The sequence below is a fragment of the Ranitomeya imitator genome, chromosome 7 (genome assembly GCF_032444005.1).
Source record: "Ranitomeya imitator isolate aRanImi1 chromosome 7, aRanImi1.pri, whole genome shotgun sequence".
Taxonomy (NCBI): Eukaryota; Metazoa; Chordata; class Amphibia; order Anura; family Dendrobatidae; genus Ranitomeya; species Ranitomeya imitator.
In genome coordinates, this window is record NC_091288.1 from 224095519 (window position 1) to 224205994 (window position 110476).

At 47.9% G+C, this 110476-nt stretch overlaps 5 protein-coding genes across 5 annotated transcripts; all 5 read left to right on the forward strand.

The window, feature by feature from the left end:
• Nucleotides 1–22222: 22222 nt before the first annotated feature.
• On the forward strand, nucleotides 22223–23250 carry LOC138646240 (taste receptor type 2 member 39-like). Its single transcript, XM_069735707.1, has 2 exons — nucleotides 22223–22325; nucleotides 22382–23250. Exons 1-2 carry the CDS (start codon nucleotides 22223–22225, stop codon nucleotides 23248–23250), a joined length of 972 nt encoding a protein of 323 aa, XP_069591808.1.
• Nucleotides 23251–24844: 1594 nt separating this feature from the next.
• On the forward strand, nucleotides 24845–25789 carry LOC138646241 (taste receptor type 2 member 4-like). Its single transcript, XM_069735708.1, has one exon. It carries the CDS (start codon nucleotides 24845–24847, stop codon nucleotides 25787–25789), a length of 945 nt encoding a protein of 314 aa, XP_069591809.1.
• Nucleotides 25790–48680: 22891 nt separating this feature from the next.
• LOC138646242 (taste receptor type 2 member 9-like) lies at nucleotides 48681–49631 on the forward strand. The gene has a single exon (XM_069735709.1). The coding sequence runs from the start codon at nucleotides 48681–48683 to the stop codon at nucleotides 49629–49631; it is 951 nt and encodes a 316-aa protein (XP_069591810.1).
• Nucleotides 49632–52689: 3058 nt separating this feature from the next.
• LOC138646243 (taste receptor type 2 member 4-like) lies at nucleotides 52690–53811 on the forward strand. The gene has a single exon (XM_069735710.1). The coding sequence runs from the start codon at nucleotides 52690–52692 to the stop codon at nucleotides 53809–53811; it is 1122 nt and encodes a 373-aa protein (XP_069591811.1).
• A 21860-nt stretch (nucleotides 53812–75671) lies between these two features.
• LOC138646058 (uncharacterized) lies at nucleotides 75672–108777 on the forward strand. The gene is made up of 9 exons (XM_069735528.1): nucleotides 75672–77624; nucleotides 78293–78392; nucleotides 93526–93606; nucleotides 93679–93750; nucleotides 93951–94086; nucleotides 94597–94708; nucleotides 94826–94944; nucleotides 107385–107459; nucleotides 107764–108777. Exons 1-9 carry the CDS (start codon nucleotides 75691–75693, stop codon nucleotides 107847–107849), a joined length of 2715 nt encoding a protein of 904 aa, XP_069591629.1. The 5' UTR covers nucleotides 75672–75690; the 3' UTR covers nucleotides 107850–108777.
• The last annotated feature ends 1699 nt before the right edge of the window (nucleotides 108778–110476 follow it).

Below are 110476 nucleotides of genomic sequence, written 5' to 3' on the forward strand. Positions count from 1 at the left end.
GTGACGGACGGTGCAACGTAACCTCCTCGTCTTCCTCCTCAGATGACCTACTCAGCTGTGTGCCTCTATGTGCCCCCCAGGGCCGTGGGATAATCAGAACCGGGTCAGACAGCTCTTTGGGGAAGTCACGGAGCCGTGACCCGACTCCCTGGCCCTGCAATAAAAATGCAAGGGGGAAAGTTATATGGGATTGATTCGTGACGCCACCCATGGTGTTCGGCAAGGGATGGTCGACGCTGTGGTTCAGGTCCACCGGGGCCGATGGTGACGCAGCAAAGATGGTACAGCTCCCCATGGGTAGAGCGGGGCCCCAGGGCAGTCATAGGAAAAATAAGAAGATGGTGACTATTGTAGTACTGGGCAAGTGACGCATTAAATAACTTTGAGGACACAGCAGGGTGCAGTTTTCACACTTTTACTCACAGTCTGTTGGTTACAATGACCAGCCGCGAGCTGTGTCCTCCAGGTCAGTGGTCCAGCCAGCTCTTAGGTAGTTTGGATTCACTTTTCCGTGACCCCCTTCTTGTGTACCTTTCCAGGTCGTCTCTCTGTGCTGGCTCCCGCCCTACTGCCCTGACTACGGTCGGCATAGATTCGGGCACCACAGGTGGATTCTTCACTTCCCTGGCCCCTAGGACCCCTTCTCTCTCTTAGGAGCTCCGCTCCGTGCTCCTCTGTCTTACTCTTCTCTCTCCTCTCCTCAGACTAACTGCCTTCCAAACTTTTTCTGACTCCTCCTACTAACTCCACCTCACTCCCGTTTCCATGGCAACACTTCAGTAGTGTCATTCTACCTACAGGTCTCCTACCCTTGTCTACTTCCTCCACCCACACCCTCTACCTAGTTCCCCCTCCAGCCTGAGATGGGGCCCTCCCTAAATAGGGTCCACCCAGATCCCCTGGCCTGAAGTGGTGTGGTGCTGGATGCTAGTGTGTGGGTACCGGATAGTGCCCCCTCCTTACCCGAGAGTTGGATACCACACCTCTGGCTGAGGTGCAGTACCTCTGTGGTGACTGGACCTTCAGGGGCACCACATACCCAGCCATTAAACACAGCACTACCGCAGGCTATAACAGGGCAAAACAAATGTTAAAAACATGAAAATATTTTTTTTTCTGAAATATATTTCAGCAATTAAAACGGTTAAACAGGTAACTCTTTCTTCCCTTTATGGGAGGTACTTTGCACTTGAACATTGTACTGTATATAAAAAACAAAAATATAAAACAGAGCATTACCCTCAATATAACTTTCTCAATGAAGTTCAATAGATTGCAGTGAGATCCCAAACCGGGTGCCTTCTGGCCGTTCTCAGTGCAATATGGGGGCGTGGCTACAGGGCATAACTGGTCAACTCGTTGGACCACTTTTCGGCCACTCCAGACGGTTTTTATTCTTTGGTCTACTGTAAATTGTAGAGTGTCCCACTGGCACTCTCAATGTTTGCTGTAAAACCAACAAGGAGCACATTAAGTACCAACTATTTACAATAAGTTCTGGCCATTCACCACCCATGACCACATTGTCCTTAAACTCCACAAGCACTCACTCTAACTTGTCTTAGCAATCACTTCTTACTTCCTCTTCCAAGGCAGTTCTTGGTGCCTGCAACCTACCGACCAGGAAAATACTTTTTCAAGTATCATGCCGGGTGACACAAACTGTCCAGAGTCCGCAGCTGAGTTCTTAGTGGCTTGTGTCCCTACTGCCATTTTTGCTGAATCTGAAGGGACTGTCACAGCGTCCGGGGTCAAAGCTGCTGGTTGCCTTTCTAGCACTGCACCCACTGGCATGGGAGCAACACGTACCCAAACGCATTTTTTTACATTGAGGGCGTACCACCCTCTTTTGCCCACATGCCGGGTGAAAGTCACTAGGTCCCCCTGGTATAGGTCACAATCAGGGTGCCCTCCAGTAGGTTTGACTCAACATCCCGCTGGGTCACAAACAGTTCTGAGGTCATGCCGGGCTCCTTGATGAACCCCCAGCCCCTTTTTAAGTCAAAGGAGACCACCGTACCTTGCCTCAGCGGACCATGGTTGGCGGGTTTAGCCTTGCGGGCCTGGGCCTTGACCTTCATGTTCCGGTCCTCCATCGCTCTCCACAAGGCTTTGCGCTCCTGCTCTTCCGCTTCCAACCTGGGCCCCCCGCTGCCGGCAGTAGTCCTCCCAACTGAGGGTCTCTACACAGGCTGGTGCTGCTTGGGCCTTCTCAGGGAACCCCATCAATTCTGTCCCCTGGTGTTCCCAATGAGAAACCACCTTTTCACTGTGCACCTCCCGGGGCACGGGTTCAGGCTGTAGTGGAATCACTAACGTATCCCCAGTGTCTGCTGTCCGGTCCCAAGCTAAATCCCTAAATACCTGGCCAGTTTTTAGGGTTGTCGGGGGTTTTAAGGGCCCAACTAGGGTTCCCTCGGCCACCAGGGTAATGTTGGTACCTGTATCTTTTGCCTCTCCGATGCTGGGTTCCTCTTCCATCTCCTTTGGGGTGGAGGATGCTGGTCGCGAGGCCACCCACCACTCAGACATCTTTTTCAGCAGGGCTTCCCTCCATTTCGTCATCATCCTGATTTGTGTCTTTTGGAGCTTGTGGCTTAGCTCCTTCATCTCTGCTCTAAGGAATTCTGGGTCTACCACAGGCAGCTGGTCAGAGTCTTCCTCCGGTCAGCTGTGGTACTCGCCGGGTACCTTGCCGCCTCTCCTGCTGCACACCTTGTCGCACACTTTATTGTGTTCCTTCTGCCTGTGAACCTCAGCCTCTGTCAGCAAATCAGTCGCCGCTCTCCAGGTGGGATGAGACGAGCACACAGGGGTTCCGGGTCGGGGCCTCCTGCTTCCCGCCGCTGATGTCCGAGCGTGGGGCAGGGCTTCTCTTTGCACCATCTCTTGGCCTCCGCCCATGACAACACACCCCTTCTGCTTCCCGCATCCCGCATGCTGTGCGGCATGATAATGGCAGTTACCAAACAGTTCAATGAAGTTTATGGCACACAGGACCCAGTGGTACCGAGCTACAAAATCCTGTTCGAGACACTAAGTTGCGATGCCCACCAGGGCCATGGGGTACTCATAACTGGGTCGGACAGCTCTTTGGGGAAGTCACGGGGCCATGACCTGACTCTTTGGCCCTGGGCATGCAATAAAAATGCAAGGGGGAAAGTTATGTGGGATTGATTCGTGACGCCACCCGTGGTATTTAGCAAGAAATGGCCGACGCTGTGGTTCAGGTCCACTGGGGCTGATGGTAAAGCAGCAAAGATGGTACCGCTCCCCACGGGTAGAGCGGGGCCCCAGGGCAGATATAACTGTCGGTTCAGGTGGTGGTGAGCGTTGGAGTGCAAAAATAGGCAAGGGACATGGAAAAGTGCAGTTTTCTTTACCTTTACTTCTTGGTATATGAATATGCAATCCAGGGTACCAGTTGCAGATGACAGAAGGAGTCCGGCTAGCCTGGAGGCATTCAAGGGATCACCTTGCCTGGTCGGGTTGGAGGCCTTCCTGCTGTGCTCCCTTTTCGGGTCCCTGCTGCCTGTAGTTAAGCTGCGGCCCTCTCCTGCATGTTGGCTTTGACCTGTATGGCATACAACATGAACCTATCATGGGCACTGCCTTTTCACTGGCAGCCCCGGGATCTTGGTCTGCTGCGGTGCCTCTGGGTGTTCGGTGTGGCCAGAGAGCTTGCAATCCCCTGCCCTCCAGATTCGGCTGTCAGGGAGTACAACAGCATCTGCACAGCCAAGGACTCTGGCATCCATCTTGTCAGTGCTCCGCTAACTGCCCAACTGCCTTCACTAACTCCTCCTCCTGACCAGAGAGAGCAGCTCCCAGAAGTTGGGTCATGAGCTGCCCCTTCTGGCCTGGAGCAGGAATTGTGATGCATGCTGTGTATTACCTGGCATTGGGACCTCTTCCTGCTTCTAGGCATGACATAACCCTTCAAAGGTAGGCAATGTCACCGTGGCAACCGGACTCTGGGGTGTGACATTCACGCCAACTGGGATCTAACACCTCACCATCATCATCCTCTGTGTTATTACATTCCTTACCACTGGAGTCACCCTCCTCCTCTTCTTGCCCTGACAGCACAGTACAGTCCGCGTGAGCCTCAGATATCTGAGTTTCATCAAGATCACCTCCCCCCAGGGGTTAACATCTGATGACAAGGGTCAGGATGCTGTTCGGACCCTACTTAGTTCTGCCCCGGATCCAAGCTAAAAAAAAATTTGGGCAGCAGTGCCGACTTACTACTCTTGACTCTGCAATGCTTTTGTGTACACTTCTATAATAGAATATGTGAACAGCTCTTCAGACTCACCCATCTGTGATTACGTACAGTCAGTTGTATGGTTGGAGAGTTGGGACGTGGGGGGAAGCAAGGGGAATTTGGGTGCCACCTCTATGCATTATAGATCCATTTGGACTCTGAATATTAATGTGCTGGTGAATTAAACTATACTGCTTAATACTGTAGAGGTGACAGTTTGTCCATTAAGAGTAACCACCAAGTTTTGTGCCTCTCTGGTGTCAAGGATGTTGGGTGCATCGGAGTCTGTCCATGCGATGATTCCTAGTGTTCAGTGTCCTTCCCAAACCTTCACTTGGTACATTACACATCAAACATAGGATATACTGCACAAATCTGCTGTCAGAGATGGCAGAAGGACATCAGACTGATATCACATAGTCGCAGACTGATCCTTTGACATTTCACGAGACCATGTCCTTCAGTGGTGATCACGCTGGAGACCATATGACAGCTGCCTATAGTGAAATGTATGGATGCACCTGAGCTGGAGTGAAACAAATGACTCAGCAAGAATAAAGCTGGGGGTTGCATTACATGTGGGGGTCATTTATTATACTGGACTCCTGATGCCTACAGGTTGACTAGCATGTTTCCTGACACTTGACCTAGGAAAAGGCGACAGGTGATTTACGTGAAAGGTAAAGAAATGTGTTTGCATCATTTTAGACTATTTGTTATGCGACAAAAGGCGGCAGACATTCAATACTCCGGAGATTTGCACATATTAAAATCTAGGTATTGTTTTGGGATGTCCATTTCTGATCCCGGTTTATAGTGAGCATCATCCATAACCCCATGAACCATTTCTATTTACAGCTACATGAGCTGGACACATTGCGGAGAATCTCAGGTGAGGCCGATGGTGGAGTGGGATCAGATGCTTCTGCTGGATCCATGACTGGTGGAGAAAAGTCTTTAATATACTGGACTACGATGCCTGGAGGTTTAGACAGAGAATAGATGTTTTACAATTATTTTGTTTCTTGAATTTTTACTTGATCCTTTCTTTGTGTTGAGAATTTTCGAGAAAACTGGAGTTTGCAGTTTAGGAAAAGTGTAAAAGGGAAAGGACAGGGTGACATCAGATTGAGATTGTGGAACTTTATAACATGAGTGTGGTGGCTTCTGTCATTACTTTATCTCTGGAGATTATAATTGGAATTCTCATTAACGTGTTTATTGTGTCCATCATCGTCTATAACTTCTACAGGCAGAAGAACATGAGCAGCAGCAGTAAAATCTTGATGTGCCTCGGCATCTGGAATGTGAATTACAATGCTCTGATAGCCGCGGGCATCATGGATGACTGTATTGGTCTTCAGACCTCAGCCACATTTGACCTGTCCTATGTGTACATTATGTTACTGCTCTATAGCATCAGCTCTTGTGCGTGGCTGACCGCCAGCCTCGGGGCCTTCTATTTCATAAAGATATCCCAGGCAAGATTTCTTTCTTGGGTTAAGTTCCGTATCAGCTCAATGGTTCCTTGGATGCTGATGGTACTTTTGGTTGTGTCTTTCTTCATCAGCTTCTTCAGCAGTTTACTGCTCGTTTCTCCTCATACAAGGTCTTGGAACATCACAGAGAGTCCTCCATCTGTCTTGAAGGTGCTAGCATGGCATCGGTCGGGATTCATGAATGCGGTCCTGGTTGTCACCTCCTTCCCTTTCATGATAACACTGACGTCCAGCATCTGCACTGTATGGACACTAAATCAACACAGTCAGAAGATGGGAAGAGGCATGGAGTCAGTGGACAATGGACTCCGCAGGTCATATGAAAGGGTGGTTTGTAGAATGACACATTTCCTCCTTTTCTATGGAATCTTTTATACTTTAAAGTTGATTTTGTACTTTTCTATTATAGCGCAACTTCAGTCAGGATTCTGGGTGACGCTGATGCTGATGTCAGCCTTCACCCCTGTACAGTCTGTGCTCCTAATTCTTGGGAATCCCAGACTTAATGGCGTCTGTAAGATGATGTTTCATTATCCTGCATTCATCAGCTTTGGAAGTAATGGGGGCTGCATGTGAGCTGGTTGTCCAGAAGATGTCCTACTGGTGGTTGCACCCCTGGATGAGAATCAGAAGCTCTTGGAGTAGAAGGTGTATACAATATATAAAGGGGTACCTGCTTGTTGAGATTGTCTACTTGCTGTATCATTTGGGGTGTTAGTGATCACATTATTTACTGAATATTATATAACATGAATATCATCCTGACCATAGTGGAGTCCTCCGACCACAATGTGAGACCAATGGACATGGGTATGCAACAGACTAAACTATGAACCCCGAGACATCTTCTGGCTGCTCAATTTTATTTCTCACTTTATAAAGTTTTTAGTTTATGTTTCTCTTGTTTCTAACTTTATTTTCTTCTGAGTGGTAACGAGGACATTTGTAGTTTGGGTCAAACTGAAACTTCTAAAATTAAAAAGTAGAAGCAATTGTGGACTTTCTCCTGTTCCATTTTCATTTTTTTATTTGTTCTCAATTTTATTGAAAATTTACAAGGACTTTTTTCTTTTGATGCCATATAATATAGTCACCGGTTTTGATTTTTGGCAGTTAAAGACTTAATAAACCATCAGTGAAGGCCCCGGCACTATCTTTTGATGCAAATGGCAATCCAACAAATACATGTGACGTTCTGTGTGAGTAGATCTTCACCAGACGTACACTCGCTTCAGTCTGACGTGGGAACAACTGATCACAAGATCCAAACACCAGACGTAATTGTTGGGTTGCCTATCAAACAAGTATCATTTGTTTCCAAGGAGCACCGGGGTCTTCACTGGTGACTAATTATGGAGTACACCTGAACCACACGGAGGGCCGCGCATCCTCCATGTGTAAAGACCAGGGGCTTTCACACGTCATGTTTTTGCCACATCTGTTTCTCATAATGTTTTGCAGCATCAGACACCTGCTGCTTATTATTTCTCTGCAGACTTTAACCACCAAAGAGTTTTTTTCAAATTTGCAGCATATACCAGGATGGGGACTATATATACCATGATGGGGGACATCTACATAGCAGGATGGGGTCCAGGATAAGGGACATATATACCATCATGGGGGATATATATATATATATATATATATACCAGGATGGGGGATATATATACCAGGATGGAGCCCAGGATAAGAGATATATATACCAGTATGGTGGATATATACCAGGATGGTGGATTTATATATATCAGGATGGGGGATATACAGTATATAAATTATATACCAGGATGGGGGATATATGTATATATACACCAGGATGGGGCCCAGGATAAGAGAGATATATATATAAAAGGATGGCCGATATATACACCAAGATAAGGGACATATATTCCAGGAAGGAGCGTAATATGGGGGACGTTACAACATAATGGGGGCAACTCGTATGTCCTTATAGGATTTAGAATGCCACAATGGCTCATACATCTGACCAACATTTTGCTTCGGGGCCCTTCGGACTCTAGTTACGCCACGGGCCAGGAAAGCTTGCAGTTAGCATCCAGAGTTCAGAGGAGAAGCTGTATGTGGTCTCTGATTGGTCTTGGTCCATCTTCTATCACAGATACGGCGTGAATTTTACTGTCCTGACAACCTTCTCGTAAAGTCTTTGATTGCTACTCGGCGGTCAGTATAGTGCCGGGGTTTGGCTTTTCCTTGTGGCTTCCCGTGAAGTTCCTTTTCAGCAGAGTACGGGCTTCATTATCTTCATGGACCAGGAAAGTCTATATGTTAGGACAGACAATCATGGATCTTTTATCACCAAACCTGAGATATATCATCAGATGACAGGAATCTGAAGACGGGGAGCTCCTTCATTGTGTAATACCCCTCGTGTTGTAGATGACCGGACAACACTGGTGAAATATCATGAATATGGAAGCCTGGAAATACAGTCAGGGTGACGATGTTCTCACCTTCTGACATTCTCTTACCATCCACTTCTGCTCCGATCGTCAGACTCCCGTCATTTTATAGACGATCATCTTTTCTGTCCGAGACATAAATGTGACTTGCAGCTATTTAGCATATGATTAGTTACGTTAGTGTTTTGCTCCTGGTGGTGGAATCATCTTTTTCTTCCCGTAAAGTACAAATCACAACCTGTCCTCCCCTTCCCTAAAAGCTCTGTGTGTTATTAGGTTGATTCCCAAATCAAAGGTCATTGGTACAAATCAAGGTGCTGCCATGAAGACGATTTCCGCAATTTATCGGGTTCTTCTCAACATCTTTTCAATTGCCACAATGGGGATTTTAGTACTTTTAGGGTTAATGCTGTGGAAGGAAGGTGAAAGATCACAATCTTTAAAATATAAAGAAGTATCTGCAATTCTTAAGCTAAATACCAGAATACCACATGGTATGAACATCGGCACAGATCCAATGTATAGTTATTGAATTAATTAACTTAGGAAAAATATTATCAAGTAAATTGCATTTTTTATGATATAGTGATCTGTCACCATCACTTCCTGTTTGATTGAAAAAGGAAACAGAGAAGCACATTGCTAAGGAGAGTAAAACTAATCCCAAACTGTTCTTCAACTATATCAATAGTAAAAGAATAAAAACTGAAAATGTAGGCCCCTTAAAAAATAGTGAGGAAAGAATGGTTGTAGATGACGAGGAAAAAGCTAACATATTAAACACCTTCTTCTCCACGGTATTCACGGTGGAAAATGAAATGCTAGGTGAAATCCCAAGAAACAATGAAAACCCTATATTAAGGGTCACCAATCTAACCCAAGAAGAGGTGCGAAACCGGCTAAATAAGATTAAAATAGATAAATCTCCGGGTCCGGATGGCATACACCCACGAGTACTAAGAGAACTAAGTAATGTAATAGATAAACCATTATTTCTTATTTTTAGGGACTCTATAGCGACAGGGTCTGTTCCGCAGGACTGGCGCATAGCAAATGTGGTGCCAATATTCAAAAAGGTCTCTAAAAGTGAACCTGGAAATTATAGGCCAGTAAGTCTAACCTCTATTGTTGGTAAAATATTTGAAGGGTTTCTGAGGGATGTTATTCTGGATTATCTCAATGAGAATAACTGTTTAACTCCATATCAGCATGGGTTTATGAGAAATCGCTCCTGTCACCAATCTAATCAGTTTTTATGAAGAGGTAAGCTATAGACTGGACCACGGTGAGTCATTGGACGTGGTATATCTCGATTTTTCCAAAGCGTTTGATACCGTGCCGCACAAGAGGTTGGTACACAAAATGAGAATGCTTGGTCTGTGGGAAAATGTGTGTAAATGGGTTAGTAACTGGCTTAGTGATAGAAAGCAGAGGGTGGTTATAAATGGTATAGTCTCTAACTGGGTCGCTGTGACCAGTGGGGTACCGCAGGGGTCAGTATTGGGACCTGTTCTCTTCAACATATTCATTAATGATCTGGTAGAAGGTTTACACAGTAAAATATCGATATTTGCAGATGATACAAAACTATGTAAAGCAGTTAATACAAGAGAAGATAGTATTCTGCTACAGATGGATCTGGATAAGTTGGAAACTTGGGCTGAAAGGTGGCAGATGAGGTTTAACAATGATAAATGTAAGGTTATACACATGGGAAGAGGGAATCAATATCACCATTACACACTGAACGGGAAACCACTGGGTAAATCTGACAGGGAGAAGGACTTGGGGATCCTAGTTAATGATAAACTTACCTGGAGCAGCCAGTGCCAGGCAGCAGCTGCCAAGGCAAACAGGATCATGGGGTGCATTAAAAGAGGTCTGGATACACATGATGAGAGCATTATACTGCCTCTGTACAAATCCCTAGTTAGACCGCACATGGAGTACTGTGTCCAGTTTTGGGCACCGGAGCTCAGGAAGGATATAATGGAACTAGAGAGAGTACAAAGGAGGGCAACAAAATTAATAAAGGGGATGGGAGAACTACAATACCCAGATAGATTAGCGAAATTAGGATTATTTAGTCTAGAAAAAAGACGACTGAGGGGCGATCTAATAACCATGTATAAGTATATAAGGGGACAATACAAATATCTCGCTGAGGATCTGTTTATACCAAGGAAGGTGACGGGCACAAGGGGGCATTCTTTGCGTCTGGAGGAGAGAAGGTTTTTCCACCAACATAGAAGAGGATTCTTTACTGTTAGGGCAGTGAGAATCTGGAATTGCTTGCCTGAGGAGGTGGTGATGGCGAACTCAGTCGAGGGGTTCAAGAGAGGCCTGGATGTCTTCCTGGAGCAGAACAATATTGTATCATACAATTATTAGGTTCTGTAGAAGGACGTAGATCTGGGGATTTATTATGATGGAATATAGGCTGAACTGGATGGACAAATGTCTTTTTTCGGCCTTACTAACTATGTTACTATGTTACTATGATTACAATATAAAACAGCAGCCTACATTCAGGGACTTACGCCATACTATGACTAGGAATGCATAGTTCCAAATGCAGCAGTTTCGTGCACTTTCCAAGGATCTGCATTTTTTTAACCTCATGGAACTTATGAATTTTTTTTTTCAATAAATTTGTTGGTTTTATATTAACCTCCCTGGTCTTGCTGTTGACATCTTTCCCATTAGGTGTACGCTGATGAGAGTATTCGCCAGCCAGCGCCTCTGCAATACATAAATAATTAAAAGAAAAAAAATGTGCGAGAGGTTCCTTCTATTCTTGATAAACAGCACAAACCTGACAGCTTTAGCCTGGCTGGCTGACAAAAATAGAAGGGATCCCACGCCATTTTTTTAAATTATGTAAATAAATAATTTTAAAAATAGTGTTGGGTCCCTCCCATTTTTGACAGCCAGCCAGGCTAAAGCAAACAGATGGGGCTGATATTCTCAAGAATGGGAATCGGAAGGGGCCTCTCCATTACTAACCCCTAGGCTTGATGTCAGCAGCCATAAAACACCTGACATAAACCCCACAACTATTACCCCACTAGCCACTGCACCAGGGCAAGTGTGACGAGTCGGTCAAAGTCCCAGAATTGGCGCATCTAATGGATGTGCCTTTTCTGGGGCAGCTACAGGCTGCTATTTTTAGTCTGTGGTGCCAAAATCCATGGCTCCTTACCAGCCTGAGAATGCCAGCCCCCAGCTGTCTGCTATAGCTTGACTGGTTATTAAAAAAAGGAAGGGGACCCCAACCCATTTTTTTAAATTATTTATATAAATAATAAAAAACAGTGCGGGGGTTTTGTTTCCACTGGTTATCAAAAATAGACAAGACCACATGTAATTTTTCATTTTCTTCTTTTACTTACACAGTGTGCACCAGTTTTTAGACAGCTGTAGCTTAGAAAGACCAAGCTATTGCACAACTCTCAGGGTAGATAAGTAGAACACAGCTAGAAGAGTATAACCCAATAGAAATAAAACATAACTTTTACTAATGATATTAAAAAGTGGACAAAACAATACAAATTACAAATAAAATCTGATCTCACCAATTATGGACGAAGGGTACCCATACCAGTGATGAAGGGTCCCAGGGAGGGTCCAGAAGTTGTAGGGTAATGTAAAGGGGACGGGGGACCTATTTCCTAAACCCCTGTCGTGCCCCAGCAATAGCTCCTGTCCTTACAAGGACAGGCCCAAGTGAGCCCTACAATGGACACCCCCCGCCGTATGTAGTATGGTAGATACCTCCCTACGCGTTTCCTCTCCAATCATGGAGATTCATCAGGGGAGTTTTAATGGCCAAGAGGCCCAGAGGTAGCTTCAAAGTCCATAAATGCTCAAAAGTCCATAAGTTAGAAAAGGTAGGGGATATACGCAGTGGCTGTATATCATCCCCGGCATAGGCAGTTCTGTGTGATGTCTGTGTGTGGTCACAGAAGGTGAGTCAGCTCAGTACGGCGCCCGCTAGCTCCTTATAAACAAGGGACCACTCCCCCTCACATCAATCAGATCACCTGTGTATGCCCCCATCCTCCTATAATACCTGAGTGGGCTGAGTCCGCGCTGCGCTCCAAGGGCTGGAACGCACGCCATGTTTCCCCCACATATCGCCCGGCTGCTGGCCACTCATGCCGGCGAAACCGGAAGTACCAGCGCCATCTTCCCTCTGTAACTTCCGGTGCGCCGCTAAGGAATGCGCTCCAGCGGTGGAACGCAAGTCCTGGGCGCATAATGATCCACTCGTCCCGGCGAGACCGGAAGTAACAAGAGACGTCACTTCCGGTACGCCGATAGCAAGGAGCGCTCCCGTAGTGGAACGCAACCAATGGGCGCGTAATACTGACGTAATATACTGCTGGTGTGGCGCGTTCTGACAGAGGAACGCAGATACCCCAGCGCCCAATGGTGACACAGGCGCCTGTCACTGCCCCGGACCCATATGAAGACAAATGTCATTAACTAAGTCTATGCCTATGTAGCACTGCAACGGAGCGCAGGCACCAGGACCAAAAGGGGGACCGGGGGGGGGGGGGGGTGTTTTAGAACGCCATATAAAACAAGAAAAAAATAATAATAAAATAAATCCACCCATTCACTGCCCCACAGGAGAACAGTACAAGGGGAGAGGGGGGGGAAACAGACGCCACAATTGTTTACCAGGCATACAAATAACAACATGGATGCATAGATGCCTGAAAGTTACGGCGTCTTTTATGCATAGATTACACACTCCTCCATACCAGGGAACCTAAACACTGTATTCATGGCTGGAAGTGTCCATACCAAATGATGAGGAGTGATTGATAGCTGGAAATAGCCAGACTATCAAAGGCAACCTAGATATACCCATGGTAATATACCAAGTGTGCAACATGGTTAGTGGCTGGAAATGTCCAGACCATACCAACCAGAATAGACGCATCCATAATAAAAAGGGGGGAGAGGGGGGGGACGTAGAGAGATGGAGTGGGAGCAGACCCAGGGGGAGAGGGAGAAAGATAAGTGGACCCATATGTATGCGGACATGTTATCACTGCGCCATAATCAGATAAGAATGTAAAATTTGCCCACATCAAGAACAAACGTGCCCCTTGTCCCTGGGAAATCATTCGGTAATATACATCACAGTTTCCACTAACCGAGACCCGGGATAAAGTCAAGAGGGGAACACCGGTACAGGGTAATGACCCTGTCCTACATAATTGCAAGCGTTTTGTTTATTATGGCTGTTTTCCAGAACAAGACGTGCCGGACACTGAACAACGGACATATGCAAATATATGAAGAATTCCCTAAACAGAGAAACAGTACGGGTGGTTGAGGGAGATAAGAAGAGGGATCAGGGATAGAAATAAAGAAGGAAACAAAGGGCACAATAATATATGGATCAAGCTGACCTAAAGAGAACCATTATATATACTCAAGTATTTCTAAAGAAAGCAACTAAAGTTGAGCTGCTCGTTGAGTCCACGGGGGTGACAGGTGTCCAACAAGAAGATCCACCTTGTTTCTTTCTGCAGTAGGATCTTATCAAAATCACCTCCCCTCAATAGAGGAGCCACTTTGTCGATCCCCATAAAGCTCATAACCTTAGTATCTCCATCATGGCAGGTGTTAACATGCCTTGCAATGGGGGTTATGGATGTGGAGAACTACAAAAATATGTGCCTGGCCTTATTAAACGATCAGTCTACATATACCCGTGTACTGCATAATCCAACGGCTGGTTGTATGAAGGAACTGGAGGGCATTCTGAAACAGGCCAGATTGGACAACCTCAGTCAAGAAGAATATCTCTTCCTCCTCCCTCAACACCCGGTCATGGCTACCTTCTACGCCCTACCAAAGGTTCATAAGGGTATTGAGCCTTTGAAGGGGAGACCCATAGTCTCTGGGATAGGGAGTATCTGTCAAAATGCAGGGACCTACATTGACCAGATTTTGAGACCATTTGTGATTTCTCTTCCCTCCTACATTAGGGATACCATGGATCTCCTACGTAGATTGGAAGGGATCTCTCTTGAACCAGGGTCATTCCTGTTAAGCATTGATGTAGAGTCATTGTATTCCTCTATCCCACACACTGATGGTATACAAGGAGTGCGGTATTTTCTAGGGATGAGAGGTCAACAGTATGCCCTCCACAATGACTTTGTGTTGAATCTTCTGAACTTTGTCCTCAATAACAACTATTTTTGCTTTGATGGCAGGATCCTCCACCAGCTCAGGGGCACTGCTATGGGCAGCCCTTATGCGCCCAGTTACGCAAATTTGTTCCTGGGCTGGTGGGAGGATAGCATAGTTTTTGCCGAAAGCAATGAGGAGTTCACCGTCTATATCGACCTATGGGTTCGTTATATAGACGACGTTTTTGTCTTGTGGAGGGGTACCAGAGAGATCTTTCAGAGATTCATGTCATCATTGAATCACAATAACATTGGTCTGAGGTTCACTTTTGAGATGGAGGAGAACAAATTACCATTCCTGGACATCATGATCTCTAAAACAAGTTGTGGTGATGGTCTTGACACCACCATTTTCAGGAAACCTACGTCCACAAATTCTGTATTGAGATGGGACAGCCACCACCCATATTCCCTCAAAAAAGGTATCCCGAAGGGTCAATACCTCCACCTTAGGAGGAACTGCTCCAGCGATGTAGATTTTAAGATTAAAGCAAGAGACCTTAGATTCAGGTTCCTCGAGAGAGGATACCCTGATCGGGTGCTGAGGGAGGCGTACCACCACGATAGAGGACAAGCCAGAAACAATCTGCTTGTACCACGGGAGAGGGGGAGAGAGGATCAGAGGACCATCAGAATGATCTGTGCGTTTGACAATGGGGCTCCATCTGTCAGGGCCATTCTTAGGAAACATTGGGGCATACTTGCAATGGATGACGATCTTAGGGATGTCGTGGGCACACAGCCACAAATCACATACAGAAAATGCAAGACGCTAGGGGATCGACTAGTACACAGTCATCTCACTACACCCGGCAAGGTGACTTGGCTACCAAATAGACCCAGGGGTTGTCACAGATGCGGTTCATGTGTAGCATGTGAATCAATACAGGTGGGGAAGGAGTTCTGTAACATCAACACGCAAAAAACCTTTATTATTAAAGAATTCATCAATTGTAAATCTAAAGGGGTCATATATAGAGCTGTCTGCACTTGCGGTATTACATATATAGGTAAAACCATTAGGGAACTTAGAAGAAGAGTATGTGAGCATTTGGGGGACATCCGGAATCGGAGGGATACCCCCATTGCAAGGCATGTTAACACCTGCCATGATGGAGATACTAAGGTTATGAGCTTTATGGGGATCGACAAAGTGGCCCCTCTATTGAGGGGAGGTGATTTTGATAAGATCCTACTGCAGAAAGAAACAAGGTGGATCTTCTTGTTGGACACCTGTCACCCCCGTGGACTCAACGAGCAGCTCAACTTTAGTTGCTATCTTTAGAAATACTTGAGTATATATAATGGTTCTCTTTAGGTCAGCTTGATCCATATATTATTGTGCCCTTTGTTTCCTTCTTTGTTTCTATCCCTGATCCCTCTTCTTATCTCCCTCAACCACCCGTACTGTTTCTCTGTTTAGGGAATTCTTCATATATTTGCATATGTCCGTTGTTCAGTGTCCGGCACGTCTTGTTCCGGAAAACAGCCATAATAAACAAAACGCTTGCAATTATGTAGGACAGGGTCATTACCCTGTACCGGTGTTCCCCTCTTGACTTTATCCCGGGTCTCGGTTAGTGGAAACTGTGATGTATATTACCGAATGATTTCCCAGGGACAAGGGGCACGTTTGTTCTTGATGTGGGCAAATTTTACATTCTTATCTGATTATGGCGCAGTGATAACATGTCCGCATACATATGGGTCCACTTATCTTTCTCCCTCTCCCCCTGGGTCTGCTCCCACTCCATCTCTCTTCGTCCCCCCCCCCTCTCCCCTCTTTTTATTATGGATGCGTCTATTCTGGTTGGTATGGTCTGGACATTTCCAGCCACTAACCATGTTGCACACTTGGTATATTACCATGGGTATATCTAGGTTGCCTTTGATAGTCTGGCTATTTCCAGCTATCAATCACTCCTCATCATTTGGTATGGACACTTCCAGCCATGAATACAGTGTTTAGGTTCCCTGGTATGGAGGAGTGTGTAATCTATGCATAAAAGACGCCGTAACTTTCAGGCATCTATGCATCCATGTTGTTATTTGTATGCCTGGTAAACAATTGTGGCGTCTGTTTCCCCCCCCCCTGTACTGTTCTCCTGTGGGGCAGTGAATGGGTGGATTTATTTTATTATTATTTTTTTCTTGTTTTATATGGCGTTCTAAAACACCCCCCCCCCCCGGTCCCCCTTTTGGTCCTGGTGCCTGCGCTCCGTTGCAGTGCTGCATAGGCATAGATTTAGTTAATGACATTTGTCTTCATATGGGTCCGGGGCAGTGACAGGCGCCTGTGTCACCATTGGGCGCTGGGGTATCTGCGTTCCTCTGTCAGAACGCGCCACACCAGCAGTATATTACGTCAGTATTACGCGCCCATTGGTTGCGTTCCACTACGGGAGCGCTCCTTGCTATCGGCGTACCGGAAGTGACGTCTCTTGTTACTTCCGGTCTCGCCGGGACGAGTGGATCATTATGCGCCCAGGACTTGCGTTCCACCGCTGGAGCGCATTCCTTAGCGGCGCACCGGAAGTTACAGAGGGAAGATGGCGCTGGTACTTCCGGTTTCGCCGGCATGAGTGGCCAGCAGCCGGGCGATATGTGGGGGAAACATGGCGTGCGTTCCAGCCCTTGGAGCGCAGCGCGGACTCAGCCCACTCAGGTATTATAGGGGGATGGGGGCATACACAGGTGATCTGATTGATGTGAGGGGGAGTGGTCCCTTGTTTATAAGGAGCTAGCGGGCGCCGTACTGAGCTGACTCACCTTCTGTGACCACACACAGACATCACACAGAACTGCCTATGCCGGGGATGATATACAGCCACTGCGTATATCCCCTACCTTTTCTAACTTATGGACTTTTGAGCATTTATGGACTTTGAAGCTACCTCTGGGCCTCTTGGCCATTAAAACTCCCCTGATGAATCTCCATGATTGGAGAGGAAACGCGTAGGGAGGTATCTACCATACTACATACGGCGGGGGGTGTCCATTGTAGGGCTCACTTGGGCCTGTCCTTGTAAGGACAGGAGCTATTGCTGGGGCATGACGGGGTTTAGGAAATAGGTCCCCCATCCCCTTTACATTACCCTACAACTTCTGGACCCTCCCTGGGACCCTTCATCACTGGTATGGGTACCCTTCGTCCATAATTGGTGAGATCAAACCAGTTTTTTATTAGAGCACGGTTTTCGGCGTGAGCACTTTTATTTGTAATTTGTATTGTTTTGTCCACTTTTTAATATCATTAGTAAAAGTTATGTTTTATTTCTATTGGGTTATACTCTTCTAGCTGTGTTCTACAGTGTGCACCAGCCAACCACAGCCATGTCAATTCTTGACATGGCTGTGATTGAGACAAAAGTGCCCACATAGTAAAGCTTGGTGATTGGCTATGCTGCAGCCGTTCGACAAGCTTTGTTTGGGCTACCGAGTCCGAACAGTAACTCAGACTTCCGGGAGACGTATGTGTTCAGGGTCCGTGCACGGACACTAGTTGTCCAGTATGGACTCCAAACTTTATGATTCAGGTTTGCCCATCTGTATCCAGCTCACCGATAGCGGTTTCTCGCCCAAGAAAGTTGCCACACTGCATCATGTGAGTGCCATGACAATTGGAAGAATACAAAATGAAGTCCATCCATCCATTCAAAAGCCAAAAGGTGGATGCCTAAGCAAAATATTGAAGTCGACAACTCAACTCATCACAAGGTCTATTAGTTCTGACATGACACGTGTGCTTCGAAAAATTGAGATCACAGATGTCCATGCAAGCACTGTGCAATATATTTTACACAAGTCTGGAATGGTGGCTCGAAAAAAAGGTGGAGAAGCCACGACTTGAAGAAGTGTTGGCTTGAGTTTGCAAAAAAAGTCTGAAAAGGGGAAAAGAGAAGATTGGAAATGGGTGATTTGGATCAATGAGATGAAAGTCAACAGACCAGGCTCTAATGGGAGCAAATGGATCTGGAATAAATAAGGGAAAAAGGGGCTAATGGATCGAGAAATTGAAGGAGCTGCAAGGTTCAGTGGAGGAAGCCTGATGATCTGGGATTTTTTCACAGCCAAAGATGTTGGACACTTGACCAGGATTTCAGGTGGTCTCAATGCTGAGCTCTATGTGAGTAGCCTACAAGATGAGTTACTTCATAAACTCCAGCACTATGGGTATGAAAAGGACGACATAGCGTTCCAGCAGGACAATGACCCAAAGCGTACGGCGAGATTGGCGAAGAAGTGGGTCAGTGACAATGAAGTAGAGGTGCTGGCATGTCTCCACAGTCCAACACCTGTGGGGAAAGGTGAAGAAAAATCTGTATACAGACCCCAGCGAGGCGACCAGTGTGCAACAACTCTGGGAACATGTTGAACAGATGTGGGATCAGATTTTGGTCGACACATGCTTGAGTCTGATTGAGAGCAGAAGGATTCAGGCAGTGGTGAAAGCCAAAGGTGGATTTACAAAATACTGACAAAATAATGCAAATTCTAATTTAGATTTTTAGGAGCAAAACAGTAACAATGCAGCGACATGGCGAGAATCTGCATAACTAAGGTGATTGTCTATAAATAATGGTCCTCTCACGACCAGAGCAGTAGTGAATGGTGAGATATGGAGCCTGAATGTCAGAACGTCACAGCATTGTTACCCTTTCGCTTGTCACTGTATCACAATTATTGACAAATTTACCCTTATTGTGGGCTACAAGAATAATGGAGGAGCGACTGATGTTTGAATTGTGGTGAATGGATGAGTCGTCTTATGGCGTCTTTGATGCTCAATTCTCCTGCACATGTGGGGTCATCTGGCGACTGCTTCCAACCCCAATAGAACGGCACCGATTCATCTTAAGGCCACTCCTGACTGTAGTATCAGGATGCTAGGACCACCTACAAGAGAATATCTCTGGACATTTATGGTATTGGTTGAACATTTTACTTGTATATATTTTCACCTTATTCATTGATTTCTTGTAACTGGATATACAGGGTGGGCCATGTATATGGATACACCTAAGCAAAATGGGGATGGTTGGTGATATCAACTTGCTGTTTGTGGCATATTAGTATATGGGAGGGGAAAACTTTTCAAGATGGATGGTGACCATGGCGGCCATTTTGAAGTAGCCATTCAACTGGCCCACAATGACCAATCCACTTTCTAGGAAACAGTTCATGTAGGAATGCTCGGACCTGACACCCAAGATGGTGCACCACCACTTTATGGGTGTCAGGTCCGAGCATTCCTACATGAACTGTTTCCTAGAAAGTGGATTGGTCATCGTGGGCCAGTTGAATGGCCACCAAGGTCTCCCAATCTGACCCCCTTAGACTTTTACCTTTGGGGTCATCTGAAGGCAATTGTCTATGCTGTGAAGATACAAGATGTGCAGCACCTGAAACAACGGATACTGGAAGTCTGTGCTCGCATTTCTTCTGCGGTGTTGCTATCAGTGTGTCAAGAGTGGGAGAATAGGGTTGCATTGACAATCCAACACAACGGGCAGCACTTTGAACACATTTTATAAGTGGTCATAAACTTGTAAATAACTCATGAAAGAATAAAGTTACGTTAAAACCAAGCAGATCATTGTTTTTCTTGTGAAATTCTCAATAAGTTTGATGTGTCACATGACCCTCTTCCCATTGGAAAAAATAAAGTTGGATCCAAAATGGCCAACTTCAAAATGACCGCCATGGTCACCACCCATCTTGAAAAGTTTTCCCGCTGCCACAAACAGGAAGTTGATATCACCAACCTTTCCCATTTTATTTAGGTGTATCCATATAAATGGCCCACCCTGTATATATTTTTAAATAAGTAGTCTTGACTCTGCCACCAGATAAAGAGAAGCTGTGCCTTTAAGAAATAGGCTACAAAACCCATCGCCATAGAGCTGGTGCACTAGTTTATCGGGGTTGGAAGAGACCCTAAAGGATCAGCGCTCTCCATTTATGGCAAAGTTACCAGGGACCATGTAGCCTATGCAGGATCAGACATCTCCGTCCATCAGTCTACCACCCACAAACCGATGACTTCTTAGAGAGACTTATGTCCTTATCTAATGTTCGCAGCTATGGTGGCAGCGTAGTTCTCTTCTGGTTTTTAGCTTCTTGTATTTCTTCATGGCAGATGCCCCAGATGGAGCAGGAATCCATTAGTTATAGGAGCGTCATGAAGCATGTATAAAGTACAAAGAAAGAAAAAAGCCAGCTCACCGATATGTGCAAGGAGCACGGAACTTCGTCCTGACTCGACGTAGTGCAGATCCAAGTAAAAGAGAAAAATGTTCCAGCTTCTTGATAAAATGTAAAACTTTAATCCATCATATAAAATAGTAGAAGACACACTCCTGGGACAATGCCATATCACAAGTGAAGAAAGCTACGCGTTTCGACCATACGGTCTTTGTCACAGCAGGGTGCGGTCTAGGAACCAAATAGTAAAATGCTGGATTTCTTGATTTCTCGCATCCTTTAATTAAACATATATAAATGTCAATGTCAGAATCAATCAGAACTAAGGGATAGCGGGAAACAATTACATGTTATAAGGGGTTTTTCTGAAATGATCACACTACATTAAAAATGCGAAAACTTATTAAAACTTAACTTTCATTTTAAAATTCATTTAGAATTGCACAAAATTGGAGAATTTTAGCAATTTGTAAATTTAGTAACATAGTAACATAGTAACATAGTTAGTAAGGCCGAAAAAAGACATTTGTCCATCCAGTTCAGCCTATATTCCATCATAATAAATACCCAGATCTACGTCCTTCTACAGAACCTAATAATTGTATGATACAATATTGTTCTGCTCCAGGAAGACATCTTTGGGGAATTCAATTAGCACAAATCCAGCAACAGCATGATAAACCAGCAGCCACTTTTCTGACTTCATAAGAGCAGGAAAGGGTTAAACAAAAACAATAAGATGTCATACTCAGCTAGTCCCTGACCTGTCCTTTCCTGTGCAGACCCCACGGGTCCTCCACTGGCTTTCTATGACAATAGCTTTGGCTCCAGCTCATCTTCCCGTATGGGGCTTCCCAACGACATCTGCACCTCAGTCTGAAGTCGTCGTGATGTAATAACGAGAACCGTTCCACACGACCCAGGGTGACGCACGTAATGACATCATGAGGTCCATCAGGAGTGAAGAAGTGACTAGAGCTGGAGGGGCTGCCTTAGGAGGCAAATGGAATATTGCCCATCTCCACACTGCACGCAAGATGATCCGTGGTTTTCTCATCACATTAGGGCCTAGTGGAATATCAAAGGCCTGCCATAAACCATGACATAGATAAATAAAAGCATCCGACAACCAAGGACGGGTAATAGGCTGCACCTCCATAATATTCGCACTCCGAAACTTTATTTTTCAAACCACAATGTAACCAAAAATGCCAATGAACTTCCCACAATGGGGATGATATGGTACCATTAATGACTCCTACAAGGATGATGCTTCCTGCAGGGTGGAAACCTTCTGTAAAAAGAGGAAGGGTCCTTTGAGCATATCAGACTCCATAACCCCACCAGTCTATAGCCAATGAAAAAAAGGGTCCACCCACAAGGAAAGTGATCATTCCACTCCCACATGTTATTAGCATTACATGGCAGTTCACAGCCATACGAAATCCCGGCACTTTTTCACCCACAGTCCTGATGCATCCTCCAAAATAGGACACATTCCAGCTTTGCATATATTCAAACTGAGCCTTAGAAAAGGAGACAACGACGGGATGAACACTAATACAAGCAAAGCAGAAATCCCTTATCTGGAAATAGGAAAGTGGCGTTTCTGAGCCGATGCAACAGCTGATAACAGGGGTCTTCATCAACCTGAGCAGACAAGACTTGGCATTCGATGAGCAGTCACCACCTTCAGAAGAGATTGTGAAGACGTTCTCTGGTAGTCCGGGCTTCTCAGTGTAACCATAACTCCTGACATGTTTTCTCGCGATGTAGGAGCTGTTCTTGTGGTTTTACTTCTGGAGGCCACTTCTGGATTACTTTCCTGCTTCTTTATGATTTTCCTTTTGGTTAAGGAATTTTTAAAGAAAAATATGATGAGATACAGCTGGATCCTGATCTTCCTGAATGTGTCCAACATCTGCTACACTTGTTCCTTGTCTATAGACAGTACAATCAATTTCTTGGGGCTAGACCTCCTTCACCACACATATTTGTTCTGCATCATCTCGTATATGACCATGTACAGCATCACATCCAGTTTGTGGTTCTCTGCTGTCCTTTGTATCTTCTACTTCATGAATATCATGCCTTCCCAGCCTGGAGTCCTCACCACATTGAAGAGGAGTATTGGCGTCATAGTCTGGTGGTTGATAATAATGACAGAAGTTGTGGCAATTGGGGGAAGCTTTCTAACAATTCTAATGTACATTCCACAAATAAACCAAAGGAATTCATCAGTAATTTCATCTGAAATGGTGGAAGAGACCTCAAACCAGAGTTTGAAATTCATGACCATTGTCCTGATTCTCAACAGTCTGCCGATCCTGATAATCATGATGACAACCATTGGCAGCGCTTGGTTCCTCAGGATCTACAGCTATCACATTCAGAAGAACTTGACAGGAAACACTCATGTGAGAGACTATCGGGAGTCCATCCAGACCATGATAGGACTCCTGATTTTGTATACCACTGTCCTACTCTTTGTGATCCTTTTGATGTTGAATGTATTTCCATACATGACCTTGGGTTACATCATATGTCAAATTTTCCTGTTCTCATTTGCCACAGTCCTCTCCGTTCTCCTCATCTATGGCAATCCTAAACTCAAGGAAGCCGCTAAACAGATATTTACTCTCTAATTCATCCAGTCTGGGGAATGTTGTCTCAAATTGCAATAAAGAATGTAGAACATTGATTTTCATGTTTTATCATTTCTGGTCCTCACATATGAAAGCTGCTTCTTGTTCCATAGTTTTGACCCTTGGGTTAGGGGTTTAATGATCATTTTTGGAGGGTGGGATTGGAAGATGGAGACTGAAGGTGTTTGGTTGACTTGTGTGTGTAGGTGTTTTCATTTCTATATAGTAGATAAGACCTCCACTGATGCTGTCGGTGTAATGTGATGATTGCGGTAGGAGGCCACAGCTTTCCGTCCTGTTAGGTAAGGTTTTTAGAGGCAGGTGTGAATATGGGAAGCCATATTGTTGTGTCCTTCTGTATATTATACGGAATAACAATGGTCCACGCTCAGGTGGATCACAATCGGCTCCTTAGCAATGTCCATAAATGCCATGCTCACATAGTAGAGGAGATCTTCTAGGGCGGATCACTTTCTACCATTTATATTACTAAACAGAATATATTGAAGGATTCATATCTTCAAACTCTTTTCAAAGTTCCCATCATGTAAATATGGTGGTCGTTTCCCTGATTAAACAATTGTCTCATTTATATTTTGTGCTAACACATCGTTGTCGTTGTTCTGCTGAGGTTTTGTTGTCTAGGGCTGTCGCTCAACAAAACTCAAAATTATACAGCGTCAAAGTCCTTGATGTAGGAGAATAATCACAATAATCCCTATATTCTGTTCTCGCCACTACACGTTTAGCAATATAGTTTATGTTTTATTGCATGGTAATGTTACCACTGCAATGACAGAGCCTTTAGATCTGCTCATACCTGGACAACCAGCGACGCTCCAGGGGACGAATATTTGTCCGTTACTTCGGATATTTAACTGTAGGAGGAAGAACACACAGAGATACCACAGGAACAGTAGAATTATACAGACTGACCACCTGATGATCACGTGAGGTCCTGAACTGTTAATGTACGTTCCTCATGGGCGGAGTCAGATTCGTCTCTCCATCAGGCCTATGTCTCTGTGTTCTTGATGGGTAAAAGGTGGCAGCCTGAGCTCAATGGTCTCATAACCTCTTTGATACTGGACTCTCCATTAGATTTGGAAGCTCTATTTCGTTATCTTTCTGTGGCCCTGGATTCCTTTGCTGGACTATAAGCTTACAGCTAGCTACAATCTGACACCGTGCCTTACCTTCTCCTGCTCATAGATCGTTACCTGGCTCCATCTGTATGTTTTGCTGAGATTGATAGAGCAGTCTAATCATATTGTCACAAGAACAGCGCTACATCTTCTAGAGTTTAGTCATTTTATGCCCCCACGATGTTTATAACTACAGATCTACTGTTATTAGCAAAAGAACCAATGGACACTTTGATTGAAGATTTTATTCTTTCATAGTGATAGTTTAGGTTGTACGTAGCTTCTCCATAACCAAACATCATGTAAAGTTGGAGGATGATTTGCATATCTCTATAACACACAGACTTTCCACCTGCGGGCAGACAAGGTCCAGCTCCAGTACCCAGCACTCATCAACCAGCATCCAGAACCAAGCAGAGGGATCAGAGGGACCATACCTGAGGCTGACCATGAATTTTCCTCTGTGGTTCTCCTTTATGCTCTTCGGTGTTCTGGAGAGTCTGGTTGGATTGATTTTAAACACTTTCATTGTAGTTTTCAATTTAAAAGTCTTAAGAATTGGAAATGAAGTGAACCCGTCCGCTCTGCTCCATTTCCTCATGGGTGTGACTAATATACTTCTTCTGACTTTAATTTTCCCCCAGGTGATGATCATTGTGGTCTTCAGACATGTCTTTTTCTACCAAGGAGTGCAGGAATTTTTCTTAATCCCCGTAACTGTCCTCATGTATTTCCAGTACTGGCTCAACGCCTGGCTCTGTCTCTTCTACTGTACCAGCGTGACAACCTTCAGCCACAGGTTCATTGTTTGGTCAAAGAGAAATATTCCACGGTTCCTACCATATCTTCTCTCAATATCAGCAGTTCTGTCGTTGGCTACAGGTGTCCTGTTTACACCAGATGGAATTAGCCAACCACAACCTTCTGGGAACGTTACCCTGGACTTCGCTCTCCCTGGATACACCTACAGTACTCTGCACATGATGCTGTTCACCTTCCTTTGTTGCTGGCCACCCTTCATCATTAGTCTCCTCTCTGCTGGATTCACTGCTTCATTTCTGCTAGAACACATTTGGAACATGAAACAAGGAGTGTTGGGCTTTACCCGCCCTCAGATGAAGACTTACGTGAATGCCGTCAGGACAATGACTTCTCTTATTCTGCTTTCTGCATCTTATTATTTGGTGGTCATATGGTGTGCAGCAATTCCATTTAAATTGGATGATCTGCATTTAGTGAACGGGCTTTTTGGGGTGTCCTACCCAACAATAGAAGTCGCCATCATCATCCAGTCCAACTCGAAGCTTAGAAAGATACTTCAGAGCTGGTGCTCATCTACCTGTAGGAAGATGCGAAATGAGGTCCGTCTAGGATGGGTGGGAAGAAGTAGATGACCTGAAGTGATGATCTTCACCCTGTCTGGCTATCATGGAATGCTGGTCTGGTAGATTACCAGCTGCTAGAAAGCCACCAATTGGAGACCATTGAGAGAGAGAGAGAGAGAGTAAAAATAATCCTAAAATATTCTTTAACTACATAAATAGTAAGAAACTAAAAAATGATAGTGTTGGCCCCTTAAAAATAGTCTGGGTGAGATGGTGGATGAGGATGAGGAAAAAGCCAATATGCTAAATGACTTTTTTTCATCAGTATTTACACAAGAAAATCCCATGGCTACAAAATGTCTAGTGATAAAAATTCCCAATTAAATGTCACCTGCTTAACCCAGCAGGAAGTGCGGCGGCGTCTAAAAATCACTAAAATTGACAAATCTCCGGGCCCGGATGGGATCCACCCCCGAGTACTGCAGGAATTAAGTACAGTCATTGATAGACCATTATTATTAATCTTTAAAGAGTCCATAATAACTGGGTCTGTACCACAGGACTGGCGTATAGCAAATGTGGGGCCAATATTCAAAAAGGGAACAAAAACTGAACTCGGAAACTATAGGCCAGTAAGCTTCACCTCTACTGTGGGTAAAATCCTGGAGGGCATTCTAAGGGACGCTATACTGGAGTATCTGAAGAGGAAGAACCTCATGACCCAGTATCAGCACGGGTTTACTAGGGACCGTTCATGTCAGAATAATTTGATCAGTTGCTATGAAGAGGTAAGTTCCGGACTGGACCAAGGGAACCCAGTGCACGTAGTGTATATGGACTTTTCAAAAGCTTTTGATACGGTGCCACACAAAAGGTTGATACATAAAATGAGAATAATGGGGATAGGGGAAAATATGTGCAAGTGGGTTGAGAGCTGGCTCAGGGATAGGAAACAAAGGGTGGTTATTAATGGAGCACACTCGGACTGGGTCACGGTTAGCAGTGGGGTACCACAGGGGTCAGTATTGGGCCCTCTTCTTTTTAACATATTTATTAATGACCTTGTAGGGGGCATTCAGAGTAGAATTTCAATATTTGCAGATGACACTAAACTCTGCAGGGTAATCAATACAGAGGAGGACAATTTTATATTACAGGATGATTTATGTAAACTAGAAGCTTGGGCTGATAAATGGCAAATGAGCTTTAATGGGGATAAATGTAAGGTCATGTACTTGGGTAGAAGAAATAAGATGTATAATTATGTGCTTAATTCTAAAACTCTGGGCAAAACCGTCAATGAAAAAGACCTGGGTGTATGGGTGGATGACAAACTTAAATTCAGTGGCCAGTGTCAGGCAGCTGCTACAAAGGCAAATAAAATAATGGGATGCATTAAAAGAGGCATAGATGCTCATGAGGAGAACATAATTTTACCTCTATACAAGTCACTACTGCGACCACACTTAGAATACTGTGCACAGTTCTGGTCTCCGGTGTATAAGAAAGACATAGCTGAACTGGAGCGGGTGCAGAGAAGAGCGACCAAGGTTATTAGAGGACTGGGGGGTCTGCAATACCAAGATAGGTTATTACACTTGGGGCTATTTAGTTTGGAAAAACGAAGACTAAGGGGTGATCTTATGTTAATGTATAAATATATGAGGGGACAGTACAAAGACCTTTCTGATGATCTTTTTAATCATAGACCTAAAACAGGGACAAGGGGGCATCCTCTGCGGTTGGAGGAAAAAAGGTTTAAGCATAATAACAGATGCGGGTTCTTTACTGTAAGAGCAGTGAGACTATGGAACTCTCTGCCGTGTGATGTTGTAATGAGTGATTCATTACTTAAATTTAAGAGGGGACTGGATACCTTTCTGGAAAAGTATAATGTTACAGGGTATATACACTAGATTCCTTGATAGGGCGTTGATCCAGGGAACTAGTCTGATTGCCGTATGTGGAGTCGGGAAGGAATTTTTTTCCCCAAGGTGGAGCTTACTCTTTGCACATGGGGTTTTTTTGCCTTCCTCTGGATCAACATGTTAGGGCATGTTAGGTTAGGCTATGGGTTGAACTAGATGGACTTCATGTCTTCCTTCAACCTTAACCCCTCTGTGACCTTAGACGTACTATCCCGTCGAGGTGCCCTGGGCTTATCTGACCCTGGACGGGATAGTACGTCATAGCCGATCGGCCGCGCTCACGGGGGGAGCGCGGCCGATCGCGGCCGGGTGTCAGCTGCTTATCGCAGCTGACATCCGGCACTATGTGCCAGGAGCGGTCACGGACCGCCCCCGGCACATTAACCCCTGGCACACCGCGATCAAAGATGATCGCGATGTGCCGGCGGTGCAGGGAAGCACCGCGCAGGGAGGGGGCTCCCTGCGGGCTTCCCTGAGCCCCCCGCAGCAACGCGATGTGATCGCGTTGCTGCGAGGGTCTCCTCACCTCCCTCCCTGCTCGAGCCCCGGATCCAAGATGGCCGCGGATCCGGGTCCTGCAGGGAGGGAGGTGGCTTCACAGAGCCTGCTCAGAGCAGGCACTGTAAAGCAGCCTGCACTCCTATCAGATCAGTGATCTGACAGAGTGCTGTGCAAACTGTCAGATCACTGATCTGTGATGTCCCCCCCTGGGACAAAGTAAAAAAGTTAAAAAAAAAATTTCCAAATGTGTAAAAAAAATAAAAAAAAATATTCCAAAATAATGAAAAAAAAAAAAAAAATATTATTCCCATAAATACATTTCTTCATCTAAATAAAAAAAAAAAACCAATAAAAGTACACATATTTAGTATCGCCGCGTCCGTAACGACCCGACCTATAAAACTGTCCCACTAGTTAACCCCTTCAGTAAACACCGTAAGAAAAAAAAAAAAAAACGAGGCAAAAAACAACGCTTTATTATCATACCGCCGAACAAAAAGTGGAATAACACGCGATCAAAAGGACAGATATAAATAACCATGGTACCGCTGAAAGCGTCATATTGTCCCGCAAAAAAAGAGCCGCCATACAGCATCATCAGCAAAAAAATAAAAAAGTTATAGTCCTGAGAATAAAGCGATGCAAAAATAATTATTTTTTCTGTAAAATAGTTTTTATCGTATAAAAGCACCAAACCATAAAAAAATGATATAAATGAGGTATCGCTGTAATCGTACTGACCCGAAGAATAAAACTGATTTATCAATTTTACCAAACGTGGAACGGTATAAACGCCTCCCCCAATAGAAATTCATGAATAGCTGGCTTTTGGTCATTCTTCCTCACAAAAATCGGAATAAAAAGCGATAAAAAAAGTCACGTGCCCAAAAATGTTTTCAATAAAAACGTCAACTCGTCCCGCAAAAAACAAGACCTCACATGACTCTGTGGACCAAAATATGGAAAAATTATAGCTCTCAAAATGTGGTATTGCAAAAAATATTTTTTTGCAATAAAATAGGTCTTTCAGTGTGTGACGGCTGCCAATCATAAAAATCCGCTAAAAAACTCGCTATAAAAGTAAATCAAACCCCCCTTCATCACCCCCTTAGTTAGGGAAAAATAAAAAAAAATGTATTTATTTCCATTTTCCCATTAGGGCTAGGGTTAGGGCTAGGATTAGGGTTAGGGTTAGGGCTAGGGTTAGGGCTAGGGCTAGGGTTAGGGCTAGGGTTAGGGTTAGGGCTAGGGTTAGGGCTAGGGTTAGGGCTAGGGTTAGGGCTAGGGTTAGGGTTAGGGTTAGGGCTAGGGTTAGGGCTAGGGTTAGGGTTAGGGCTAGGGTTAGGGCTAGGGTTAGGGCTAGGGTTAGGGTTAGGGCTAGGGTTAGGGCTAGGGTTAGGGTTAGGGCTAGGGTTAGGGCTAGGGTTAGGGCTAGGGTTAGGGCTAGGGTTAGGGTTAGGGTTGGGGCTACAGTTAGGGTTGGGGCTAAAGTTAGGGTTAGGGTTTAGATTACATTTACAGTTGGGAATAGGGTTGGGATTAGGGTTAGGGGTGTGTCAGGGTTAGAGGTGTGGTTAGGGTTACCGTTGGAATTAGGGTTAGGGGTGTGTTTAGATTAGGGTTTCAGTTATAATTGGGGGGTTTCCACTTTTTCGGCACATCAGGGGCTCTCCAAACACGACATGGCGTCCGATCTCAATTCCAGCCAATTCTGCGTTGAAAAAGTAAAACAGTGCTCCTTCCCTTCCGAGCTCTCCTGTGTGCCCAAACAGGGGTTTACCCCAACATATGGGGTATCAGCGTACTCAGGACAAATTGGACAACAACTTTTGTGGACCAATTTCTCCTGTTACCCTTGGGAAAATACAAAACTGGGGGCTAAAAAATAATTTTTGTGGGAAAACAAAAAGATTTTTTATTTTCACGGCTCTGCGTTATAAACTGTAGTGAAACACTTGGGGGTTCAAAGTTCTCACAACACATCTAGATAAGTTCATTGAGGGGTCTAGTTTCCAATATGGGGTCACTTGTGGGGGGTTTCTACTGTTTAGGTACATTAGGGGCTCTGCAAACGCAATGTGACGCCTGCAGACCAATCCATCTAAGTCTGCATTCCAAATGATGCTCCTTCCCTTCCGAGCCCTCCCATGCGCCCAAACGGTGGTTCCCCCCAACATATCGGGTATCAGCGTACTCAGGACAAATTGGACAACAACATTTAGGGTCCAATTTCTCCTGCTAACCTTGGAAAAATACAAAACTGGGGGCTAAAATATAATTTTTGTGGAAAAAAAAATATTTTTTATTTGCATGGCTCTGCGTTATAAACTGTAGTGAAATACTTGGGGGTTCAAAGCTCTCACAACACATCAAGATGAGTTCCTTAGGGGGTCTACTTTCCAAAATGGTGTCACTTGTGGGGGGTTTCTACTGTTTAGGTACATTAGGGGCTCTGCAAACGCAATGTGACGCCTGCAGACCATTCCATCTAAGTCTGCATTCCAAATGGCGCTCCTTCCCTTCCGAACCCTCCCATGCGCCCAAACGGTGGTTCCCCCCCACATATGGGGTATCAGCGTACTCAGGACAAATTGGACAACAACTTTTGGGGTCCAATTTCTCCTGTTACCCTAGGGAAAATACAAAACTGGGGGCTAAAAAATAATTTTTGTGGGAAAAAAATTTTGTTTTATTTTTATGGCTCTGCATTATAAACTTCTGTGAAGCCCTTGGTGGGTCAAAGTGCTCACCACACATCCAGATAAGTTCCTTAGGGGGTCTACTTTCCAAAATGGTGTCACTTGTGGGGGGTTTCAATGTTTAGGCACATCAGTGGCTCTCCAAACGCAACATGGCGTCCCATCTCAATTCCTGTCAATTTTGCATTGAAAAGTCAAACGGCGCTCCTTCCCTTCCGAGCTCTCCCATGCGCCCAAACAGTGGTTTACTGCCACATATGGGGTATCAGCGTACTCGGGACAAATTGGACAACAACTTTTGTGGTCCAATTTCTTCTCTTACCCTTGGAAAAATAAAAAATTGGGGGCAAAAATATAATTTTTGTGAAAAAATATGATTTTTTATTTTTACGGTTCTGCATTATAAACTTCTGTGAAGCACTTGGTGGGTCAAAGTGCTCACCACACATCCAGATAAGTTCCTTAGGGGGTCTACTTTCCAAAATGGTGTCACTTGTGGGGGGTTTCAATGTTTAGGCACATCAGTGGCTCTCCAAACGCAACATGGCGTCCCATCTCAATTCCTGTCAATTTTGCATTGAAAAGTCAAATAGCGCTCCTTCCCTTCCGAGCTCTCCCATGCGCCCAAACAGTGGTTTACTGCCACATATGGGGTATCAGCGTACTCAGGACAAATTGGACAACAACTTTTTGGGTCCAATTTCTCCTGTTACCCTTGGTAAAATAAAACAAATTGGAGCTGAAGTAAATTTTTTGTGTAAAAAAGTTAAATGTTCATTTTTATTTAAACATTCCAAAAATTCCTATTAAACACCTGAAGGGTTAATAAACTTCTTGAATGTGGTTTTGAGCACCTTGAGGGGTGCAGTTTTTAGAATGGTGTCACACTTGGGCATTTTCTATCATATAGACCCCTCAAAATGACTTCAAATGAGACGTGGTCCCTAAAAAAAAATGGTGTTGTAAAAATGAGAAATTGCTGGTCAACTTTTAACCCTTATAACTCCCTAACAAAAAAAAAAATTGGTTCCAAAATTATGCTGATGTAAAGGAGACATGTGGGAAATGTTACTTATTAAGTATTTTGTGTGACATATCTCTGTGATTTAATTGCATAAAAATTCAAAGTTTGAAAATTGCGAAATTTTCAAAATTTTCGCCAAATTTCCGTTTTTTTCACAAATAAACGCAGGTACTATCAAAGAAATTTTACCACTATCATGAAGTACAATATGTCACGAGAAAACAATGTCAGAATCACCAGGATCCGTTGAAGCGTTTCGGAGTTATAACCTCATAAAGGGACAGTGGTCAGAATTGTAAAAATTGGCCCGGTCATTAACGTGCAAACCACCCTTGGGGGTAAAGGGGTTAATAACTATGTAACTATGTAACTATACATGACAACATGTGCATGAGTCTGATCACAACCTGCTTCATCTATTGCACTAGTGAATTATTTCTTGGGCAGGAGGCATCACATGCCATTTTGAGCATCGTTTGTAAAGGTTAAGGTTGGGGCTTCTGTTTTATTGTAAAATGCATTTAATAAACCATGAAACATTTAGAACTATCAGTACATGATGTTCTCCTGGGTCCGTGAGTGCTGGGGTCTCATTACGCTGTTTGTTCAGGAATAGGAAAAGTTACTGAACCTCGTGAAGTCTAATATATTTCAGGATGAAAGAATAATTGGATTGACTAACCGCAATAATGTATGGTAAAATACATGAAGAAAAAATAAAAAAAAGTATAGACTATAACAATAGATGAATAATACAGCACACGATATTGTCAGAATATAAATGATAAGCACATAGTATCCTTAGCCTCCACATCTGGAGGAGAACCTCCACCACCTAGACAGCTTCCACATCCAGAGGAGAATCTCCACCACCTAGACAGCCTCCACATTGGTAGGGGAACCTCCACCATCTGGACAGCCTCCACATCCGGAGGAGAAACTCCACCACCTAGACAGCCTCCACATCCAGAGGAGAACCTCCACCAGCTAGACAGCCTCCACAACCGGAGGAGAACCTCCACCACCTAGGCAGCCTCCACATCCGTAGGGGAACCTCCACCATCTAGACAGCCTCCACATCCAGAGGAGAACCTCCACCACCTAGACAGCCTCCACATCCATAGGAGAACCTCCATCATCTAGACAGCCTCCACATCCAGAGGAGATCCTCCACCACCTAGACAGCCTCCACATCCGTAGGGGAACCTCCACCATCTAGACAGCCTCCACATTCGGAGGAGAACCTCCACCACCTAGACAGCCTCCACCATCTAGACAGCCTCCACATCCAGAGGAGATCCTCCACCACCTAGACAGCCTCCACATCTGGGGAAGAACCTCCACCACCTAGACAGCTTCCACATTCAGAGGAGAACCTCCACCACCTAGACAGCCTCCACATCTGGAGGAAAACCTCCACCACCTAGACAGCCTCCACATCCGGAGAACCTCCACCACCTAGACAGCCTCCACATCCGGAGGAGAACCTCCACCACCTAGACAGCCTCCACATCCGGAGGAAAACCTCCACCACCTAGACAGCCTCCACATCCGGAGGAGAACCTCCACCACCTAGACAGCCTCCACATCCAGAGAAGAACCTCCACCACCTAGACAACCTCCACATCCATAGGAGAACCTCCACCATCTAGACAGCCTCCACATCCAAAGGAGATCCTCCACCACCTAGACAGCCTCCACATCCGGAGGAGAACCTCCACCAGCTAGACAGCCTCCACATCTGGAGGAAAACCTCCACCACCTAGACAGCCTCCACAACCAGAGGAGAACCTCTACCACCTAGACAGCCTCCACATCCAGAGGAGAACCTCCACCACCTAGACAGCCTCCACATCTGGGGAAGAACCTCCACCACCTAGACAGCCTCCACATCCGGAGGAAAACCTCCACCACCTAGACAGCCTCCACATCCGGAGGAGAACCTCCACCACCTAGACAGCCTCCACATCCGGAGGAGAACCTCCACCACCTAGACAGCCTCCACATCCAGAGAAGAACCTCCACCACCTAGACAACCTCCACATCCATAGGAGAACCTCCACCATCTAGACAGCCTCCACATCCAAAGGAGATCCTCCACCACCTAGACAGCCTCCACATCCGGAGGAGAACCTCCACCAGCTAGACAGCCTCCACATCTGGAGGAAAACCTCCACCACCTAGACAGCCTCCACAACCAGAGGAGAACCTCCACCATGTAGACAGCCTCCACATCCAGAGGAGAACCTCCACCCCCTAGACAGCCTCCACATCTGGAGGAGAACCTCCATCACCTAGACAGCCTCCATATCCGTAGGAGAACCTCCACCATGTAGACAGCCTCCACATCCAGAGGAGAACCTCCACCCCCTAGACAGCCTCCACATCTGGAGGAGAACCTCCACCAGCTAGACAGCCTCCACATCTGGAGGAAAACCTCAACCACTTAGACAGCCTCCACATCTGGAGGAGAACCTCAACCACCTAGACACACTCCACATCTCGAGGAGAACCTCCACCGCCTAGACAGCCTCCACATATGGGGAAGAACCTCCACCACCTAGACAGCCTCCGCATCTGGAGGAGAACCTCCACCACCTTGACACACTCCAGATCTGGAGGAGAACCTCCACTACCTAGACAGCCTCCACATCCAGAGGAGAACCTCCACCACCTAGACAGCCTCCACATCCAGAGGAGAACCTCCACCACCTAGACAGCCTCCACATCCATAGGAGAACCTCCATCATCTAGACAGCCTCCACATCCAGAGGAGATCCTCCACCACCTAGACAGCCTCCACATTCGTAGGGGAACCTCCACCATCTAGACAGCCTCCACATTCGGAGGAGAACCTCCACCACCTAGACAGCCTCCACATCCAAAGGAGAACCTCCACCATCTAGACAGCCTCCACATCCAGAGGAGATCCTCCACCACCTAGACAGCCTCCACATCTGGGGAAGAACCTCCACCACCTAGACAGCTTCCACATTCAGAGGAGAACCTCCACCACCTAGACAGCCTCCACATCTGGAGGAGAACCTCAACCACCTAGACACACTCCACATCTGGAGGAGAACCTCCACCACCTTGACACACTCCAGATCTGGAGGAGAACCTCCACTACCTAGACAGCCTCCACATCTGGGGAAGAACCTCCACCACCTAGACAGCCTCCACATCCAGAGGAGAACCTCCACCACCTAGACAGCCTCCACATCCATAGGAGAACCTCCATCATCTAGACAGCCTCCACATCCAGAGGAGATCCTCCACCACCTAGACAGCCTCCACATCCGTAGGGGAACCTCCACCATCTAGACAGCCTCCACATTCGGAGGAGAACCTCCACCACCTAGACAGCCTCCACATCCAAAGGAGAACCTCCACCATCTAGACAGCCTCCACATCCAGAGGAGAACCTCCACCACCTAGACAGCCTCCACATCTGGGGAAGAACCTCCACCACCTAGACAGCCTCCACATCTGGAGGAGAACCTCAACCACCTAGACACACTCCACATCTGGAGGAGAACCTCCACCGCCTAGACAGCCTCCACATATGGGGAAGAACCTCCACCACCTGGACAGCCTCCGCATCTGGAGGAGAACCTCCACCACCTTGACACACTCCAGATCTGGAGGAGAACCTCCACTACCTAGACAGCCTCCACATCCAGAGGAGAACCTCCACCACCTAGACAGCCTCCACATCCATAGGAGAACCTCCATCATCTAGACAGCCTCCACATCCAGAGGAGATCCTCCACCACCTAGACAGCCTCCACATCCGTAGGGGAACCTCCACCATCTAGACAGCCTCCACATTCGGAGGAGAACCTCCACCACCTAGACAGCCTCCACATCCAAAGGAGAACCTCCACCATCTAGACAGCCTCCACATCCAGAGGAGATCCTCCACCACCTAGACAGCCTCCACATCTGGGGAAGAACCTCCACCACCTAGACAGCTTCCACATTCAGAGGAGAACCTCCACCACCTAGACAGCCTCCACATCTGGAGGAAAACCTCCACCACCTAGACAGCCTCCACATCCGGAGAACCTCCACCACCTAGACAGCCTCCACATCCGGAGGAGAACCTCCACCACCTAGACAGCCTCCACATCCGGAGGAAAACCTCCACCACCTAGACAGCCTCCACATCCGGAGGAGAACCTCCACCACCTAGACAGCCTCCACATCCAGAGGAGAACCTCCACCACCTAGACAGCCTCCACATCTGGGGAAGAACCTCCACCACCTAGACAGCCTCCACATCCGGAGGAAAACCTCCACCACCTAGACAGCCTCCACATCCGGAGGAGAACCTCCACCACCTAGACAGCCTCCACATCCGGAGGAGAACCTCCACCACCTAGACAGCCTCCACATCCAGAGAAGAACCTCCACCACCTAGACAACCTCCACATCCATAGGAGAACCTCCACCATCTAGACAGCCTCCACATCCAAAGGAGATCCTCCACCACCTAGACAGCCTCCACATCCGGAGGAGAACCTCCACCAGCTAGACAGCCTCCACATCTGGAGGAAAACCTCCACCACCTAGACAGCCTCCACAACCAGAGGAGAACCTCTACCACCTAGACAGCCTCCATATCCGTATGAGAACCTCCACCATCTAGACAGCCTCCACATCCAGAGGAGAACCTCCACCCCCTAGACAGCCTCCACATCTGGAGGAGAACCTCCACCAGCTAGACAGCCTCCACATCTGGAGGAAAACCTCAACCACCTAGACACACTCCACATCTGGAGGAGAACCTCCACCGCCTAGACAGCCTCCACATATGGGGAAGAACCTCCACCACCTAGACAGCCTCCACATCTGGAGGAGAACCTCCACCACCTTGACACACTCCAGATCTGGAGGAGAACCTCCACTACCTAGACAGCCTCCACATCCAGAGGAGAACCTCCACCACCTAGACAGCCTCCACATCTGGGGAAGAACCTCCACCACCTAGACAGCTTCCACATCCAGAGGAGAACCTCCACCACCTAGACAGCCTCCACATCTGGTGGAAAACCTCCACCACCTAGACAGCCTCCACATCCGGATGAGAACCTCCACCACCTAGACTGCCTCCAGATCCGGAGGAGAACCTCCACCACCTAGACAGCCTCCACATCCAGAGGAAAACCTCCACCACCTAGACAGCCTCCACATCTGGAGGAGAACCTCCACCACCTAGACAGCCTCCACATCTGGAGGAGAACCTCCACCACCTAGACAGCCTCCACATCCGGAGGAGAATCTCCACCACCTAGACAGCCTCCCCATCTGGGGAAAAACCTCCACCACCTAGACAGCCTCCACATCTGGGGAAGAACCTCCACCACCTAGACAGCCTCCACATCCAGAGGAGAACCTCCACCACCTAGACACACTCCACATCTGGAGGAGAACCTCCACCACCTAGACAGCCTCCACATCTGGGGAAGAACCTCCACCACCTGGACAGCCTCTACATCTGAAGGAGAACCTCCACCACCTAGACAGCCTCATACAATTTTCCAGTTTTTGATGGGTCCTATATAATGCTCCAGTATATGATGGTCCGTATATAGGATGTTCCAGTATATAATGGGCCTCATATCATGCTCCAATAAGTTGTGGGTCCCATATAATGCTCCATTATATAATGGGCCCCATATAATGCTCCAGCGTATGCTGGGTCCCATATATTGCTTCAAATATTAAAAATACCAAAAAATGAAATACTCCCCTCTCCTCACTGGCCACTGCTCTGCTCCAGACTCATCAGTGTTGCCGTCTTCCGGCTCTCTGCACTGGGACTGTTCTAAGCAGAGAGCACAAACTAGTGACGTCATTGTGCCCTCTGACCTGAAATGTCAAAGAGTCAGGAGATGCGAAAGATGCTGCAGCGGAGGAACGGGGAGAGGTAAGCTGAGCAGGCACTTTGCACTGGGCCCCCATAGCACCGGTGTCCCCGATGGCGAGTGGGCCCCCAGCCCTCTCAGGGCTCCAGCACTTACTCAGGTGCTGACGCTCGCCCTGACTTCCACCACCTAGACAGCCTCTACATCTGGAGATGAACCTCCTCCACGCCCTAGACAGAGACCAAGATGGACCGGAGAGTGGACTTTATACCCTGCAGCATCATTTGGACCTCGCTGTTGTTTGTCTAATCCTTTTATTTCAGCCTCCTAATTAGAGATGAGTGAACCTTTCAAAGTTCAATTCGGTTTGATTCGCAGAACGTTTAGACGTTTGCTGAACGGTTTGACGAATGTACCCGAACCCCATGAGATTCACTGGGAGGGCAAATCAAACATATACACAACACCTTAAGGGGTGATTAAAAGCTTCACATAAAGGCTAAAATTAGGGGTTGACAAAAAGAAAGTGGCATCAACTGACCCACAGTAGAAATTTGCAAATGTCACGGCAGCAGTCAGCCTTGAGCCATGCATGAGGTATCAGGGTATTTACCGCTTGGAATTGACGTTTGAAATAAGATGTGGTGGCTAATTGGAGCGATGTAAGCCTTCTTATCTAAGAGCTCTGATACTTCCTGCAACACCTCCAGTTTTTTTTATTAAATCCACACTCAGATGGCTCAAACATCAGTTTCATACAGTACTATTGGTAGAAAAATGTAAGGACAGTAACACAGGTAGTGTTCCCTGCCTGTCTGGAAGATCTACTTACACAGGCAACCCACCAGGTTGAGACCCAACTTGGAGTCTCCACATTTCAAAAAATTGTTTGCGACGTCAGCAGCAGTAACAACAACAGGCACAGATGACACCACAGAAGATGGCCGGTGACCATTTCATGCAGCCTTTCTCTATCTCCACCCCCTGAAGATGGCCGGACCCTCATTGTGAATACATCATTGTAAATAAGCACCTGTACTTTGCATCTCCCCCACCTCATTGTAGACTGTAAGCTCTCACGAGCAGGGGCGGCTTATCTTTGCTTTAATTATGTTATGCTCCCGCTCACCTCGCCGCTTGTAACCTGTGATACTCACCGCTCTGCGGCGTCTCGGTGCGTTCCTGCTCGTCCCCGGGCTTCTCCTCTCGCACGGCCGGCTCCTCCTTCTTCTCGGGCGCACGCGCGCACTGGGTTCTGCGGCTCGCGCGCACTTGTGCCTCGCTGATCCCGGCCGCTCTTGCTTCACCGCTCTGTGCTCCAGGAGGACCCTGAACCGGAAGGTATGTCACCGCCTTCTTTATCTGCCTGCCTCTTCCTCCCAGCGGTGCCTGTTGATCATTTGCATACTACATGTGATTCTGGCCCCACGTCCTTCGGACATTCCGTCCTGCAGTCAGCTCCTGTCCCTTACTACCCTTAGTGTTCCTCCTTCTCTGGTTTCCCTTACCTGATCTCTCTCCTTTGTTTTCCTCCACAGTTCCGCTCTTCCAGTGTCTCCGAGTCCTCGCTGCCTAGCCTTTGTCTCCCCAGCCGTCCGTCAGCTGTCCGTCAGTTTTCATTTCCCGTCCTTGTGTCCCATTCTCCTTTGTTCCCATTTCTTCCTACATCCCTGCTCTGTCCGTTTTTTCCTGTACTCCAGCCTTATCACCCCTTTCCCTGTCATCCTCTTTAGGTACCAGCTGCCGCGGCAGTAGTCTCCCTTGGGCCTGCCCCAAACGCTCCCTGTATAGGGGGTGGGTCTCTGGGTCTACTCGCTCTGGGAAGGTTCGCTGTCGCGGTCCAGCAGGTTCACCTTAGGAGATCTACTTGCATTCTCACAAATTATTGGATTATCTTTAGCTTTGCTACTTATGACTGTTGTGTATGAATTGTTGAACTGTAAAGTGCTGCAGAATATGTTGGCGTATATAAAAAAAATTATTATTATTATTATTATTATTATTATTATAACAAAGTGGCAACTAAGAATATAAAGTGGTAGAACGCTTTCTAATACACCTTACAAAGAACAAAGATTCTCATATATTCCCAAAGTCTAACCCAGTATTTCCCAAACTCCAGTCCTCACGGACCCCACGGGTCATGTTTTCAGGATTTCCATAGTATTGCACAGGTGAGACAATTCCTGATGCCTTGATGATACTTCTGCTACTTGTGCAATACTAAGGAAATCCTGGAAACATGACCCGTGGGGTCTGTGAGGACGGGAGTTTGGGAAACACTGGTCTAACCAATCTCTTCCCAAAAAAACCCCAAATGCCTGAACTTATCTCCTGACCTGGGAGATGTACAGAAATCATCAACACATTTTCTTAATTGTTCACTGATGATTGTTAAAGAAGATAATTCTTACTCCGTAACTAAACTGCGAGCATGGGGCCCTTGAGAAACCATTTCTAGGATGTCTGTATGTACCGTTACTGCTACTGAAATACAGCGCCCCAGAGTCCTGGTCGGTGCAGTAATGTTATTCTTCCACCAGGGGGAGTGATGTTACGTCTGAAGGCAATGAAGGAGATCTTCTGTCCAGGTATCACAGCCACAATACACACTTCACACTCCAGTCCGCCAGGGGGAGCCATGCTTCTATCTACTAGGCCACTCCTCACACTTAAGGTACCGTCACACTGAGCGACGCTGCAGCGATACCGACAACGATGTCGATCGCTGCAGCATCGCTGTTTGGTCGCTGGAGAGCTGTCACACAGACAGCTCTCCAGCGACCAACGATCCCGAAGTCCCCGGGTAACCAGGGTAAACATCGGGTTACTAAGCGCAGGGCCGCACTTAGTAACCCGATGTTTACCCTGGTTACCAGCATAAAAGTAAAAAAAAAAAAACAGTACATACTTACCTACCGCTGTCTGTCCCCGGCGCTCTGCTTCTCTGCACTCCTCCTGTACTGGCTGTGAGCACAGCGGCCGGAAAGCAGAGCGGTGACGTCACCGCTCTGCTTTCCGGCTGGCCGGCGCTCACAGTCAGTGCAGGAAGCAGAGCGCCGGGGACAGACGGCTGTAGGAAAGTATGTAGTGTTTGTTTTTGTTACTTTTACGATGGTAACCAGGGTAAACATCGGGTTACTAAGCACGGCCCTGCGCTTAGTAACCCGATGTTTACCCTGGTTACCAGTGAAGACATCGCTGGATCGGCGTCACACACGCCGATCCAGAGATGTCAGCGAGAGATCCAGCGACGAAACAAAGTTCTGGACTTTCTTCAGCAACCAACGATCTCCCAGCAGGATCCTGATCGTTGGTCGCTGTCACACATAACGATTTCCTTAACGATATCGTTGCTACGTCACAAAAAGCAACGATATCGTTATGTGTGACGGTACCTTTAGGTAAAACTGGTGGGTTGGTTAGGAAGAGAGACAGAAGCTGACTGGAGGGAGTAGGAGATAGTCAGCGAGTCCCGACCGAGTTTGGCAGAGGCTGGTTGGAGTGGGTTCCAGCCAGCTCCAGACTGCGGCCTGTGGAAGACGAGGGTACACGGAGCTGTGCCTGCATCCCATGCGGCAGCATCCTAAGAAAGGGCACGAAAGGAATTGTGTCCTAGTGAGTGAGCAACAAAGTCATAGCAACAGGAGATGAACATCAGGGGGAGACTAGCTAGAAGCAGGCTGCCTCCTTCTGAAGCGCAGTACCGGTAGCCAGAACACCGAGGGAGTAAGGATCTCTATGCTTTACTTCAGAGACTGGCAGGACAGTTGATTTCACGTTAGCTGCCCAACCATATAAACAGTAGGCAGGGTGGCAACTTGTTGGGGCCGGGGCGTCTCTAGGGTCCCTATAAAAAGCCTCAGGCCTCCAGTCATACGGGTTTGTCCTATCCGTCAGGGGGACAGAGAGAAGATACTTAACATCTACAATAGTTGTGAGGACCTTACCGAGTTGCTCAGCAGGGAGGGACTACAATGCCCAGGCGCTAGAGGAAGGCTATTGAATTCCACCTGAATAAGGAGACTCTGGATTTGCCTTCAGACCGGCCGGACTCTGCCTACCCTGTGGTCCCTACCCTGGACTGTGGATGCTGAAGCCTTCAGTAAAGGTAAAGAGACTGCAACCTTGTGTCCTCGTTATTCACTGCGCCTTACATCATCCACCATCCACCATCTACACTCTGGGAAGCCCTGGGGACACATGTCACCTGTGGGAAGGTATACCATCTAGCTGCCATAACATCACCCCAGCGGACCCTAAGCAGCATTGGTCACCCTGACCGAATACCACAGGTGGCGTCATGAACATTATCCCTTTAAAGACCTTTCCCCCACAACTTCAACGGACCTCCCGAGGGCCACGGACCGGGTCCGCCACCGTGACATCCCCCACTGAGAACCAAAGGGGCCCGTCTCCGAGTACCCTACAGCCCTTGGGGCCGCTCCAGAAACACGTCATCAAACAGCTTGACTCAACTGCAGGAGGCATGTATGAAGATTCCAGAAGAAGATTTATTTTCCAGCTGAATTCTTGTAGTTATGCACAAATAAATTAGGTAAAAAAGGCTTTTATGAACCAGAGATGCAAGCACATGAGCTTCTAGGATGGCTGCAAGCAGTGAATAAGTAAGAAAAATGAAGAAGAAGAAGCGAGGAATTACTCTCATCAGAGTTACATCAGAGCTAGAGGGACAGACAGGGAGAGAGGAAGGACAAACCTCTAAAGAGCTGGGAACCTTACTGCATAGCAGTGAAACAGCACAATGATATGACAATGGGGGGGTATACTTAAAACACAAGTACAATAGTCTTAAACAATACAAGTCACTGACTGCTACTGGTGGAGGACCCTGCCCGCGAGAGCTCATACTCTACAAGGGATGGGTGAGGATACAGTAGGTGAGCATGCAAATTCAGTCTTCTCCTGATGGAGTGTTTGTATAGTTCGGCAGATTCATTACATAGAAGTTATCATTTCCTTTGCAAATCACAGTTGTTGGCTTCCATGAGTCGGGTCTCACCGTCCATCCCCAGAGCCGCCATATGATGCACCGCTATTAAATGTAAGTCTAGAACTGCACCGTTTGCATATTTCCTCAATCAAGTGAAGAAACTTGGGAGCTTATCTGCATCAAATCTTCAGATCTAAAGACAGCCGGGTAATGATGATAAAGATTAATCTATAGTGTCAAGGATACGCTGAATTCTGGAGACTTGAGCTTTAAGAACAGTTGATGCATTAGGCAGTGACCTCTACTCTTCATGGTGGTCTTCTGAATAGATTATGCAGTGGGTTCCTGGCGAGGTGGTGGGACTTGTGTGCACATGCTGGGTGTAGGTATCATGGAGTTCTGATCCATTCTGCCTTTTCCAGACTATGTAAATATGAGATTTTGGCATGAAATCTATAACGCTGGGAGCGTCACTCTGTCCGAAGCCTTTATAGACTGCGCAGGCGCAAGCGCCGGAGCAGTCTGGCCCCCACAGAGTGACGCTCCCAGGAGATCGCGGTATGCGTAAGCACTGAACGCACACCGCGATCTCCACCGGAGAGTCAGGGACCGTGGACGCGCCAGGAGGGAGAGTAAGTATATTCACCTGTCCTCCGTTCCAGCGCTGCGTGCTGCTCCGTCTCCCGGCTCCTCTGCTGTGACAGAGTCCAGTCACAGGCAGAGGAGCCGGAGTGTGTGTTCAAGAAAATGGCGCCGGAAAGCGCGGACTGCGCAGGCGCCGATTCCTGCTGCCGGAATCGGCGCCTGCGCAGTCCGCGCTTTCCGGCGCCATTTTCTTGAAGACACACCTGCAGTGGAGCCGGACGATAGGTGAGTATGGTATCTTTTTTTTATATATGGCAGCAGCATACGGGGGCATATAATACAATAGTGGCGCAGGATGGGAGCAGCACATGACAGAACGGGCGCAGGATGGCAGCAGCACATGACAGAACGGGCGCAGGATGGCAGCAGCACATGACAGAACGGGCGCATGATGGCAGCAGCACATGACAGAACGGGCGCAGGATGGCAGCAGCACATGACAGAACGGGCGCAGGATGGCAGCAGCACATGACAGAACGGGCGCAGGATGGCAGCAGCACATGACAGAACGGGCGCAGGATGGCAGCAGCACATGACAGAACGGGCGCGGGATGGCAGCAGCGCATGACAGAACGGGCGCAGGATGGCAGCAGGATGGGAGCAGCACATGACAGAACGGGCGCAGGATGGCAGCAGCGCATGACAGAACGGGGGCGCAGGATGGGAGCAGCACATGACAGAACGGGCGCAAGATGGGAGCAGCACATGACAGAACGGGCGCAGGATGGCAGCAGCGCATGACAGAACGGGCGCAGGATGGCAGCAGCACATGACAGAACGGGCGCAGGATGGCAGCAGCACATGACAGAACGGGCGCAGGATGGGAGCAGCACATGACAGAACGGGCGCAGGATGGCAGCAGCGCATGACATAACGGGCGCAGGATGGCAGCAGCACATGACAGAACGGGCGCAGGATGGCAGCAGCACATGACAGAACGGGCGCAGGATGGCAGCAGCACATGACAGAACGGGCGCAGGATGGCAGCAGCACATGACAGAACGGGCGCAGGATGGCAGCAGGGCATGACAGAACGGGGGCGCAGGATGGGAGCAGCACATGACAGAACGGGCGCAGGATGGCAGCAGCACATGACAGAACGGGCGCAGGATGGGAGCAGCACATGACAGAACGGGCGCAGGATGGCAGCAGCACATGACAGAACGGGCGCAGGATGGCAGCAGCACATGACAGAACGGGCGCAGGATGGCAGCAGCACATGACAGAACGGGCGCAGGATGGCAGCAGCACATGACAGAACGGGCGCAGGATGGCAGCAGCACATGACAGAACGGGCGCAGGATGGCAGCAGCGCATGACATAACGGGCGCAGGATGGCAGCAGGATGGGAGCAGCACATGACAGAATGGGCGCAGGATGGCAGCAGCGCATGACAACGGGGGCGCAGGATGGGAGCAGCACATGACAGAACGGGCGCAGGATGGCAGCAGCGCATGACATAACGGGCGCAGGATGGCAGCAGGATGGGAGCAGCACATGACAGAACGGGCGCAGGATGGCAGCAGCGCATGACAGAACGGGGGCGCAGGATGGGAGCAGCACATGACAGAACGGGCGCAGGATGGCAGCAGCACATGACAGAACGGGCGCAGGATGGCAGCAGCACATGACAGAACGGGCGCAGGATGGCAGCAGCACATGACAGAACGGGCGCAGGATGGCAGCAGCACATGATGGAGACCATATACCAATATAAATGCTCGCCACCCGGGCGAAGAACGGGTTCAATAGCTAGTAAAATATATACCTGGATGTAGGAAACCCCAGCTACAACCTCAGAGGCTCCCAAGGCTCAAACATTAGAGCTTCCCATTCATTATCATGCTCTGATCATCAGTAACAGCTGAAGATGACTTCTACTTAAATAAGTACAGACAGCTGATATTAATATACCTGACCAGACAATGCAATAGCTCTTTATGAGTGGTTTCCAAATCATTGCTGTTTTTTATTGTAATTTTGATGATTGATAACTGAGTAGAAAAGTAAGTTGATATCTCCATCACCACCAGAATCAAGGCACCGGATAAAGGGCACACATTCGATGAGTTGCAATTGTTGGTCTGAGATCCCAGGTCTGATCAAACAAATTCAAATTGCATATATTCCTCTGAGATCTCAGGTCTGGTCACACAAGTCTGAGATGTATTAATTCATCAGGAGAACCCAAGTCTGTTCACCCAAATCTAAGATATATTCACTCATGAGGAGGACCCAGGTCTGGTCACACAAGTCTGAGCTGCATTAATTCATCAGGAGCTCCCAAATCTGGTCACACAAGTCTGAGATGCATTCACTCATGAGGAGGACTGTTATGAACTGGTGATTCAGAACCACAATGGACCTGGTGGCTAAGAGCACACAAAGTGACCTGATAGTTACTAATAACATAGGACGAGCTCTGAGACATGGGAACTCTGCTGACCGCAATCCATAATCCTATCCAACCACACTAGAGGTAGCCGTGGAGCGCTCCTGACCAGACCTAGGCGCCTCGGGCACAGCCTGAGAAACTAGCTAGCCCTGAAGATAGAAAAATAAGCCTACCTTGCCTCAGAGAAATTCCCCAAAGGAAAAGGCAGCCCCCCACATATAATGACTGTGAGTAAAGATGAAAATACAGAGATTAAATAGATTTTAGCAAAGTGAGGCCCGACTTACTGAATAGATCGAGGATAGGAAAGATAACTTTGCGGTCAGCACAAAAACCTACAAACAACCACGCAGAGGGGGCAAAAAGACCCTGCGCACCGACTAACGGTACGGAGGTGCTCCCTCTGCATCCCAGAGCTTCCAGCAAGCAAGACAAACCAATATAGCAAGCTGGACAGAAAAAATAGCAAACAAAAGTAACACAAGCAGAACTTAGCTTATGCAGGCCACAAGACGATCCAGGAGAGAGCAAGACCAATACTGGAACATTGACTGGAGGCCAGGAACAAAGAACTAGGTGGAGTTAAATAGAGCAGCACCTAACGACAACCTCATCACCTGAGGAAGGAAACTCAGAAGCCGCAGCCCCACTCACATCCACCAGAGGAAGCTCATAGACAGAACCAGCCGAAGTACCACTCATGACCACAGGAGGGAGCTCGACCACAGAATTCACAACAGAGGACCCAGGTCTGGTCACACAAGTCTGAGATGAATTAATTCATGACGAGGTCCCAGGTCCGGTCACCCAATTCTGAGATGCATTAATTCATCAGGAGGTACCAAGTTTGGTCACCCAAGTATCAGATATATTCACTCATGAGGAGGATCCATGTCTAGTCACAGGAGTTTGAGATGCATTAGTTCAACAGGAGGTCCAAGGTCCAGTTACAGAAGTCCATCAGGAGAAGTTTTAAGGATGAGCTTAGTTGGCATTCACCACTTCTTGTTCCATGCTTAATCACAGTCTTGGCTAAATTTCTTATTGCCAGTTGATAGAGATGGATGTAAAGTTTGAAGTTAGCCTCTGATTGTTCTTCTCCACTTTTATTTTTCTTTTCCATCTTCTCTATCATTTTGTCACTCTCATTTCTTCAGATTTTCCCTCTTCTCTTCGTTCTTCTGCCTACTTCATGTTTGGGTTGTGCTTCTCGATGTTTTTCTCATTCCTCGCCTGCTTTGCCTCTTTTTTCGGATTTGTGTTCTTCTTTTCCTAATTTTTCTGATTCTTCATTGTATCATTCTTCTACCAATTATATTACTATTCTCCACCATCTTTCACATTGTTTTCCTCATTGTTCTGGCATTTCTTATTGTCCTCGTTTTTATTTTTTCCCATTCTTCATCTCTTTCTTTTCATTTTTCTACTCATTTTTCCTTTTCTTTTTCTTCCATTTCTTCTCAACTTTCTCCATCTTTTCTTCATTTTTCTGACTCTTCTTCCTTTTTTCAGTCCTTTGCTCATTCTTCTCCATTTCCCCGATTCTGCTCCTTTCTTTCTTCTTCTGGATGTAGGGATGGTTCTACCGTAGGAGACTTCATTGCTATCACTGGTAGCACTAGATCCTGGTGGCTGATCTGCATGGTACTACAGCCAGGATCTATATACTAGGGTATATGACATATGTTAATGTATATATTTTATTACAAGGCCACATGCCAATAGAAGAATCAAAAATATGAAGAATGAGTTGGGGTCATCTCCATTAGCCCATCTCCACCTGGTGACGTCCTTCTAAATAAACCAAGTCTAGGCTATTTCTCTAATAACCTCACAATATTTATCTCAATAAAAGCTGACAACATGTTTCAATGTTGATCTAACATCTTCTTTAGGTTCCTGAAGAAAAAGAAGTAACTGGAGAAGAGGTCAAACCGACCAAGATACATGCTGTACCTTTTTATTAATGTTCCTGGAGAAGGGGCCTGGACTCGATCTCCTTTGGAGTGACAACCTCCATTGATATCCCCACTTGTCTCTTGGTACTTTCTGTTTTTGTCCTCATCCCTCTGACAGAATCTCGTGGGTTGGAGCGTCAGTCACGTTTATCGTCCATGCCAACCTTGATTAATGCAACCACCATTTGTCAACATAACCATTGCTACCCTAATCCTACCTTATCAAGCAGAGGTGCAATAAAACCAATATGGAACTCTTCTCAGATCCTTCACATTGCAGAAAAAAGGAAAAAATATTTGAGCTTCTGGTAAAATTTCCAAACTAATCTTTATTTTATCAAAAAGAATTGCAAAAATATGGTGGACAGGAACAGAAGCTTGATAAAGAACAACCGTGTTCGAAACGCGTCGCTTGCTCCTGTTCTCCATGTTTTTTTAATTGTTTTTGATGGAATAAAGATGACTTTTACCAGAAGTTGGAACATTTCTTCTTTTTTGCAATTGCTACACGAGTGGTCGGCTCGTGGTTCCATGCATGCTGGACTTCTATAGACCTCAAGGGTCAGCTGGCATTATCCTTTTCTGTTCTCCAGATCCTTCACTACATATATAGATGGGGAGCTGGCCTCAATGATCACTTATAGCTGACTAGAAATCCTTTACTTTCTTTTCTGATCTCTTTGTGTTGGATCATGCCGATAGTCTGCCATCCCCATTGTTCACTATGTGACAGTGATGGATATACAGCACTTTACTATAGAGAATATTAGTCAATGTTATCTGCATGAGCATTTCACCCTAGAGGGGACATGACCACTATAAAACTAGACCTTTACATTTCACCCCATCCATTCTCCAGAACATAGACTAATTAGGGTGTTGCTGCGGACACAGGGAGAGCTGAGCTATTTGCATTAGTCAAATTCCCGAGGTTATATAATTGAGGACTGTAACGAGGAGCTGGAAGGAGAAGATCTCACCTCAACATGTGGTTCCTCATACATCTTGGTGTTTTTAGTTTTGTAGAAGGACTAGTGGCCATTTCCTTGAATGCGAGCATCATCATTATCAACGTGAAAAGCCTGAAAGGAGGGTGGAAGAGGACTCCATCTGACCTCATCCACGTGGCCATGGGAATGGTTAACATCAGCCTACGGGGTCTGCTGCTCGGACACTTTGTCGGCTTGTGGCTCTCTACCTCCTATATCACAATGGCATTCAGTGTGACCGTTATCCCTTTGCCCTTCCTGATGTACTACACCTTTTGGTTGACGGCCTGGCTCTGCGGCTACTACTGCACCAGCATCACCAATTTCAGCCACAGATTTTTCCCTTGGATGAAGAGATGGCTTACAAATGTACTGCCTTATCTTCTCATGTTCTCAGGAGTTGGTTCATTGGTCATCAGTATTCCAGGAATTTGGACTCTTCGTATGAAAATTCAGGAGCAACATTTAGGGAATGGATCATTCATCTTTACCAGTGTGGTAATAGTATCCACAAGCATTGAGTACACTGTGGTGTCCAACGTACTGGGATGTTCTGTGCCCTTCATGGTGATTCTCATCTCTCTCATCACATCGGTTTCATCTCTTCTAAGACACATATGCAGCATAAAGCTCAACAATCCGCACTCTCTTCATCCTAAACTGCAGCCCCACGTCAATGCTATAGGAACAATGGTCCTGTTATTAACGTTGTCGGGAATATTCTACACGGCAGAGATCATTCTCTTCTACACACAGTCATTGAGTGACACGAGGATTGTGGTCTGCTGGTGTGTAATCTTTGTCTTTCCCACAATAGAAGCCATCATCATGATCCAGGCCAGCCCCAAACTGAGGAAGACATTTCAGGAGGCAATCTGTCCAAGCAAACTGATGGAGAACGCCAAGAATTTGGGAACCTTTAACTTAACCCAACAAGCCAAACACTGATCCCAAACTCGTCCACCTGATACCAAGCTCATCCACCTGATCCCAAGCTCATCTCATGCTCAACTACCAGATCCCAAGCTCATCCCATGCTCATCCACCTGATCCCAAGCTCATCCACCAGATCCCAAGCTCATCCCATGTTCATTCACCAGATCCCAAGCTCATCCCATGCTCATCCACCAGATCCCAAGCTCATCCCATGCTCATCCACTAGATCCCATGCTCATCCCATGCTCATCCACCTATGGAGAGTTCAACTAGGAGGAGCACTGTAGTTTGCACACACTTATTAGTGGCCTCTTATTAATGAAATGGTTCATCGTCGGGCTCCACAATCATATAGGGGGTGAGTAGATTGGAATTGTACTTCAGTTCTGACTTGTGCCATTTATGACAATAATCTGGTGTTCCATTATTTACTGCCCCCAGAACAGCGCCTTACTTTCTTGGTAACTTTACACATATCCTAAATGGAAGCCCTTAGGCTAGTAATCGGTTTACAATGATAATATGTTCTGGATCTGTAGACCAGCTGTCAGGAATCCTTATCTTCTTACCTTAATTCATGATAATTTTTCTGATTTTTGTTGTCCTTCCATCCCCTTCCTCCCCGGCAGTCCTGGTCCATCTGTAGTGGGCTTCATCAGTAGATTCTTCATTCTATCAGTATATTTTTCGCGAAACGGCCGTCGTTTGGACCTATACACTCTGTTGTATGTACACCCCCGAGCCGTGAAGATTTTATTGGAACAAAGGCTTACCTGGTTTAGAAGATCGGTGAGTGCTGCCACTTTCTTTCTGCTCGTGAGATGTATCTGTATATTTTTATTTTATGTTGAGACTTGCGGCATCTTATTAACAGACGGACGGTGATGATGACATCATCATCTTCTATTAAAAAAAGCTCCAACCAAACTTAATATTGCCTAAACCAGTGTAATTGTCAGTGTAGTGTCAGTGCAGTAATGTAGTTACCGATCACCGTCTTCTCCAGTTTCCAGCGCTGCTCCAGTCTTCTTCTTGGCCATGTGATGGCTCTTCCAAATCTCTGGATCACAGTGTGCTCTATTAGTGAGCCAGAAGTGTCTTTTACAATGTAAACCTATGGAGCGTAAGAAGGCTGAAAACGAGGTTCAGAACGAGGCTCAAAATGAGGTTTAGAACAAGGGTCAGAACGAGGCTAAGAACGAGGCTTAGAATGAGGCTTAGAACAAGGCTCATAATGAGGCTTAGAACGAGGCTCAGAATGAGTCTTAGAATAAGGCTCAGAACAAGGCTTAGGACGAGGCTCAGTACGAGGCTCAGAACAAGGCTCAGAATGAGGAATAGAATGAGGCTCAGAACAAGGCTCAGAACGATGCTCAGAATGAGGCTCAGAACGGGGCTTAGAACGAGGCTCAGAGCAAAGCTTAGAACAAGGCTCAGAATGAGGCTAAGAACAAGGCTAAGAATGAGGCTTAGAACAAGGCTCAGAACGAGGCTTAGAACAAGGCTCAGAGCAAAGCTTAGAAGAAAGCTCAGAATGAGGTTTAGAATGAGGCTCAGAACAAGTCTTAGAATAAGGCTCAGAACAAGGCTCAGAATGGGACTTAGAACGAGGCTTAGAATGAGGCTCAGAGCAAGGCTTAGAACGAGGCTCAGAACAAGGCTTAGAATGAGGTTTAGAACAAGGCTTAGAACGAGGCTTAAAACAAGGCTCAGAATGGGGCTTAGAACGAGGCTTAGAATGAGGCTCAGAACAAGGCTCAGAACAAGGCTCAGAGCTAGGCTCAGAACGAGGCTCAAAACAAAGCTTAAAACAAGGCTTAAAACGAGGATTAGAACGAGGCTTAGAACAAGGCTCAGAATGGGACTTAGAACGAGGCTTAGAATGAGGCTCAGAACAAGGCTTAGAACGAGGCTTAGAACAAGGCTTAGAACGAGGCTTAAAACAAGGCTCAGAATGGGGCTTAAAACAAGGCTTAGAATGAGGCTCAGAACAAGGCTCAGAACGAGGCTCAAAACGAGGCTCAAAATGAGGCTTAGAATGAGGCTTAGAACGAGGCTCCATAGACCTACATTGTAATACTGACATACGGTTTGGGCTTCTCATATTTCAAAAATTTATATAGAAAGTGCTGGAGTTCAGCAAGGACATGCTCACACCATACAATCTTCCCTGGTAGATACCTGGCCATATTGTAAATACAGTAGCTCCTGGATGGAGCCAGGATCCCATTATACCAGATGTACCTCTTGAATGGAGAGATGATCCCAGACTACTCTATACACCTTCTACATGGAGACATGATCTCATGATCTATACCGGATGCACCAGGTCTATGGTCCAGTGAGCGCCATATTTGACACATCGCTGCCCAGCTGATCTAGGTTTGGGCTGTGTTCACACCTCCTTATTGCCATTTACAGACTGATTTGGGGAGGACCAAACTAGAAATAAAATGATCCAATACAGGATCCATTGATCTGAATGGGGATGGAAATGTCTTAAAATGTCTTCCGTTTCCCTTCTTCCTGGCTGCAATCTGTATTTTAGCTGGATGAAAAACTGACAGCACAACTTTTTTTTCTGTCCAGAAAAGCCTTTAGCAACTGCAATTATTTTTTTTAATATTTAAGTCTATGAAAAATGGATGACGATGGGCATGAATTCTGCCATCCTTTATTGGATCTGTTTTTTAATGGCTGGTCATGCCCAGGATGTGAAAGGTGACAGAGACTCCACCAGTAAAAATCGATCCATTACAAACAGAACTGGCTGAAAAACGGAAACTGAAGAGCGTCCATCTTAGCTCCATTTGTAACAGGTCAAGTTTTGTTAACACTGGTCGACACAACGACGATAGCTGGACATGTGACTAGAGCCGCTGTGTCAACATGAGACAGGATTAGTGCCGGTCAGGTCACCATGCCTGCTGGTTATTGTCCTCCAGCTCCAAGCTTTCTCATTGTTATGATAGAGTAACTCACCAACCTCATGATCAGCTCTGACGGCTTCTGCTCCCCATTATCTCCAACGACTGGTTCATTGGAAACAATGAGATTTGTTGTTAGATTAATGAACCTCGTCATCTTCCATCAGGAAAACCAAATGAACGTGGAAACCAAACCCCTCCTAGATTTGCATTGGTTCCATTGCCCTTTATTCTCACAGCTGGTTCAGTTGACACATTGTGCGGTCAGCAGCAGTGAGACAACCGCCATCTTCTCATTTTCCCCAGAAATCATGCTGTCTTCTCGGGATATGTCTCGAGTGGCCATTGGTTTGGCCACGGGGTTTACAGGGATCTGCCTGAACTCAATGATCGTAGCGGTTAATCTCAAGGACTGGTATGTTGGCATCCACCTGAGTTCTTGTGACTTAGTTTTGAGTTTGATTGGGTTAATTAATGTCCTTTTCCAGACGGATTTGGTCTTGGAAATGATCTTCAGTGCATTTCAAACTTACATAAAATTGTCCATAGAAATTCACTTAAGTGTCCTCCAGATCCTGGTGTTTTTGGCCTCCTGTAATTACTGGTTCACAGTCTTGCTCTGTACCTACTATTGCTTAAGAATCGTCAACTTCAGCAGTGGCCTCCTGTTCCTCCTGAAGATGAGAATATCCAGATATCTGCCCACTTTGCTGGTGATATCGGCTGTTCTGTCGCTATGTGTTGCAGTGCCGGCAGCTTGGACTATGTACCTGGTGCCTCCTCATGAGCTTTTGGTGAACACCTCCTCTTCTTCTTCTTCTTCACACGACGTCATCGCCATAACATTCCCCTACAAAGTGACTCTTATATGTGGGACAATTACACCTTTAATTCTAACCCTCATCCCCACAGTATTGACTCTGAACTCTCTCTGGAGACACATCATGATGATGAAGAAGAACATGCTGGGGTCAAGTACTGCCCGGACACATGCCCACGTCACAGCTGCCAGGACCATGGTGCTTCTCCTCACTCTCCTTATGTCTTTGTACATCTCTTCCATCTCCATTATATTACACTCATTTAATGTAGAGGATGTCTCACAGCACTTCAGCTGGTTTGTCATATTCTCCTACTCCACCTTACAGGGCGTAATAATAATACACGGAAACTCCAAACTGAGGACATCTGCAAATCGTATCATCAAGCAACCTGGAAACTGGCATCTGATGCTTCATGGAAGCCAACCTGGACTGGAAGTGTAAGGAGGTGGCTCACATGCTTCCTCTCCTATGGACGCTATTCCCGTGACGACGGGCAGCACCTCGTTGTTTATTAATGTTAAATGCAAAGTTTATGTGGTTTAATGTGTATGTCTTTGATAAGTGTTGTGTATAGGGCTAGGATAGGATCTTAGTATAGGACCATAGGGGAATTAGAATAGAGAGGACATCATAGAGATAAGGAATAGAATAGAACAGGAGTGTTAGTAAGATATAGGCAACATGGGGGGGTGTTCGGTAGGGAGGAGTTAGAGCAGAGCGGGGCAGAGCCATAGCGACATAGGATAGGCACTAACTGTATAGGCAGCAGAGCCTGGGCAGCCTTGCCCAGGGCAGGGTGCATGCAGCAGTGAGAGCAGACGAGTGATGGGCAGTCAGGCTCTTTTTGGTGATTCGGCTCTCATGGCTCCACTCACCAAAAAGAGCCGGCTCTTTTTGGATCCTAAATGGATCCCTAGTATATATGTGTTCACAGTATGTGAACACATATTTATGCTAATGTAAGCTGCCCGAAACCCCGCCCACCTACAGCAGAAACTCTGCCCACTTGCTAGTAGCCAATTAAATTGATGAGAGGGTGGAGTTTTGATCAGGTGGGCAGAGTTACGTCTGCTGAACACAGGGATTTTACGCCCAGTGAGAGCCATTCAGGGATTTTAGTGGCTCTCACTTGGGTGCCGCTTCCCGTCATTCACAGCAGGGAGTCGGCTCTTTGACTCGGATCATTCGCAAACAACACATCACTAGAGCAGACAGTCGGTCGGCCGTGGGGATAGAGCTGCTACGCCAGGAAGGGTCCCCAGGTTGAGGATCGTGCCGACGGGCACCAGCTTAGCAAGGACCATCCCAAGAAGGATCCGGGGTCTATGACCGGGACAGGAGTAGCTTAGATGGTGTCCCTGGCACCTTTCCCTGTTAGAACCAGGCAAGGGGATGGCAGAGACCCGGTGACACTGTAAATATGGACGAGACAGAGTTTGTCTTGAAATAAGGCTGGGATTGCTGAAAGAAGAGAGAAAGAGTTAGCAGGAAAGATGGAGGCTGCCCAGGAGGCAGGGAGAGATCAGGAGATGTCCCTTTGTGAAGTTTGTGCTGCAAATGTGATGAATGCCCAACTGAATAGTAAAGTTCAACTGTTGGAAAAGAACTGTGTCTCTGGGATGTTTTGCGCGGAGCCGAGATGACAGAACTTGATAGGACTCTGACAGTGAAGGTAAGTGTGCTGCTGCGCACGCTGCACATGCAGCTGAAGGGACACTGTATTTTATCTGTGGGGCACCAGGGTGAGGGAACAGAACAGCCAGTTGCCACAACTACCACCCTGGCCATCTTACAAAAGTACAAGAATCTACCAGCAAATTTCTAAGCTTTCCTAAGAAGCATCGTCGAAGACAAAGGACATTTAATGCTTGAAGGGACTGTCCACCTTTAGGCCGGAGTCACACTAGTCTGTAATACGGACGAGTGCTATGCGATAAAAAAAAATCGCATAGAACTCTGACCAATGTTAATCTATGGGGCAGCTCCTATCATGCCTTTTTTTCTCGTCCGTATTACGCTTGTGAGTGAAATAGGAGCATGCTGCGATTGTCTGCGTATCTCAGCTGAGAAACGCCAATGTAGGTCTATGGGGGCGAGAAAAAAAAAGCACAGCACACGGACCATCAGTGTGACCTGCGAGAAATTTTCAGGCATTGGGCAGGTGACAGGAAAGGCTCAGCCATTGTTTGCTCATTTTGCAAGTGTGTGAGAAAATCTCAACACATGGATGAGAAAAAAACGCATCCTGGCATTGCCCACGGATGAGATACGGATCACCATACGGAGAACATTTTCAGCAGACAAAATCAGGCAGATTTTTTATACATTGTGTGTGACCCCGGCCTTGGAGAGATTTGCTTTAGGTTAATGCATGTGCAAATTTTGCAAGTTTTGCTTTTACAGGCCCTTTATTTCCCTGCAAATTCAACTTTGATGTGGTCTGTGGTCATAAATCAGCCACAAGGAGCTTAGAAAAAGATAGATAAGAGAGTTACAAACTCTCCGGCAGACAAGTTCTCAAGTCACTTATTCCTCGGCCAGCGACCGCGGCTAGAGACGGCAAACACTGCAAAGTTCTTGTGAAACCCAATTGTAAAACATAATTTTTAGCCCAAAAAATATGAATTTCAGTAAAAAACAAATGTCCCCAAAGTTGGACAACTCCTATAATAAACCAGCAGAAAAGTCTAAGCCATGTAATAATAAATATCTGTGCATCTGACGGACGTGTGAAGCCTTCACGTTAGGGGATAATGGGAGAGATGATGATGGTGACTGTCACCAATCACAGGGAGGATATCTTTATCATCCCCACCGCTCGCACTAATTTGTCATGAACCGGGTTGTTTGGTTGCCCCTGGTTCCTTCTGAAGGGGATTTATCTATATCCCACTTCTCAGTTCTGGTTTGGAACTTGCAGCTCTCTGGCGCCCCCCTTACCCTCAGGTCAGACCGGGTACTGCACCTAGGATAATTAGACACCAGAAAGGCTGCCTTACATTGTACTGGCTAATGGGCACGCTGCAGTGAGAGTGATATAACTACTGCCACTTAGGCTGGAACAATAATTATCAATGCCGTCAGTTGCTACATGGTCTCCCAAGTGCACAGGACAAATCCGCTGCCACTAGCTCCGATTTCTTAATTAATAAGGGTCTGGAGCCAACCAAGATTAGTAGCGTAATTCACTTTGGAAGACGTGACAGTACGTTATAGAGCAGGGGGAAACTAAACTAGTAATTCTATATATTTTACTCCAAAAAGGTAGGCAGTGTTTACAGAAGTATAAAAAGGTATTATAAGAGTAGACAAGTATTGTATGTTCAGTACAATTATAAATAAAAAGTGATTAATGGTGAAAATCGACTTACGGTTCTTTCATATCATTCAATGGTACGCCATGTGGTGGCGGGGGAGGGGACCTTCCCCACTTATCTTCAGGTCAGATTGCACAGCCCGTCTTAGCTGAATCCCCCTGCAAAAGACCCCCCTTGTCTGGGCCTTTGAGTTTTATACCTTCGCCCAAAACTAAGGTTCTCCCCCCCCCCTGGATGTCCTCATGGGGTGGGCAGAGCTATGGAATGCACTCCTCTTTCTTAAGGATATGAAAACCATCATCCCGCATATCTTGGTGTATGAACCTCGTAGAAAGACGACACCCGTCTCGTTATGCTCAGCGTGATATAGGGATTCGTTTATGTATAGACATGGGGTAGCTGGGTGACTCAGTTACGTAGTAATGCCTTTCTCACTTTCTGCTACGCGCTGGGCTCCCGAAACCCACCAGTTAGGAGCCCTCTTGTTGCACATACCAAATATATAACTTTCAGATCTATGTTACTACTTGGGAGGAATTATTCCATCTTGAATAACTCTCTGATACACAAAGGAGCACATGGTTTCAGACGAAGGACTGGCATTCCCAGTTCAAAGCCATAAAAACTCCTCAGTGAAGGTTGCTGGCACGCTGATCTCACATTACAGCTGTATAGCAGGGGGGAGGGAGGGGGAAAGGTGAAATCGCACACAGCCACATGCAGGCAGAGGAAACTGCAGCTGAGAGCTCTGTATGTGTAATTGAAGTACCAAGAAATTCTTCCTATTTCCTGACAGGAGGATAAGACAAGTTGTAACAGCAGAACAGTGACCACAGCTCTGGGGGTGACTGGTGGATAAGACACGATGTAACAGCAGAGTAGTGATTGCAGCTCTGGAGGTGACTGGAGGATAAGACAGGATGTAACAGCAGAATAGTGATTGCAGCTCTGGAGGTGACTGGAGGAGAGGTGCCCACAATCAGCCACACCCTGCTAGGAGCAGCACCTGTCTTGTGAGCTCCAGCACTTCCAGCAGGAGGCCCAGAGTCGGCCTCTCTTCTCCCCAGGGAGAGGCAGGCTTCCGGGGAGGCCGGCATGGCTTCCCAGGCTTCTGTTCCCCGGTCTGTGCCGGCGGGGGACAGAGAGCAGCAGCAGCAACCGGCCCAAGAGGGACTGAGGAGGTCGGGACGGGTGAGAAGAACCATACCCACCTACACCAACCCTGAGACGGCTCATCGTCCGCCCAGAGAGGGAGACAGGGGCGCCCCAGGAAGGAGAGGAACATCCTGGGGGGAGACGAGCTCCGGCGAGTCCTCGAGTACCTTCTCCTCCCGAGAGGTCGCCATGCTACGTGAGTACGAGGACGCCGGCAAAGCACTGACCGGGCTGAAGGAGGAGCTGCGGGTGGCTCGGGTCCTGAACACCCGAGCCTCTATCAAAGAGAAACCCGCGACCTCCCAGAGGTTCAGAGCCCTCAGAGATGAGATGGTCCGGTTAGTGGTCCTCCGGGAGGGGATTGAGAAAAGCGCAGGTCCCTTCCTGGAGAGGTTTAAGAACCAGCGGCGGTTCTCAGAAATGAAGGGGTTAAATACCTCAGGAGAGCCGCCAGCCGGCGTCCTAAGCGACGAGGAGGAGGAGGAGGAGGACGACGACGTGGCTGTGACTGGAGTCCTACAAGCTGGAACCAGCCGGGAGAGTGAGTCGCAGATCCGACAACAGGGAAGCGGCCTCCCGACACGGCAGAGGACTCCGACAGCACAGGCTGGAGTGTCAGCGGAGGAAGAGGAGGAGGGCGGTCCGCTAGAGGAGGAAAAGGAGGAGGGCGGTCCGCTAGAGGAGGAAGAGGAGGAGGGCGGTCCGCTAGAGGAGGAAGAGGAGGAGGGCGGTCCGCTAGAGGAGGAAGAGGAGGAGGGCGGTCCGCTAGAGGAGGAAGAGGAGGAGGGCGGTCCGCTAGAGGAGGAAGAGGAGGAGGGCGGTCCGCTAGAGGAGGAGGGCGGTCTGCTAGAGGAGGAAGAGGAGGAGGGCGGTCTGCTAGAGGAGGAAGAGGAGGAGGGCGGTCTGCTAGAGGAGGAAGAGGAGGAGGGCGGTCTGCTAGAGGAGGAAGAGGAGGAGGGCGGTCTGCTAGAGGAGAAAGAGGAGCAGGGCGGTCTGCTAGAGGAGGAAGAGGAGGAGGGCGGTCTGCTAGAGGAGGAAGAGGAGGAGGGCGGTCTGCTAGAGGAGATCCGACAGCTGGAGTCTCCAGTGAACCTGGACCGCTTTTCCTTTGGTGAGGACGAGCCAGCAGAGGAAACCAAGAAGAGGAAGACGACGAAGGAGACCGCACGGGAGGTGGTGGGTTACAAATATGTACTGATGGATGATGTTACACCTACCGCCTCCTGTGTAAACCCCACCAAACCTAAAGGCACGGGCTCTGCAGTGGGTCCGGGGCATAGGCAAGGTGGGGAGAGGAGGAGGACGTCCGGCGGTGCTGCCGTCTGTGCGGGGAACAGTGCAGGGGGCGAGGCTGTGGTGGTACTCACGGCGCCGGACATAGGGGACCCCGAGGAGTTTCCCTCCCTGCCCTCTGCGGCTAAGCCGGTTATCACCGGGGCTGAGGGGGGCGAGGGGGATGTCCACGCCGTTGCGAAAGGGGGACGGTGTGGGCAGACTCCATCCCTGCTCACTACGGCTGAGCCGGCCGACGCCGGGGCTGTGGGGGGCAGGTCCGAGAGACTTGGTGCGGCGAAAGGGGGGCGCACTGTTGTGACAGGGGCGCAGTGCGCCTCAACAGAGAAGAGGCACGCGGCTGCAACAGGGGAGCAGCGAGTCCAAAAAGGACAAAAAAAAGCAGGAGAAATCATCTGCAGGGAACACTGGGCGCCCTGCTGCGACGGGGGGACAGAGTGCTCCAGCGCCCAAACGTGACACCAGGACCCTGAAGTCTGTGGGTGCGGGGCAGGCGGCGCCCCCCAACAAGCAGCGGGCCCAGGATAATAAAATACAAACTGCTGCAGTGGGGGGGCAAGGTGCTCCAGAGACACAACACAGCACCAATCAAGGGAAAACGGGTGTGGTGCTGCACCCCTCCCCCGGTCCAGCAGGTGTGAGTGCAGAGAAGCCAGACACAAGTGAGGAAGGAATGGGTGTGACTGTGGAAGGTGCAGAGAACACTGGGACAAATGGTGGTGAGAATACTGGTAATAAAGTGACGGGAAGTGGTGGCAATGGTAAGGGGAATGATGGGAGTAGTAGTGGAGTGAATGATGGGAGTAGTGGTGGAGTGAATGATGGGAGTAGTGGTGGAGTGAATGATGGGAGTAGTGGTGGAGTGAATGATGGGAGTAGTAGTGGAGTGAATGGTGGGAGTAGTGGTGGAGTGAATGATGGGAGTAGTGGTGGAGTGAATGATGGGAGTAGTGGTGGAGTGAATGATGGGAGTAGTGGTGGAGTGAATGGTGGAAGTAGTAGTGGAGTGAATGATGGGAGTAGTGGTGGAGTGAATGGTGGGAGTAGTGGTGGAGTGAATGGTGGGAGTAGTGGTGGAGTGAATGATGGGAGTAGTGGAGTGAATGGTGGGAGTAGTGGTGGAGTGAATGGTGGGAGTAGTGGTGGAGTGAATGATGGGAGTAGTGGAGTGAATGGTGGGAGTAGTGGTGGAGTGAATGGTGGGAGTAGTGGTGGAGTGAATGATGGGAGTAGTGGTGGAGTGAATGATGGGAGTAGTGGTGGAGTGAATGATGGGAGTAGTGGTGGAGTAGTGGTGGGAGTAGTGGTGGAGTGAATGATGGGAGTAGTGGTGGAGTGAATGGTGGGAGTAGTGGTGGAGTGAATGATGGGAGTAGTGGTGGAGTGAATGATGGGAGTAGTGGTGGAGTGAATGATGGGAGTAGTGGTGGAGTGAATGGTGGAAGTAGTAGTGGAGTGAATGATGGGAGTAGTGGTGGAGTGAATGGTGGGAGTAGTGGTGGAGTGAATGATGGGAGTAGTGGTGGAGTGAATGATGGGAGTAGTGGTGGAGTGAATGGTGGGAGTAGTGGTGGAGTGAATGATGGGAGTAGTGGAGTGAATGGTGGGAGTAGTGGTGGAGTGAATGGTGGGAGTAGTGGTGGAGTGAATGATGGGAGTAGTGGAGTGAATGGTGGGAGTAGTGGTGGAGTGAATGATGGGAGTAGTGGTGGAGTGAATGGTGGGAGTAGTGGTGGAGTGAATGATGGGAGTAGTGGTGGAGTAGTGGTGGAGTGAATGGTGGGAGTAGTGGTGGAGTGAATGATGGGAGTAGTGGTGGAGTGAATGTTGGGAGTAGTGGTGGAGTGAATGATGGGAGTAGTGGAGTGAATGGTGGGAGTAGTGGTGGAGTGAATGGTGGGAGTAGTGGTGGAGTGAATGATGGGAGTAGTGGTGGAGTGAATGATGGGAGTAGTGGTGGAGTGAATGATGGGAGTAGTGGTGGAGTAGTGGTGGAGTGAATGGTGGGAGTAGTGGTGGAGTGAATGATGGGAGTAGTGGAGTGAATGGTGGGAGTAGTGGTGGAGTGAATGGTGGGAGTAGTGGTGGAGTGAATGATGGGAGTAGTGGTGGAGTGAATGATGGGAGTAGTGGTGGAGTGAATGATGGGAGTAGTGGTGGAGTGAATGGTGGAAGTAGTAGTGGAGTGAATGATGGGAGTAGTGGTGGAGTGAATGGTGGGAGTAGTGGTGGAGTGAATGATGGGAGTAGTGGTGGAGTGAATGATGGGAGTAGTGGTGGAGTGAATGGTGGGAGTAGTGGTGGAGTGAATGATGGGAGTAGTGGAGTGAATGGTGGGAGTAGTGGTGGAGTGAATGGTGGGAGTAGTGGTGGAGTGAATGATGGGAGTAGTGGAGTGAATGGTGGGAGTAGTGGTGGAGTGAATGATGGGAGTAGTGGTGGAGTGAATGGTGGGAGTAGTGGTGGAGTGAATGATGGGAGTAGTGGTGGAGTAGTGGTGGAGTGAATGGTGGGAGTAGTGGTGGAGTGAATGATGGGAGTAGTGGTGGAGTGAATGTTGGGAGTAGTGGTGGAGTGAATGATGGGAGTAGTGGTGGAGTGAATGGTAGTGGTGGAGTGAATGGTGGGAGTAGTGGTGGAGTGAATGATGGGAGTAGTGGTGGAGTGAATGGTGGGAGTAGTGGTGGAGTGAATGGTGGGAGTAGTGGTGGAGTGAATGGTGGGAGTAGTGGTGGAGTGAATGATGGGAGTAGTGGTGGAGTGAATGGTGGGAGTAGTGGTGGAGTGAATGATGGGAGTAGTGGTGGAGTGAATGGTGGGAGTAGTGGTGGAGTGAATGATGGGAGTAGTGGTGGAGTGAATGATGGGAGTAGTGGTGGAGTGAATGGTGGGAGTAGTGGTGGAGTGAATGGTGGGAGTAGTGGTGGAGTGAATGGTGGGAGTAGTGGTGGAGTGAATGGTGGGAGTAGTGGTGGAGTGAATGGTGGGAGTAGTAGTAGAGTGAATGATGGGAGTAGTGGTGGAGTGAATGATGGGAGTAGTGGTGGAGTGATTGGTAGTGGTGGAGTGAATGGTGGGAGTAGTGGTGGAGTGAATGATGGGAGTAGTGGTGGAGTGAATGATGGGAGTAGTGGTGGAGAGAATGATGGGAGTAGTAGTGGAGTGAATGATGGGAGTAGTGGTGGAGTGAATGATGGGAGTAGTGGTGGAGTGAATGGTGGGAGTAGTGGTGGAGTGAATTTTGGGAGTAGTGGTAGAGTGAATGATGGGAGTAGTGGTGTTGCAAATGATGGGAGTAGTGGTGGAGTGAATGAGGAGAGCAGTACTGGTGTTGGTGGAGGGGAAGCAGGTAGTGGTCCCGCTGCCCCCCCAGCGGTGGCGGGGGCTTCAGCCCCAAGCTATTCAGGAGCTGTCACTGCTGGGGGTAGTAGTGCGCCCTTGTCTGGTGACCCTGAGGATGGTGACTTGCAGCAGCGCTTCCTGGACGCCCTGAGGAGAGGGGAGAGTTCCATCAATGTAGAGGGGAGGGAGGTTGATCTGTCTTTCTGGATAGAGAGACACGGTCTTTCCGCCTTCCGAGATAGAGGGACAGAGACTGTCTGGTCTCTGCCGACACCGGGGCAGAGGAGTAACCGTAGGAACGTGGCCCGTCTCCAGTGGGTAACAAGGATGCCTGTCCTGATCGGTCAAAGGTTGCTGAGCTCCTGCTGGGGATGGGCTTCGCGGCATATGACATCTTTGCCTTGATCCATCCCTATGGGACCTCCTACTTCGATGTCAGCTTCGTGAGACCGGAGGGCCTTGAGCTTTTCTGGTCTCGCCACGAGCTGGCTCGGGGTTGCCCCGAATGGCGGGGTTTCCTCGCTGTAGCAATATCCCGCCAGGACTCAGTCAGGAAGGTGACCGTTTTGACCAGTAACGAGTCACTTTCCTGTGTCGGCATTTCTACCTGGGTTGGACAATACGGCGACATCGTCGGTATTCCCGAAAAGACCCTCGGAGAGCATGGTATCTGGTCAGGAGCCTGGACCTTCATGGTTTAATTGAAGGTTTCAGGAAACACCGTTACCCATATCCCTTCCTCAACATTTTTGGGGAGGGACAGGATCTTGATTTTCTACCGGGGGCAGCCTAAGGTCTGTCACAGGTACGGCAGCCCCACATACTTCAGTGCGCAGTGTACCACCCACAAATGCGCACTGTGTGGGGACCTCGGCCATCTCGCTGCGACCTGTGGCAGGAATAGGTGTAACCTGTGTGGTGACCTCGGTCACCCATTCAGTCGCTGTCCGCGTTCCTTCGCCAATGCGGTCCTGAAAGCGGCGAGTGCGGGACAGGCGAAAGCCGGGACCAATCTTGCCGGTGAAGGGACCAGCAGAGGTGGAGGAGGCAGGGAACCGGTGAGGAGCAGGCTGCCGCCATCCAATATCAGGCGGCAGGAGCAGCGCCATGGGAACAGCGGGCAGGGAGTAATGACCCTAAACTCTGACCCGGGTGCTTCACTTGCAGCTGAGGATCCTAAAGACAGCGAATTGAGCGAGGAAGTCAAGAGACTTGAAAGGGAGGAGCAAAAGGACGCCATGTCTGCCCAGGAACCTTCATCCGGTGACAGTCTGGATGAGGGAGAGGGTGAGTGGTCACAGCAAAAGAAAAAGGGTAACAGGAAAACAACTAAGGATAAGAGGGGTCCGGGCCTCGAGCCTCCTCCTTGGAGTGCAACCCCTCTGACTCCGTAGCCCTGATCCAGGTGCCATTGGAAGGTCCAGCTGCCCCCCCTCTGGTGGATCTCTCTAACCGGTTCCGGGCCCTCCAGGACTCCCCTCCAGAGGGGGCGATGGGGACCCGGGGCCGGAGGTTGCGGACAAGGTTGTTGGGGCTCAGGAGGTCGCTGGGTCTTCTTCTCAGGGGGCAAATACAAAGCGTTCTGGGGGGGGACTACCTCAGGACCACCAGACAAAGGCCAGAGTGTATGTAAGGAAAGAATTGATGAGTCTGTTTGTCTTAAACGCACTAAAAACTCATCAATGTCAGAGGAAGAGGGTGAAACTGTTGGGGGTGGGAAGAAAAAGGCTGTCTAATTCAATCAATCATGATGGCGGCACCCACCCCGTTGACGCTGGCAACCATTAATGTTGCCAGCATAAAGTCAGAAGCGGCAAGGTACATGGCCTTTCATTTTCTCGGCCAACTTGACGCCAACATTTTGCTTTTGCAGGAGACCAGGTTGACCGACCTATCAACCATGCATAAGGCAAGGCGGGAGTGGAGGCATGGGCCCTCCTACTGGTTTCTTGCGGCCGAGCCGTATAGCGGGGTGGCGGTCCTTTTTAAGACCGCAGTGGTTGAATGCAGACGATTGACCGAGTTAGAAATGGGGAGATGCTTGATCCTAGATGTCTCCATGGGGGGACAGGAGCTTCGGCTCATTAACATCTACGGTCCCCAGTCCAAGTGGGACCGCAAGTGTCTCTTCATGAAGATCAAACCTTTCTTATTTTCGAGCCGGCAGGTGGTCTGTGGAGGGGATTTCAACAACGTCACGAGACCCTGTGATAGAGGAGGTTCTGGAGACCAGCTGGCTTACGATTGCGTCGCGCTAAATAGGATAGTAAGTGAGGCATGCCTGGTGGATGTCCACATCCGGCACAACACAGGCCACGCGGGGTTCACCTTTTTTAGAGGTAGTCAGTGCAGGTCTAGGATAGATAGGTTTTATTTGAAGGAGGAGGCCGTCTCCTCGCCGTTGTCGGTTGTGGAGGTGGAATTCTCCGATCACTGTTTGATTATGTTTTCTCTGAGCGTTACAGAGACTCCTCGGATGGGAAGAGGTTATTGGAAGCTGAATTCGTCACTCCTTGAGGAAGAAGCTGTAAGACGGTCCTTTGAGGAATTTCTTCAGAGCCAGGTACCGCTGCTAGGCCTAAGTAACACTAAGTCTGAGTGGTGGGAGGTGTTCAAACATCGGGTGGCGAGATTCTTCCGGCAACTCTCGAACCTCAGAAGCCTGAACAGGGATCGCCTGTATCAGAGCCTGAGGAGGAAACTCGAGCATCTTGTCTCGACTGGGGGTAGCCGCGAGGCGATCTCCAGTGTGAAATCCTTGCTAAAGAGGTGTCAGTACAATAGGCACGCATCTTTGGTTTTTGAGAGGGACTACGGGAAGTACTACTCACCCGACCCGAAGCTGCAAGATGTCAGTGAATAGTAAGAGAGTGACAGGGCTGATGGACAGTACGGGATCCCTGAGAAGGTGCAGATCAGGGATCTTGGAGGTCGTCAGTTCATACTACTCGCACCTCTTGGGAAGGAAGGAACTGCATCGTGACAGGATGTCGGCTTTCCTGGCTGAAGCTGTTCCAGAGCCAGGGGCTGACCTCTCGCTGGGCGGTTTGACAGAAGCGATCAAAGAAGAGGAAGTGAGACTGGCGATCGATGGGCTCCGGCCCAAAAAAATCGCCAGGTCCGGATGGCTTAACATCCGAGTTCTTTAATTAACCCCTTCATGACCAGGGGATTTTTGGTTTTCCGTGTTCGTTTTTCGCTCCCCTCCTTCCCAGAGCCATAACTTTTTTATTTTTCCGTCAATTTGGCCATGTGAGGGCTTATTTTTTGCGGGACAAGTTGTACTTTTGAACGACATCATTGGTTTTAGCATGTCGTGTACTAGAAAACGGGAAAAAAATTCCAAGTGCGGTGAAATTGCAAAAAAAGTTCAATCCCACATTGGTTTTTTGTTTGGCTTTTTTGCTAGGTTCACTAAATGCTAAAAATGACCTGCCATTATGATTCTCCAGGTCATTACGAGTTCATAGACACCAAACATGACTAGGTTATTTTTTATCTAAGTGGTGAAAAAAAATTCCAAACTTTGCTAAAAAAAAAAAAAAAAAAAAATTGCGCCATTTTCCGATACTCGTAGCGTCTCCATTTTTCGTGATCTGGGGTCGGTTGAGGGCTTATTATTTGCGTGCCGAGATGACGTTTTTAATGATAGCATTTCGGTGCAGATACGTTCTTTTGATCGCCCGTTATTGCATTTTAATGCAATGTCGCGGCGACCAAAAAAACGTAATTCTGGCGTTTCGAGTTTTTTTCCCGCTACGCTGTTTAGCGATCAGGTTAATACTTTTTTTTATTTGATAGATCGGGCAATTCTGAGCGCGGCGATACAAAATATGCGTAGATTTGATATTTTTTTTATTGATTTATTTTGATTGGGGCGAAAGGGGGGTGATTTAAACTTTTTTATGTTTTTTTTATTTTTTTCACATTTTTTTAAACTTTTTTTTTTAACTTTTGCCATGCTTCAATAGCCTCCATGGGAGGCTAGAAGCAGGGACAGCACGATCGGCTCTGCTACATAGCAGCGATCTGCTGATCGCTGCTATGTAGCAGAATTGCACGTGTGCTGTGAGCTCCGACCACAGGGTGGCGCTCACAGCGACGGGCAATCAGTAACCATAGAGGTCTCAAGGACCTCTATGGCTACAATGGAGACGCATCGCCGACAACCCGGACATGTGACGGGGGTCGGCGATGACGTCATTTCCGGCCGCTCGGCCGGAAGCGGTAGTTAAATGCCGCTGTCTGCGTTTGACAGCGGCATTTAACTAGTTAATAGGTGCGGGCAGATCGCGATTCTGCCCGCGCCTATTACGGGCACATGTCAGCTGTTCAAAACAGCTGACATGTCCCGGCTTTGGTGCGGGCTCACCGCGGAGCCCTGCATCAAAGCAGGGGAGCCGGCATCGGACGGTATAGTACGTCCGATGCCGGTAAGGGGTTAAGACCTTTAGGGACTCCTTGGTCCCCCTCTTGACTCAGGTGTTTAATGAGTGTCTCTCCTCGGGCACTCTGCCGAGATCATTAAGGAGGTCGGCTTTGATCATTTTGTCAAAGGGTAAGGATCCGTCACGCATTGAGAATTGGCGTCCCATATCACTTCTCAATGTGGACAGGAAGGTTTTGGCTAAGATACTCTTCAACAGGCTGGTGAAGTTTGCGCCACGGCTCGTTTCGGAGGCCCAGCACTGTTGCGTTCCTGGCCGTAGCACTTTCAGTGCTGTTCTGGGTGTCCGAGAGGCCGTGGAGCGGGGCAGGGCAGGCCTTTGGAAGGGGTTCTTGCTGACCCTGGATCACACAAAGGCCTTTGATCGGGTCGACCACGAGTACCTCTGGTCCACTCTTTTGAGGTATGGTCTGCCTGGAGGGTTTGTGGACTGGCTTAAGACCTTATACGCAGGGGCTGAGACTTTCCCTCTGGTAAACGGGTGGATTGGACAACCTTTCAGGGTGGGATCTGGTGTCCACCAGGGCTGCCCTCTTAGCCCTTTGCTTTACGCATTTGCGATCGATCCCTTCCTCAGAAGGGTTGATTGTGGACCGTTGGCGGGGGTGAGGATGGGCGGGTTGGCGCCAGAGGCTATCCGGAGGGTAGTGGCCTACGCGGACGACGTTACCGTCTTTGTTTCTTCGCAAGAGGAGGCGATGGTGGTGATGTCAGAAGTGGAGAGCTACTCGGAGGCATCCGGGTCCAAGGTCAACCAGAACAAGTGTGAGAGTCAATGGCTGGGAGGCGGGGATCCCACGTTTGATCTTCCGGACACCCTCCCCAAACCCCAAGAACATGCCAAAGTCCTAGGCATCGAATTTAGCCAGGGTGATTACCCCACGAAAAACTGGGAAGGCAGAATCAAAGGTGTCGCCCAAAGAGTGGACCAATGGAAGGGTTGGTCTTTGACCCTGAGGGAAAGGGTTGACCTGTGCAAAGCTTTCCTGCTCCCCTTGCTAATCTACTTGGGCAGCGTCTGTGTCTTGCCGGAGCCTCTCTGGACACGGGTCTACGGTCTGTTCTTCCAGATGTTATGGGGGAATAGACTAAACCTAGTCAAACGGGAGGTCACTTATCGCACGAGGAGACTAGGGGGGTTGAATATGGTGAACCCCGTGGTGTTTCTAGTGAACACCTTTTTGAAAGTTAACGTGGCAAACCTCTGGAAAGAGAGGGCTCCTCCGTGGGTATTCTCCTGCAAGGGATGGTTTCAGGCTTTCTTCCAGGAATGGGAGACAGGAGGAAGATGAAGGATCTTCGCACACCGCACGGGCATCTCCGGCTTATGTTACCCCGGTTCTGAAAATGATGCGCCGGTGGGGTCTGGGAATGTGGGAAGTGAGGTCCCTCCCGAGGAAACTCCTCGACATGCGGGTCTTGTTTTCGCATTTTCAGAGATCATTGGTCCTCAAGGACTGCCTGAGTCGGGATCTAGAGGTTGGGTTGAGTTTGTTAAATTCTAGCAGGATCCCCAAGAAATATTGGGACTTGACTTGGCGCTGCTTCCAAGGTAAGTTGTATGTGAGGGACAATTTGAAGCACAGGAGCTCCGTGGACAGGAATTGTCCCCGTGAGGCTTGCGCTACCATGCTGGAAAGCATGGAGCACTTCCTGCTTCATTGTCCCTTTAATACAGAGGTGTACAACAGGGTGGGCGCTTCCATTGGTTGGCCGCGGCTGGCCACTCTGTGCTATGCCGAGTGGGCCTATGGAGCGTTCAGAGACCTCGGGAGAAGGGACCGAGCCACTTTATTCTTAGTCTGCGCAGTGGTCAGGTATTTCACGTGGAACGCACGAGTTTTAGTTTCTCCGCAGAGTAAAATCCTCCGAGTAGATGAAGTTTGTAGCAGCATCCTAGGTGCCCTGGTGAAGGTGCGTTCTCTGGAGTGCGGGGGTCTGGGTGCCCGGAGGGCGGCCCATCTCTGGAGGGGTTTCTCCTTCGGGGTGCCTTAGTCCGTTAGCGCTCCTATATCCTGGTGGTGGGCTGATGTCTTTACACCCTAGATTTTTGGTTTGTATTTCTGTTCCCTGAATAGAAGGTTTGCAGGCATCGAACTTGAGCCTCGGGTGGTGAGAATGTAGGTTGTGTTCTGTGATGTTGGTTTATGTATATATTGTACATATTGTATATAGTGTATAATAGAGGGTCTTAGGTTGGGTGTGGGGATTGGGGGGGGTCAACGGCGGTGATAAGAGACTGATCTGGCCTGGCCCAGGCCCCCGCCTGGGGAACAACTTTGGGGCCTGATCCTAGCTCGGATGATTCCTGAACTTTGTGGCCAGAGCTGGATCAGGGGTGGCGGGATAGTTAGAGTAGGTGTGTGTATGTATATTTTAAAAAAAAAATTAAAAAATAAATAAAAATAATACAAAAAATAAAAAAATAATAATAATAAAAAACAACAAATGTTATGTTATACACAGTGGAATTTTTCTTTCTCGTCCCTGATTTGTAGGTCATGAACTTTCTCCATTATCTCCGGCCCCGGAGATAAATCTCCGGGGCCGGATGGCATACACCCACGAGTTCTAAGAGAACTAAGTAATGTAATAGATAAACCATTATTTCTTATTTTTAGTGACTCTATAGCGACAGGGTCTGTTCCGCAGGACTGGCGCATAGCAAATGTAGTGCCAATATTCAAAAAGGGCTCTAAAAGTGAACCTGGAAATTATAGGCCAGTAAGTCTAACCTCTATTGTTGGTAAAATATTTGAAGGGTTTCTGAGGGATGTTATTCTGGATTATCTCAATGAGAATAACTGTTTAACTCCATATCAGCATGGGTTTATGAGAAATCGCTCCTGTCAAACCAATCTAATCAGTTTTTATGAAGAGGTAAGCTATAGGCTGGACCACGGTGAGTCATTGGACGTGGTATATCTCGATTTTTCTAAAGCGTTTGATACCGTGCCGCACAAGAGGTTGGTACACAAAATGAGAATGCTTGGTCTGGGGGAAAATGTGTGTAAATGGGTTAGTAACTGGCTTAGTGATAGAAAGCAGAGGGTGGTTATAAATGGTATAGTCTCTAACTGGGTCGCTGTGACCAGTGGGGACCGCAGGGGTCAGTATTGGGACCTGTTCTCTTCAACATATTCATTAATGATCTGGTAAAAGGTTTACACAGTAAAATATCGATATTTGCAGATGATACAAAACTATGTAAAGCAGTTAATACAAGAGAAGATAGTATTCTGCTACAGATGGATCTGGATAAGTTGGAAACTTGGGCTGAAAGGTGGCAGATGAGGTTTAACAATGATAAATGTAAGGTTATACACATGGGAAGAGGGAATCAATATCACCATTACACACTGAACGGGAAACCACTGGGTAAATCTGACAGGGAGAAGGACTTGGGGATCCTAGTTAATGATAAACTTACCTGGAGCAGCCAGTGCCAGGCAGCAGCTGCCAAGGCAAACAGGATCATGGGGTGCATTAAAAGAGGTCTGGATACACATGATGAGAGCATTATACTGCCTCTGTACAAATCCCTAGTTAGACCGCACATGGAGTACTGTGTCCAGTTTTGGGCACCGGTGCTCAGGAAGGATATAATGGAACTAGAGAGAGTACAAAGGAGGGCAACAAAATTAATAAAGGGGATGGGAGAACTACAATACCCAGATAGATTAGCGAAATTAGGATTATTTAGTCTAGAAAAAAGACGACTGAGGGGCGATCTAATAACCATGTATAAGTATATAAGGGGACAATACAAATATCTCGCTGAGGATCTGTTTATACCAAGGAAGGTGACGGGCACAAGGGGGCATTCTTTGCGTCTGGAGGAGAGAAGGTTTTTCCACCAACATAGAAGAGGATTCTTTACTGTTAGGGCAGTGAGAATCTGGAATTGCTTGCCTGAGGAGGTGGTGATGGCGAACTCAGTCGAGGGGTTCAAGAGAGGCCTGGATGTCTTCCTGGAGCAGAACAATATTGTATCATACAATTATTAGGTTCTGTAGAAGGACGTAGATCTGGGGATTTATTATGATGGAATATAGGCTGAACTGGATGGACAAATGTCTTTTTTCGGCCTTACTAACTATGTTACTATGTTACTATGTTACATTTTAGTGCCATTTCCGGTTATTACTTTGTGGCTTTTGTCATTTGTTGTCGTCTGATTGGAGCTTTGTTCTTATGTTCTGTTGTGTTTTATTTGTAATGTATCACAGTTATTGTCATGTAAAGTATTTTATTTTATTTAATACAAGACCTGGAGGGTAAGTTGTGGTGTAAACGTGATCAGGTGAAGTATAATGATCACAGACACTTGATCCCACCTGGGGCTCACACACCGGCCTCGCACGGGCCTCACATCAAGGAAAATAGAAAACATTGGAGTCCGGCTGAACAGGACTGGATTTTCCTTTTCTTTTTATTTCTCAAGAGAAATTTTAGTGCAAACAAAAGAAACCTGTACATGGTCGCCATGACCCAGTCCTGTTCAGCCGGACTCCAATTGTTTCTATTTTCCTTGAAGAATAATGATATTTCCTTACAAGTGATTGCTGTCCCTCCCCCGCCTGCGGGTAAAACTGAAAGGGCCTGAAACCTGTGAGTAATCAGGAGCCGCAGGACGGTGGGAAATGTCAGCTCCATTGTGCAGAGACTAATCCTGAATAGAGGCCTCATCTGCAGATGACGGGAGCGACATTAACCATTCCCAGCCGGCACCGCTGCCATAGATCGCTCGCTCTTCTCCATATTTGCAGGTGGCACCGCTGCCATAGATCGCTCGCTCTTCTCTATATCTGCAGGTGGCACCGCTGTCATAGATCGCTCGCTCTTCTCCATATCTGCAGGTAACACCGCTGCCATAGATCGCTCGCTCTTCTCCATATCTGCAGGTGGCACCGCTGCCATAGATCGCTCGCTCTTCTCTATATCTGCAGGTGGCACCGCTGCCATAGATCGCTCGCTCTTCCCCATATCTGCAGGTAACACCGCTGTCATAGATCGCTCGCTCTTCTCTATATCTGCAGGTGGCACCGCTGCCATAGATCGCTCGCTCTTCCTCATATCTGCAGGTAGCACCGCTGCCATAGATCGCTCGCTCTTCTCCATATCTGCAGGTGGCACCGCTGCCATAGATCGCTCGCTCTTCTCCATATCTGCAGGTAACACCGCTGCCATAGATCGCTCGCTCTTCTCCATATCTGCAGGTAACACCGCTGCCATAGATCGCTCGCTCTTCTCCATATCTGCAGGTGGCACCGCTGCCATAGATCGCTCGCTCTTCTCCATATCTGCAGGTAACACCGCTGCCATAGATCGCTCGCTCTTCCTCATATCTGCAGGTAGCACCGCTGCCATAGATCGCTCGCTCTTCTCCATATCTGCAGGTAACACCGCTGCCATAGATCGCTCGCTCTTCCCCATATCTGCAGGTGGCACCGCTGTCATAGATCGCTCGCTCTTCTCCATATCTGCAGGTCGCACCGCTGCCATAGATCGCTCGCTCTTCTCCATATCTGCAGGTAACACCGCTGCCATAGATCGCTCGCTCTTCTCCATATCTGCAGGTAACACCGCTGCCATAGATCGCTCGCTCTTCTCCATATCTGCAGGTAACACCGCTGCCATAGATCGCTCGCTCTTCTCCATATCTGCAGGTGGCACCGCTGCCATAGATCGCTCGCTCTTCTCTATATCTGCAGGTGGCACCGCTGTCATAGATCGCTCGCTCTTCTCCATATCTGCAGGTAACACCGCTGCCATAGATCGCTCGCTCTTCTCCATATCTGCAGGTGGCACCGCTGCCATAGATCGCTCGCTCTTCTCCATATCAGCAGGTGGCACCGCTGCCATAGATCGCTTGCTCTTCTCCATATCTGCAGGTCGCACCGCTGCCATAGATCGCTCTCTCTTCCCCATATCTGCAGGTGGCACCGCTGCCATAGATCGCTCGCTCTTCTCCATATCTGCAGGTGGCACCGCTGCCATAGATCGCTCGCTCTTCTCCATATCTGCAGGTGGCACCGCTGCCATAGATCGCTCGCTCTTCTCCATATCTGCAGGTAGCACCGCTGCCATAGATCGCTCGCTCTTCTCCATATTTGCAGGTGGCACCGCTGCCATAGATCGCTCGCTCTTCTCTATATCTGCAGGTAGCACCGCTGTCATAGATCGCTCGCTCTTCTCCATATCTGCAGGTAACACCGCTGCCATAGATCGCTCGCTCTTCTCCATATCTGCAGGTGGCACCGCTGCCATAGATCGCTCGCTCTTCTCTATATCTGCAGGTGGCACCGCTGTCATAGATCGCTCGCTCTTCTCCATATCTGCAGGTAACACCGCTGCCATAGATCGCTCGCTCTTCTCCATATCTGCAGGTGGCACCGCTGCCATAGATCGCTCGCTCTTCTCCATATCAGCAGGTGGCACCGCTGCCATAGATCGCTTGCTCTTCTCCATATCTGCAGGTCGCACCGCTGCCATAGATCGCTCTCTCTTCCCCATATCTGCAGGTGGCACCGCTGCCATAGATCGCTCGCTCTTCTCCATATCTGCAGGTGGCACCGCTGCCATAGATCGCTCGCTCTTCTCCATATCTGCAGGTGGCACCGCTGCCATAGATCGCTCGCTCTTCTCCATATCTGCAGGTAGCACCGCTGCCATAGATCGCTCGCTCTTCTCCATATCTGCAGGTAGCACCGCTGCCATAGATCGCTCGCTCTTCCCCATATCTGCAGGTAGCACCGCTGCCATAGATCGCTCGCTCTTCTCCATATCTGCAGGTAGCACCGCTGCCATAGATCGCTCGCTCTTCTCCATATCTGCAGGTAGCACCGCTGCCATAGATCGCTCGCTCTTCCCCATATCTGCAGGTAGCACCGCTGCCATAGATCGCTCGCTCTTCTCCATATCTGCAGGTAACACCGCTGTCATAGATCGCTCGCTCTTCTCCATATCTGCAGGTGGCACCGCTGCCATAGATCGCTCGCTCTTCTCTATATCTGCAGGTAGCACCGCTGCCATAGATCGCTCGCTCTTCTCCATATCTGCAGGTAGCACCGCTGTCATAGATCGCTCGCTCTTCTCCATATCTGCAGGTGGCACCGCTGCCATAGATCGCTCGCTCTTCTCCATATCTGCAGGTGGCACCGCTGCCATAGATCGCTCGCTCTTCCCCATATTTGCAGGTGGCACCGCTGCCATAGATCGCTCGCTCTTCTCCATATCTGCAGGTGGCACTGCTGCCATAGATCGCTCGCTCTTCTCCATATCTGCAGGTGGCACCGCTGCCATAGATCGCTCGCTCTTTTCCATATCTGCAGGTGGCACCGCTGCCATAGATCGCTCGCTCTTCCCCTTATCTGCAGGTAGCACCGCTGCCATAGATCGCTCGCTCTTCTCCATATCTGCAGGTAGCACCGCTGCCATAGATCGCTCGCTCTTCCCCATATCTGCAGGTCGCACCGCTGCCATAGATCGCTCGCTCTTCCCCATATCTGCAGGTCGCACCGCTGCCATAGATCGCTCTCTCTTCTCCATATCTGCAGGTGGCACCGCTGCCATAGATCGCTCGCTCTTCTCTATATCTGCAGGTAGCACCGCTGCCATAGATCGCTCGCTCTTCTCCATATCTGCAGGTAGCACCGCTGTCATAGATCGCTCGCTCTTCTCTATATCTGCAGGTAGCACCGCTGTCATAGATCGCTCGCTCTTCTCCATATCTGCAGGTAGCACCGCTGTCATAGATCGCTCGCTCTTCTCCATATCTGCAGGTGGCACCGCTGCCATAGATCGCTCGCTCTTCTCCATATTTGCAGGTGGCACCGCTGCCATAGATCGCTCGCTCTTCTCCATATCTGCAGGTGGCACCGCTGCCATAGATCGCTCGCTCTTCTCCATATTTGCAGGTGGCACCGCTGCCATAGATCGCTCGCTCTTCTCCATATTTGCAGGTGGCACCGCTGCCATAGATCGCTCGCTCTTCTCTATATCTGCAGGTAGCACCGCTGCCATAGATCGCTCGCTCTTCTCCATATTTGCAGGTGGCACCGCTGCCATAGATCGCTCGCTCTTCTCCATATTTGCAGGTGGCACCGCTGCCATAGATCGCTCGCTCTTCTCCATATCTGCAGGTGGCACCGCTGCCATAGATCGCTCGCTCTTCTCCATATTTGCAGGTGGCACCGCTGCCATAGATCGCTCGCTCTTCTCCATATCTGCAGGTGGCACCGCTGCCATAGATCGCTCGCTCTTCTTCAGAGCAGGTGATGGATCGGTTGAAGTGATGGACACTCCTCTTGACAACACTCATTTCCTAGTCTGCAGACCAGCAATGGTTAATCCTGCTTTCGTGGACACTGCCCATCAGCTCGTTGAGTGGATGAGTGTAAGGAGCGGTGGAGCTTGTGCTCTTGGTGCAGCAGAACTTGTCACATCTTCATCTAGGGAGCGAGGAGCACCGGTGCCCAGAATGCTGCTCCTGCTGATCGCTGCCATGATGCTGCCCGGTGAGTGCCCAATGCCAGTCAATGGTCCAGGGGATGAGAAGAATGAAGCCATAATTAACTTGATGGGTGCGGGGTAATAAATAAGCGTGACCTGTCCACTACGAGGGTGACCAGAATTCAGACCCTGGTGAATGTGTAATCCCGGTGTAAACACTTTGTAGTCAGGCCTGGATCACTAATCTTATCGTTTTCCGTCACTTTTTTTTCAGGCTCTGAGTCCCAGCGAGATTTAACAGCTCAAATCAACATGATGGGCATAGCCGGTACCATCTCAATAACCACCGACACCAGGATAGTCCACACCAACCTGACCGGCACATGTGGCTCTGTCCACATTTCCATCCATGAGTTTCCGGTGGTGTATGGGGCATCGCGTGATCCCTGTGATGAGAAGATCCTTGGTAGCTCTCAATACAATCTCACTATGCCTGGAGCCGGACAAATGGTCATAAACAGACAGATGAGATGGGACGGCCGATCGCTGGCTCTGCAATCCTGTGGCCTTAGGACATGTGCCAATCTCCTGGGTGAGTCCCAGCGCACGTGGCAAGCCAAGCTCCAGTCCTTCATCATCGGCCAGGCAACCTTCCTCCAGTCACTGGCAGACAACAAGATCTTGGCCGTGCTGGATTTGGCCATGCTGGAGGAGATTCCTACAGCCAATGCCTCGATGCTGTTCTCCAGTTCGTGCCGTATAGATGCTGCTCATATTTTTGGCAGTGTTAGACTTGGCAGTGGCCAAGAGTTTATCAAGAGCCGAGTAGAACTGAGTGATGTCACCATGATGCCATTCCTTCTGGTAAAGTATAATGAGCGATGGGTGTGCGCAGAGATAAGGAACATGACCCCGAAAGTGTCATCTGCACCTATCAGCATGCTCGGAGTGAATGGGAGCTTTACATTCAGGCAGGAGTCTCCTTTCCACCCAACCCAAGTATCTGTCAAACTATGGGGCCTCCTCGGGCGCACTTTCCACTACGGAATTCATTCCCTTCCCATACTTCCATGGCAGATACCCAAGCAAGACGTATGCACCACAGCAAGCACCGGGAATCTCTGGAATCCCTTGGATATCAACAGTCAGTTTACATCTGCTTCAAGTGGTCACAACTCCTGGCCGATGGGTAACTTGAGCGGCCGTCATGGAACAATTCAAGGTCAAGATAAGGTTATGGATTCTCTAGTTGACCAAAATCTGCCAATGTTCGGAAATCACAGTATCCTTGGCCGCTCCATGGTTCTATCAGAGATGGGTGGCAAAGCATGTGCCTGTGGCACCATACAACCAGAAGCAGAAACCCTAAGAGCCACAGTGGTCTTTCGGAAAGGAGTGATGGGTAGAGTCATGTTCCAGCAGGCCTTGAATGATCCTTATGGTGACCTCTCTATCTATGTGGAGCTTTCTCATGGTTCTGACAGTGCCAGTCGGGGTCATAATTGGCATATTCATAACAATCCTCTCCTCACAGAGTCTGAAATCTGTGCTAACGCTGGGGGGCACTTCAACCCATACAATGTACCTGTCAACCAGGACTACAGTGACCAGTGCAGATCACAGCACCCTCTGAGGTGTGAGGCGGGAGACTATGCCTCCAAACACCAACCCATCTCCTTCTATACATCCAGTCCAGCCAGATACGTTTTTACTGACACATCATCATCACTTGGTGGTTCAAACTCCATCATTGGCCGATCTTTGGTTGTTCATGGAGCAGATGGCACGACAACACGTGTGGCCTGTGCCAACATCCTCCTTCAGCGCATAAAAGAAGCACGGACGGGCGCCTGGTTTGGTGGCGGCAATGCTCAGGGGGAACTGCAAGCTTCACAAGCCTCTGAATTTGACCCAACCTCAGTTCAGATTAGTTTCAGTGGTCTACAGAACCTCGCTGGGGGGTTCCACATCCATCTTCTTCCAGTGAATGGAGCTCTAGACAATCCATGTTCAAGCGCTCTAATCAGAGGCCACTTTAATCCATTTAGAATAGACATGTCCACATCTCCACCAGCGGGTGATGGAACAGATGACGAGTATGAGGTGGGGGATGTCAGTGGTCGTAGGGGGTCTTTACATGACCACGAAAATGTAACCAAACAGTACACAGACATGAACTTCCCGCTGTCTGGGCCACACTCCATCCTCGGGCGATCACTGGTGATTCACTACAGCAACGGCTCAAGGTGAGTGATGGGGCATGGTGGCGGGTGGTCGTGGGTATATACAGGAGGAGTGGTACTGTGCAGTGTATATATAAAGGAGGAGTGGTACTGTGCAGTGTATATATACAGGACAGGAGGAGTGGTACTGTGCAGTGATGGACGCGTCTGGAGCAGGAGGATGGAGTAGTCTGGAAAGTACAGAGTAGTCTGGAGCAGGAGGATAGAGGAGTCTGAAGAGTACAGAGTAGTCTGGAGCAGGAGGAGTCTGGAGGGTACAGAGTAGTCTGGAGCAGGAGGATGGAGGGTCTGGAGAGTACAGAGTAGTCTGGAGCAGGAGGATGGACAGTACCGAGTAGTCTGGAGCAGGAGGATGGAGGAGTCTGGAGAGTACAGAGTAGTCTGGAGCAGGAGGATGGAGGAGTCTGGAGGGTACAGAGTAGTCTGGAGCAGGAGGATGGAGTAGTCTGGAGCAGGAGGAGTCTGGAGGGTAGAGTAGTCTGGCAGTAGCTTTCTGCTCCCATTCTATCTAAGAACATGCAAACACTGGACGTCAGTGATCTGGTGTCTGGTCTTGTTGTGACGACCTCTCACGCTTGGTTCCCCGGCGGGTTGGCAGTAGTCATAGGTTGATATTTCGGCTGTTCTCCTGACCACTGTCATGGAGTGATTCTTGAATCTCTGTTTTCCAGGATGCAATGTTCCAGCTTACTGCAGGAGTTGTCCTCAGATGGGGAATGGGTTCGAGCCTCTGCAGAGTTTTCTGGAAATATTAGTGGGAGAATCTCCCTGGTGAGAGGATTTGTTCTTTTGATTTCCATGTGATTGGAGTATAGTGCGCTGTCACTATGGGGACATAGACTATAGTGCGCTGTCACTATGGGGACATAGACTATACTGTGCTGTCACTATGAGGACATAGACTATACTGTGCTGTCACTATGGAGACATAAACTATACTGTGCTGTCACTATGGAGACATAGGCTAAACTGTGCTGTCACTATGAGGACATAGACCATACTGTGCTGTCACTATGGAGACATAGACTATACTGTGCTGTCACTATGGGGACATAGACTATACTGTGCTGTCACTATGGAGACATAGACTATACTGTGCTGTCACTATGAGGACATAGACTATACTGTGCTGTCACTATGGAGACATAGACTATACTGTGCTGTCACTATGGAGACATAGGCTATACTGTGCTGTCACTATGGGGACATAGGCTATACTGTGCTGTCACTATGGAGACATAGACTATACTGTGCTGTCACTATGGAGACATAGACTATACTGTGCTGTCACTATGGGGACATAGACTATACTGTGCTGTCACTATGGAGACATAGACTATACTGTGCTGTCACTATGGAGACATAGACTATACTGTGCTGTCACTATGGAGACATAGGCTATACTGTGCTGTCACTATGGGGACATAGACTATACTGTGCTGTCACTATGGGGACAGACTACAGTGTGCAGTCACTATGAGGACATAGACTATACTGTGCTGTCACTATGGAGACATGGGCTATACTGTGCTGTCACTATGAGGACATAGACTATACTGTGCTGTCACTATGGAGACATAGACTATACTGTGCTGTCACTATGGGGACATAGGCTATACTGTGCTGTCACTATGAGGACATAGACTATACTGTGCTGTCACTATGGGGACATAGACTACAGTGTGCTGTCACTATGGGGACATAGGCTATACTGTGCTGTCACTATGGGGACATAGACTACAGTGTGCTGTCACTATGGGGACATAGACTACAGTGTGCTGTCACTATGAGGACATAGGCTATACTGTGCTGTCACTATGGGGACATAGACTATACTGTGCTGTCACTATGGGGACATAGACTATACTGTGCTGTCACTATGGGGACATAGACTATACTGTGCTGTCACTATGGGGACATAGACTATACTGTGCTGTCACTATGAGGACATAGGCTATACTGTGCTGTCACTATGGAGACATAGACTATACTGTGCTGTCACTATGAGGACATAGACTATACTGTGCTGTCACTATGGAGACATAGACTATACTGTGCTGTCACTATGGGGACATAGACTATACTGTGCTGTCACTATGAGGACATAGACTATACTGTGCTGTCACTATGGGGACATAGACTACAGTGTGCTGTCACTATGAGGACATAGACTATACTGTGCTGTCACTATGGGGACATAGACTATACTGTGCTGTCACTATGGGGACATAGACTATACTGTGCTGTCACTATGGGGACATAGACTATACTGTGCTGTCACTATGGGGACATAGACTATTTTGTGCAGTCACTATGGGGACATAGACTATACTGTGCTGTCACTATGGGGACATAGACTATACTGTGCTGTCACTATGAGGACATAGACTATACTGTGCTGTCACTATGAGGACATAGACTATACTGTGCTGTCACTATGGGGACATAGACTATACTGTGCTGTCACTATGGGGACATAGACTATACTGTGCTGTCACTATGGGGACATAGACTATTTTGTGCAGTCACTATGGGGACATAGACTATACTGTGCTGTCACTATGGGGACATAGACTATACTGTGCTGTCACTATGAGGACATAGACTATACTGTGCTGTCACTATGGGGACATAGACTATACTGTGCTGTCACTATGGGGACATAGACTATTTTGTGCAGTCACTATGGGGACATAGACTATACTGTGCTGTCACTATGGGGACATAGACTATACTGTGCTGTCACTATGGGGACATAGACTATACTGTGCTGTCACTATGGGGACATAGACTATTTTGTGCAGTCACTATGGGGACATAGACTATACTGTGCTGTCACTATGAGGACATAGGCTACAGTGTGCTGTCACTATGGGGACATAGACTATACTGTGCTGTCACTATGGGGACATAGGCTATACTGTGCTGTCACTATGGGGACATAGACTATACTGTGCTGTCACTATGGAGACATAGACTATACTGTGCTGTCACTATGGGGACATAGGCTATACTGTGCAGTCACTATGGGGACATAGACTATACTGTGCTGTCACTATGGGGACATAGACTATTTTGTGCAGTCACTATGGGGACATAGACTATACTGTGCTGTCACTATGGGGACATAGACTATACTGTGCTGTCACTATGGAGACATAGACTATACTGTGCTGTCACTATGGGGACATAGACTATACTGTGCTGTCACTATGGGGACATAGACTATACTGTGCTGTCACTATGGGGACATAGACTATTTTGTGCAGTCACTATGGGGACATAGACTATACTGTGCAGTCACTATGGGGACATAGGCTATACTGTGCTGTCACTATGAGGACATAGACTATACTGTGCTGTCACTATGGGGACATAGACTACAGTGTGCTGTCACTATGAGGACATAGACTATACTGTGCTGTCACTATGAGGACATAGACTATACTGTGCTGTCACTATGGGGACATAGGCTATACTGTGCTGTCACTATGGGCACATAGACTATACTGTGCTGTCACTATGGGGACATAGACTATACTGTGCTGTCACTATGGGCACATAGACTATTTTGTGCAGTCACTATGGGGACATAGACTATACTGTGCAGTCACTATGGGGACATAGACTATACTGTGCAGTCACTATGGGGACATAGACTATACTGTGCAGTCACTATGGGGACATAGACTATACTGTGCAGTCACTATGGGGACATAGACTATACTGTGCAGTCACTATGGGGACATAGACTATACTGTGCAGTCACTATGGGGACATAGACTATACTGTGCTGTCACTATGGAGACATAGACTATTTTGTGCAGTCACTATGGGGACATAGACTATACTGTGCAGTCACTATGAGGACATAGACTATACTTTGCTGTCACTATGGGGACATAGACTACAGTGTGCTGTCACTATGGGGACATAGACTATACTGTGCTGTCACTATGGAGACATAGACTATACTGTGCTGTCACTATGGAGACATAGACTATTTTGTGCAGTCACTATGGGCACATAGACTATTTTGTGCAGTCACTATGGGGACATAGACTATACTGTGCAGTCACTATGGGGACATAGACTATACTACGCAGTTACCTACCACACTGTTACACCTGTGGTGGCGCTATCATACCTAATAGTGTACAGAGGGGGCAACAGGTCAAATAATCCAGATTGACAGTCGCCCCCTGTATTGCCGGTAGTAAGCAAACACTGGCTCCCCAACAGCGTTCACCCCAGTTTTATGCAGCGACGTCTCATATCGAAGAGTCTGTACTTTACATGTAGCACAATTGCAGGACTTGTTCCAAAGATATATGGTTTTTGAACTTTCCATTTGTCAGGATTCCCACCGTGACTGTCACCCCCACGTCACGGATTGAGGTGACTTTAGGCCAACAGATGGCTATCACATGTGCAGGGGGGCTTATCTTAGTTATCCCTCCACTCCACAATGTGATGAGAAAACACACACAAGGCTATTGACCTCTTAGTTTACAGCAGGGTCTTATTGTAGGTATCCCACTGCTCTACAATATACCACGAACTGCAGGGATTTATGTATATCCCGCTTACAGTTCCACTTAACACTTGCAGCTCTCTGGCGCCCCCTTACTCTCAGGTCAGATGAGGTACTGCACCCTGGGTAATTAGTCGCCGGAAAGGCTGCCTGCTATGTACTGGCTATTGGGCACGCTGCAGCGACGCGATAACTACTCCCACTCAGGCAGGAACAATAATTATCAACGCCGCAGTCGCTACCGCATCACTCAACAGTCAGCACACTCTCGCTGCCACCAGCTTCGATTAAACGGGTCCGAAGCTAACCCAACACAACAATAACAGTAGTGTAATTCCCTTCAAAAGACTTAGGGTACAGTTTAGGACAGGAAGAACGAATCTAGTATTAAATAATATACCCCATCAAAGGTTTCAGGCAGTGTTTATAAACAGTTATATAAAGATGTTGCAATATGAGACAATTGAAAATATGTACAAGGTAATTATAAAAATAACAGGGGTTAAATGAGAAAACACTTACATGTGTTCAGAGCATTGCAGGCAACCAGGCTAGTTCCATATGTCCCAATGCATTAGGACTCTGGTTAGGAACAGCTCTTCAAGTCAGACTCACATAGGCTCCAGCAGACAGACTGCATACTGGGGTGCCTAGCAGACTTATAGCTCATCCTGATGACATCACAAAAAGGGCTGGTTTTCCCAGACCCTCCTATCTCTTCAGTGTAACTAAATTTAACCTAAATTTGCCTAATGCCTGTAACTCCGCTACAGAACATGTCATAGTCATAACAAACCCAGCATTCATCTCGTATTAACATTGGCATTCTAATGAGATCAAATATGTCCTATTGGTGATGCATAATTACAGAGAAATCCCTACTTTTTACCTGATGGAGTTAGAAGCTCATGTTTAGAGGGGCGGACCGATCCACCGATGGACGTTAGCAATATGTATTTCTTAGCCCACGTTGTTGGCCCAATATCTTACAATATTAGAACAAAGGACTTCTTGCATTTACAGAAGGGAATCAGACCGGTTTTAGCTAGCTCAACTTTCCACTGCAGCTATGCCAGTCGTAAATACCTTTCTTCAATAAAACTCCCCCACATGCATTGACAAGGCAAGCTCTTGCCTGAGTGAAAGGGAAGGAGGGGGGGGGTTTAGCCCACAGCTTGGGCTAACAAGAGAAACTAAACTTATATATTTCATACAATATCGTGACACCACCGTATGTGGCACACCCAGCCTGGGTGACCACTCTCCGCACTACTGGGCTTGTAGCCACACAGGCCACCTTCTTGAGACTCTAGGACCGCTTCCACGGTTCTCTCCATGAGGCTCTGTGCACGGCAGGCCTCGCTCTCACAGCACCACTGGAAGCTCTGTCAGATGTGTTTGATTTATGCAATGCAGGGTAAAGAATCCAGCACTATAGCACAGTCACTCTTATCAGTATAGTCATGTACAGTGATGTCACTAGGTGGCGCTGTCACTCTTACCAGTATAGTCATGTACAGTGATGTCACTAGGTGGCGCTGTCACTCTTATCAGTATAGTCATGTACAGTGATGTCACTAGGTGGCGCTGTCACTCTTACCAGTATAGTCATGTACAGTGATGTCACTAGGTGGCGCTGTCACTCTTATCAGTATAGTCATGTACAGTGATGTCACTAGGTGGCGCTGTCACTCTTACCAGTATAGTCATGTACAGTGATGTCACTAGGTGGCGCTGTCACTCTTATCAGTATAGTCATGTACAGTGATGTCACTAGGTGGCGCTGTCACTCTTACCAGTATAGTCATGTACAGTGATGTCACTAGGTGGCGCTGTCACTCTTACCAGTATAGTCATGTACAGTGATGTCACTAGGTGGCGCTGTCACTCTTACCAGTATAGTCATGTACAGTGATGTCACTAGGTGGCGCTGTCACTCTTATCAGTATAGTCATGTACAGTGATGTCACTAGGTGGCGCTGTCACTCTTACCAGTATAGTCATGTACAGTGATGTCACTAGGTGGCGCTGTCACTCTTATCAGTATAGTCATGTACAGTGATGTCACTAGATGGCGCTGTCACTCTTATCAGTATAGTCATGTACAGTGATGTCACTAGGTGGCGCTGTCACTCTTATCAGTATAGTCATGTACAGTGATGTCACTAGGTGGCGCTGTCACTCTTACCAGTATAGTCATGTACAGTGATGTCACTAGATGGCGCTGTCACTCTTATCAGTATAGTCATGTACAGTGATGTCACTAGATGGCGCTGTCACTCTTATCAGTATAGTCATGTACAGTGATGTCACTAGGTGGCGCTGTCACTCTTATCAGTATAGTCATGTACAGTGATGTCACTAGGTGGCGCTGTCACTCTTATCAGTATAGTCATGTACAGTGATGTCACTAGGTGGCGCTGTCACTCCTGTCAGTACAGTCCTGTGTGGTGATGTCACTAGATGGCGCTGTCACTCCTGTCAGTACAGTCCAGTGTGGTGATGTCACTAGATGGCGCTGTCACTCCTGTCAGTACAGTCCTGTGTGGTGATGTCACTAGATGGCGCTGTCACTCCTGTCAGTACAGACCTGTGTGGTGATGTCACTAGGTGGCGCTGTCACTCCTGTCAGTACAGACCTGTGTGGTGATGTCACTAGGTGGCGCTGTCACTCCTGTCAGTACAGTCCTGTGTGGTGATGTCACTAGATGGCGCTGTCACTCCTGTCAGTACAGTCCTGTGTGGTGATGTCACTAGGTGGCGCTGTCACTCCTGTCAGTACAGTCCTGTGTGGTGATGTCACTAGATGGCGCTGTCACTCCTGTCAGTACAGTCCAGTGTGGTGATGTCACTAGATGGCGCTGTCACTCCTGTCAGTACAGACCTGTGTGGTGATGTCACTAGATGGCGCTGTCACTCCTGTCAGTACAGAGCAGTGTGGTGATGTCACTAGATGGCGCTGTCACTCCTGTCAGTACAGTCCAGTGTGGTGATGTCACTAGATGGCGCTGTCACTCCTGTCAGTACAGTCCAGTGTGGTGATGTCACTAGATGGCGCTGTCACTCCTGTCAGTACAGACCTGTGTGGTGATGTCACTAGATGGCGCTGTCACTCCTGTCAGTACAGTCCAGTGTGGTGATGTCACTAGATGGCGCTGTCACTCCTGTCAGTACAGTCCAGTGTGGTGATGTCACTAGGTGGCGCTGTCACTCCTGTCAGTACAGTCCAGTGTGGTGATGTCACTCCGTGGCGCTGTCACTCCTGTCAGTACAGTCCAGTGTGGTGATGTCACTAGGTGGCGCTGTCACTCCTGTCAGTACAGTCCAGTGTGGTGATGTCACTAGATGGCGCTGTCACTCCTGTCAGTACAGTCCAGTGTGGTGATGTCACTAGGTGGCGCTGTCACTCCTGTCAGTACAGTCCTGTGTGGTGATGTCACTCCGTGGCGCTGTCACTCCTGTCAGTACAGACCTGTGTGGTGATGTCACTAGATGGCGCTGTCACTCCTGTCAGTACAGTCCTGTGTGGTGATGTCACTAGGTGGCGCTGTCACTCCTGTCAGTACAGTCCAGTGTGGTGATGTCACTAGATGGCGCTGTCACTCCTGTCAGTACAGTCCAGTGTGGTGATGTCACTAGGTGGCGCTGTCACTCCTGTCAGTACAGTCCAGTGTGGTGATGTCACTAGGTGGCGCTGTCACTCCTGTCAGTACAGTCCTGTGTGGTGATGTCACTAGATGGCGCTGTCACTCCTGTCAGTACAGACCTGTGTGGTGATGTCACTAGATGGCGCTGTCACTCCTGTCAGTACAGTCCTGTGTGGTGATGTCACTAGATGGCGCTGTCACTCCTGTCAGTACAGAGCAGTGTGGTGATGTCACTAGATGGCGCTGTCACTCCTGTCAGTACAGTCCTGTGTGGTGATGTCACTAGGTGGCGCTGTCACTCCTGTCAGTACAGACCTGTGTGGTGATGTCACTAGATGGCGCTGTCACTCCTGTCAGTACAGAGCAGTGTGGTGATGTCACTAGATGGCGCTGTCACTCCTGTCAGTACAGACCTGTGTGGTGATGTCACTAGGTGGCGCTGTCACTCCTGTCAGTACAGTCCTGTGTGGTGATGTCACTAGGTGGCGCTGTCACTCCTGTCAGTACAGACCTGTGTGGTGATGTCACTAGATGGCGCTGTCACTCCTGTCAGTACAGTCCTGTGTGGTGATGTCACTAGGTGGCGCTGTCACTCCTGTCAGTACAGACCTGTGTGGTGATGTCACTCGGTGGCGCTGTCACTCCTGTCAGTACAGTCCTGTGTGGTGATGTCACTAGGTGGCGCTGTCACTCCTGTCAGTACAGTCCTGTGTGGTGATGTCACTAGGTGGCGCTGTCACTCCTGTCAGTACAGACCTGTGTGGTGATGTCACTAGATGGCGCTGTCACTCCTGTCAGTACAGACCTGTGTGGTGATGTCACTAGATGGCGCTGTCACTCCTGTCAGTACAGTCCAGTGTGGTGATGTCACTAGATGGCGCTGTCACTCCTGTCAGTACAGTCCAGTGTGGTGATGTCACTAGATGGCGCTGTCACTCCTGTCAGTACAGTCCTGTGTGGTGATGTCACTAGGTGGCGCTGTCACTCCTGTCAGTACAGTCCTGTGTGGTGATGTCACTAGGTGGCGCTGTCACTCCTGTCAGTACAGTCCTGTGTGGTGATGTCACTAGATGTCGCTGTCACTCCTGTCAGTACAGTCCTGTGTGGTGATGTCACTAGATGTCGCTGTCACTCCTGTCAGTACAGTCCTGTGGTGATGTCACTAGATGGCGCTGTCACTCCTGTCAGTACAGTCCTGTGTGGTGATGTCACTAGGTGGCGCTGTCACTCCTGTCAGTACAGACCTGTGTGGTGATGTCACTCGGTGGCGCTGTCACTCCTGTCAGTACAGACCTGTGTGGTGATGTCACTAGATGGCGCTGTCACTCTTATCAGTACAGTCCAGTGTGGTGATGTCACTAGGTGGCGCTGTCACTCCTGTCAGTACAGTCCTGTGTGGTGATGTCACTCAGTGGCGCTGTCACTCCTGTCAGTACAGTCCTGTGTGGTGATGTCACTAGATGGCGCTGTCACTCCTGTCAGTACAGTCCTGTGTGGTGATGTCACTAGATGGCGCTGTCACTCCTGTCAGTACAGACCTGTGTGGTGATGTCACTAGATGGCGCTGTCACTCCTGTCAGTACAGTCCTGTGTGGTGATGTCACTAGATGGCGCTGTCACTCCTGTCAGTACAGTCCTGTGTGGTGATGTCACTAGGTGGCGCTGTCACTCCTGTCAGTACAGACCTGTGTGGTGATGTCACTAGATGGCGCTGTCACTCCTGTCAGTACAGACCTGTGTGGTGATGTCACTAGATGGCGCTGTCACTCCTGTCAGTACAGACCTGTGTGGTGATGTCACTAGATGGCGCTGTCACTCCTGTCAGTACAGTCCAGTGTGGTGATGTCACTAGATGGCGCTATCACTCCTGTCAGTACAGTCCTGTGTGGTGATGTCACTAGATGGCGCTGTCACTCCTGTCAGTACAGACCTGTGTGGTGATGTCACTAGGTGGCGCTATCACTCCTGTCAGTACAGTCCTGTGTGGTGATGTCACTAGGTGGCGCTGTCACTCTTATCAGTATAGTCATGTACAGTGATGTCACTAGATGGCGCTGTCACTCCTGTCAGTACAGTCCTGTGTGGTGATGTCACTAGATGGCGCTGTCACTCCTGTCAGTACAGTCCAGTGTGGTGATGTCACTAGATGGCGCTATCACTCCTGTCAGTACAGTCCTGTGTGGTGATGTCACTAGGTGGCGCTGTCACTCCTGTCAGTACAGTCCAGTGTGGTGATGTCACTAGATGGCGCTATCACTCCTGTCAGTACAGTCCTGTGTGGTGATGTCACTAGGTGGCGCTGTCACTCCTGTCAGTACAGTCCTGTGTGGTGATGTCACTAGGTGGCGCTGTCACTCCTGTCAGTACAGTCCTGTGTGGTGATGTCACTAGGTGGCGCTGTCACTCCTGTCAGTACAGTCCTGTGTGGTGATGTCACTAGGTGGCGCTGTCACTCCTGTCAGTACAGTACTGTGTGGTGATGTCACTAGATGGCGCTGTCACTCCTGTCAGTACAGTCCTGTGTGGTGATGTCACTAGGTGGCGCTGTCACTCCTGTCAGTACAGTCCTGTGTGGTGATGTCACTAGGTGGCGCTGTCACTCCTGTCAGTACAGTACTGTGTGGTGATGTCACTAGATGGCGCTGTCACTCCTGTCAGTACAGTCCAGTGTGGTGATGTCACTAGGTGGCGCTGTCACTCCTGTCAGTACAGTCCTGTGTGGTGATGTCACTAGATGGCGCTGTCACTCCTGTCAGTACAGTCCTGTGTGGTGATGTCACTAGATGGCGCTATCACTCCTCTCAGTACAGACCTGTGTGGTGATGTCACTAGATGGCGCTGTCACTCCTGTCAGTACAGACCTGTGTGGTGATGTCACTAGATGGCGCTGTCACTCCTGTCAGTACAGTCCAGTGTGGTGATGTCACTAGATGGCGCTGTCACTCCTGTCAGTACAGTCCTGTGTGGTGATGTCACTAGATGGCGCTGTCACTCCTCTCAGTACAGTCCTGTGTGGTGATGTCACTAGATGGCGCTGTCACTCCTGTCAGTACAGACCTGTGTGGTGATGTCACTAGATGGCGCTGTCACTCCTGTCAGTACAGACCTGTGTGGTGATGTCACTAGATGGCGCTGTCACTCCTGTCAGTACAGTCCTGTGTGGAGATGTCACTAGATGGCGCTATCACTCCTCTCAGTACAGTCCAGTGTGGTGATGTCACTAGATGGCGCTGTCACTCCTGTCAGTACAGTCCTGTGTGGTGATGTCACTCAGTGGCGCTGTCACTCCTGTCAGTACAGACCAGTGTGGTGATGTCACTAGGTGGCGCTGTCACTCCTGTCAGTACAGTCCTGTGTGGTGATGTCACTAGATGGCGCTGTCACTCCTGTCAGTACAGTCCTGTGTGGTGATGTCACTAGATGGCGCTGTCACTCCTGTCAGTACAGTCCAGTGTGGTGATGTCACTAGATGGCGCTGTCACTCCTGTCAGTACAGTCCTGTGTGGTGATGTCACTAGATGGCGCTATCACTCCTCTCAGTACAGACCTGTGTGGTGATGTCACTAGATGGCGCTGTCACTCCTGTCAGTACAGTCCTGTGTGGTGATGTCACTAGATGGCGCTGTCACTCCTGTCAGTACAGTCCTGTGTGGTGATGTCACTAGATGGCGCTGTCACTCTTATCAGTACAGTCCTGTGTGGTGATGTCACTAGATGGCGCTATCACTCCTGTCAGTACAGTCCAGTGTGGTGATGTCACTAGATGGCGCTGTCACTCCTGTCAGTACAGACCTGTGTGGTGATGTCACTAGATGGCGCTGTCACTCCTGTCAGTACAGACCAGTGTGGTGATGTCACTAGATGGCGCTGTCACTCTTATCAGTACAGACCTGTGTGGAGATGTCACTAGATGGCGCTGTCACTCCTGTCAGTACAGACCTGTGTGGTGATGTCACTAGATGGCGCTGTCACTCCTGTCAGTACAGTCCAGTGTGTGGTGATGTCACTCGGTGGCGCTGTCACTCCTGTCAGTACAGTCCTGTGTGGTGATGTCACTAGATGGCGCTGTCACTCCTGTCAGTACAGTCCTGTGTGGTGATGTCACTAGATGGCGCTGTCACTCTTATCAGTACAGACCTGTGTGGAGATGTCACTAGATGGCGCTGTCACTCCTGTCAGTACAGTCCAGTGTGTGGTGATGTCACTAGGTGGCGCTGTCACTCTTATCAGTACAGACCTGTGTGGAGATGTCACTAGATGGCGCTGTCACTCCTGTCAGTACAGTCCTGTGTGGTGATGTCACTAGATGGCGCTGTCACTCCTGTCAGTACAGTCCTGTGTGGTGATGTCACTAGGTGGCGCTGTCACTCCTGTCAGTACAGTCCAGTGTGTGGTGATGTCACTCGGTGGCGCTGTCACTCCTGTCAGTACAGTCCTGTGTGGTGATGTCACTAGATGGCGCTGTCACTCCTGTCAGTACAGACCTGTGTGGTGATGTCACTAGATGGCGCTGTCACTCCTGTCAGTACAGACCTGTGTGGTGATGTCACTAGGTGGCGCTGTCACTCCTGTCAGTACAGACCTGTGTGGTGATGTCACTCGGTGGCGCTGTCACTCCTGTCAGTACAGTCCTGTGTGGTGATGTCACTAGATGGCGCTGTCACTCCTGTCAGTACAGTCCTGTGTGGTGATGTCACTAGGTGGCGCTGTCACTCCTGTCAGTACAGACCTGTGTGGTGATGTCACTAGATGGCGCTGTCACTCCTGTCAGTACAGTCCTGTGTGGTGATGTCACTAGGTGGCGCTGTCACTCCTGTCAGTACAGTCCTGTGTGGTGATGTCACTAGATGGCGCTGTCACTCCTGTCAGTACAGTCCTGTGTGGTGATGTCACTCGGTGGCGCTGTCACTCCTGTCAGTACAGTCCTGTGTGGTGATGTCACTAGGTGGTGCTGTCACTCCTGTCAGTACAGACCTGTGTGGTGATGTCACTAGATGGCGCTGTCACTCCTGTCAGTACAGTCCTGTGTGGTGATGTCACTAGGTGGTGCTGTCACTCCTGTCAGTACAGACCTGTGTGGTGATGTCACTAGATGGCGCTGTCACTCCTGTCAGTACAGTCCTGTGTGGTGATGTCACTAGGTGGTGCTGTCACTCCTGTCAGTACAGACCTGTGTGGTGATGTCACTAGATGGCGCTGTCACTCCTGTCAGTACAGTCCTGTGTGGTGATGTCACTCGGTGGCGCTGTCACTCCTGTCAGTACAGTCCTGTGTGGTGATGTCACTCGGTGGCGCTGTCACTCCTGTCAGTACAGTCCTGTGTGGTGATGTCACTAGGTGGCGCTGTCACTCCTGTCAGTACAGACCTGTGTGGTGATGTCACTAGGTGGCGCTGTCACTCCTGTCAGTACAGTCCTGTGTGGTGATGTCACTCGGTGGCGCTGTCACTCCTGTCAGTACAGTCCTGTGTGGTGATGTCACTAGGTGGCGCTGTCACTCCTGTCAGTACAGTCCTGTGTGGTGATGTCACTAGATGGCGCTATCACTCCTGTCAGTACAGACCTGTGTGGTGATGTCACTAGGTGGCGCTGTCACTCCTGTCAGTACAGTCCTGTGTGGTGATGTCACTCGGTGGCGCTGTCACTCCTGTCAGTACAGTCCTGTGTGGTGATGTCACTAGGTGGCGCTGTCACTCCTGTCAGTACAGTCCTGTGTGGTGATGTCACTAGGTGGCGCTGTCACTCCTGTCAGTACAGTCCTGTGTGGTGATGTCACTAGGTGGTGCTGTCACTCCTGTCAGTACAGTCCTGTGTGGTGATGTCACTCGGTGGCGCTGTCACTCCTGTCAGTACAGTCCTGTGTGGTGATGTCACTAGGTGGCGCTGTCACTCCTGTCAGTACAGTCCTGTGTGGTGATGTCACTAGGTGGCGCTGTCACTCCTGTCAGTACAGACCTGTGTGGTGATGTCACTAGGTGGCGCTGTCACTCCTGTCAGTACAGTCCTGTGTGGTGATGTCACTCGGTGGCGCTGTCACTCCTGTCAGTACAGTCCTGTGTGGTGATGTCACTAGGTGGCGCTGTCACTCCTGTCAGTACAGTCCTGTGTGGTGATGTCACTAGATGGCGCTGTCACTCCTGTCAGTACAGACCTGTGTGGTGATGTCACTCGGTGGCGCTGTCACTCCTGTCCGTGCAGACCTGTGTGGTGATGTCACTCGGTGGCGCTGTCACTCCTGTCAGTACAGACCTGTGTGGTGATGTCACTCGGTGGCGCTGTCACTCCTGTCAGTACAGACCTGTGTGGTGATGTCACTAGATGGCGCTGTCACTCCTGTCAGTACAGTCCTGTGTGGTGATGTCACTAGATGGCGCTGTCACTCCTGTCAGTACAGACCTGTGTGGTGATGTCACTAGGTGGCGCTGTCACTCCTGTCAGTACAGTCCTGTGTGGTGATGTCACTCGGTGGCGCTGTCACTCCTGTCAGTACAGTCCAGTGTGGTGATGTCACTCAGTGGCGCTGTCACTCCTGTCCGTGCAGACCTGTGGGTTGTGTTCGTTGACAGCTCAGGTGACTACATCACATAACAGGAATATCGAGTTCTGCTAATAACAATCAGCCTATAATGTTCCCATTAAAGACGAAAATTTCAGATCTGCTTCACAAAAGGTGTGAGCCAGTGTGTGTGGAGGGTGTGACCCCATAGTGTCAAGGAGAACACCGGGGAGATCCCACCGCTGGCATAGGACATAGCTGCGCTGCCTCCAATCAGGAGAATAACACAATTGCCTGATGAGTGATGGACGAGGCCGCGGCAGCTTCCACTACTAGGCCGGTTGTTGGGGAACTATGGGAGCTTTCACATTGTGTCTCTGCACCCGTTCAGAGGCCCCTTTTGGAGTTCATTTCTGAACCCCCAGTAAAACGGATTTCGGGTGCATGCGCCGATGGGGCCATAGATTTTATTGGAGACGGCAGAGTGAACGTGTGTTCTGTCGAGCATCATTTTTGGGAGTCTACGCCTACAGGAGGTGGATACCCATACGCAGTCTAGTTTGGATGTATGCCCTGACGGGGCCACTAAACGCACCCAGTGAGCGTATGGTATATACACCTCCGATTTTAATGAATGGAAAATATATAACCCCGGTACGGTCACTGCCAGCTCCACAATAAGTAACGGCACTCGCTGCCACCACCGGTCATTTATACGGGCCGATTGGACGCCTGTTGCAGGTAGTGTATGGCTTCAGGGTGCGGTTTATAGAGCAAGAGGAACAGAGATATTACATTTTGTCTATTTAATTAAGAAAGATTTTTCTCTGCGACACATTCACAGTGGGAATTACACAGACCACCAACATCATGTAAGAGACTGAAACCGTGAAACATTCCACGACTACAGACACATCAGAGGTCCACGTCCCAGCAGCAGCTGACTCCCTCTGTCGGGAGCACTACTGGTGGCTATCACTCACCCTAAGGCCGGGGTCACACTTGCGAGTACAATGCGAGAGACTCGCACGAGTCTCTCGCATTAATACCCGGCACTCAGGACAGGGGCGTGCGGCTGTATATGTTTCTATGCAGCTGAACGCTCCGGTCCGAGTGCCACCGGCAGTGCCGGGTATTGATGCGAGAGACTCGTGCAAGGTTCTCGCATTGATCTCACAAGTGTGACCCCGACCTAAGTCACCCACTTGTCTCATGTCTCCTCTTGTAGCGTCAGGCGGTGTACCCGGACGGAGCGTCTGGAGAGACGACCATCTTGGTGGATCTACAATTGCCCTTGATCTCAGGAAAGGTGAGGTAAATCTCCCCATACAGGTGCGATGTCCAGGGTGAGTGGCGCCATATAACTGTCCCTATGGTTTAGACCCTGGAATGGCTCATCCACAGCGCGGAGCGGAGAGGAGAACCTTACAATCCATTCGACGTCCCCAGCCAGGTGAGACCCTCGGCAGAGGACTGTAGATGTCCTCCTGTGTGGACTCAATCTTCTAGAGTCTGGAAACGTCTGGTGTTGGAGGCCGCAACGTTGATTACGGAGATTGTGATATCGTGGGGCAGAGGTCAGGGCGGTGATCTGGGAGCACACAGTCAGGACACTTCTGGTCACCAATAACCCCCATCATTCTTATTGTCTAGACTCGAAACTGGTGCACTGTGCAGAATCCACAGCTCTGTACAGTCGGGGATCTGAAGGGGAAGCATGGACCTGTGGCGGCAGGAGACACGGTGCTGGTGACGGATCCTAATCTGCCCCTGGCCGGAGACTTCACAGGTGTCTATTGTGCAGAGGTCCGACATGTCACGCACAGGTCTGACCCACCTGCGGCAGCTGATGCCGGAAGCAACGTCGCCCCAATAACCTCCCCTCCATCTGCGGGCACCGTGCACTGGGCCTGAAACACATCATGTCCTGGACTCTAATCACCTCCAGAGCTACATTTACAAGTCTGCGGCTACTTATGTCTTCTCCAGTCACCTCCAGAGCTGCAGTCAGACAGCATTAAGACATAATGTGACTGCAGCTCTGGAGGTGACTGGAGGATAAGACCTGATGTAACAGGAGAATAGTGACTGCAGCTCTGGAGGTGACTGGAGGATAAGACCTGATGTAACAGCAGAATAGTGACCGCAGCCCTGGAGGTGACTGTAGTATTAGACGAGGATCACTTTTTAATGGAGATGCTGTTTCTTGCATTGATCCCTGTCTTTCCATTAGTGGCAGAAGACTTTACTGGATGATGATGATGATGATGATGATGATTCTCGTTCGTTTTCTCTCCAGTTGTAGGGAGAAGTCTGACCGTCACATCAGATGCGGTTGAGTTGACGTCGGTCATCCTCCCCGATGTGCCCATCACATCGCTATATTTCCAGAGGATGACATCATTTAATAGGTGCCGTGATGTCACACATATGACCTCACACATATGACCTCACACACATGACCTCACACACATGACCTCACACGGCCCCAGTGGCCGCTCTCGCTGATGTTGTGCCTCTACTTTCAGATCTGCCTTCCGGGAAGCCTTGTCTCTCATCCTGAACGTCGCCTCGTGGAAAGTGACATTGCTCCCTGACAGTCCAGACAGCGTCACAATGTGTCAGCGCGTGGAGTTCTTCGTCATAGGTAATATCTGACAACTCCTGACAACCCAAAATGTGTTATCCTGATAAATCCGAAAAACTCCTCAGACTCTTCGAAGTTCTGCTCAGCTTTTGCTCCAATATCCCTGCTCCATGTGCTCGTCCCCAATGGGTTTGTTTCTTCTTTGGCTTCTATGTCTTTCCCTTCGGAGGAATGTGGTCGCAGCTGTAACTCGGCTCCTCACTTCAGTTCTTTCTTCACCTTCCCAATCGTATCAGATCGACTATAACAAGCAGTTTCCTGATCCCTTTTGTTCCCGTGGGATCGTCCTCCTTCATCTCCCACATCATCCAGTCTTTACCATTAGGGAAAAGTCCACGCCGCGCTCCCATTAATCTTTGTAAAAGTTTAGGGCATGAAAACCTTCACCTCTCAGTAGATTATTGTTATCAGTAACTCATAATAAACTCTAGCACCTAATTTATTCATTACAATTCTTCTGCATCTGAAAAATGACCTCCCTAATGGTCTCGATGAAAAACATAATAGGCGAGAGTTGTGCGCACTCTGCATATCGATCCAGATCAAATTACGACCCTCTCCACAAAATAAAAATGTCGTCCACGAAGAAGACTCATATCCTCAGACCTTGTGACGAAGAATGAGAAAATACAAGTTTATCTTCAAATGCTGAGATAAGTGTTTGTGACACGTGGGGCGGCTGGTGACCCCATCGCTGTGCCCTGCAGTCATCAAACTCGATTGGAAAATAATTTTTGGCAAGAATCATCTCCAGAAACCTTATTGTGTGGTCACAATTATTTCCTGCCTTCATGTAGAAGGCGTCAATGTGTAAAGAACAAAACTGTGATCTTTCCAATGCAAAAGATTTTGCTGTACCTTTTAAACATCCAGGCGACCCCCCGATTATATTCGGCATATCTGAACCACATGCTGCAATAGGGTGAAACATAGAATTTATACCTGAGAAGATCAGTCCTCCTGTGTGATCTTTATATCTTTATGCTTTATTGGTAATGATATGACCCAGTGCATGTGGATCCATACTATGACAAAATCACTAGTAATGTAATAGAGGGGAGAGGCGCTTAATGGCATCAGTGGTATGAAGCCAGAATATTTTCCTCCAGCACACTACGTGTTGTGATGGTTAAGTTAAAGTTTCATACGTGGGCTGGCTTTTTGTGGACATCTATAGAGTTGGTGGGATGGTGTCCACCTTATCTCCACTTGCACCGCTGTGTACTGACAGGACCTGTGTGAGGTCACAGTCATGTGGTCAGTCACATGACGGAGTCACATGGGCTCTAGAGGCAGTGTTTGGTCAGCAAGACTGGAGAGTGGAATCTCCAGTGGGTTTTTGTGTCCTGAGGAAACACTGAACCTGTGTGGCTCCAGAGCGGGATGTTACCCACATAAGTATGGACTGTGTTGCAGCGTTGTTTTTTGTTGTTGTTGTTTTTCCTGTTTTAGCCTGAAGGGCTGTGTTTATTTTCCCTTCTTGCTGGTTTATGCCACATAATAATAAACCAATCGAAGATTTAAAGAGACGGTGTTCCTATTTTTGTACCTCTGTATACCTGAGTTGGACTACCACTATATATACTGTGTCTACATACTAGTGAGGGGCTCGTGAAGGGTTGGCGGTGGTCCTTGCTTCGCTGTTGATGGATGGGGCAGTGAGTGTATCATCAGTGAGACTCGGCCTCCCGCTCTCAAGGTGGGGCCACTCTCGGTCTGCGGACTTTTAGTAGCCACTTTCTCTTTTCTCGTCACTTGTCCGGCAGACATATCCAGCTGTCTAATGCGACTTCTGTCCAGTACGTGGCTGGAAATCTCGGGGGGCGCTGACTCTCATGGATGATTTCTCCGCTGCTTTACTCTCATTAATGTCATGAAAAATATTATTTTCAAATTCCTACAAAATCAGTCAAAATCAACAATGAAATTGAACTCCAGATTATTAGGAGAAAAATCCTCAAGCCTTATTAATGAAGCTTTTTTTTTTTTCCAGAATCAGTTAAAGGGAATCGGTTATCAGCCCTTTGCGCTGTAATCTCAGCATGATGTGGGGGCAGATAGCCTGATTCTAGTAATGTGTTACTTAATGGGCTGCTTGCTACAGTTTTATCAGCAAGAGATTACTGGCAGCCTTCTGGCTATGCACAGTACACACATGAAGCTACCGATCAGTGGTGTGGGCAGGGTCATATGGAGTAAGCTGCCAATCAGTGCTGGGACTGTCAAGAAGATATGAATTATTTTCCATTGTTCGGGGGATAAAGCCAGAGCTGGTCTACTACTCCTCCCATCATTGGTTTCTGTAGGACCAAATCCTTCTGGCACCCCCCTCCCTTCCAGCAAATGGTCAGTTTGGAAAGCTTAGTTTTTATTGCCTGCTAGAACTAGAAGAGCTGAATGTATTTTCCCTACAAGGATCCCTTTGTCTTATAAGCAAAATACTCAGTCAAATTCATAGTAACATAGTAACATAGTAACATAGTTAGTAAGGCCGAAAAAAGACATTTGTCCATCCAGTTCAGCCTATATTCCATCATAATAAATCCCCAGATCTACGTCCTTCTACAGAACCTAATTGTATGATACAATATTGTTCTGCTCCAGGAAGACATCCAGGCCTCTCTTGAACCCCTCGACTGAGTTCGCCATCACCACCTCCTCAGGCAAGCAATTCCAGATTCTCACTGCCCTAACAGTAAAGAATCCTCTTCTATGTTGGTGGAAAAACCTTCTCTCCTCCAGACGCAAAGAATGCCCCCTTGTGCCCGTCACCTTCCTTGGTATAAACAGATCCTCAGCGAGATATTTGTATTGTCCCCTTATATACTTATACATGGTTATTAGATCGCCCCTCAGTCGTCTTTTTTCTAGACTAAATAATCCTAATTTCGCTAATCTATCTGGGTATTGTAGTTCTCCCATCCCCTTTATTAATTTTGTTGCCCTCCTTTGTACTCTCTCTAGTTCCATTATATCCTTCCTGAGCACCGGTGCCCAAAACTGGACACAGTACTCCATGTGCGGTCTAACTAGGGATTTGTACAGAGGCAGTATAATGCTCTCATCATGTGTATCCAGACCTCTTTTAATGCACCCCATGATCCTGTTTGCCTTGGCAGCTGCTGCCTGGCACTGGCTGCTCCAGGTAAGTTTATCATTAACTAGGATCCCCAAGTCCTTCTCCCTGTCAGATTTACCCAGTGGTTTCCCGTTCAGTGTGTAATGGTGATATTGATTCCTTCTTCCCATGTGTATAACCTTACATTTATCATTGTTAAACCTCATCTGCCACCTTTCAGCCCAAGTTTCCAACTTATCCAGATCCATCTGTAGCAGAATACTATCTTCTCTTGTATTAACTGCTTTACATAGTTTTGTATCATCTGCAAATATCGATATTTTACTGTGTAAACCTTCTACCAGATCATTAATGAATATGTTGAAGAGAACAGGTCCCAATACTGACCCCTGCGGTACCCCACTGGTCACAGCGACCCAGTTAGAGACTATACCATTTATAACCACCCTCTGCTTTCTATCACTAAGCCAGTTACTAACCCATTTACACACATTTTCCCCCAGACCAAGCATTCTCATTTTGTGTACCAACCTCTTGTGCGGCACGGTATCAAACGCTTTGGAAAAATCGAGATATACCACGTCCAATGACTCACCGTGGTCCAGCCTATAGCTTACCTCTTCATAAAAACTGATTAGATTGGTTTGACAGGAGCGATTTCTCATAAACCCATGCTGATATGGAGTTAAACAGTTATTCTGATTGAGATAATCCAGAATAACATCCCTCAGAAACCCTTCAAATATTTTACCAACAATAGAGGTTAGACTTACTGGCCTATAATTTCCAGGGTCACTTTTAGAGCCCTTTTTGAATATTGGCACCACATTTGCTATGCGCCAATCCTGCGGAACAGACCCTGTCGCTATAGAGTCCCTAAAAATAAGAAATAATGGTTTATCTATTACATTACTTAGTTCTCTTAGTACTCGTGGGTGTATGCCATCCGGACCCGGAGATTTATCTATTTTAATCTTATTTAGCCGGTTTCGCACCTCTTCTTGGGTTAGATTGGTGACCCTTAATATAGGGTTTTCATTGTTTCTTGGGATTTCACCTAGCATTTCATTTTCCACCGTGAATACCGTGGAGAAGAAGGTGTTTAATATGTTAGCTTTTTCCTCGTCATCTACAACCATTCTTTCCTCACTATTTTTTAAGGGGCCTACATTTTCAGTTTTTATTCTTTTACTATTGATATAGTTGAAGAACAGTTTGGGATTAGTTTTACTCTCCTTAGCAATGTGCTTCTCTGTTTCCTTTTTGGCAGCTTTAATTAGTTTTTTAGATAAAGTATTTTTCTCCCTATAGTTTTTTAGAGCTTCAATGCTGCCATCCTGCTTTAGTAGTGCAAATGCTTTCTTTTTACTGTTAATTGCCTGTCTTACTTCTTTGTTTAGCCACATTGGGTTTTTCCTATTTCTAGTCCTTTTATTCCCACAAGGTATAAACCGCTTACACTGCCTATTTAGGATGTTCTTAAACATTTCCCATTTATTATCTGTATTCTCATTTCTGAGGATATTGTCCCAGTCTACCAGATTAAGGGCATCTCTAAGCTGTTCAAACTTTGCCTTCCTAAAGTTCAATGTTTTTGTGACTCCCTGACAAGTCCCCCTAGTGAAAGACAGGTGAAACTGCACAATATTGTGGTCGCTATTTCCTAAATGCCCGACCACCTGCAGATTTGTTATTCTGTCAGGTCTATTAGATAGTATTAGGTCTAAAAGTGCTGCTCCTCTGGTTGGATTCTGCACCAATTGTGAAAGATAATTTTTCTTGGTTATTAGCAGAAACCTGTTGCCTTTATGGGTTTCACAGGTTTCTGTTTCCCAGTTAATATCCGGGTAGTTAAAGTCCCCCATAACCAGGACCTCATTATGGGTTGCAGCTTCATCTATCTGCTTTAGAAGTAGACTTTCCATGCTTACTATGATACCCATATTGGCCAGCAGGTTAGGGGGCACAAGAGAGCTGAAAGTTCCTGACAAAAAGTGAAGTTTTTCGTGGCAGGGCGGGGTTATACACAGCTCAGCAGTCAGAGTACTGCTAGATCTGCAGCAGAAAAAAATTGTATTTTACAAAAACTATGAGAAGCAGCCTAGTAAGTGTCACATGGCTGGAATCAGGGTCTCTGCGCTTATGTCATACTACTCTCAGAAGGGGCAGAAACATATATTTCCTTTAACTGATATTCATGTTTGGTGTTTGACTGTCAGCGCACACGATTTATACACCCCTAATACAAGAGTCACAGGAGACTTCTGTCCAACCCTTTCCTCCATACTGCGGCCGCACTAGCTGTGCCCTGTGACTGCAGCCCAGCACCATGTTATAATTTCCCTCACTCAGCTGTAATGTCTGTGATCTGAGCGGAGCCATCATGTCATGGCTGCGCTCAGATCCCAGTGATGCCAGTGAGACGTGAGCACACACCGCTGGATGGAAAGTGAGCCAGCAGTTCACTGTCAGCAGTGGCTCCCTCTGGTGTTTAAAAGTGGAAAATATCAAAACTTTTCAAATCGTTTTATATATTTTGTACCATTAAAATATTAAACATTAATACTTTGATGTCTCATTCCCTTTAACTCTTTGTATGTGAGCGGCACTGAATCAGCAGACTGCTCTCCTGACATCCTCTGTGCTGCTGGGGGATCCTGCTCCTCACACTATGTAACGCTCAGTGCTCTCCTGACATCCTCTGTGCTGCTGGGGGATCCTGCTCCTCACACTATGTAACGCTCAGTGTTCTCCTGACATCCTCTGTGCTGCTGGGGGATCCTGCTCCTCCGTCTGTGACCTCCCTATAAGATCAGCGCACTGCTCTCCTGACATCCTCTGTGCTGCTGGGGGATCCTGCTCCTCAGTCTGTGACCTCCCTATAAGATCAGCGCACTGCTCTCCTGACATCCTCTGTGCTGCTGGTGTCCCTTGTTGTTCTCGCCGCCGCCCTCGCTGGCTGTCGCGTGTCTCTCTGGGAGGTGGTCTCATCAGTCACAGCTTTACAATGATCTCCTGAATACGGGGATTAGTCGCGGTGAGCACAGGGCGGTGCCGGCTCTTACCGGCATCATCTGCACATAAAGATAATCCGGCGCTCGTCACCACGGCCGTGACTCTGACTCGGGGGGAAGGGAGGAATATTCCGACACCTGGAGTCTGATCTCAGAGATCCAACAATGATCTGCAGATAATTCATGGTGAAACGTGCGGTCCGTGGGGGAGGGGCACTCTGGTGACATCATCACATGACCTCATCACATGACCACTCAGCGGTGCGCAAAACTGGTGCCGCTTTTCAAAGTGATTTCCGCTAGAATTCTGTCTGGGATTGGCTGGGATGACGATTGCGGTAAGATAACTGGGACGTGAACCCTGTAAGTATAAAGATGGTGGCGGCGGCGGGACCTCTGCACGGACAATGACCCGACGTGCGGCCCACCAGGCGACTTCTGGAGCAGACTCTTCTCCTGTGCTTACAACCATCGTGAGACGCTCTCCTCCCTCAGATCGAGGGTTTTCTGGCCGGGACGGTGAGCAGTCCCATGTGATGGCCCTGACCCTCCAGGGTTCTGCTGCTCTTGAGTCGCCCCGCGGGCAAGGGGTACTCGGTACCGGGTTCTGCGGTTCACAGGGGGATGTCATGGTGGCTGTGACCCGGTCCTGGGACGTCCGTGTAAAAGGGAAAGGTCTTTAAAAGGATAAAGTTTATGTCCGTGACGCCACCTGTAGTATTCAGTCAGGGTGACTGGCGCTGCTTAGGGGTCCGCTGGGGTGATGTTATGGCAGCTAGATGGTATACCTTCCCACAGGTGAAGTATGTCCCCAGGGCTCCCAGTGTGTAGATGGTGAATGGTGAGAGGCGCAGTGAAGAACGAGGACACCAGGGTTACAGTCTCTTTACCTTTACTGAAGGCTTCAGCATCCACAGTCCAGAGCACCAGATCACAGGGCAGGTAGAGTCCGGCCGGTCTGAAGGCAAATCCAGAGTCCCCTTATCCAGGTGGAAATCAGTAGCCTTCCTCTAGCGCCTGGGTGTTGTAGTCCCTTACTGCCTAAGGCTTCACATAAGGGTCTCACAGATATGGTGTTTCGCTCTCTCTGTCCCCCATATAGGATAGGACAATACCCGTATGACTGGTGACTTGAGGCTGTTTATAGGGTCTCTTAGATAACCCGGCTCTGTAGGTGTCACCGTGCCTCCTGGGTGTAGGTGCGGACAGGTAACCTGCAATTAGCTGTCCTGCCAGTCTCTGAATTAAGGCATAGAGGTCCTTACTCCCTCGGTGTTCCTGCTACCGGGATTCTGCGCCTCAGAAGGAAGCAGCCTGCTCGGGGCTAGTCCCCTTCTGGTATCCTCTCCTTTATTGTGACTCCCTTCACGCTCGCTGCAATACAATTCTGCCTTTCAATGTCTCTTTCTGGGAGCTGCAGCTCTGAGGGCATGAACAGCTCCGTTGTCCCTCTGTCCTCCTCAGACTCGTCTGGAAATAACAGAACTCCTGTCTGGAGCTCTGCCAGGATTTAACTAACTTTCCCTACAGACTATCAGCAAAATATATATATATATATCAAACAGAAAAGGAAGGCAGCACTCCAATTGTTGAGAAGGTGAAAAATCTGTGAAGTTTATTTCAGACGCACATCTCTGTACGACGTTTCGGCTCACACTGAGCCTTTCTCACGCGGTGGGTGGTAACAAACTGTGTCCTTATATACATACGGCCCACAATCATTGACATATTAAATAGCCATACACGTGTTTACAGTAATTATGATAAGATTACATCCTACTTCTAACCACGCTCCATGTGTGTCTCTTTGGTGTATAAGGTGCATTGTGCTCTAATAGACGTCTCTTACGTCCACATTCCTGCTGATGTTGCCACCTTGGACATGGAGGACTGTATAACCGCTGAACTCCGCGTTCCCTACAACCTACTGCGCATGACAAAACGTCACATACCCGCGTGTTAGTGAGCCAGCCAGTGAGAATCCAGAAGCCACTGCCTTCTGCTGGCGCCTGCGCATAGACACTATGTCCGCCCCACACCTCCATCTTAGTTGTGGCAGCGCCGTACTGTGCACTGATAAAGATGCCTCTGTCACTCAATATTCCTCCATACATCTAAGTTACATTATCTTTTGATTATTTAGATACCGATTGGGCTAATTTCTGCAATCCACTTCCAGCTGGCCGGACGACACCTTGTTCAGGCTTCTCCCGCTGCCAGTGGGCCTCTACATTGACCCATGACCTATTCAGACCACATAATCTCCGTAGCAGGACCCATATAAGTGCGCTAATGTTATACCCAGTATCTGGCAAAAGAAGACACTTAGTTCAAATACTAATAACGAAATCTTCTATAAACTGGAATAAATGCTGATTTCATATTTATTTATATCATTATAAGGACAATCTCAACTGGCCAGCAGACAACACCAGGCTGAATTTGAAAAAAATATTGAAAAAAATTATTTTCTTTCCATAAGAAAGATGTATAAATTGGTAATCAGGGTATATGAACAAATATGTCCTCCTCTGTGAACTCCAATCCGTCAAACGGCAGGACAAGGACCTTTTCGCTGGGAGTGGAGATATATCTAAAACATACAAACATAACACTTATTAAAATAGGAGCAGTAGGACAGTCTTCATCCTGCATGTTCCATATTAGTACCTGGAGTAAATATACATCGAATTCAAGAAGACAAAAAAACACATCCCCTTAGGGTTGGACCATATGTGGATGAATTTTAAACTCTACATTTAGGCCTTTCGGCTTTAATGTGTCCAACTCATAAATCCAACGGAGTTCCAGTTTTTTCAAGAGACACATTCTGTCCCCCCCTCTCCTTTGGGCAGGAACTCTGTCTATTATTCTGAATTTTAGATCTTTTTCCGTATGCTTTAAATCTAAGAAATGTTTCGAGACTGGTAGGTCTTGTCTTTTCTTCCTTATTGAGTGGCGATGATTATTCATGCGAGTTTTGAACTCACACGTTGTTTCCCCAATATACCACAATTTGCAGGGACATTCCAGTAAGTATATAACATAATCAGAATTACATGTTAAATATTCCCGAATCGTGTATTGTTTATTCGTAACTGGATGATCAAAACTAGATCCCGTTATCATGTGTTTGCAGTTTACACATGATAGGCATGGGAAACAACCATGTTGTTTAGTACCTGTTATTGTGGTTTGGCCAGCATTTTTTAGGGGGCAGATATCTGATTTTACCACCTGATCTCCAAGATTTTTACTTCTCCGGTATGAAAAGAGTGGAGGTTCCCCAAATTCCTTGATATTTGGAAGGCATTTGCCCAACATACCCCAGTGTTTTCTAATCACCTCTGCTATAGGCCCACTTTCTTCCGTATACGTCATTACACACGGTATTCTATTCAACGTTTTTTTCTCTATATTTTTCTTAAGTAACTCCCTTCTACTCTTTTTGAGAGTCCTGTTCTTCACTCTATTTAACAATTCCTTCGGGTATCCTCTCTCTAAAAAATTTTTGGCCAGATTATCCACAACTCCCTCTATCTAATTTTCCTCTTTCACTATTCTACGCACCCTCAACATTTGGCTGAGGGTTATTGACCTCACCATACTGCGAGGATGTTGGCTGTCAAACGTTAGAAGGTTATTTTTGTCCATTTTTTTTACAAATAGGGTTGTTGTGAGTTCTCCATTCTCCTGTCTTACCAAGACATCTAGGAACTGTATGCTGAACCTTGAAGAAATTAACGTGAATTTGATAGTTTTATCTATCGTATTTAAGTACTCGTGGAAAGTCTCAAGTTCTTTTTCTGTTCCCGTCCATAGGAGGAAGATGTCGTCTATGTATCGCCACCACACCAGCACATGCTGGAAGTGGTGGGACACATAGAAGAGATCTTCCTCCAGGACGCTCATTACAAGATTTGCATAAGCGGGGGCCATACTGGCCCCCATTGCTGTACCGCGTTGTTGTGAGTAAAACATATCGCCAAAAAGGAAATAACTCCGCCCCAAAATAATTTCTAATAATTTTAGTACAAATCCTTTACCTTCCATAGACACTTCAATTGTGTTCAACTTTTTTTCTACTGCTTTTAATCCAGACTGGTGTTCAATTGATGTATAGAGTGAGACGACATCATATGATGCCAAAATCACCTCTCCCTCCAATTTTACGTCTTCCAATTTATTTAGAAAGTCTGATGTGTCTTGGATGTAGGACTTGCTATTCTTGGCAATTGGGTAAAGGATTTTGTCTAGGAATGTTCCTATCCTACTAAACACTGAGTCCACCCCTGACACTATGGGTCGTCCAGGGGGAGTCTATCAGTGATTTGTGGATTTTTGGGGTCGTATATAAAACAGGTGTTCTTGGGAATTGTATATACAAATAGTCCATAAGTTCTTGATCTATTACATTCTTTTTTACTGCAAACACATGATAACGGGATCTAGTTTTGATCATCCAGTTACGAATAAACAATACACAATTCGGGAATATTTAAGATGTAATTCTGATTATGTTATATACTTACTGGAATGTCCCTGCAAATGGTGGTATATTGGGGAAACAATGTGTGAGTTCAAAACTCGCATGAATAATCATCGCCACTCAATAAGGAAGAAAAGACAAGACCTACCAGTCTCGAAACATTTCTTAGATTTAAAGCATACGGAAAAAGATCTAAAATTCAGAATAATAGACAGAGTTCCTGCCCAAAGGAGAGGGGGGGACAGAATATGTCTCTTGAAAAAACTGGAACTCCGTTGGATTTATGAGTTGGACACGTTAAAGCCGAAAGGCCTAAATGTAGAGTTTAAAATTCATCCACATATGGTCCAACCCTAAGGGGATGTGTTTCTTTGTCGTCTTGAATTCGATGTATATTTACTCCAGGTACTAATATGGAACATGCAGGATGAAGACTGTCCTACTGCTCCTATTTTAATAAGTGTTATGTTTGTATGTTTTAGATATATCTCCACTCCCAGCGAAAAGGTCCTTGTCCTGCCGTTTGACGGATTGGAGTTCACAGAGGAGGACATATTTGTTCATATACCCTGATTACCAATTTCTACATCTTTCTTATGGAAAGAAAATAATTTTTTTCAATATTTTTTTCAAATTCAGCCTGGTGTTGTCTGCTGGCCAGTTGAGATTGTCCTTATAATGATATAAATAAATATGAAATCAGCATTTATTCCAGTTTATAGAAGATTTCGTTATTAGTATTTGAAGTAAGTCTCTTCTTTTGCCAGATACTGGGTATAACATTGGCGCACTTATATGGGTCCTGCTACGGAGATTATGTGGTCTGAATAGGTCATGGGTCAATGTAGAGGCCCACTGGCAGCGGGAGAAGCCTGAACAAGGTGTCGTCCGGCCAGCTGGAAGTGGATTGCAGAAATTAGCCCAATCGGTATCTAAATAATCAAAAGATAATGTAACTTAGATGTATGGAGGAATATTGAGTGACAGAGGCATCTTTATCAGTGCACAGTACGGCGCTGCCACAACTAAGATGGTGGTGTGGGGCGGACATAGTGTCTATGCGCAGGCGCCAGCAGAAGGCAGTGGCTTCTGGATTCTCACTGGCTGGCTCACTAACACGCGGGTATGTGACGTTTGGTCATGCGCAGTAAGTTGTAGGGAACGCGGAGTTCAGCGGTTATACAGTCCTCCATGTCCAAGGCGGCAACATCAGCGGGAATGTGGACGTAAGAGACGTCTATTAGAGCACAATGCACCTTATACACCAAAGAGACACACATGGAGCGTGGTTAGAAGTAGGATGTAATCTTATCATAATTACTGTAAACACATGTATGGCTATTTAATATGTAAATGACTGTGGGCCGTATGTATATAAGGACACAATTTGTTACCACCCACCGCGTGAGAAAGGCTCAGTGTGAGCCGAAACGTCGTACAGAGATGTGCGTCTGAAATAAACTTCACAGTTTTATCACCTTCTCAACAATTGGAGTGCTGCCTTCCTTTTCTGTGGACATGTGGACCGTCTTACCAAGGAGGCTTGTCACCCATCGGTGAGCATTGTGCTGTTCTCATTTTCTTTTATATATATATATATATATATATATATATATATATATATATATATATATAGGAGTGACCTAATAAATAGGAGCAGAAGCTCCCCCTGTGGTCTGGAGTGTGAAATGTGTTGCATGTTTGTGATACCTGGATGCAGTTATCCTTCTTTGCCTCCAAACGTAGCATCACTCTCCCCGAGAGGAAAGCAATACCACTGCGACGACCAGGACCCTGGGGCGCCACACTCTCAGGCGGAGCACCTCATATAACATGTTTTCTGTATGTATCTCCCCAGGGTTCAATGACACAGAAGCCCTGTCCTCCATTCAGGCCGTGGGATTGCTGGGGCCTCCATGCTGGACTCCTTCAGGTACAGGACGCTGCTGCTTCTGTCAGTGATGCTGTGTAATAGTGAGGCGGGACAGGATGATGAGGGTGATGATGAGGGTGATGATGAGTGCCCGAAGTCTGTGAGTGCACAGAACTAGTGGGGATATGACCTGTGGCTTCTGAGACGGAAGAACTGCCGCAGATGTTAGCCTTTATGGTCCATAATGAGACCTCACAATTCATGGTCCGCGCCTGGACTTGTATAACGACATGGGGGAGGGGCTGATCCACTTCTCTCACAGATCTCGCTCTTCTGGGGCTGACACCATCTTTATTCTATTTAGGGTCGATAGACTCCAGCGCTGACAGTGAGAAGAGGATGATGAAGACCTCCTTGCTGATGGTTTCCCTGTTCCTCCTCCTGTGCTGATTCCCTGACCAACCCCTATTAGCTCCTCTCACTACAGTCTCCTGCGATCAAGATTGATGCTCCAGATCTAGCAGCGACCACTGCTCTCTATTCTCCTTCCTGCTCTCTTCTGTAATCATCCCTTTGCTCTGCCCTTTGCTCTCTTTTCTGCTCTCTTCTGTGGTCTTTCCTGTGCTTTGCTCTCTGTTCTCTGTTCTCTCTCCTGCTCTCTTCTGTTGTCATTCCTCTGCTCTTTGCTTTGTCCTTTACCCTCTGTTCTCTCCTGTGGTCATTCCTCTGCCCTTTGTTCTATTTCCTGCGGTCTTCTGTGGTCATTCCTCTGCCCTTTGCTCTCTTTTCTCTCTCCTGCTGTCTTCTGTGGTTATTCCTCTGCCCTTTGTTCTATTTCCTGCTGTCTTATGTGGTCATTCCTCTACCCTTTGCTCTCTTTTCTCTCTTCTGTTGTCTTATGTGGTCATTCCTCTGCCCTTTGCTCTCTTTTCTCTCTCCTGTTGTCATTCCTCTGCCCTTTGCTCTCTTTTCTGCTCTCTTCTGTGGTCTTTCCTGTGCTTTGCTCTCTGTTCTCTGTTCTCTCTCCTGCTCTCTTCTGTTGTCATTCCTCTGCTCTTTGCTTTGTCCTTTACCCTCTGTTCTCTCTCCTGCGGTCATTCCTCTGCCCTTTGTTCTATTTCCTGCTGTCTTCTGTGGTCATTCCTCTGCCCTTTGCTCTCTTTTCTCTCTCCTGTTGTCTTCTGTGGTCATTCCTCTGCCCTTTGCTCTCTTTTCTCTCTCCTGCTGTCTTCTGTGGTCATTCCTCTGCCCTTTGCTCTCTTTTCTCTCTCCTGCTGTCTTCTGTGGTCATTCCTCTGCCCTTTGCTCTTTTTTCTCCCTCCTGTTGTCTTCTGTGGTCATTCCTCTGCCCTTTGTTCTATTTCCTGCTGTCTTCTGTGGTCATTCCTCTGCCCTTTGTTCTATTTCCTGCTGTCTTCTGTGGTCATTCCTCTGCCCTTTGTTCTATTTCCTGCTGTCTTCTGTGGTCATTCCTCTGCCCTTTGCTCTCTTTTCTCCCTCCTGCGGTCTTCTGTGGTCATTCCTCTGCCCTTTGCTCTCTTTTCTCTCTTCTGTTGTCTTCTGTGGTCATTCCTCTGCCCTTTGCTCTCTTTTCTCTCTCCTGTTGTCTTCTGTGGTCATTCCTCTGCCCTTTGCTCTCTTTTCTCCCTCCTGCGGTTTTCTGTGGTCATTCCTCTGCCCTTTGCTCTTATTTCTCTCTTCTGTTGTCTTCTGTGGTCATTCCTCTGCCCTTTGCTCTCTTTTCTCTCTTCTGTTGTCTTCTGTGGTCATTCCTCTGCCCTTTGCTCTCTTTTCTCTCTCCTGTTGTCATTCCTCTGCCCTTTGCTCTCTTTTCTGCTCTCTTCTGTGGTCATTCCTCTGCTCTTTGCTTTGTCCTTTACCCTCTGTTCTCTCCTGTGGTTATTCCTCTGCCCTTTGTTCTATTTCCTGCTGTCTTCTGTGGTCATTCCTCTGCCCTTTTCTCTCTTTTCTCCCTCCTGCTGTCTTCTGTGGTCATTCCTCTGCCCTTTGCTTTTTTCTCTCTTCTGTTGTCTTCTGTGGTCATTCCTCTGCCCTTTGCTCTCTTTTCTCTCTCCTGTTGTCATTCCTCTGCCCTTTGCTCTCTTTTCTGCTCTCTTCTGTGGTCTTTCCTGTGCTTTGCTCTCTGTTCTCTGTTCTCTCTCCTGCTCTCTTCTGTTGTCATTCCTCTGCTCTTTGCTTTGTCCTTTACCCTCTGTTCTCTCTCCTGCGGTCATTCCTCTGCCCTTTGTTCTATTTCCTGCTCTTTTCTGTGGTCATTCCTCTGCCCTTTGTTCTATTTCCTGCTGTCTTCTGTGGTCATTCCTCTGCCCTTTGTTCTATTTCCTGCTGTCTTCTGTGGTCATTCCTCTGCCCTTTGCTCTCTTTTCTCCCTCCTGCTGTCTTCTGTGGTCATTCCTCTGCCCTTTGTTCTATTTCCTGCTGTCTTCTGTGGTCATTCCTCTGCCCTTTGCTCTCTTTTCTCCCTCCTGCTGTCTTCTGTGGTCATTCCTCTGCCCTTTGCTCTCTTTTCTCTCTCCTGTTGTCTTCTGTGGTCATTCCTCTGCCCTTTGCTCTTTTTTTCTCCCTCCTGCTGTCTTCTGTGGTCATTCCTCTGCCCTTTGCTCTTTTTTTCTCCCTCCTGCTGTCTTCTGTGGTCATTCCTCTGCCCTTTGTTCTATTTCCTGCTGTCTTCTGTGGTCATTCCTCTGCCCTTTGCTCTCTTTTCTCCCTCCTGCTGTCTTCTGTGGTCATTCCTCTGCCCTTTGCTCTCTTTTCTCTCTCCTGTTGTCTTCTGTGGTCATTCCTCTGCCCTTTGCTCTCTTTTCTCTCTCCTGTTGTCTTCTGTGGTCATTCCTCTGCCCTTTGCTCTCTTTTCTCTCTCCTGCTGTCTTCTGTGGTCATTCCTCTGCCCTTTGCTCTCTTTTCTCTCTCCTGTTGTCTTCTGTGGTCATTCCTCTGCCCTTTGCTCTCTTTTCTCTCTCCTGCTGTCTTCTGTGGTCATTCCTCTGCCCTTTGCTCTCTTTTCTCTCTCCTGCTGTCTTCTGTGGTCATTCCTCTGCCCTTTGCTCTCTTTTCTC

Bases quoted from the DNA above. Each gene is read 5' to 3' on its own strand.
- LOC138646240 (XM_069735707.1), top strand. From the start codon at position 22,223: ATGCAACAGCTGATAACAGGGGTCTTCATCAACCTGAGCAGACAAGAC. The intron at 22,326-22,381 runs GTAGTCCGGGCT...CTCGCGATGTAG, and splicing joins GATTGTGAAGACGTTCTCTG to GAGCTGTTCTTGTGGTTTTA.
- LOC138646241 (XM_069735708.1), top strand. From the start codon at position 24,845: ATGAATTTTCCTCTGTGGTTCTCCTTTATGCTCTTCGGTGTTCTGGAG.
- LOC138646242 (XM_069735709.1), top strand. From the start codon at position 48,681: ATGTGGTTCCTCATACATCTTGGTGTTTTTAGTTTTGTAGAAGGACTA.
- LOC138646243 (XM_069735710.1), top strand. From the start codon at position 52,690: ATGAACCTCGTCATCTTCCATCAGGAAAACCAAATGAACGTGGAAACC.
- LOC138646058 (XM_069735528.1), top strand. From the start codon at position 75,691: ATGATGGGCATAGCCGGTACCATCTCAATAACCACCGACACCAGGATA. The intron at 78,393-93,525 runs GTGAGAGGATTT...CTCCTCTTGTAG, and splicing joins TTAGTGGGAGAATCTCCCTG to CGTCAGGCGGTGTACCCGGA. The intron at 107,460-107,763 runs GTACAGGACGCT...TATTCTATTTAG, and splicing joins TCCATGCTGGACTCCTTCAG to GGTCGATAGACTCCAGCGCT.